At 41.0% G+C, this 144,179-nt stretch overlaps 2 protein-coding genes across 4 annotated transcripts in view; both read right to left on the bottom strand.

Moving 5' to 3' along the window:
* LOC131907368 (murinoglobulin-1-like) overlaps positions 1-16,139 on the bottom strand; it is a 40,428-nt gene extending 24,289 nt beyond the window's left edge. For 2 of the 3 annotated variants that reach the window (XM_059258526.1, XM_059258529.1), the window contains exons 1-4: positions 13,573-13,818; positions 13,078-13,227; positions 1,747-1,896; positions 256-340 (exon numbers count right to left, since the gene is read on the bottom strand). In XM_059258526.1, the coding sequence (XP_059114509.1) occupies positions 256-340; positions 1,747-1,896; positions 13,078-13,227; positions 13,573-13,605 (418 nt within the window). In that variant the 5' untranslated portion in view covers positions 13,606-13,818. Of the gene's footprint in view, positions 1-255; positions 341-1,746; positions 1,897-13,077; positions 13,228-13,572; positions 13,819-15,067 lie in introns of those variants that run through there. The other variant, XM_059258528.1, reaches the window with a different exon arrangement.
* A 61,830-nt stretch (positions 16,140-77,969) lies between these two features.
* LOC131906489 (alpha-1-inhibitor 3-like) lies at positions 77,970-132,631 on the bottom strand. The gene is made up of 34 exons (XM_059257111.1): positions 132,546-132,631; positions 131,192-131,375; positions 130,322-130,481; positions 130,156-130,208; positions 121,642-121,662; positions 121,255-121,423; positions 120,790-120,874; positions 119,685-119,793; positions 113,170-113,287; positions 112,901-113,010; positions 112,048-112,209; positions 107,942-108,169; positions 107,695-107,758; positions 102,999-103,147; positions 101,748-101,897; positions 97,136-97,291; positions 93,227-93,450; positions 92,399-92,627; positions 91,561-91,687; positions 91,186-91,307; positions 90,650-90,701; positions 87,896-87,979; positions 87,453-87,629; positions 87,159-87,246; positions 86,208-86,364; positions 85,899-85,973; positions 85,202-85,382; positions 84,223-84,446; positions 82,609-82,827; positions 82,320-82,447; positions 81,023-81,113; positions 80,317-80,385; positions 79,275-79,377; positions 77,970-78,157 (listed from the first exon to the last, which is right to left on the bottom strand). The coding sequence occupies exons 1-34, from the start codon at positions 132,629-132,631 to the stop codon at positions 77,970-77,972; spliced, it is 4,542 nt and encodes a 1,513-aa protein (XP_059113094.1).
* Positions 132,632-144,179: the final 11,548 nt, after the last annotated feature.

Genomic DNA, 144,179 nt, shown 5'->3' with positions numbered 1-144,179 from the left:
TTCTTCACACCTCACACAATGATTCTCTATTACACTATTGCCCTTTGTCTTGTCTGTCTCTTTAACACTGAAGGAAGAGCCTCCAATCTCTAACTTCCTTGTAGTACCAGCATGCATTTGGACACATTTTGCTCAGGTAGGTTTGGGCTCTTTCTCTCTTATTTGGATACTATACATGCTCTAAAATTTTATCATCCTTGATAAATAATTCACATTTATTTTATTCTGAAAATAAACGATGATTTGTTATTTTACCTGCTATTGGAGTAAAAATCTCAACATCCAAACATACTTTAGGATGTTTGATCTTCAAGTTGGTGAATGCCTTTAAGCCCATGTCCTGGAAAGAAAATTATTAATCCAGCAAAATATCTCAAAATTCTGTAAAAATCCTAATGTGTTTATAATAACTAATTCAGATATAAGTTCCCATGTTCAAGTAGAATTCTTATTCAAATTGTATTTTCATACTCCTTAGAGAGTGGGGGGGGGAACACAGAATTCATAGTGAGACATATGTTCTCTGATACAAAGCCCTTTTATTTTAAAAAGTCATTCACAGCCATGCACAGTGGTACATGCCTTTAATCCCAGTACTTGGGAGGCAGACTCAGGTAGATCTCTGTTGAGAGATATTTGATTACACTGTGTAAAGATATGTCACTGTGATTGGTTTAATGAAAAGCTAAGTGGTCAATAGCTAGGCACGGAGAATGAGCTGGACTTTTGGGCAAGGACAGTAAGTAGGAAGAGGAATTTAGGTTGCAGGGAGGTGGGAGAAAGAGAGAGGTATACCAGAGGCCAGCTTGCCAGGCAGTTAGCTAGAGGAAGCAGGAAAGTAGGACATACAGAATGAAAGAAAAGTGAAATGCCCCAAGGCAAATGTAGATGAATAAAAACAGGTTAAATTAAGTTATAAGATCTAGTGGGACAAGCCTAAGCTAAGGCTGAACATTCATAATTAATAATAATTCTCTGTGTCTTTATGTGGGAGCTGGCTGGTGGGACAGAGAAAGATTTGTTACAGATCTTTGTGAGTTTGAGGCCAGCCTGATCTACAGAGTGAGTGCTAGGACAGCCAGAGCTACATAGTGACACTCTGTTTCAAAAAAAAAAAAAAAAAGAAAAAAGAATGAAAAAGAAAATATCACTTATCTTCTCTGTGCCTGTACTGGGCACTTTCCAAGATGCAGTTTTTATAATGTTTGGGATTGAATACATGAACCACCATTTATGAGGTGGTTGGTCTACTAGTGATTCTTATCCCTGGCCTGACCCTGTAACTAGAGTTTTCCTGCCTGGCCCACAGTCACGACAAATCTCTGTCTACCTTCAGTCCCACAGCCGCTCAGACCCAACCAAATAAACACAGAGACTTATATTGCTTACAAACTGTATGGCCGTGGCAGGCTTCTTGCTAACTGTTCTTATATCTTAATCCATTTCTATAAATCTATACCTTGCCACGTGGCTCATGGCTTACCGGTGTTTTCACATGCTGCTTGTCATGGAGGCGGCTGGCAGTGTCTCCTCCCACCTTCCTGTTCTCTCAATTCTCCTCTCTGTTAGTCCCACCTATACTTCCTGCCTGGCCACTGGCCAATCAGTGTTTTATTTATTGACCAATCAGAGCATTTGACATACAAACCATCCCACAGCATGACCCTAAAAATTCTCTGCCAATATAGCATTTCATGAAACCTAAATAATTCCGAGAGCAGCATGTTAGTGGGTAACACTGCTTACCTCCACGTAACTGTAGACATCCCTCTCATTTGAGTGTAAGGGTACGAGGCCATCACTATCTCTATTCCACTCACATGGGTCTTCATCTTCAAGTAGTTGGTATGGACTTGGGATGAAGTTGCTGGGCTGCATATCTGGCAGATTATATATCTGTAAGAAACAGGAGACAGGGGAGCTTCTTTCTTGGGCTTTCTTGAAATATACTCACGAAAACAAAAGATGATCATTGCAAATCACTGCTTGAATGTTCAATGATCCCCAAACAAGGTTTTCTAAATATTTTCTGTTGAAGAGTCCCTTATTCTGAAGGTGTTCACAATATTTAGAAAAAGACTAAAAATACTTCACATATTTAAAAAAAGGTATGAACGTAAATCCTGCATGTTATATTTGAGATTGATGTAATTTTAACATTACTTACTATACAACATTAAACATTTAGAAATATATTTACACTATATAAACCATTCAATAAATATAAAATACAAGGTTGTATATTTCAGTCTACTGGTACACTATAAAAACAAACAAAACAAAAATTGAGTTAGTCAGTATGTAAATAGCCTGAAGAGATCTGAATGAAGATTTCTGTACACATTTTTTTCCTAAAATTCAGGGAAAAAATTTCAAAACAAAACAAACAAACCCAAGCCACCTCCATCTTTGACAGAAGGATGTACTCAACCCTCCAAACTGCAGTGCATGTATTTAGAAAGAGGGAGAGGGACTGCAGGTCACATGTCCAAATGGAAGTGATCATGGTTAGCAGCCACAGGGGAAGTGCTGTGGAATGTTCTATATGTCAAATGTGTTGCTCTGGTTGGTTGTTAATAAAACACTGATTGGCCAGTAGCCGGGCAGGAAATATAGACAGGACAAGCAGAGAAGAGAATTCTGGGAAGTGGAAGGCTGAGACAGAGAGACACTGCCAGCCTCTGCCATGACAAGCAACATGTGAAGATACCGGTAAGCTACGAGCCACATGGCAAGGTATAGATTTATAGAAATGGGTTAATTTAAGATAGAAGAAGTAGATAACAAGAAGCCTGCCACAGCCATATAGTTTGTAAGCAATATAAGTCTCTGTGTGTTTACTTGGTTGGGTCTGAGCGGCTGTGGGACTGGTGGGTGAGAGAGATTTGTCCTGACTGTGAGCCAGGCAGGAAAACTCTAGCTACAAATGACGCCCAACAGCTCAAGTTTCCACCTTAAACCTGAGAATATTTAATAACCAATTCTAAATGGAGCCAAAATCAGGTTCCTGCTTCATGTCTCATATGGACAGCTAGTGGCAACATGTAGGTTTGAGCTACTACGGCGGGTTCCTGGCGTGCACATTTGACGGGCAGTATGGTGGGAATGAGGCATCCACAAACGGCACATTATGCTGCTGCGTGGTGGAGTTAGCCTTTGCTAGTACAAAAAAAAAAAAAAAAAAAAAAGGGGTTTCTGGGCTACACGCTGCTTTGATAGAACTGCTTCTGATAGTTGATGGTACACATGGCTCCAGACCCAGAACTGGCCTTAAACTGTACCACCGCCATGTTGGGAAGCTGAGGCAGGCAGAGCCAGCAACCACAGCACCGTTTCAGTCTTAGAATGCTGCAGTATAAAGCAATAGGTTCACAATAAGACAGATTCAGTTGAAATAGTTTACAGTGTGTATAAAAATGTACGTAGGCTTGAAAAAATATATATACAGTTATATACAGTTATATAAACAAATAGATAGTTTTAAAAAATAAAGTCTTTAAAGAGACAGTAAAATTAATATAAAAAATAAGCCATGTAAAGATGGATATCACACAGAAAATCTGGATTATGTTGTTTTTGGAATTTTTTTTTTTTTTGGTTTTTTGAGACAGGGTTTCTCTGTGTAGCTTTGTGCCTTTTTCCTGGATCTTGCTCTGTAGACCAGGCTGGCCTCGAACTCACAAAGATCCACCTGCCTCTGCCTCCCGAGTGCTGGGATTAAAGGCGTGTGCCACCACCACCTGGCTGTCTTTGGAATTTTTTAACTGCAGAGAGACATTTGATTTTAAAGGCAGATGAGTTAAACCAATATGTATATTGTCAGGATGAGAGCTGTTGGGGAACATTATTTTAAGGTGTGTTACTTTTGTTTATCTTCATTGGTTTAACTCTGTGAAGCTGTGTTACTGTGCCTGTCTAAAACCCCTGATGGTCTAATAAAGACCTAAATGGCCGATAGCAAGGCAGGAAAAGGAATAGGTGGGGGGTGGCAGGCAGAAAGAATTAAAAGAAGGAGAAATATGAGAGAGGAGAAATATAAAAGCAAGGAATGAGAGAGGAAGGAGGAGGACTTCAGGGGCATTCACACAGCTACACAACCAGCAACAGAGTAAGAAGGAAAGAAAAGGTATAAAGGAATAGAGAAAGATAAAGGCCCTGAGGCCAAAGATAGTCAGGATAATTTAAGAAAAGCTGGAAAGAAACAGGTGTATCTGGAAGTTTTTCTGTGTCCTGACCAGTCCTGCAGCCACTCAGACCCAAGTAAACACACAGAGGCTTATATTATTTACAAACTGTATGGTGTACGGCAGGTCTCTTGATAGCTAGCTCTTATATTTTAAATTAACCCATTTCTATTAATCTATGCATTGCCACATGTGCTTCTACTTTTACTACTACTTTTACTACTTCTACTACTTTTACATCTTGTTTTTCCTCATGGTAGCTGGCGTCTCCTGGCCTCTGCCTTTCTCTTTCTTGTCTCTCTCCTTTCCTGCCTGCCTCTAAGCTGGCTTGCCATAACCAAAGCAGCTTATTTGTTAATGAATGGGAACACCATATATTCACAGCATACAGAAAGACATCCCCCAGAACTTCCCTTTTTCTGTCTAATCAAAAAGGAAAGTTTTATCTTTTTTTTTTTTTTTTTTTTTCGAGACAGGGTTTCTCCGTGTAGCTTTGCGCCTTTCCTGGAACTCACTTGGTAGCCTAGGCTGGCCTCGAACTCACATAGATCCGCCTGGCTCTGCCTCCCGAGTGCTGGGATTAAAGGCGTGCGCCACCACCGCCTGGCAGAAAGTTTTATCTTTAACTTAGTAAAATCACATATAATAAAACAGTTATCAAGTGAGAATTACTTACAATATCTAGTCTATTTGTATTTGGCAAAATTAAAGAAAATATTCTATTTATCCTATATTTGTGAGTCTAAAGTTTAATATCTAATTTATCTTTTATAATGACTAAGAAAAACTATACTTATAACTATCTTGTCTTCAACTACTTCAAAGACCCCAGAAGGATATAATATTACCTAAGTAAACAGGAAGAGCATTGTAAGCAGCTTCCAAAAATCTAGAATGACAAACACAGCTGCCTGCCTGGATAGTCATCCAAAGTTTCTCTGTAATGTTGGGGCATCCATCTTCAGCCTATAGGCCTTTTTTTTAGTTAAGTTCAGTCAGTAGTTTTTTAGTTGATTTTCCCTGTGTCCTGTAGAATGTCTGGCAGTCTCCTCTGCAAAGCAGGAACCTGAAGGACCATCTCACCTTGCTTTGGCAGAATTCAGTGGTCATTTTCCTATGGGTCCTGCATGTCTAGTTTATACAACATTCTGCCAATCAGTCCAGGAAAGAACAGTTTCTTGCCCAAATGGCTAGTTCTGCCAAGAAGAAGAAGATAAATTCCATGTGGAGTGTCTTCCATGTCTATCTTCTTCTTTGAAGTAAATCAGTGCTGCCAGGAGCAGACGTGTCTCACTGTCTAGGAAAGTCTAAGTTTTTAAAACATTTTAAATGCCATATTCTGTAGGTCTTTGAAGTGTTTGAAGATCACCTACCTAGTTGAAATATATCTATGTATACCTAGAAAACTTAACTAGCATAACTAGAAGTTTGATATCATAGATGACTATTAATCTTGTTTCTTAATTATATATTACAAATTCAAATGAGCTATACAAACATAACACCTTAAACAAAAGTAATATATTTACAGTATAACAAAATTAACTTTGAATTTGTAATAAACTAAAGTCTATAGCAGTGTAAAACATTTCAAATAAGTTGTTGCTCTTTAAAAGTAGATTCAATAATCTACCCTTTTATCTGATCATATCTATATCATATCCTCCTTTTTTCTTTAGAAAGAGATTGACTATGACCAATAACAATTTGTAACCAACCCCTAAACAAAGACAAACATCTGTAATCCATTTTTGGAAATGTGGGTATAGTTTCTCATACTACTTCTTGCTGGTTGTGGGTGCTGGCAATCTTATGGGGATCCTGAGAAAATTAAAAATTATGGTCAAGTCCTGACTGGAGTAGTCTGTAATGCTGCATCGTCTGAGCCAGTTGCCTTGAAGCTAATTTTGGATGTTGGATCATCTGGAGACCTCTCAGGTGGTCTTGGCTGATCAAATTATATTAGCTTGGAAGCAATCCATAGGTTCTCATCTTCTGTTGAAACAAAAGCAGAACCTCCTTTCCTAAGCAATGTATCCTTAGACATAACGTTTGAAGTCAAGATAGCGTTAAACTATACATATTGGTTTAACTCATCAGCCTTTACAATTAAATATCTTTCTGTAGTTAAAAATCCCAAAGAAAATATAATCTAGACTCTGTGTGTGATTTCCATCTTTACATGGCTTATTTTTTATATTATTTTTACTGTGTCTTTAAAGACTTTATTTTTTAAAATTACCTATTTCTTTATATAACTGCATATATTCCTTTTTCTCTCTCTTTCAAGCCTATGTACATTTTTACACACACTATAAACAGTTTAGAGTTTTATTTCACCTGAATCTGTCTTATTGTGAACCTATAAACCTTCTCTGACCATTGTAAACTGTACCATGCCTAAGATTGATACATCAGCCTTGGCCCACCTCAGCTTCCCAACATGGTGGAAGTATGCCTACCACCAACTCTGGGAAGCAGTGTGTCTATGTCTCCAAGAAGCAGCACATTGCCTAGGAACCCTTTTTTTTTTTTTTTTTTTTTTTCTGTACTAGGAAAAGCTAAATTCACTATGCAGTAGACAGATTGGAGAAACCTCTATGGTGATATTTTATTTGTACTGAAATGTGATTTTATTTGTATGTTAATAAATAAAGTTGCCTGGGGGTCAGAGCTAATAGCAAGCCATAGCAGAAGCTGGGCAGTGGTGGTACACACCTTTAATCCCAGTGCTTGGGAGGCAGAGCTAGGCAGATCTCTGTGTGTTCAAGGATACAGCCAGCATGGAGACATACACCTTTAATCTCAATACCAACCATAGAAGACCTGGAGGTCTGTATAGATGGGCAGTGACGAGGAGGTCATGTGGTTGGGTTTACAACCAATGAGAAGGTAGAATAGAAAGTCAATAAAAAGGACAAACACACAGGATGTAGGTCTCTTGCTGAGGAGGACAGCAGCGGCAGTGAAGGGTAAGGATTTTAGCTCTTAGCTATTGCTCTGACCTCTTGGGCTTTCACCTCTGCATTGGCTCTGTGTTTCTTATTTAACAAGACAGTTACATCTACAAACCTCTGTGTACCATGGCAGGAATCCACCATGCTGCACTCAAGCCCACATGCTGTGAACCCACCATACTGTATCTTAAGTCGGAACACCAGGGCATCTCTGTATCTTGGTGTCTCTATATCTCAGCCCACATGAGACCTGAAGTAGAAAGCTGTTCTTAGCTCAATTTTAGAATTCCTTTGTAAGTTCTCTCAAGTTTTAGCTAGAAAGTTGAGCCAAGACATTGGGCAGCCAAATGTAGCTGGAAGTTTTCCTGTGTCCCGCCCAGTCCTGCAGCCGCTCAGACCCAAATAAACACACAGAGGCTTACATTAATCACAAATGGCATAGCCTATGGTGGGCCTATTGGTAACTAGCTCTTACATCTTAAATTAACCCATTTCTATTAATCTATGCATTGCCATGTGTGCTTCATGGTTTACTGGTACCTTTACATCTTGCTTCTCCTGGCAGTGCCTGGCATCTCCCTGGCCTCTGCCTTTCTCTTTCCTGTCTCTCTCCTTTTCTGCCGACCTCTAAGCTGCCTTGCCATAGGCCAAATCAGCTTATTTATCAACCAATGGGAACAACATATATTCACAGCATACAGAAAGACATCCCCCAGCAAACAAGTCAAGCTAAGGCCAGGCATTTGTAATTAAAAATAAGCCTCCATGTGTTATTTATTTGGGAGCTGGGTAGCAGGCACCCCAAAAGAGCAAAAAGAAAAAAAAAGACATTTTGGTACCCAATGTGGGTCCTGAATGTTTCTAGGGCCTGAGAAAACTGAAAAGACAAAAAAAAAAAAAAGAGAGAGAGAGAGAGAGAGAGAGAGAGAGAGAGAGAGAGAGAGAGAGAGATACAGCTTCTTTAAGAGTTTCAGCTGGACAGTTTCTGCTGGTCATGGTCAGTGAGCCCTTGAGCAGCCAGTACGTTAAGTAGGAACAAAAAACTAAGTAAAAATGCCTGCCACAGTGCAAGCATCGGCATTCTAGACCACAGGAAGGTTGATTGCAGTTCCTGGTGAGACAAATCTCCCATCTGGCTGTGAGCTTTAGGCTTGATTTTCACAACCCAAGAAGTGGGTGGAGTCAGCTGCCAAAGCCTCGGGCATAGGTTCACCCTGCTTAGCAGTTTAAAGTTTGTTTATGTGGTCAAAAAGGCTAAAAGATACACAATAAAAGAAGTCCAGATGAAGAACCTCTAAAGAGGTTACAGTGTGTTTAACAATGTGCAGAGGCTTAAGGAAAGAGAAAGGGTATAGTCATAGAAAAAATGAATAGTTTAAAAGTAAAGTCTTTAAAGAAATAAATAAAGCAATATATAAAAGAATAAGCCATGTAGAGATGAGAAATACACAGGGAGTTTGGATCCTGTATGTTATTATGTTAATTTTGAATGTTTTGATTGTTGAGAAGCCAAAGACAGCTTCTAGGAGACATGGGATTGTGAACTAAACTGCTAAATTGAGCTAACCTAAATACTTTATGAATGCCTTTACTTTAAAAAAGAAGTCAACAAATATATTTGTTAAATGGAAATCAAAAATGCTTTTGAGTTTTGTTCCCACAGGAGACAAGAGGTTGTGGATATTATTCCTTTAGGAATAATGTGGATCAGGTTTGATCAAGGGAGACCTCTTAAAACTTGACAGGTGGTAGCTATCAACAAAGCTTATAGCTGGTCTTCCCAGGACTTGGTCATTATCTCAAATTTTCTCTCTGGGACCCTAAAGCTGCTTTGCTCACAGAATACAGGAAGCAATTTAGAGAAATCAAAGTCCACATTCCCAAGGTTGGGGTGTGGGAGGCTTTTGGTTATTTGGTGGGTCATGGATGTTTGTTATATTTAGGGGAATATAGGAATGATAATAGGTGAATTATTGAATCTACTTTAAACTAAAAAGCAACTATTAATCTCAAATATTTTGTATTGATATGGACTTTTGTATATTGACACAAATTTAAAGTAACTTTTGTTGCAGCACACTGTATGTATGTTCCAGTCCTTGTTTCAGGGATTTTTGTGTATTGATAAAAATTTAAAGTTATTTTTGTTACTACATATTGTATGCATGTTTGTATTTTTGTTTGAGGTATTGTGCCTATGCAGTTCATTTGGAAATGTAGGGTGAAGTTCTAGTTTTTGAAAGCTATTATTATAAACTATATAGGATAATGAGGAAACATAGGTTAGTTTTTAGTCACTTACAACAATCAAAATTGTTTATTTATATCTACCACCTGTAGATATATTAGGTATGCTTTCCAGATAATATAGAGATATATTTTTGATAGATAGGTGGTCTCCAAAACTTTCAAAAACCTATATAACATGGCATTTAAAATGTTTTGCTAACTTAGGGCTTTTCATGACAATGAGACATATCTGGTCCTGGCAGCACCAATTTACTTCAGAGATGATGGGCATTGAAGAAGTTCCTTATGGAGCTTGCTTTCATTGTAGCAAAGTTAGTCACTGGGCAAAGAAACTGCTCTTGCCTTTGCTGACAATGTGCTATGCAGACTGGACATGCAGGACACACAGGAAAAAGACTATTGACCTTTGCCAATACAAGGCAGGACAGTCCTTCAAAGTTCCTGCTTCACAGAAGAGTCTGTCAAATATTCTGCAGGATACGGAGAAAGTGACTGATGAACTTTGCCAATACAGGGCAGGACAGTCCTTCAAATTTCCTGCTTCACTGAGAAGTCTTCCTGATACTCTAGGCCTGTAGGCTGAAGATGGATGCCCTAATGTTGCACAAGGAACTTGGGGTGACTCTCCAGGCAGTTAGCTGTCTCTGTCATTGCTAGAGTTTTGGAAGTTGTTTGCTATGCACTTTTTGTTTACTTAAATTATATTATATCCTCCTGGGGGCCTTTAATGGAGTTGAAGACTAGATAGTTAGAATTACAGTTTTCCTTAGATATGATAGAAAGTAAATTAGGTATTAAATTTTGGATTTACTAAGATACAATAGATTATGGAGTATTTTCTTTAAATATACCAGAAACAAATGAATTGGAATTCAGTACATTGTGAATGTAATCTTTACTTAATAATTGTCCTTATTGTATGCAGCCTTAATGTGTTAAAGTTAAAACATTTCACTGTTGTTTAGAAAAAAAATGAGGAAATGTTGGAGAATATCATTTTAAAGTGTAGCTGGAGTTATCTCCAGTCCCACCCAGGTCACAGCCACTGAGACCCAAATAAACATACAAAGACTTAAATTACTTATAAACTGTATGGCCATGACAGGCTGCTTGTTATCTAGTTCTTATATCTTGAATTAACCCATTTCTATAAATCTATATCTTGCCATGTGGCTCGTGGCTTTACCGATATTTTTTACATCTTCTCATTGCGGAGGTTGGCAGCATCTCCTGACTCAGCCTTCCACTTCCCAGAATTCTCCTGTCTCCTTGTCCCACCTATATTTTCTGCCTGGCTACTGGCCAATCAGCATTTTATTTATCAACCAATCAGAGCAACACATTCACAGCATGTAGAACATATCCACACCATTAAGGTATGCTACTTTTGTTTATGTTGCATTTATTTAACTCTATGAAGCTGTGATACTGTGCCTGTCTAAAACACCTGATGGTCTGATAAAGACGTGAAGGGTCAATATCAAGGCAGGAGAAAGGATAGTCAGGGATGGCAGGCAGAAAGAATTAATAGAAGGAGAACTCTGGGAGAGGAGAGATCTAAGAGAAAGGAATGAGAAAGGAAGGAGGAGGACTTCAGGGGTAGCCACACAGTTACACAACCAGCCACAGAGTAAGAAGGAAAGAAAAGGTATACAGCAATAGAGAAAGATAAAGGCCCCAAGGCCAAAGATAGATGGGATAATTTAAGGAAAGCTGACAAGAAACAAGCCAAGCTAAGGCCAGGCATTTACAATTAAGAATAAGCCTCCATGTGTGCTTTATTTGGGAGCTGGGTGGTGAGCCCCCCAAAAGAGCAAAAACAAACAAAGACAGAGGGCAGGGCAACAGAGGGCTCTGCTGGGGACAGTAGCAGAACTGAGCACTGCCACAGATGCTGGAGAACTGAAATCAAGTGAGGAGGAGGATGGTCTTGAAGTAAATATAAGAAGGAACAATTAAATGTCAGGACAGGAATACAAATGACAGGAAATATGACCACAGCTCAGTATCTGACTTCATAATGAGCCACATGTGTTGGGTATAGAAATGAATACTGTTTAAGGATTTTACACAGTAATCATATAGATTTTAGGTAAGGTGAAGACCAGAAGGGTCTGAATAATCAGCTTTAATATGCTGCTTTATAATAAAAGAATGAACAGATGATGTTAAAAATGAAGAAAGGCCAATACTCTCAACGACTAATAGAGAATGTGGAATAAAATAGTAGAGAAATAGCTGTGATCATTAAATGTACAAGCAGCCAAAGCATGGACAGGGCAGATGGTGTGAGAAAGGGAACTCTCTGTTCATGTTTTTTGTTATAATCATTGGGCAGTACATGTGTTTGCTTGTTTGTTAACTAATTGCTTGTATTTGTCGGCTAAAACAATTGCTCAAGAAATCTCTTATTTAGTGGATTGGGGAAATCAAAATCTAAAAGAAAAACATTTTAATCATATACTTTCCTAATCATTTTCTGCATGTGCATCATAAACTTTCATCATTAAAACTAAATTAAATGCTGGTTTAACTTACGCATTAGTTGAAGACTGGTAAATTCCCAGCATTATTTAGACTAAAGATTACTGTTTTTAAATTTGCATAAGCACCTTACATACATTTTAAAATATGCTAATAGCCAGTGGCAATAATAATTTTTTAAAAACTGTTACAGTGATCATGTAATTTTTTTTAAATAAACCCCACTCTTAATTCAGTATGAAGAAGAGTTTTGCTCTCATTAACTTGAGACTCCAGTAACTACATTATGATTTCAGTTGTGCTTTCCAAGAATTTTCAAACAAGCTGAGTACCTCCTTGTACTCTGCCTTTAAGAAGCATTCTGTCTTCTTATTTGGGGAACTCTTGAGATGTACAGATTCCATTTGTATAAACTGTTTCATTTGGCTTCCCCAGACAGCGTCTCTCTGAAAAGCTCCATCATGAGCACGTTAGGGGACAAGCCACTCCTGGGGTAGGAGAGGTGCAGAAGGACACAGAGGGCCTGGGTCACGCACAAGCTTTACAATGCACTGAGTGCTTGACTTCAGGCTTTGTCTTGAGTTTATGGACTGTAACAGGAATTGCTTAAAGTCTTATTAATAGAAAACCTAGAGCCAGATATTGGAGTGAAAGCTGAAAGATCAGAGAAGCAGAGCAAGCCAGACACAAGTTCTACCTCTATGAAATCCTCAGCCTAAAAAAAGAGAATTCCTGTTTCCTCATGCCTTATATGCCTTTCTATGTCCAGCCACATTACTTCTTGGGATTAAAGGTGTGTGTTACCACTGCCTGGTTCTGTTTCTCTCATGTAGCCCAGTGTGGACTTGAACGCACAGAGATCCAGATTGATCTCTGCCTCCTGAGTGATAGGTGTGTTCCACCACTGCCTGTCTAATTTAGACATAATTAAATTATGTCTAATTTAGTGCCTGGCTCTGTCCTCTGATCCCCAGGCAACCTTTATTGGGGTACACAGTACATCACCACAATTGGCTGAAGGTTTCAGAGCTATTCTTCGAGATTTTATAATGAAGAGCTCCCTTTAGTGATGCCTTTAGCATTAAATGCAGCATTTTTTATGTTACAGAGTCCTAGTGTCTGAATGACCACTACTTTATCAGAACCAGCATCTCAGAGCCTCAGCACTGGCCTTTCTTGGACAGAGGATGATGGGGACTCACCCAGGAAGGGGAGAGCTCAGCTTCAGGCCTCAGGAGCAGCACGCTTTGGTCCACGGCTCTTAGGCCGCAGAGGGACTGAGGAGAAGCTGTGACATGCAGATGGGCCTGTGAGGCGGGAAGACTTTGGGCTGGGGTGAAGGTCAGGTCCACCTGTGGGAAGGGGAATCAAGCTTAGCCAGCGTCTTGCTCTTGTACCCAGAAGCCTACCGTGCGAATCACCCTGTAACTCTGCATGCACATCTGTTTATCAGATTATGACTGTCAGAAGCTCAGCCGAGGCTCCTTGCTTCCTTTTCACCACTGGGATTGATTTAGGAAGACAGGAGATGTGTCAGTCAAACTCTGAAGCAACAAACGACTATTTCGGTTCCCTGAAATTTTTGCAAATAGCTCATTTTTGGTATGTGAGTGTGGTGTAATGCACACATGTGTGCAGGTGCGTGTACTCATGCACCCAGCAGAGGCCAGAGGAGCGTGTGTGCGCCCTGCTCTCACTCTCTGTCTTATAGACTTGAGACTGTCTCTCATGAACTTGGAGCTAAACTGGCAGGTGGAAAGTTCCAGCAGTTCTCCTGCCTCTGGCCTCCACAGCAGTGGGGTTGTAGAAGCTGCCAGTCATGCCTGGCTTTTTTACATGAGTGCTGGGATCTACGATTCAGCACACATTTAATAGTGTTTCTGTAAGCCCCTGGGCCATAGGAGTGGCCAGGCCCCTCCCCCTCCCTCTTCTAACTGCCAGGTTCCACTCACAGAATACTCTAACTGCCCTAACTGCTGGATCCTGCCCCCACCCTGCAGAGCAAAAAGCCCAGTCTCTGGACATGAAATCCCATCAATGTTCACCCTGGAAAGTTCCACCCCCTTCCCAAGAAGCTCTGTATGAGTCCTCTATCCTGTTCCATTTGCTGCTGAGACCCTAGATGGGAAACAACTCCTTATGACCTACTTCTCCCAGAATTTCCCTGACATTAGGGTCAAACTCAAATGTCTAGGGAGCGGACCCCTGACTCCACAGGCAGAAGTCTTCACTGTGGCCTTCAAGTTGTACCATGGGAGAGATGAAAAAGCCCCAAACAAAAATACTTGATGACGGCTAAGGCCTCTCAGCTGGCCAAAGCAAAAACCCAGGCTCCCTGATTTCCTAAAGCCTGAGAACTTCTGTGTCCTTGTTTGAAAAGCAGTCAGGAGGGTCACTGGGCCTGGGCCTGTCCAAACCCTTGTAAACCACCCAGACCGTGTCCAAGGTGCCATCAAGAAGGGCATTGGGTTGTTGATTGCTCTCATGTCCCTTGCGGCATGGGGACATCAAGCCCAGATTGCCATTTATCTGACCTCCGTGGTCTGTCCATGAACGACTGAGCGGGCCCAGGTCTCTTGGCCTGACTACCGCCATCTCCAACAGGGAGCCTCAGGTAGTTATCATAGTATCTGGGCGATTCATCTCCTTCCTTATGGACACTGGGCCCATTTCTTTGGTCCTGTTGAAGTTCTGGGGACCCACCTCTCCTTGTTCTTCTGTTGTTGGAGTAAGGAGACAGCCTTACCAGGCTCACCAAACCCCATCACTTGAAGGGTATTTCCCTTACCCATTCCTTCCTAATGATGCCAACCTTTCCCATCCTCTTGCTGGGAAAGGACCTCCTAGCCAAAGTGGGAGCCTCTGTTTCTTTTACTCCCCCGTCCACTTGACCCCAGGCTCACCAGCCATTCCCTTCCTCCTTCTCCCCCAAACCACATGATTTGACACACCTCTTCTTTTCCAACCTCTCAGGTAGATCCCTAGGTATGGGACACCTAAACCCCCCCATAGCCAAACATCACAGCCCTTATCATTCAACTACAAGACCTCACTAAATATATAACCCAGGCTCAATACCCACTTTCTTTCCAAAGCCTCTCATCTCTGACCTAAGAAAGAATCTTCTGCTCCCCACTTCTCCCTTTAATACCCCCATACTTGCAGTTAATTATAAAAACCAATGGAACCTACCGCTTGGCTCAGGATCTCTGACTTAACAACTCAGCAGTAGTTTCCCTTCACCCTATAATTCCCATGTCTTAACATTTCAAAATGACTCAAGTTGCTGATTTGACTCTTAAGATGTGTATAGACCGTTTGTTTCTGGTGGCTTCTGCTACCCAACATTTTCGGTTCCAAATTCTTCAGCTGCTTCTTCCTCCCCCTGCTCTAACCATCCATCTCTCCTCACCTACTTGGTAAATGTCCTCTCACTGGCTCCTGGAGCCTGCTGCACCCTCCAGGGCCTCACCATGTGGGCGACTGTCGAAACCCTCCCTGTTTCCTGGCCTCCTCCCCTAGGAGCTGCCTGCTAAACCCCCACAGCTTCCTTAAGCCCATCTTGGCCTCCGCGACCTTGTCCCTCCTGTCTCTCAGCTCCCACTGCAGCTGATAGAAACTCCCTCAAGTGGAGTTCACCTTCCCCTCTTCCTCCACGGACTCTAATTTTATTAAAGCTTCTCTCTAGCCTTAGTACAATTCAAATGGCCAAAACTGGCATTCTCAATTTTCAATGATAGCGACTTCTGCCACTGCACAAATAAATTATCCAAAATTCTCTTATATCTAAACTTGCTCTCTTCTCTTTCTTCTTACCTACATCTACCGGGAGTAGCTCTTATGTATTATGGATGCTTATCATCCTAGAGACCCTCATTTCTAATCAACAGCCTGTCCTAATGGGGTCAGGAAGTTACTCTATATTGGGCTGTCAAAGGCTGATTCAGTCCCCTGTAACTCCCCTATCCATCTCTCCTTCACTGGGGCTTATCACCTATGCATGTTTTCTCTATTCTTGTGTGATAATTCCTGTCCTGAAAACAAAAATCATAAAAGCAGGGTTTATAATAGAATTAAAAAAAACATGCTTGTTTAATAAGGTATTAAAGCTACACCTTCATGTACTCATACAGGAGCGTACAAGTGTTATAAAGGTCTGAGAATGTGAAATCTTAAGTAAGCACTGAGGATAACTTAAGTTCTGAGGGTCTAAGTAAGTGTTGTCTGAGGATGTGAAAGTGATTTAAGGCATGTACATGAAAGTTCTGGAGGTATAAGAAAGTGATTTAAGGCATGTAAATGAAAGTTCTGGAGGTATAAGAAAGTGACTTAGGATGATGGAAAACGTTTCAGATTTCTTTCCCCTCTATGCTATTGTTAAATCTATCCTTAATGGTTCAACCAGACCACTTGCATGGTGGGGTCTGGAGACTGCTCACCAGCAGGTTGCCAAAAGAAGATACTTATCTCTATGACACCTAAATCAACTTCTAATACACCTGTCCCCTATTCCATCTTTCTCTATGATCAAACTAGAAATCACTGTCGATGTTGGCCAGATGTAGGCTGCCCTTAGCAGTCCTATAAAAGATGAGATCCGACAACTTCAGACAGATCTTCAAAAAGTAAGAAACAGCTTGATGCCTCTGTCCAGTGGATCAATGATAGTCCAAAATGAAGCTGGATGCTGCCCTTCTCACCCCTTTCCCTTCTTTTCTTAACCCTGCCTTATAAACTCCTTGTCTAGATTTCTTCAACCTAACCAGACTTTTAACCAGTTACCATTACAGGATTACCAGCCCCTTGCTACGGAGCCAGAGACCTGCAGCATGCAGTTATATCCTGATGATGAAGATCAAGATTGCCCAAAGAACCTCAATACCCTGATTCAACAGGAAGTACTCTAATAATAACATTGCCCCCTTAACTGTGACTTGATTGTTTATCAACAATAAACAAAAAAAGCGGGGGAGGTAAGCCCCTTGAGCCACATGAGTGGCCAGGCCCCTCCCCCGAGGACCTCTAACTGCCAGGTTCAACCCACAGAATATTTTAACTGCCCTAACTGCTGGACCCTGTCCCCACCCTGCAGAGCAAAAAGCCCAACCTCTGGACATGAAATCTCAGCAATCTCCACCCTGAAAAGTTCCACCCCCTTCCCAAGAAGCTCTATGTAAGCACTCTATCCTGTTTAGTGTGCTGCTGTTTCTTGCTCAAGCAAAGGCAGCCACTTTCCTGGTTTTTTTCCCTCTCAATAAATCTCTTGTATGAGGTTTGTTGTGTGGTGTGACTTTGTGGTGTTCCTTGGCTTCCAGCTGCCAGGATACCTTTCAGTCTGAACTGCAATGCTTACCATTGTATCATAACATCTAATAACAGCAAGGCTCTATGTCCTTATCACACACATAGAAAAATCATAATGAAAATTTGGAGGGAAACTAAATACCATTGATAGGCCTGGATTGATAAACTAACCATTGATAGGCCTGGATTCTATTACTGGTCTTGCATAAAATGGTGTGACTTTAGGGTCTATGAGATTGCTCAATGGGTAAAGGCACCTGCTGTTAACCTCATGACCTGACCTTGATCTCCTGGACTCATGTTGGAAGAGACAGACATGTGAATATTGTTCTCTTTCTTCCACATGTGTGCATTCATGTGCACGTGCACATGGCATAAATATAATAGTTTTTAAGTTACAGGAGTTGGAACTCGTTAGCCAGTTATTAAGCATTCAGTTCCCCTCTCTCCCTCCATTTCCTTGCTTTCTTTCTCGTCACCCTCCAGCCATTTTGGGGGTTTGTGAATTGAAATCTGGCACTCTGGTGATGTCTGTATGTTTGCCACTGAGGCACACACCAATTACTGGGGTTAGTTTATCTGAAATCTGTATCCTTAAGACATTTTTTCTCTTTTTAAATAGAAATTTTAAGAAATAAATCACTCACTTTGTTGAGAAGACACTTCTCAATTTCAAGTTTTGCAGAATCTGCAATCATTTCTCCATCTGGCAAGATGCTGTAGATGAGTATTTTAGCCTCAGGAGCCATGCTGAAGTCCACAGGGATCTCCAGGGCAAAGTCGCCTTTCACTGGAGCTGGAGGGAATGGAAAGAGACAGTTATGGGTCAGAATATTGACAGGAAAACTCAAATAACTAAACACAGTGGACTGGAGGACTGTCTGTATGTGGAAGACATTCTTACACCTGGGCTGTTGTGTGGTTAATTGTTTGCATGCTAATGATCTCAGAAGGGTATGGGACGCTCACAGGAAGATATTTTCATCCAAGATGTTCACCATGGAGAGTTATATTGGCTATTTATAGCTAATCATATACTAACCTGTTATCTCTTTTACATCTTAACATCCCAAACAGCATCTGTTAGATACTCCTGTTATAAAAATGGGTGAAACAACTTTGAATAATGTTTCATTTATTATTTAGATAAGAGAAAGAAAAGTATAGATGACAACCTGGTACTCAGGGAGCTGACAATTGATGATTATCTCAGAGGAGCAAGCTACACTTGAAAATAATAAGCATATCTTTGTAGTCAATAAAATGCTCACAGTATTTACATTTTTATAGAGAAAATTATGCAATTTTAGAAGTCTCTGTTATTGTCTCTGGTGAACCTGAGGAGATTCATAAACCTTCTCAAAATGGGTGCTATGATTCCCATTTAGTGTTTGTAGAAGAACTAACTGGATATTTTATTAAATAGCTAAATAGTTTTTATAATTGACAAGGAAGCCCTTCTTCAGTAAGTTTGTTGGGCATCTAACAAGTCCCTACCATTTCTAGAAATCACTTGGAAGACTTCTGTGAAACTACATATGCAAATTTATGTGCTTTATGCAGTTGATACTGAAATGAAGAGAAATGGATAATAAATAGGTAAATTATAGAAAATATATTTGCATGTGGTAAGTGCTCTTTGGGAAGGAAAGGATGGCAAGAAGATGAATACTGAGAATATGGGGATCCAGTGGTAACTTGGGATTTTAATAGGAGCAGGTAGAAGGGGCCCCATTAAGAGAGTGACAGTTGAGCCAAGTAGAACTGAGCATTGTCATCAGGATATGACAGAGTGATTTCATTCCTTAAGTCACAGCAGTTATGATTACCTGCCTAAGACCTTTGTAACATCAAGCCAGTCAAAAATCCAGCGTGGATGGGGAGGGGTTCATGGAGACCCAATCTTAGCTGAGGAGCTGGATGAGTCAGATTTCTTCAGGGATGCAACCCCTGGTAGACTGTCCATGTTTCAGTGGATGGCCACATATCACATGCACGTATAGGTAGCACTAACTGAACTCAAAGGGCTTAAAAAAAAAAAAGACAGGAAGTAGGGAAGGGGCCTGGTGGATGTTGTCACAGAGGAGTTGGAGGAAATTTATGAGCAGTGTATATGATTGATATACTTTGTACATGAAAAAAAGAAAGCATCTTCAACCACATCTTACGGTGTTGGCATAACTGGGTATTGGCATGTAGAAGAATGCAAGATGTAGTGGGTAGCCATTCCAACCTTGATCTGGAAGTTTCAACACCCATTGAGGCTTCAGTAACTGTCACTCCTACAAGGTGGGGCCAAGAGAGGACCCTGAAGACCTGAGATCTGGATGCGCCAGCTCTCTTGGTTCCTGGACCCTGGACACTGGAGGTAGACTGAGCAGAGTTCCCCAGAGAACACCGCCGGACTGCGACACACCTTTCCCAGACCCTGCAACCTACCTATGCCTTCACTTGTAAGTTATGCCACTAAATAAACCTCCCTTTTAACTAAGTGGAGTGGCCTTAATAATTTCACCAATTGCAAACAGACCGATATCTATCTGTATGCATAAAACTCAAGTCCAAGTGGATCAAAACCTCAACATAAATCCTGTTACACTGAACCTGATAGAAGAAAAAGTTGGAAGTAACATTGAACACATTGGCACAGGAGATCCTTCCTGAATAGAACACCATTAGTGTCTACACTAAGATCAATAATAATAAATGGGACATCATGAAACTGAAAAGCTTCTGGAAGGCAAAGGACACTGTTAATAGGGCAAAATGGCCACCTATATAATGAGAAAATATCTTCATCAAATCCACATCCAACAGAGGGCTGATCTCCAAAATATATAAAGAACTCAAGAAACTAGACATCAAACAAACAAACAAACAACAAACAAACAAACAAATAATTCAACTAAAAAATGGGATACAGATATAAATAGAGAATTCTTTTTTTTTTTTTTTTTTTTTTTTGGTTTTTCGAGACAGGGTTTCTCTGTGTAGCTTTGCGCCTTTCCTGGGACTCACTTGGTAGCCCAAGCTGGCCTCGAACTCACAGAGATCCGCCTGGCTCTGCCTCCCGAGTGCTGGGATTAAAGGCGTGCGCCACCACCGCCCGGCTAAATAGAGAATTCTTAACAGAAGAATTGCAAATGGCAGAGAAACACTTAATTATTCAACATCCTTAGGCATCAAGGAAATGTAAATCAAAAGAACTTTGAGATTCCATCTTATACCTGTCAGAATGGCTAAGATCAAAACCACAAATGACATCTTATGCTGAGAGGATATGGAGCAAGACTCCTCCATTGCTGGTGGGAGTGCAAACTTGTACAGCCACTTTGAAAATCAATATGGTGGTTCAGAAAACCGGGAACTGATCTACCTCAAGACCAAGCTATATCACTCTTGGGTGTATACCCAAAGGATGCTCAATCATACCACAAGGATACTTGCTCAACTATGTTCATAACAGCTTTATCTTTAATAGCCAGACCTGGAAACAACCTAGATGTCAATCAACCAAAGAATGGATAAAGAAAATGTGGTACATTTACACAATGGAGTATTACTCAGCTGTTAAAAACAATGAAATCAGGAAATTTGAAGGTAAATGAATGGAACTAAAAAAAAGTCATCCTGAGTGAGGAAACCCAGACCCAGAAAGACAAATACGGAATGTGTTAACTCATTAGTGTATATAAACCATAAAGTATAGGATAACCATGCTACAATCCACAGACCCAGAGAGGTTAGGTAACAAGGAGGGTCCAAAGGGGGTTGGGATGCGTGGATTTCCCTGGGAAGAGGAAATAGAAGAGATCTTATGGGTGGAGATGAGAACTTGAGGGATCTTGTTGAGGGGTAGATGGAGGGAGAGAGTACTGAAAGAGATGACTGGAGAGGGTGCACATTTTGGGGTCAGGTACAAAGCTGGTACAAGGGAAACTCCCAGGATTCTACAAGGATGACCTCAGATAAGACTCCTAGCCATAGTGGATATGTAGCCTGAACTGGCCACCTCCTGTAATCTGATTGGGCACTACCCTAATTGTCATCAGAGAGTCTTCATCCAGTAACTGATGGGAACAGATACAGAGACCCACAGCTGAATATTAGGCTGAGCTTTGGGGAATCCCATTGAAGAGGGGGAGGAAGGATTATAGGAGCCAGAGGACTCAAGGACATCACAAGAACACAACCCACAGAATCAACTAACCTGATTCATAGGAACTCACAGAGTCTGGATCAATAACCAGAGAGCCTGCATGGACCCGACCTGCACCCTCTACAAATATGTGACAGTTATGTAGATTGGTCTAGCTGTGGGACTCCTAACAATGGGAGCAGGGGCTGTCCCTAATACTTTAGCTGGCTCTTAGGAATCTACTCCTCATGCTGGATTTCCTTGCCCAGCCTTAATACAAGGGAAGGTGCTAAGTCTTACCACAATTTGATATGCAATGCTTTTTTAGATACCCATGAGAGGCCTGATGAGCAGATACCGAGGAGTGGATGGGAGGAGAGGAGGGAGGAGAAACTTCAGTCAGGTTGTGAAATAAATAAATATATTTAAAAATGTATTGTATAAATATATGTAATTTTCAAAGAATAAATAAAAATGAAACCAAAGGACTGGAGAGATAGTTCAGAAGTTAAGATCACTTGAGGCTCTTGTAGAGGATCAAGTTTGATTCCCAGCACCTACATCAGGCTGCTCTGAACTCTCTTTAACTTTAGGGGACCTGATGCCTATAACTTCGAGGGTACCTGCACTGATATGCACAAACACACACACACACACACACACACACACACACACACACACACACACACAGACTTAAAAAAATAAAGATGAAACAAATGAATAAAACTGGTGTACCTAGAATAGTTTAAAGTCCGAGGCTTAAACCTTCCATACTTTTTTTTTGATGGACACTGAGGTAACACATTTTGCCTTGTTGGTAATAATCTGTGTGTGAATGCATAGATTCCTCACTTGGGGTGTACTTTGGAGTACTTTGTGTTTTCAGGTGTTACATCTTCAGAACAGAAAATTCACCTTGTTGAATGATACCCAGTTTGGGAGTCGGAGACTTTTCCATCCTGAAGGTCATGGTATGAGTGATAACCTACATTAGATGACAGAACCTTGACTTTCTGCTGTGGAGAGTGTTTGCCATGACACACAAGAACCATGGCATCCTTAGTTGCTCAGTGGTGAGACCTCACTGGTGAGTATGTGGGAACTCAGTTGGAGATGTGTTACTGGGCAGGTGGGAAACACTCACATTCTCCTGGCTCCATGTGGTGAGTGTGGCTTCCAGTCTGGATAATGCTGCCCTTGGCCATGACCTAAAATAGAAAGTGTTTTCCAAGCTTACATCTATATTTTACAAAGCTTTCTTCTAATTGACAAATCTATTGCTTGAGACCCAGACAGAAATACCCAGCCTACAACCCCACATGTCAGAAGGAGAGACAGAGTCAGGACTTGAAAGGATTCTTAGCAGTTCTCAACATGGAGGTCGAACTCACCAGGTAATAGAAGATAAGCTCTCCCATCACTCTCAAGACTGGACCCTGCAGAATAAAATATGCCTGAACCGTGTGATTCTGACTGCAGGGCAAGACCCCGGCCTCTGTCTCCAGGTGGACATAGCTCCTGCTGAAGGAGTACACACTGTGAGCCACATGGTGTATCTCTGCGTGCTCTTCTGCTGTACAAGGGTGATAGATGCATGAATTTTCCTCTTTGTAGTAGACCTGGAGAAACAACAAATTTTGTCATTAGTCATCAACACCAAAGCAAAGTGGATATATGAATATAATTCAAAACAATTAAAAATACCTGTACACTATACCCTCATTTCCAACAAATAGAATAAGGAAACTACACTGAAGTTAAACACTTAGGTTAAAAATAGAGAGAGGAGCCTCTTGGCACTTCTAGGCCTGGTGGTTTCACTGAAGACAGCCACAGGTCCACCCCAGGCATCTAGACTTGGGGCAGGAAGAAATCAACCATGAGCTTGTCTGGTGCCACCATTATGGTGAGTGAATACAAGGTGGGGAAATGAGAGAGAGAGAGAGAGAGAGAGAGAGAGAGAGAGAGAGGCAGAATGAGCCATGTGCTATATAGAGAGATAGCTCTCTGAAGAGGGTGGTGAGGAAAGAGCTAATGTAGATGGCCTGTTTGCCACACAGGGCCATGGTGTTGTCCTAGCCAGAGCTGCTGTCAAGGGCCATGAAATTGATCCATGGCCCTGAGCCTTGGTGGTCTGTATTGATGTCCATGGCTCCTATGATCACTAAGGGTCCTGTGGATGACCCAAGCCTGGCCCACCACCTGTGACCATGTCCACATCCAAGGGATGTGTCCCCACAGGGGCCATGCCAATCTAAGAGGCCTGTGCTACCACTCAGGACTGTGGTGATGTTTGAGCCAGATTGCTGCTGGGGGCCATGTCTTGGCCCTTGTCCTGCTGTGGCTTGACTCTTAGTTGATGTCTGTGGCTCCTGTTGCCTCAAAGGACGATGCAGAGCCCTACAGTCTAGGCCAACACCTGAGGTCATGTTGGTCTTTGAAGGTCAAGCTGTTGCCAGGGTCTTATAGCCCTGTGTGGCTTGTACTGCCACCCAAGGCCATGGTATCATCAGGACCCAAACTGGCCATGGGCCATATCTGGGTCCGAGACCCTAACACAGCCAGGTCTGTGTTGATGTCCAGGGCTCCTGTTACCATCAAAGGCTGAGTTGATACCAGGGGTGTGGGCTGCCACCTGGAGACATGTTGGTGTTTGAGGGCCATGTTGCCACTGTGTCTGTGCTCATCTGGGTGATCTGCAATGCTAACTAGGGCCTAGATGACATCTGGGTCCAGGCTGTTCCCAAGGACCCTATTTGTGTCCGTGGTCCTACCGCAGCCTGAGTCTGTGCTGGTGTCCATGGCCCATGTTGCTAAGAAAGGTCACACTGACACCCAGATCTGGGCTTCTACCTATAGTCATGTTGGTGTCCAAGGGCTGTGTTGATGCCATGCCCATACAGACCTGAGTGACATGTGCTGGCATCCAGGGCCAGGGCATTGTACAGACTCGAGCTGTGGCCAGGACCATGACTTGGTCTGTGGCCCTATCACAGCCAGGGTCTGAGCTGATGCCTGAGGCTCCTATTGTCATCAAAGCCTATGCAGATGCCCAGGATCTGGGCCCACACCTGGGGCCATGTGGTTTTCGAGGGCCACATGGTCTCTGAATCCTAGGTGACCTGAGTGATCTGTTTTGCAAACTGGGGTCACAGTGACATCTGGGCCCAGGCTGCTGCCAAGGATCATGCCTGGGTTCATAGTCCAATTTTAGCCTTCACAACAAATTCAAAACAAACTAGCTGCCCCTGCAGAGAATACACAAGGACAAGTCCCCAAGTGTCTGTTAAACCAAAGTCAGGCTGATAATATTCAAATACAACTTTCCTGCAGCAAGTGACTTTCTGCAGGTACTCACAACTTCACTTTATGTTGCAGAACTCAGGGTTCAGCCAAATAAATGTTAAGTCCTGAATTTCAATGTCATTTCCTGTCTGGGATTCCTGACCACTCAATACTATGAGCATTACTCACTGACCTGTCAATATGACGTCTCTAGCCTGAGAGAAACTGTGTGATTTACCATGTGTTATGAGAATGTGTTGGACCCAGAAAATGTAACATGTAATTGTCCAGAGTTTGGCTGTTGAGGGGTGTATGTGTGTGTGTTGAAACAGAAATGTAGCTTAATGTGCAGAGGTAGAAGTGGGGGGAGGTGGAGCTGATTGTGTAAGGAGAGAAGTGTGAGAAATGTAAGAAGTGACAGAGATGTGTATGTAGGGCAGAAATGTGTGTGTAGAGGAGAGTGAGTAGGTGAGTGAGAGAGTGAGTGAATGATACAGTAGTGTGTGAAGGAATATAGTGGAGTAGAGAGAAGAAATGTATACAGAAGAGAGATGTGGAGCTATTGAAAAAAAAGATGTAACTGTGTATAGAAATATATGGCTGTGCAGGAGAGAGATGTATGTATGTAAAGAGAGATATATAGCTGTGTGTAAAGAATGTAACTGTATTTAGATAGATTTTTCACATAGAGGATTTTTTAAGATGAAGTAAAAGAGAAAGTATCTATCAGAACACGTGAAGTCTTCCTAATACCCCTCATATAGAAAATTATAACTCTCAGAAAAGTCTAGCTCTCACTGTGTTTGTGTTTGTGTTTGTGTGTGTGTGTGTGTGTGTGTGTGTGTGTTTTCATAATCTAGGATACTAGAGGCTGGCTTTCCAGTTAGTGATACCCTCTCTCATATATGGAGATATTTTATTTGTGCTGAAATGTGATTTTATTTGTATGTTAATAAATAAAGTTGCCTGCGGGTCAGAGCTAATAGCAAGCCATAGCAGAAGTCTGCCAGTGGTAGCACATGCCCTTAATCCTGATCACATGACAGGCAGATCTCTGTGTGTTCAAGGATACCACCAGCATGGAGACACACTCCTTTAATCTTAATACCAACCATAGAAGACCTGGAGGTCTGTATAGACAGGCAGTGATGATGAGGTCATGTGGTTGGGTTTACAACCAATGAGAAGGCAGAATAGAAAGTCAATAAAAAGACAAACACACAGGAAGTAGGTCTCTTTCTGAGGAGAAGGATGGCAATGGCAGCGAAGGGTAAGAAGGCGGTTTTAAGTCTCAGCTCTCAGCTACGGCTCTGACCTCTTGGGCTTTTAACTCTGTATTTGGCTCTGTGTTTCTTATTTAATAAGGCTGTTACATCTACACTCATATGTTGTGGATGGCAAGATGAGGGAAATATGCCCTGCCCCTCACCCCCTGCCACTTATAGCAGGCAGGGGTGTCAGCCTCAGGGGCATGAGAATGGAAGACTAGCCCTGTTCCTCACCTAGTGCAGCAATCTGGAGAGCAGGCCCTGCACCTTGCATGAGCAAAGCGGCAGAGCTGGCCCTGGTCGTATGAGTGTGGATGAGCCAAACATAAGGGCATGAGAGCCTGGGAATTGGCCCTGATCCTTTCTGTCTGCTACACTGAGTGAGCTAGCTGAAAAAATCCTGGAGAGTTCACCTAGGCAGGGATAGTGAAGGAAAGCTGGTGGGCTGACTAACCAAGCTGCCACCCAGGCCCAGCACCAGGACTATGAGGTAGCCCACCCCAACATCTACCTCATCTATGAGCTGCTGGGGCATGTGAAGGGGTGATACTGGCAGAGCCAAAGCTGCAGGCTTTCCATGACACAAGGTGACAATAGGATCTCCAAGAGGAGTCCCAGTGAGGGCCCGGTATTGATTGTGTAGCAGAAGCTGGAAGCTTTGAACCAGATAATGACGCATTGAAGTGAACACTTACAAGTAAAGATGTATGGATTAAAGGTTATACTGTGTGACTGACTCACTGGGCCACACTACAGCTTCCACACTGATTTAAAAACTTTTTTTTGTTTGTTTTTGTTTTACTTTAAATTTTTTTTTTTTTGCGGGGGGGAGGGTGGTGGCAAGACTAAAGGCAGAAGTGAGGGGATGAGATGATGAGTGGGATTGGGATACATGATGTGAAATCTACAAAGAATCAATAATTTTTTAAATGCAAAAAGAAATAGAGATAAATTTCATTACTAAAGTAGCAAAAAGGGAATCTGGGGAAAGGAAAAAAGAAGCAAGATCAGAGAGAAAGGAAAGGAGGCCAAAGTCTGAGAAATAAAATCAAGGAACAACACACTAGAAGTCTGAAGTATGTGATGTGAGCGGAATGAAGACTATTGGGGCCAAAGTGTATGAGTGGGAGGAGCTCAGGAAGATGACTGGGGACGAGGGTCAAGCAAAAAATGTATAGAAATGACATAGCAAAACCTGTTACTTTCTATGCTAATTAAAACCAAACAAAAACAACAAACTCAGAGGAGGAGGAGGAGGAGGAAAGAAGACGTGGGGTGGGCAGGAGGATGAGAAGGAAGAAAAGTCTGAAGAAAAACTAGAAAAGAATAAAGGAAAACTAATTTTCCTGACTTAGGTAGAGATGAATCTTTCCTAAGGCTTTGTTTAGAGGATCCACCAGGAATCCAAGGAGAAGAGAGGGCAGTGATGTGACTTGTTCCATCTGAAACCCAGTCAAGCAGATCAAGGTAGACATCCATCAGGAGAGCAGGTAGATGGGCCAACAGAAGATCAAGATAGTCAGGCCATTACATCAAGGTAGATAGCCATCAGAAGGGCAAGGTGTAGCATGAATCTTAAAAGGTCTCATTAATAAAAACAAACTTGGAGCTGGGTATTGGGGTGAATGCTGGGAGATCAGAGAAGCAGAACAAGCCACAGCTACCTCACCTTGCCAATTCCTCAGCTGATCCTGTTTCCTCAGACTGGAAACCTCTGAGTCCTCATCCAGAATGAATCTCAGCTGAACTGCTGTTAGAAGCCTAAAAGCTTAACCCACTAAAAGCTTCTAGTTTCTGGTCTTCACGCCTTATATATCTTTCTGCTTTCTGCCATCACTCCCTGGGATTAAAGACTCACTTCTTGGGATTAAAGGCATGTGTCACCATGCCTGGCTGTTTCCAATGTGGCCTTGAACTCACAGAGATCCAGAGGGATTTCTACCTCTGAAGTGCTAGGATTAAGGGTGTGAGTGCCACCATTTTCTAGCCTCTGTATCTAGTGGCTGTTCTGTTCTTTGACCCCAGATAAGTTTATTAGGGTGCACAATATTTTGGATACACAATGCCACCACATTTCCCCCTTTTTTTTGTCTAAAATTAAAAAAGCTTATAACTAATACAAGAAAAACTATCCAATAAGTATATACAATGTATACAGTCAAGAATTACATTAATGATGTCTAGTCCATTAACATTTGACAGGTTCAGATGAAAAGCTCCATTATATATATAAAACAATGTCCAGTCCAGTAACATTTGATAAACTCAGACAAAAAAATTTCATTACTTATCCTATTTAAAACAAGTAGTTCCTTTTTAAAAGTAGATTTAATAATTGACCTTTTTATCTCATCATATCCATACTCTGTTTTTTCTTTTCATAATAGATTCAATAATCTACCTTTTGTCATTTTTATATCTTCTCCTTTTTCTTTTTAGTGTAGATTCAATGATCTACCCATTTATCCTATTATTTCTTTATTTTTTTCTCAGAGTAGATTCGATGATCTACCTCATATCTATATTCTCTTTTTTCTTTTTCTTTCTTTCTTTTTTTTAAACAAAACTCTGAATCTAACCTCCTTGTTCAGCTTTTTTCCTGACCAAAGGGTACTCAGAGGAATGAAATCTGGCAGATGGATGTGTTTCACTTTGCAGAATTTGGAAAATTGAAATATGTACACCATACCATTGATACTTATTCAGGATTTCAATGGGCAACTGCTTTGAGTTCTGAAAAAGCTGATTCTGTAATCATTCATTTGCTAGAAGTTATGACCATCATTGGTATACTTGCACAAATTAAAACTGACAATGCTCCAGCATATGTCTCTGTTAAAATGAAACAGTTTTTTGCTTATTACAATATAAAGCATATTACAGGTATACCACATAATCCTATAGGTCAAGCAGTTATAGAAAGATCAAACAGAACTCTAAAGGATATGCTAAATAAACAGAAAGGGGTAACAAAACCCCCCAGAAATAGACTACATAATGCTCTATTAACTTTGAATTTTCTCAATGCTAATCAGAAAGAAACAACAGCTGCAGAGAGACATTGGATAATAGAAAAAACTACAGAATTAAATCAGCCTATATACTTTAAGGATGTGCTGACCTCAGAATGGAAACCAGGATATGTGTTACGTTGGGGACGAGGTTTTGCTTTTGTTTCTACAGGAGAAGATAAGCTGTGGATACCACCAAAATTGATAAAGGTTCAATTTGAACAAGAGAGACCTCTTAATTAGAAGAGGTGGTAGTTCATCAACCAGCATGACCATCCAATTTAAACTAACTTATACCATTAACACGTGCCTTTTCATTTAATCAGATATAACTTGCCAAAAGGGAACCTCCCCAAAATTAGTCTTGGGGAAAGGTTTTTGTTTTTGTCTTTTAGGAGAATGAAGGCTAAGGAATCTGAAGAACACTGGACAAATGAGACAATTGAAAAAAAAGGACAAATCATCTGTCCCAAGAAAAAGAGTAAAATGGCCTATTGGTATATCATCTATAAAATTTCATAAGTCTTCCTAAATGTTTGTTTCTGCTCTTCTCTAAAGAAATTTAACACTATTGGTCTTCTTGTAGTCCCAGTTCTATTAAAATTTGAAGCTGACTTTGAAGAGAGAATGGCTCTCTTCTTCTTTAAACTCAAGCATGTTGTTAAAAGGAAAATGCAAACTCCCTGTATCATGCCAGAAGAAAGAGCCATCTTCTTATATGGGACAGGAGAAAAACCAAATTAATTAAGGGACTACTCTATTACTACTAATCTCAATTCTTTGATTCTATTCCGATTCTTTAAACTTTTCTTAAAGTATGAATTTTTTATCAAAATTTACAAGATTAATATATATATATATGTACACATTTTAAACTTTTTTAAGATATTAATGGTCATATAAAGTACTAACTAATTCTTAAAAAAAAAAAGGGCTTCAATTAGCTGCATATACATGTCTTTGTGTTCGAGTCTCTTATCGGTGTTCTGCAGGAAATCACGGCCAGGCCTAACATCAACTGAAGTCTCCAGGAAGAAGATGGGGACCCACAATAATAATAATTCTATGTGGACAATAATAATACCACTAAGTTGACAAACATCATCTACAGATCAGCTTTGGACTACAAAGTGCTCATAGCAATTTTGAGAGGGCTAGCTGAGATGATCCAGTTTCAAAGACTACTTGAATAAGGACTTGAGATACGCCCTGAACTTTGGCATTATGCTCAAACTGGACAACAAAGGATATAGTTACCTTTCCTAGAATTTGACAATTAACCCAAAATTTTTCTTTTCAGAATAAAGATACCTTCGCCCATACCCAGCAGGAAGCAATTTTAAGAATACGACGCCCACATTCCCAAAGAAGTGGTGTGGGGCGGGTGGTTTTTTTAGTCTTTTAATGGGTTTTGGGTCTGGGATAATTTTCATTGTTTAGGAGGGTTGGTTACAAGTTGTTGTTAAGGGGTTAGGAAAAGGGCTAAGCAAAGGAGATTAGATTTAAGGTTCTTGTTTAAAAAAAGAAAAAAAAGACAATTACTAGTTTTAGATACTTTACATTGGATTATTTTACATTGTATACAAATTATATATATTGAGATTGATATTGTTAGAAAAATGTCATACATATATTTCTAATTTTGTTCAAGATATTGTACTTATACAGTTCATTTAACAATGTAATGCAATTTGCTGATCCTTGAATGTTATTATTACCAACTATTAGGATATAAAGAAATGAAAGTTAGTAGTTAGACATTACAATCAAACTTGTAGTCATATTAGGTGTGTTTTCAAGATCAAGCAGATACATTTTAGATAGATAGGTCATCTTCAAACCCTTCAGAGATCTACAGAATATGACATTTAAAATGTTTTAATAACTTAGAAAATTTTTCTTTTTTGTTATGACCATGAGGCATGTTGGCTCCTGGCAGTACCAATCTACTTCAGAGAAAATATGGGCATTGAAGAAACTGCATATGGAGTTAACTTTCATTGTGGCAAAAGTTAGCCACTGGACAACAAAGTGTCCTTGAATCAACTGCTGACAAACAGGACAAAATGGACAGACAGGACAGGAAACAAAGGACTACTGATTCTTGCCAAGACAAGTGTGGTTGTGGCTTTAACAAAAGGCATCTTCTGAGGTCAGGACAGTATGGCACCATCCCTGAAGTGGCCTTTGCAATCTGGAAAAGGTACAGTGCCCTTTTCTTTGAAGGCAGCTGAACAGGCAGTGGGCCAATGGCTTCTGATGTACAGTGGAACAGCAGTTGAAACAGTTATTCTTGAAGAGTAACTAAACTCACACCTCTCAATGGTAGACTGGCATTTAATAGAGGGATGTGGAGAAGAACAGGATGCCAAGAAGAACAGGATGCTGAGATGAAGCCACACACACACACACACACACACACACACACACACACACACACAGCCAAGAAGAATGGACAGCTGAATTAAAAAAATCAATAATTTCCAGAATTTAAAATCCTGAATCATGACATGACACTAGTGGAATTCAGGTGTTTCTGGTACATGGACTGCTCTCACCAAATGTGAGGTCAAACTGTTAACCTTGTGTACATCCTATATCACAAATGAGTCTGTCAGATACGCTAAGCCTATAGTATGAAGATGATGATCCAACACTGCAGAGAAACCTCAGGTGACTGTCCAGGCAGCTGGCTGTTTCTGTCAACTCACATTTTTTTTTTTTTTGGAAGCTGCTTGCATGCACTTCCTGTTTTTATTTTTATTAGGTAATATTATTTCCTTCTTGGGTCTCTGAGGGAGTTTAAGATTAGTTAGTTATAGTTGAAGATTAGATAGTTATAGTTTTCCTTGTTAAGAATTTTAGAAAAGAAACTCACTAAAGAGTAAGTGTATAAATTTGAAAGACATATAAGATATTTCTGTTAGTAATATAAGTTAAGATAGAAAGTGAATCAGGTACATTTTGGACTTACCAAAATAGGATACATAATGGAATTATTTTCTCTGAAATTGTCAAATGCAAATGGACTAGACATTGTTTAAGTATTTATTGCTTGTATATGTGGTATATAGTTATGTACTTTTGTATATAGTTTTTCTTATATTAGTTATAACTTTTTTCCTTTTTATTAAAATAGAAAAGGGGAAATATGGTGATATTTCATTTGTACTGAAATGTGATTTTATTTGTATGTTAATAAATAAAGTTGCCTGGGGGTCAGAGCTAATAGCAAGCCCTAGCAGAAGCCGGGTGGTGGTGGTGCACACCTTTAATCCTGATCACATGACAGACAGATCTCTGTGTGTTCAAGGATACAGCCAGCATGGAGACAGACGCCTTTAATCTCAATACCAACCATAGAAGACCTGGAGGTTTGTATAGACAGGCAATGATGAGGAGGTCATATGGTTGGGTTTACAACCAATGAGAAGGCAGAACAGAAAGTCAATAAAAAGACAGATATACAGGAAGCAGCTCTTTTTCTGAGGGGAAGGACGACAGCGGCAGCGAAGAGTAAGAAAGATGTTTTTAAGTCTCAGCTCTCAGCTACTGCTCTGATCTCTTGGGCCTTTAACTCTGTATTTGGCTCTGTGTTTCTTATTTAATAAGACAGTTACATCTACAGCAAGGTAGATAGGCAATCAGAAGAGCAAGGTAGATGGCCATCAAGAGAGCAAGGTAGATGGGCCAACAGAAGATCAAGGTACACAGGGCATCAGAAGGGCAAGGTAGATAGGTAATCAGAAGAGCAAGGTAGACGGCCATTAGAAGAGTGAGTCCCAGCCTGAACCATTTACTGAGCTAAGACAATGTCTGAAGCACTACAGGTCTGACTTCAGGTCACTGAGTCTATGTATGTGCTTGTGTGGGGGTCTGTTAAGTAAGGACAGTATGAGCTATGTGTGATCTCGCCAGCTAAACCCATCTTCTGACTGGCTGAGTTTATCTGTACATCAGAGGAACCCTCTCAGTGAGTGAGTGTGTGTGTGTGTGTGTGTGTGTGCGTGCGCATGCGTGTGTGTGTGTGTGTGTGCCTGCCTAAAGCAGGAACTAGTGTAGCATCAATCATATTCAGTTACACAATAAATGTCTCTGGTTTGGAAAAATGGGTACGGCATATTTGGATAATGAACTTGAGAATACACAGCATCTATCCTTGACTGAATAGATAAAAACATATTTTTAATCATTTTTGTTTGAAGGCCCTGACTTGAGATATATAGAAGACAAAAAAAATAAGATAGACTTTGAAAAATATTGTATTAAAAGGAATATATTCATAATGTGTGCACTTATTTCTCTAGTCCTTTGCTCATACCTTAAGTGTTTTGCCTAAAATAAGAAAGTTTGGCATGGGAATATTTTTTCACTGAGCTACACATTATTGAGTTCAAGCTGTTAGAAAGCTTCACCATGTGTCTTATGCCCTCATTTCTGACTTACTTTGATAGTGAGGGAAGACCCCTCAATGTTGGTGGTGTTGATGGAGAACTCCACCAGGCCATGCTGATCAGTGGTAGTGACATTGGTGTAGTCAAGTTCATGTGCTTTGATGAAGACTTGCTCATTTGGCATGGGAGCTCCTTTGATATCCACTAGGCGGACCTAAATTGAACAAGGAAGGAAAGTATAGTGTAGGTCTGATGATACCATACAGAATAGAAGAGAAAAACCTGTTTAAATATTATATAAAGATCTGAAATGATGCACCAACTAATTAAGCATGGAAAAAATTATTTTTTTTGTTTTTGTTTTTGTTTTTGTTTTTGTTTTTGTTTTGTTTTTTTGAGACAGGGTTTCTCTGTGTAGCTTTGCACCTTTCCTGGAACTTGCTTTGGAGACCAGGCTGGCCTTGAACTCACAAAGATCCGCCTGCCTCTGCCTCCAGAGTGCTGGGATTAAAGGCATGCGCCACCACCGCCTGGCCAAAACTTATTTTTACAAATACCTAACACTTTAAGATCTACACCAGTAGAACTGGCTGTGCTGTGAAAGCCAGAGCCTGAAGGTGTCATATTCTTAATATGACTCCATAGTAGATGCTTCATACTTAGCTGCTATTCACAAGAAACCATCGAAGAATTCATTGTGTCAACTAAGGGAGGTATATGCACTGATATAGTCAAAATAAAATCTAGTTAGGACACTGAGTCTAACAGAGAGTGGGGTTGGTTATTAATATGCAGCATATCTTGCTTCATTGTTGAAACACAGTGACATTTTGGGGTTTAAGGTTTTCAAGGACAGTAGTTATAAATAAAAATTTTGCTCCTTATGCTTTAGGTTTGGGGATTCTTTTTTTATTTTGTTCTTTTGGGGGGTTTTGTTTTGATTTTTTAAAAAAGATTTATTTATTTATTATGTATACAGTGAGTTCTGCCTGCAGGCCAGAAGAGGGCACCAGATCTTATTGTAGATGGTTGTGAGCCACCATGTGGTTGCTTGGAATTGAACTCAGGACCATCTGGTAGAGCATCCAGTGCTCTTAACCTCTGAGCCATCTCTCCAGCCCAGGTTTGGGGATTCTTGATAACTTATAGTAAAATTATAACTTGATAACATTGTATGCTACTATGCTAAATTCTTTTACTGGAACCACTGACACCAGACAAGTTTAACACTGAGCAGAATGGCCTAGGTTGAGATATCACAATACAGCCCAACCACTTATGAATCAAAAAGTACTTTACTTTCACTATGAATGGAATCCCACATTTAAAGTGTGAATCTGCTTTCACAAATATGAGTTTGGTTGTGGTTCTTTCAATTTTAGTTGTTCCAGATCCCGTGAACTCAAATCCTGTAAAAGAAATTAGCAACAATATTGAAAGCCTAAGACAGTTAAAGAAGAATTGCTTGTTTTCTACATCCTTTTTCTGTACTGTTCAAACCACCACTGACATGAACAGGTGTGAATTATCATAGCTTCTTTTTCTGTATTCTCAGGTTACTCACATACCTGTCCCTTCTTCTATAACCCTTGCATTCACAAAGAGACGCTGGGCTTCATTTCTTTTCCTTAAAGGAAACACAGGGATGTTTTCTTCTTGTATGGTGCAGCCATTGTGGTCTAGCTGTTATGAGGATAAAAATAAGGTAACATGGCACACTGTTCAGTTTGACAGTCGACTCAAACCCACACATGAGGACTTCTTTGAGAAAAATGAGTGCTTAGTGCTGTACAGCTTGAAATCTAGTCATAATCATGCGACTTGGCTCACACAACGAGCTGCTGTGAGCCATGACCATGACCAAGTCACAAAGTTGCCTTGGCTTAGTCATCTATAAAAATAATAATTATCTTTATATACACATTAGGAATATTAAGTAAATTCACAATTAAATGTAATCAGAACACTTACTTGTGTGCCACTAGGACTTAATAATCACTTTGCATTATTTAAAATATTAACCACAGGCTTAGATGTAGCCCAATGGTACATTTCACTAGTAGACATGAAACTGTTGGCTTGATACCAAGTACCAGTAAATAGATAAAGTGAAATCTGTTTCCAGAGTGTAATGGGGCCTTAGGAGCTACCTCTGTGTGGTTCTGTGAATGAGAAAACTCTTCATAAGAAAGAACTGACATTATTCTGAAATGTGAAAGAGAAGAGTCAGCAGAATCACATTACTTTGTTCTTAATTCAATTGTAACTTCACAGCTTACTTTACACTGTTTGCCATTCTCTTTTGTATCCTGATGGCTGGCATCATAGTGTGCTTTATTTTATTTAAATTGTATTGTTCTATCATCTTTGGTTTTCTGGCGTTATGGCAGTTTGTGTTTTTGTCTTTGAATGGTAGAGAGGAATGAGCTGTTAAGTGAAAACTGCTTCCTAAGAAGACCCCCAAATACACCAGAGGAGAGATTCATCATAAGAGATTTGTAGATCACAATGTAGAAATACAGGAAACATGACACAAGGCAGTGTGATAACTACAAAAGGGTACAACTCCTCACTATAAATCCCCGAATTCTGAAACTGTGGTGATGCTGGACAAATCTTCTAATTGTCTAGTTTTAGAAATGGCTAGTGACCTCAAAGAGGATTCAAACAAGCAGATGATGGTATTAATGTTATCAATTCAGGACAAGAATGAGAAAGTCAGTAACAGATGATATGGTCAATAAAAGATAAATAGCGTGTGAATTAACCAGAACATCCAAAAAATCATAGGAAATAAATAGATAATTATCAACACATAAATAAAAATGATTTTAAGTCTTTTAAATAAGAGACACAGGATAACTGATTAGACTCCAAAAATGAAAGGATAATGTGGTAGTTTGTATGTTATTGGCCCCCATAAGCTCATAGAGAATGACACTATTGGGAAGTGTGACTTTATCAAAGTAAGTGTGGCATTATTGGAGGAAGAGTACCCCTGTGGAGGCAGACTTTGTGTTTTTTATATGCTCAAGCCACTCCTGGCACTGCAGAGCACTTCCTGTTGCCTGAATAAGATGTAGAACTCTAAACCTACCTAACCAGCATAGTATCTGTATGCATGCCACCACATCCCACCATGATGATAATGAACTGAACCTCTGAACTGTAAGCCACTTAATTAAATGTTTTCCTTTGTAAGAGCTGCTGTGGTCATGGTATCTCTTCACAGCAATAGATACCCTAATTAAGACAGAAGTTGGTACCAGGGACCTTGGGACTATGGATTAGAAAAGTAGTTGAATGTTTTAAGTGCTACTTAATGGGACATCCTAATAGGAACATGGAAGTCAGCAGTGCTGAGTGAGAATTGAATTGTGAGGCCTTTCTCAAAATGTTTCAGAAAAGATGAATATTAATATTAGTATTAATTAATAGAGATTGTTCTTGTGAAAATATTTTGGTGAAGAATATGGTTGCTGTTTGTCCTTGTCTGAAGAGTCTGCCTGAGGCTAAAGCAAAGAGATATGGATTAATTCCATTGGCAGAGGAAATCTTGAGACATCCTCCTCTTGACTCTGTTGTGTGGTTATTACTGGTCACTCTTATAGAGATTTATAATGAGAATGTACACACTAAGAAAGGAAAAATAGAAAATGTGCAATTTGAGGAGAAATAGAGCATCAAGAAGAGGAATGGAGCTAAGTCCTCTGTTCAAGGAGGTAAAGATTAATTTCCTTAATTAAATATTTCTTTTTTTAAACCTAGTTACAGAGAGCTTTATTAGGACGAAGAGGGGAGTGGGGTGCAAGAGAACCAGGCCTGGGAAGGAGAATGTGCGGAGAGCAGAGTGAAAGATGGTGAGGTGGGGGGAGAGCAGAGCAGAGAGTGTTAATTAAATATTTCTTAATCAAGATTAAAGATTTCTTAATCAAAGAGATTAAGAAATGGAATAAAAGGAGTGGTGACCTCAGGGCAAGATCCCAGTTAGCTTAGTTTCTAACTTGTGGAAAGGAATTAAAGAGAAGCTTAAAGCAGGGTGTGGTGGTACACGCCTTTAATCCCAGCACACAGAAAGCAAAGGCTGGCAGATCTCTGAGTTTGAGGCCAGCCTGGTCTACAGATCCAGTTTCAAGACAGCCAAACTTATGCAGTGAAGGAAACCATCAAAAAGAAAGAAAGAAAGAAAGAAAGAAAGAAAGAAAGAAAGAAAGAAAGAAAGAAAGTTGATGATGAGGTAATTGAACAAAGCGGCCATGTTCCAGCCCTAGTAAGCATCAGAACTTGGCAGCTTCAGTCACATGGCTATGGAGTTAATGAAAGAAGAAAGGGGATATGGAATTTGCCTCCTTGACCAAAGAGAGCCGGTGAGACCAGGCATGTGTCAGGGTTGTCCCTGAATGGAGACCCTGACTGGATTTCCTTGGAGACCCTAAGATATTGGAGATGCCAGAGTCATGGATATCTGCTGAGGAAAGCTGCTAATAGGGAGTAGAACCAGCCCAAAGAAGTATGTTGCAGTCAACAAAGCTAAAAGGAGTTGTTGATCTGAAGAGCATTTTGACATCAGACATGGATATGTAGAATTTGGAATTTTCCCAGCTAGTTTTTGGTCTTGCTTTGGTCTAGTATTTCCTCATTATGCCCCTTCCCTATGTTTTGGAATAGTAATGATATTCTGTGCCATTATATATTGGAAATATGTGATCTGTTTTTATTTTGATTTTATAGGGGATTAAAGTTAAAAGTTTGCATGAATCTCAGAAGAAACTTTGAACTTTGGGCTTTGAAATAAGTTTGAGACTGTCATAGACTATGGGGACTTTTGAAGTTGGACTAAATGCATTTTGCATGATGGTATTGTTATAAGCTTATAGAGGTTAGGGAGTTGAATGTGGTAGCTAGAATGTAATTGGAAAGCTCATAATCCCCCATAAGCTTATAGGGAATGTCACTATTGGGAGGTATGGCTTTGTTGGAGTATGTGTGGTATTGTTGGAGGAAGCGTGTCACTCTGGAGGCAGACTCTGAGGTCTCATACATGGTCAAGCCACACTCAGTATTGTTGACTACTTCCTGTTGCCTGCATTAGATGTAGAATTCTCAGCTCTCTCTCCAGCACCATGTCTGCCTGCATGCTGCCAGGTCCCACCATGATGATAATAGGCTGAACCTCTGAACTGTAAACCACCCAATTAAATATTTTCCTTTATAAGAGTTGCTGTGGTCATGGTGTCTCTCCACAGCAATAAAAACCCTAACTAAGGTAGATAGAAAAGGGTAGATCAAGAAAATCCAAAGCTGATAAGAAGCAGAAGTATCAATACTTATATTTGATAAAATAGACTTCAGTTCAAAGTTAGTTACAAGAAATAAAAACATCACTGCCTGTTAGTGAATGGAATTAACCAAAAAAAGAATACTGAATAAATATGTCAATGCATCCAATTTCATAAAAGAAATAATACTAATAAAAGGATACATAGGTTCAAATGCAATAATAATGGGTGACTTTAGTACTACACACTCATCAATTGGCCATCTGGATAAAAATAATAATTTCCAGAGTGTTATATAAGAATTTCATCTGAATTTAACCATTCCATCTGGAAGGAGGCTCACAAAGACTCAGGGATATATACAAGACTTACAAGGCTCAGGAAGTAAACAACACACAAGTCTCAAGAAGTTCCTAAAACTGATAAGACTGTATGATGATAAATAGGCTAAAAGAATTCATGTCCACCAAACCAGCCATACAGAGAATACCAGAAATAATACTTTGGACTGAGGATGAGATTAAGCATAGGTAAGAGGCTACAGAAAGAAAAAAATGAAGCTTTAATTATTGAGACATGAAATAGGATTAAACACAAATAGCAACAAAATAATAAATTGACAGCAATCAACACAAACCTTTCAGAGATAACTTTAAATATTAATGGCCTCAACTCTCCAATCAAAAGACACAGGATAGATGAATGGATTACAAAATCAGTCTTTTTGTTGTTTATAAGAACCTCATTTTATCTTCAAGGATAGGTACAACCTTACAGTGAAAGGATAAACAAAAAGTATTCAAAGCAAATGACCAGAAAGTAAACAGGCATTGATATTCAATATCTGAAATACTCAATTTTAAACCAAAATTAATCAGAAGAGATAAAGAGAAACTGTTATTTTTATCAAAGATACAACTGAGAAGACATTATAATTATAAACATATATAAATCAAATTCTAGCACACATGCCTTCATAAAAAGCTTATCACTACACTTTAGGACACAGATGAATCAATTCAGTATTTATAGTTGATTCCTGAACACTAATTTCTCTAGCAGGGCATCCAGACAAAAAATAAACACAGAATCATCAGAACTAAATGACATATACATTAAGTGAAGCTAATATATCTATAGAATATTCCACCTAAACACCAAAGAATATGTATTATTTCAAGTAACAAATGGAAGTTTCTCAAAAATAGATAACATACTGGGACATAAAACAAATCTGAACAAATATAATTGTTGAAAATTGAAGTAACTAAGTGCATCCTTTCTGACCACAATGCAATAAAGCTTAGAATAAACAACAAAAGAATTTCTAGAAATTACACAAACTCATGGAAATTAAACAGCCCACTACTGAATAATCAGTGAATCAAAGAAGAAATCAAGAAAGAAAAAAATTTAATAATCCTGAAATTAAGTGAAAACGCAGCACAACAAAACCTCTGGAACACATTCAAAGCAGTCCCAAGAGGGATATTTACAGGTCTGGGTAGTGATATAAAAAAGAAAAGAAATAGCACAAATAAATGATTCAATAATACAAGTCAAGGATTTGGAAAAAGAAAAATCAAGGCAAACTCAATACTAGTTAATGGGAAGAAATAATAAAGATGGAGACAGAAATGAGTGGAACAGAAATAAAGAATACAAAGAATCAATGAGTCCAAGACATGGTTATTTAAGAAGATAAGATTTATAGAGCTTTGGTACAATTCACCAAAAGAAAGAAAGAAATTACCTAAATTAACAATAAGAAATTTACAGGGAAAAATTACACAGACAATTTAAAAAATTGGAATATTATAAAGGAATACTTTAAAAACCTATACTGCATTAATTATTTAGAAAACCTAAAACAAATGGACAAATTTCTACATTCATCCAAAACACAAATGTTAAACCAATAAGAAATGGACAGCTTCAACAGTCACATAGACTCTAGGTGGGAAGGCCACTGCTACTGTTTTCCTAAACCAATATAGATCCTTATTATATTCCAAAGACTTATCCTTACACATAAGTGTAGATCTCACTCCTCATTAAATAATCATATTTTTTAATATATAGAGATCATTATAGAGATCCATTTCTCAACCAAATGCAGAGAATAAGTGCCTATGATGTGCATAACCCCACCTGTTATATCTCCAACAAAACCATTGAATCTAAGATCTGGGAAAATCATGGAGCAAGGATCAGAAAGATTGTAGAACACCAGAATGCCTCTTGCAAAATACTGTCAACCAGACTCAATAGGGAAAACTCAGCCATAAAAATCTCAACAATGTGACTGCCTAAACAAGAGTTACATAATGGTAACACCAGTTAACACACTATGTGGAGGATGGGAAAATTTCATAAAGCCCCACTCCAAGATCAAGAGCTACAGGTGATCAATGGCTGCTGAGAGAGAAAACCATTCTTCTTCAAGGAGTCTTCAGAGAGGTTATATAATCCTGCATGGTCATCCTTATGTACATGTTCATAGCAGCAATCCTAAATGGACTCAGCAGGTTGATTATGTGCACACGCGCGCACACACACACACTCACACATACACACAATTTATTTATATGTGTGACAATAATAGTTCCAGAATAAGAGGTCATGAATTTCAGAGAGAGTTGGGGGAGACCTGGGAGGCATTAGAGAGGAGGAAAGAGAGGCATAAATGACATAAACACATTTCCCATGAAACACTCAAAAATATTTAAAATTAAGAAAAATGTATATAAAAACTTAAAATATGTAAAACCAATAAAACCAATTCATTCCATGGCAAATGATGTGATTTGAAAAACAGTTTTCAAAAGCAGTACAAACCTCTAAAAATATATGAAAAATAAATTTAACATCCTTAGACACAGGAAAATGCGACACGGAAACTACAGAGATCCTTCTCACCATAGACAGAGTGGCTACTGTAAAGAAAGCAAAATTCAATGCTGCTGAGGTTGTGAAGAAAAGACCTCCATTGTGGGAGTCTCTGTAAATACCAGAACCAGCAGAGTAAAAGTCTGTATGAGGCAAGAATGAAATCCAGTTTAATATGACTCAGTAGCCTGTGTTGGCTCAAACTGCTAGAGTCTGAAACTGGGTAGTTTATTTTAGGTATGTTTAAACACAGCACAATTTTGGGGAAAAGTTTCCTGATGAAATTAACTCAAACACATGTGCATACAGCAAAGCTTAAAAACGTGCTTACATTGAAACTTTTTAGAAAGTACATGGGACCTCTTCCCTAAAGATGGGTTCTATTGACTGAAAAAGAATGCTCAAGATAAGGGTCTGGGGAGAATGAGGGAGGTAAACATAAAGTCTGTGGAGTCAAGTGTGACCTGCCCTACAGCTAGCATAGAGGTCACCTAGGCTCTGCTCATTTTTTAAGTATGTCTGACATCTCCCATAAAGATGGGTTCTATTGACTGAAAAACAATGCTCAGCTAAGGGTCTGGGGAGAATGAATGAGGTGAACATAGTGTCTGTGGGAGTCAGGAGTGGCCTGGCCCTACAGGCGGCACAGAGGTCACGTAGGGCATTGTAAAGTCCACATGACATAAGGATGAGTTCTATAGACTGAGAAATAAGGCTCAAGATAAAGTTCCAGAAAGGAAGAGTCTGGGATGATTGTAGTAGTCTGGCAGATTCAGGTGTGTCCTGGCTCTACAGATAACCAGAATGTTAATTATATCCATTCTCAGCTTTTTGGGTGGAAAAGAGGTATACACCTCCTCCACTGAGGAGACAACTCTTCCTGTTTAACATTCCTGGTTTCCCTAATGCTTATCTATGAGCACAAGGACCTTGTGCTCTCTACACCTCATACACTGTGGGTGAACCTACAACCTAGTACAGCCATTGCACATGTCGGTATAGAAGCTCCTCATAGATTACAAGGTCAAAGTACCATATGATCATCTGTCAGGAATATATAAAAGGAATCTCTATCAGTATACCAAGACAGGTGTTCACAGGTATGCTGGTCATTTATGTGACTCACATCAGCTGATGAATGGATAATCAAAATTGGATCAGAGAATGTTATGGGCATTGAGAATGTCACCTTTCACAAAGAATATCAGACTCAGACACACAGCAGGGCACGGTTTCTGTCATGTGTAAGGGTAAAAGAGAAACACTGCCGTGTAGATGTTGTTCCATTTGGGAAGAGGAAGGGTGTGGCAGGAGAACAGATGGAGAGAACAGGGCAGGTAGTGAAGGAGATAATCAAGTACATGATACACGTGTATGAACACACTGTAAAGAAGCCTGTTGTTTTGTACAATTTACTCACAGTCTCTATGTGCCAATTATATTTCAAAGAATATTTCAAAAAATAGTCTATAAGTCACAAAAGTAGTGAGGGATATACAGGAACAGAAGGACACAGGAATGGGGACACAAGAGAACCGAGGTGGCAGTGGGACTAGGGAATATGGTCAAAATACATGATATGAAATGTCATAAACCTATTACTTTGTACAATGAATATATACTAAAAAATAAACTTGGTGGTCAAGTTTAGCTATAAAGTTGTTGAAATATACCTTTAATAACAGTGGGTCCCAGAACTATCACTTTTGTCAGAGGGTGGTGTTGCTGGGGATTGCACACATGCCTGGCTAGTGTTCCACCACAGAGCTACACCACGAGATCCCAAGGTCCCAGAAGATCCTTTTTCAGTATCTGGGTGTGCATTTCCTCTCAGCTTTGGTATCTCTATTTCTATGATAGTTAGCCCTCAATATTAAAAATGGGACTTTGAGCAGTTTTTACTCACCTGGTAACTGACTTCTTTGCATGCACCCTCTCCCTTCCTGCTAGGATGCTGATATTCAAGGCATATACTCATCTTTACATGTCCTGGTACAGGCTTTCCATAGGTATATCTGTTACAAGACAGATTCAGAGAGACCAAGGGTCATCCTAAAGCAGAGACCTACAGTCTCCGCTCCCCCCTCCCCCATAGTCCACACTGTCAATCTGTAACAGTAGCTCTGTGTATTTTCACAATGACCGCAAATAGGGCCCATTACTACCACTTGACACATTCTAACTAGATATATTAACAATTTAGCCCTGTTAAGAACCTCTGGGAGACATGATTTTCTCCCTTTTATAGTTCTGAAAAGATTAAGTGACCCAATCAGGATCCTCAGCTCGTAAATGATGGGGCTGTGATGAAGGGAGACCATGGCTAAATAACTCAGAACCATTCTAACAGACCTCCTCAATCTTTTGCCCTCTTCCTATCAGTTTTTCTTTTGAGCATGTTTATTTTAATGACAAGCAGATGTGAGCCAGATGTGTCTCTTCTGTTTGATTAAGGCACATTTGCAAATTCCTTCTAGCACGGTTTGACTTACTGGGGTTCCAGACTTTAATAGCAACTTCAGTTGCTGTGACACAGGATCCACATTTATCAGACACAGAAATGCAAACAGAAAAGCAAGATGTTTAAAAGTTAAATTTGGGCAGCAGTGGCTGGAACAACAACCGGATTGGGAGCTCTTGTTTCTCTGTTCTTTCTGTCAACCCATAACAGGTCAGCAGAATGCTGTGTTTAGTGTCTGTGTTCTCTTCACATGGGTCAGGGGATCTTTGTAGGTACCTTCCTGTCTCCAAAGGCAGGAACTCTCTACTGCCTCATACACTTGATTTATCACTAGTGTCATCAGAGTTGACATCATCAACATATGCAATGAATGATCAAGCAGTAATGGATGCAGAGCAGTGGGGATGTGAGGAAGAAATGAACACCACAGGGGGATCATTCTAGGAGGAAGGACAACCTTAGCATTTCTACATATTCTACAATGACACGTTATCCCAGGTAGCTTTTGTGTCCATGTACATTCTGAAGGATGGAAGATTAAACACAGGTAACTCACACTGCACACACAGTCACGTTTATTTTTTCATCTTGCACAGAGATGACCTTTGGGACCTTTACTTGAACTTCAAACCTGGGAAGCACTATTGGGAGAGAGAGGAGAAATTCAGGTGGGAAATAACTTTTCTCATTGCCTAAATGATCAGCCTCTGCCAAGAAATGGTGACTTCACATTATTAAGGTTACCCCCCTCCCAGTAAATTTAGACTGTTGAGTGGTGATAGATCTATCAGGATTTGCAAATCACAGAGGTATCTACTTAAATAAGAAAAGCCAAGTAATTTGCTTCTGAAAATCCTAGAACTTTCTGGAAGTTCCAGGTTGCTAGGTGGATAGCCTTAGCTAGAGTCAGATGAATCCCAGCCTTACCCATTGAACTCAACATGTTCAAAACAATTTATCCCATGATAACCAGAACCTAACGACATCTACTTTCCCTTTTCAATCTTCCCAAGCCATACCAAATTCCTCCACGGTGAAGGAGTGCTCTGTCTTTATTCCTGATTGTTTTACTATCACTATCTTGTAGGAGCCCTCAATAGGCTCTGATGACAGGCTGAAGGACAGCTGCTTAAGCCCATGCTCTGTATTAACATCCCGCCATTGCATAATTCGATTCGTCTTTGGATCCTGTGAGACAGGTTGTGAATTTTGTAAGTAAATAGAGTTTTAATTACATCAACACATCTAAGACCACGTGTTCATGATGAAAGCATCAGGGTAGGGAGGAATAAAGGTCAGTGCAATATAACGAAGCAATTATCCACAATGGTGGAAGGCTGCTGACCCACAGTACTGCTTCAACATTCCAACATCAAGTTACTTGATTTCTCTCTGAATATGAAACAGTTAAGTTTCTTACCTCAATGTAAGCCAGAGGAAACTGAAACAGAAGAGAAAACAGTGTTAGTTTAGAACAGCGGTTCTCAACCTATGGGTCATTATCACTTTGGCAAATCTCTATCTCCAAAAGTATTTACATTGATATTTATAACAATAACAAAATTATAGTTATGAAGTAACAATGAAAATAATTTTATGAAGACCCATCCTGAGCCTTTACAGTATGGAGATTACAGAATTATTGTTCAAATCAGGAGTTTTTTAGTTTAAAATGGGTTGCTAGTTTTATATATTATATCCAGCCAAAATGTTTAACTTGGGGGGATGTCCTGGGAAAGCTATATATGCCGCTCTACTCAGGGCACTGGCTTCCCCTCCTCATCTAATGAGATAAAAGGCATTAGCACAAGAACTCAATACACACCTCCTGGACGTAGTTCAACAGAGCAAACCACTGTCTGACCATTGCCCAGAAATACGAAGAAAGAAAGGGCTCAGTAGCTGCTCTTTCTTCTAAAAATTGCTGCTGACTAAGGGGAGGGCTGTATGTTCAGAGGTTTTACAGGCCAAGTGTTTCTGATAGAGCAGATGGAGAATACAGTAAAGACAGACAGTGACAAGGTCATTTAAGGTTCTGTAATAACTGAGCTGTCTGAAGAGGTGAATTTCCTTCAGGTGAGCATCAGCTTGAGGAAAACATAACCATTTCTAGCAGTTGAAGAGAGAGCAAGCAGTGGCAATTGTAAGGGAATTTTAGTGAGACTGAACTTGTTTCTGAAAGTCTAGAAAAATAAATCATGATAATGGATGATGAAGCTGTGGTACATGTGTATACAGTAAAAGTTTATTCATCTGTAAAAAATGAAATAACAAAATTTGTAGGCTGTGGTGATATTTTATTTGTGCTTTAATAAAGTTTGCCTGGAGATCAGAGGAAATAGCAAGCCATTTTAAGTAAACAAGGAATTCAGGCAGTGGTAGCACATGCCCTTAATCCTATTTCTTAGCAAGCAGGATCTCTGTGTGTTCAAGGCCACACTAGGGAACAGAGCCTTTAATTCCAGTCCAACCACATAGTTCTGGAGACCTGTACAGACAGAAAGTGACAGAACTGGCCATGAAGAGGAAATTATGTCATGAGACAGAGAGCAAATCAGATGGCAGAACAGCAAGGCATATCAGCCTGGGTAGACAGGAAGTCACTCTCTTTGAAAGCTGCAGAGCTGGTGAGATAAGGTTGGCTGGTGACTTTCCCTATTTCCCTGATCTCTCTAAGGCTTTCACCCCTATATTTGGCTCTCTGTTTTTTTTATTTATTAAGACTATTTAAAAATTCGTAATTATAATGGTAAGCCAGGTTCAGAAAGATAACCATTTTTATGCCAATACCAAGCTGTTTTTATTCTATAGCTCTATAGTAGAGCTTGATGTCAGGGATGGTTATGCCTCCAGAGGTGACTTTGTTGTACAGGATTGTTTTAGCTATCCTGGGTTTTCTGTTTTTCCAAACGAAGTTGAGTATTGTTCTTTCCAGGTCTGTGAAGAATTGCGTTGGGATTTTGATGGGGATTGCGTTGAATCTGTAGATTGCTTTTGGTAAGATTGCCATTTTTACTATGTCAATCCTACCATCCATGAGCATGGAAGAGGTTTCCATTTTCTGATATCTTCTTCAATTTCTTTCTTCAGAGACTTAAAGTCCTTTTCATACAGGTCTTTCACTTGCTTAGTTAGAGTTACCCCAAGGTAGTTTATATTATTTGTGGCTATTGGAAAGGGTGATGTTTCTCTGATTTCTCTCTCAGCCCTATTATCATTTGTATATAGGAGGGCTACAGAATTTTTTGAGTTAATCTTGTACCTGCCGCATTACTGAAGGAGTTTATCAGCTGTAGGAGTTTCCTGGTTGATTTTTTTGGGGTCACTTATGTATACTATCATATCATCTGCAAATAGTGAAAGTTTGATTTCTTTTTTTTTTTCAATTTGAGGGGTGAGCAATGGAGGGTAGGAGATAAGGGATGAGAATATAAGGGAATGGGATGGTCAAGCTGGAACAGGGATGGAGTGGGAAAGCAACCAAAGTGATACTATAATAGAGGGAGAAATTATGGGGATAGAGAGAAACCTGGTGCTAGGGAAGTTGCCAGGAATCTCCAAGGATGACCCCAGCTTGAACTACTAGAAACAGTGGAGAGGGTGCCTGAACTGAACTGGCTTACCCCAGGGATCAGATTGGTGAATACCCTAACTGTCATCACAGAGCTTTTTTCCACATCCATAGCCAAACACCAGGCAGTACTCCAGGAGTCCAGTAAAAGACAGAGAAGAGGGATTCTATGAGCAAGTGTATCAGGATCATGATGGGGAAACCTGCAAAGATGACCAAACCAAACTAGTGGGAACTCATGAAAGTGGATCAACAGCTCTAGAGCCTGCATGGGACTGGACTAAGCCCTCTGTATGGTGAGACAATTGTGTAGTTGGATCTGCTTGGGGGGCCCCCTGGTGGTAGGATCAGAATCCATCCATCTTTTTGGAGCCCAATACCTATGATGGGACACCTCATGCAGGCTTGAGGCAGGGGGAAGGACTTGGACTTGCCTCTACTGGATGTGCCTCCCCATGGCATGCCTTGCCTTCTTGTTGGGGGAAGTGTGTGGTAGGTTGGAAGGGGGAGGCTGGGAGTGTGGGAGGAGAAAAGAGGGGGATCTTTGATTGGTGTGTGGAATGAATGAAAAAAATTTCTTAATTAAAAAAAAAGAAAACTGCTGTATGTTCTTTCTCATATGTGACTCCTCACTCCAAACCCGGAGTACTTGTGGACTCAAGGTGACTAGAAGAGGACCATTGGTTAGGAATCCCTCAAGGCAGGGGACACAGCATGATCGGGGATGTCAAAGCACAGGTGCACTTTTGGGGGCAGAACATTTAAGCAGGGATGGGGGTGTGGGACGGGAGAGACGAGAGGGGAGGATGGGAGGATTAACCCACACTAAGGACCCATGAAAAAGCCATGTGGAAACTTACTGCTTTCTAAGCTATTAAGAAGCATAAGTTAAAAGGAGAGTCAGAGGAAGATGTACTGCAAGTCTAGATAATGCTGCTCCTGAAGGCCAAGGGTCACTAAACAAATATCCCAGTTCCAGGCATGAGATAGTGCCTTATGAGTTGCTGGCCAGGGAGGCCCTAGAGACCTCCCCAAAGCAATACAGAATCTTGACACTCTCCTTGATTGCCCACAATAACTAGTTGATAATATTCTACTGTGGAAGACACCACACACCTTGATGGAAGGGTGTAGAGAAATCAAGCTGGTGCTCTGCTAACATCCCCCCTGCTGATCAGCTTTCACAATGCCACAAGGAGCTGTGCAGATTGCTGCAGGAGAGGAGATGTCAATGGTCTCATCCAGCTGAGAACCCTAGGATGTCTAACACCAACTTGCCACTCAAGATGTGCCCATTGGTGCAAGAGTACCTGAATGTCTTGTAAATAGCTCATTTTGAGTATGTGAGTGTGGTGTAATGCACACGTGCATCCAACAGAGGCCAGAGGAGGGTGTGTGTGCCCGGCTCTCACTCTCTATCTTATAGACTTGAGACTGTCTCTCATGAACTTGGAGCTAAACTGGCAGGTGGAAAGTTCCAGCAATTCTCCTGCCTCTGGCCTGCGCAGCAGTGGGGTTGTAGAAGCTGCCAGTCATGCCTGGCTTTTTACGTGGGATCTATGATACAGCATACATTTAACATATGTTGTATCATAACATTTAATAACAGCAAAGCTCTCTTATCTATGTGTCCTTATCACACACATAGAAAAATCATAATGAAAAATTGGAAGGAAACTAAATATACTAACCATTGATAGGCCTGGATTCTATTACTGGTCTTGCATAAAATGATGTGACATTAGGGTCTATGAGATTGCTCAGTGGGTAAAGGCACCTATTGTTGACCTCATGACCTGACCTTGATCTCCTGGACTCACGTTGGAGGAGACAGACATGTGAACATTGTTCTCTTTCCCCCACATGTATGCATTCATGTGCACGTGCACACGGCATAAATGTAATAATTTTTAAGTTACAGGACTTGGAACTCATTAGGCAGTTATTAATTACTCAGTTCCCCTCTCCTGCTCCACTTCCTTGCTTTCTTTCTTGTCACCCTCCAGCCATTTTGGGGGTTTGTGAACAGAAATTTGGCACTCTGGTGCTGTCTTTATCTTTGCCACTGAGGCACACACCAATTACTGGGGTTAGTGTATCTGAAATCTGTATCCTTAAGGATGCGTCCCCCACATGGGAATGGTTTTTGTGTGCAGAGGAGGAATGGCTTTTAGCTTTCTCCCTGGGGCATGGACAGGCCTTTGTAGCCCTGCCATACTCATACCAGATGTGGTTATTGCCCCGGTGATGAGGCTCTTCCAGTACTTCTTTTGACTACATAGGAGGAAGGTCTAAGAGGGCCATTCAAATGATACCTCTCCTTGTTGGCCTGGGAGTAATGCAGGCCTGGCCACAGGAGCTGTGGGGCTAGTCCTGTCATCACATCTTTTCATAAAAATTATCCATTCAGTTAATTGATGATGTAAAGGCCATCTCCAGCACCATTCTTGACTTGCAGAGTCAGTTAGACTCTCTGGCTGAGATAGTCCTCCAAAATAGGAGGGGGTTAGATCTGCTAACTGTAGAAAAGGGGGGGGGGTCTTTGCTTGTTTTTACAGGAAAAGTGCTGGTTCTACGCTTACAAGTCAGGGATTGTCCAGGATAAGTTAAAGAGGCTCCAGGAAGACCTGGAGAGGAGAGGGCGGGAGTTTCAAGACAATCCTCTGTGGACAGGCCTCATGGATTCTTACCCTACCTACTTCCCCTCCTTGGCCCTTTCTTCTCCTTATTCTCCTTCTCACCATTGAGCCTTGAGTGTTCAGTAAGTTCACACAATTTATCCACCAGAGATTGGAGGCAATTAAGATAAATCAGGTCAAGGTATGCTACCAAAGATTAGCCACTCAGGAGTCTGGTCCCTCCCATGGCTAGTTATCCTCCTATGAGTGCCCTTCTTCTGCTCTCCACTTGACCAATGATGGGTAAGCTCTCAGGTGGGCTGAGATGACCTAAGACAGGTCATAGAGTGACCCCCCCCCCATCTCCTATTCATGATACATGGTACTCAATGATGGGTAAGGTCTCCAAGTGGGGGATGACCTAACACAGGGGCCATGTCTTACAAAAGGGGGAGGTGTTGGGACCCATAAGGCCTGGGCATGAGGCCCAGTGTAACTTCCTGAGCCTAGCTCGAGTTTGGCTACCTGTCTTCAGACATGACTTCCTCATATAAGTGACTCAGCACTGCGAGACCTAGAATCGCCTCTGCCTAGTAACTGCTGAGATTGCATCATCTCAGTGGCCCGCTATCCTCACCCTATCTCCCCCCACCATCACCACAACCTATATAAGTTCACGCCTGATGCAATAAAGCAAGTTCCTGCTTTGACAAGACTCCTGGCCCAGTGTGCTTCTCTCTGGTGGAGCGGGGGTGAGGCAGGTGGGGCGTGGGGTCTGGGCCTTTGACACTCACCATCCCGCTCAGCACCAAGGGAGAGACCAGCTGGACCAGTCCTGCCTCTGCCCTACCTGTTGGTCAGACAGACAGTACACTACCAGAAGGGCGGGGATCATCAATCTCACCCAGCCGTGAACCCTATAAACTGTGAGAACCACTGGCCTGGCAAGACACATCCACTGGTGCAATAGTAGCACAAATGTCGTAGAAGTAGCCAACCACTCTCTGACTGGATTTAAGTCCTACTACACAAGATGAAACCCACATTAGACATCATTATAGGGCCAAGAATCTGTGGCTAAACATTCCATAGGACCAGAGGAGAACCCATTATTATTCTGCTGCTAAAGGACATAGTGTTAAAACAACTGATATTGATGTATCTTTTTACTTACAGATCAAAGCATCTCTCAGCCCCTGTCAGAGAAGCCTCTACTTGCAGTAGAGGGTGATTAGCACAGACACCCGCCACTTGCTGAAGTGCGGAGGACAAGAGACTCTGAAATGCTAATTTATTATTAAAAGAGTCCATTGTGGGAAGAAACTAAATGTTAAATCTAAACTTATATGTGAGAAATACCCCTGTTAGACTAGAAATGGATTTTTTTTTTTTTTTTTTTTTTGGTTTTTCGAGACAGGGTTTCTCTGTGTAGCTTTGCGCCTTTCCTGGGACTCACTTGGTAGCCCAGGCTGGCCTCGAACTCACAGAGATCCGCCTGGCTCTGCCTCCCGAGTGCTGGGATTAAAGGCGTGCGCCACCAACGCCCGGCTTTAGAAATGGATTTCTTAAGGATGGCATGAAGTAACAGAAACTACAAAAGAAATGATTGACATGGTTAAGCCCAAAGGTTCTGTACAGTAACAGTCTCCATGAAGTATAAAGAAACCCAGAGACACTTAACCAGTAATGGAGTGCAAGATATAAGGAAGATATTGCATGGCCAATGGTAACTGAGCAAGGGATATAAATAGTCAAAAGAACAGAGTAGAGAAGAAGACCAAATCATACCTAGCAAAGGCTAGAAATGAGAATATTTCAGTCACATTATGTCTTCACAAACCCACCAATACCCACATGTAAAAGACTCACCAACTCATTCAGGGGGCGTAGGTTTTTATCCATAGAGACAACCCGAAACTTGACTGGAGAAAGAGAGAGAGAGAGAATTTTCTAGTGAGGTCCAGACACCCAGGCCCTCTCCGTGCCATGTTCAGGATGGCTTCTTCACTCCATAGCCCATGATGGACCTTCGTACCTGACTGTCCTGGTTTGTACACGGGTTTGTCTGTCTGGACAAAGACAACACTTTCTTTGTTCTTCACCAGCACCGTACTCTTTTTGTTGAATTCATGTGTCTGTGCTTTGATGTGGACAGAGAGGGACACTTTCTCATCTGAAGCTGAGACTCTGGGGAGCTGAGGACAAGAGGAACACAAGACCCTTCACCATGACCCTTTGGAGGTCTTAGATTTCCTTTTTACTTCCTGTTCTTCCACACCATAAGAAGGAGATCAGGGTCCCTCAGTTTCTGTTTAGTTATTATGTGGAGGAGGATATGTCAGAAACAAAGTATGAAAAGAAAAACACAACATTTCATATGAGTCAATGGAAGCAACAAAGACACAGTCGTTTTTATGGAGTAAATAAAATCTTGATTGAAAATTAGATATAACTGTGGAACTTAGGTAGAGTGAAAAATAACATATTGATGGTGGTAGGAACTGCATCTTGAGGATAGATACAGAAGAAGAAACCCAGCACTTATTCAGGATAACAATTACACATAGGAGATGTGGTTCTGATTAGCTGGAGTGCTAATTGGAAGTTTATAACTTACTAGCAGCAAGTACTACACAGTGGCAAAATCCTTCTTTCTCTGGGTTAGGCTCTTTAAGGAACTTCAGCGGGAAAGCATGTACAAGTATTGGCTCTTCCTGTTTTTTGGGTGGGATAATATATGCTATTTGTTTATTGGGTAAATGTTCTAAGTGTCTATTGTTATGAAGTAGTAGCTGTGTTTCTAGATCAATCTCTTTTAGAAATATGTAAGTATATTATATATGCATCTATACACATATGTACATAAATATAGAAAACAAACAGGGACAGGTATCTAGTACTCACAGTGAAGGAGTCACAGTGGAACATGTCCTTGTCAACCACAAACTCATTGGACAGACTTCTGGTTCCCCAGCTAGACTGTAAGGAGGCCCTGACAGTCACTGTCTCATTCAGATCAAGTAGATGGAAGCAGATTTTCTCAGGGGTCTCAGTGTAGAGCTGGGAAGGGACCAGCACCATATACTTCCTGGAAAGGGAAAAGTTGAGGCCAGCTGGGGGCAGATATCACTGTCCATGGCTATAGTTTCTTCACAATAATCATCACCATCCAAGATTCTCCAGCGTGAGATGGCAGGTGACAGCATGATATCCCAGAGTGGTCAATTATCAGTGTTTGTAATGGTAATCACTCAGCTTCAGCAGTGATATCCATCAAGGCAGCTTCACATGGCATGCACTACCGTCACTGAAGCAGTGAGCATTCAAGTGCTGGAAGGTTTTTAAATTTTTTCAATAAAAATCTGGGAGGATAAATTATTCTTTTCATAAAAATTTATCAAGATTGTTATTGATTACCATTTTTAATTCTTGAAAAATAACAGTACCCTGTTTTTATTTTTGGTACCCTTAAACCTAAGACTTATAATGTGACTGTGCAATTCAGAGCAGCATGATTCACATATGCTACACTTGAACATGTGCCAAAGGCTGTCTGTAGGAATTGTTCTCTACCTTTTTCTGGCGTTAGAGTTTTTTTGTACCCAAAGTAGCCCCAAATCTAGACTGTCACCACTATATCACATAATAGAAAAAAAAATCAAAAGATTGCTTTTATTTTTACCACTTTAAATATATTTTCCTAATTAAAAAAAATGACAAGAAAAGTCACTCAACAATATAATCCTGATAATATGATTATTTGGGCACCAAATAAAAGTTCTACCTGTAGTTTAATCCAAGGTCTTTGATCTTAACAAGAGTGTTGTTTTAAGACACAAACATCCACAGAGTTGCAGTGTGCCTGAATCCTTGCCTGTCCCAAGTTAAACTATAGGCTACACATTTCCAACCCAAAGTGCTAACAACGTAAATACTTATCTTCAAAGAGATTAAATGGTTTCAACACAGAAAAGTGTCTCTGACCACTGGGATTTTAGATATTAGTGGTACAGTTGTAAGAGGAGTGCTATTCTAAATCACATCACACTTCAGTTTAGTAACACTGATTGCTTTAGAATTGGAAAAATGACATCATAGAATCATGTAATACTAAAGTTGGAAAGCATACATGTAATTATCATTCGTTAATTGAAAAACAAAAAGGATATAGAGAGGTTTTTGGGTGAAGGGACTGTGAAAGGAAATGGATGGTTTTGATTGGAGGAGAAACAACATGGAAGAGGCCTTGGTGGTACTCACGGTTGTCCAGGTGATAAGGAAGCAGAGGTCAGGAAGGCAAGAAGAACTGCAATCAGACATTGCAGAGCCTGTCTGTCCTTCCACATGGTATAGGAAGGAAGGACAAGAAGACAGGGCCTATAATGTCCTCTTCCCTGTTAGGGTTTCCAGAGACGTCCCCGATACACAGTGCTTTATTTACGAGTGCTCTGTGTAAACAGGAACCTCCACTCTAGGTGTCCAAACAGACAAGTGGAATTTTGCAAGAGTTTTCTGTTAATGTCACTGTATTCAGTGGTGGCCTCAGCACAACTCAAATAAGTTGCAACAGTCTCAGGAACCGAGCCAGAGTATCTTGGATGGTGTTGGTGAAGGATCAAGGGCACAGAATCTACTTAGTTTGAATTAGAGCAGACTTTCTCAGTCTTCCTACTACCCACCTGTAAATCTTTGCAGTACGTGGCTGTGCTATGGTTGTGTGACATTTGCTACCTCACTGCTTCTGGTCACCTGGAATCTAGCTGCACTCCCTGGGAGGTGACAACTCAGTTTCTCTGTTTCCTCATGCGAGAGTCACTAGAGTAGTCCAGGTTGGAGATTTTCAGTTCTCCTGTTTCTAGTCATTCAAGTATCTACCTTCATGGGTGTTGTGTGTGAAAGCGGAACTGTGGATACTGGGCAAGCTCAAAAACTCACCTACCACAAGTCATCATGCCTGACCCTTCTTTGTTAGAACAGATGTTCACCAAGCTCATCTACAGGTACAGTTGAGAAGTCTTATCTCTGTGATCTACTAGGAAGCCAAATATAATCTGTACAACTAGAGGTGATTGCTTTAAATGATTTAAATACATCAATATTTGGGATACAACTCAGTTCCTTTGGAAGGACATTAAAGTTTGAGTTGGGAAGTACATTAGCATTTCTATTCTAGATCATGGGACTGTTTATTTTTGCCGATATCTTATGGCCTTGACTTGAGAGGAAGGTACAACACAAGCTAGAACAACTACAATCTTGAGGTATTAAGGAAAAAGAAAGAACATTTCTGTGGAATAATCCTCTTGTACACTGTAAAGATTTGTTTAATAAAATGCAGATTGGTCAGTAGCCAGGCAGGAAGTATAGGTGGGGTGACCAAACTAAGGATGATTGGAAGGAGAAGGGCAGAATTAGAAGTTGCCAGAAGAGGCAGAGGGAGCAGAAGATAAATGTGCCATGCTAATAATGGTATGGCCACTTGGCAGAACAAAAATAAGAAATATGGGTTAACTTAAAATGTAAGACCTGGTTAGTAATAAGCCTGAGCTATTGATCAAGCATTTACAATCAATATAAACTCCAGAGTGGTTATTTTGGAATAGGTGGTTCAGACAAGAAACTTCCAATTACAGAACATGCTAAAACATGATGTAGGGTATGCATGGAAAAGTTGAGAGAGAAATAAAACCTCTATATTTAATTGATTGACTTCTGAATCCCAATTAGTCATCAATTGGAAGCCCCAGCAAATCCTGCACTGATCCTTTTTGTCCAAATTCCACTGAAACAATAACTACAGGTTTCCACCTTCACTTCTTTTCTTTTCTTTTCTTTTATTTTTCTTTATTAAGAAATTTTCTACTCACTCCTCATGCTATCCACAGACTTCCCCTTCCTCCTCCTACCCCCAGCCCTCTTTCCCAAGCCACCCTGCATCCCCACATCCCCCAAATCGAGGTCTCCTATGGGGAGTCAGCAGAGTCCAGCTCACTGAGCCTAGGCAGGTCCAAGTCCCTTCCCATTGCACCAAGGCCGTGCAAGGTGTCACACCACAGGCACCGGATTCCCAGAAGCCTGCCCATGCACCAAGGACAGATTCTTATCCCCCTACCTGGGTGTCCCCCAAATAGTTCGAGCCAAACAACCGTCTTCCGTGTCCAGAGGGCCTAGTCCAGTCGCATGGGGGCTCCACAGCCACCAGTCCACAGTTCATGGGCTTCCACTAGTGTGGTCCATCATCTCTGCACATCATCCCATCATGATCTTGACGTCCCTCGACTGCAGTGTCTCTTCTCTCTCTCATCAATTGGATTCCTGGAACTCAGCCTTCACCTTCACTTTCTTCTCTTTATTTTGGAGCATGACAATGAATGGCTATAAATTCCTCAGGTGATGCTAGAAGCAGCAGATACAGAAACATAAACGGGTCCTAACAATGCAGGATAATATCAGATGGCAGGGCTTGTCTGAGATGGTGCATAACCCAGGCTCAGACCTCACAGATGACTTCTTGTTAGAGACAGGCCGGCTACAATGATTTACTTGAAGTTTTGAGTCAGAGAAAAAGTGGGGTATAGATCTGAGTCTTGAAAAAGCCTGTGAAAGGTCTGGAGACCAGGAAAGCATTGACATGTCTGAAATGGAAGTATTTCATTGGAATATTGATGCTGCAATAAAGCTAAACTTAAATGAAGAGGGCCTATGCGAAGGACTTGGAGTAAAACCTAAAATGATTTAAATAATGAAAGGATATAAAGACTTTTCTATTGAGCATGATAACTTATGTGGTGGCTTGAGAGGATGACTGGAAGCCTAGAGACCCCACTGGATGACTGGAGTAGTTATCTAGACATGCTGTGATGGTGTTTCAAACTGAGAGACTAGGAGTTAGACAGACTCCATGGTAGGTAGACAGATAGGGAGATGGGTTATAGCTAGGAAATAAAGGTGGCAAACCTCCAAGATGACTGACATCTTCCTTTCTGTGGTGGTTGAATAATAATGGCTCCCATAGGCTCATATATTGGGGAGCTTAGTCACCAGAGTGGACTGTTTGAAAGGAGTAGAAGGTGTGACCTTTTTAGAGGAAATGTGCCACTAGGGGTGGCTTTGAGGTTTCAAAAGCCTATGCCACCGGAATTTCCCCTCTGTCTCTCTCTCTGTGTCTCTGTCTCTGTCTCTCTCTCAGCCTATGGATCAGGGTGGAGCTCTCAGCTACTTCTCCAACACCATGTCTCATGCAAAGTGGCCATGTTCCCTGCAATGATGATAATGGACTAAACCTCTGAAACTGTAAGCAAGGGATTGGGATATATCTGTGATGGGCCTGGCCATGCTGAGTTGACATAATGTGAACTTTGGTACTTTGGAATAGAGAAGTGGTTGAATGTGGTGGTATTGTGTTCCCCAAAATATTGTGCACCCTAATAAACTTATCTGGGGCCAGAGACAGAACAACCACTAGATACAAAGGCTAGAAAATGGTGGCACTTACACCTTTAATCCTAGCACTCCAGAGGTAGAAATCCCTCTGGATCTCTGTGAGTTCAAGGCCACATTAGAAACGGCCAGGCATGGTGACACATGCCTTTAATCCCAGGGAGTGATGGTAGAAAGGAAAGATACATAAGGCATGAAGACCAGAAATTAGAAGCATTTGGCTGGTTAAGTATTTGGCTGGTTAAGCTTTTAGGTTTTGAGCAGCACAGTTCAGCTGAGAACCATTCAGATATGAGGACACAGAAGCATCCTGTCTGAGGAAACAAGACCAGCTGAGAAGTTGGCCAGGTGAGGTTAGCTGTGGCTTGTTCTTGTTCTCTGATCTTCCAGTTCACCCCAATACCTGGCTCAGGTTTGATTTTATTAATAAGAACTTTTAAGATTCATGCTACAGTTGAACACTTTAAGTGGTGCTTACTGGGCTATCCTACAAGGAACATGCAAAGTGGTGCTGAGGGCAATGTAAATTATGGCAGCCTGGATCAAGAAGTTTCAGTGGGAATGAATATTAGTAAGTGGCCTGGAGACCATTCTTGTGATATTTTGGAAAAGAATAAGGCTGCTTTTTGTTTCTGTCTCAAACACCTGGCTGAGGCTAAATTGAAGAGTTTTGAATTAATGGTGTTGCCAGAGGATATTTTAAGACAGCCTAGTATTTACTCTGTCATGTGGTTAACAGTAATCACTCTTATGCAGACCTATCATGAAAAGGAGAAATCTGGACAAAGATAAACACAAAATGTCCATGTTGAGGAGAAAAGGTGCATCAAGAAATGTAATGGAACAAAATCTAGTTGTCAAGGAGATAAAAAAACTTAAAGGAATCCTGATGCTAAATGGTATAAGGGGACTAGTGACTTCAGGGCAGTACCCTGCCAAGATAAACTTCCAACTTGTGGAAAGGAATTAAAGAAAACCTTAAGCAGTGAAAGAAACTATCAACAACAGAAAACTGATGCAAACAGAATTGAAGGAAGGGACTCAAGTGCCAGCCCCATCAAGCAGCAGAATTTGGTAGCATCAGTCACATGACTTGATCGCTAGAGTCAAGAATAAAAGAAAGGGGTTGTAGAATCTTCAACCACGGCTAAGGAGAGCCAGGCATGTGTCAGGGGTGTCCCTGCATGGAGGCCCAGAGAGGCCATTGTGTGGAGCTGTGAAGGTGAAGCCTGGATTGCCTTGGAGACACCTGTTACAGAGTTCAAATACACTTTGAAAAGACCAAAGACTTGATTCAAATTATCATTAAATGAATCTATTAATTACTGCCAGCCGGTTAACAGCCTTTAACTCAAATTGAAGGCATATTATGCACATCTGTCTAGAGGAAGGGTTTTTATTTTTTAATTTTTAATTTTTTTAATTTTGGAGATTATTTTTATTTACAATACTGATATTCCTGAAAGTAGAACCATAAGTACTTGTTCAAAGAAAGATTAGACTAGTCTGTCTGTCCATCCATCCTTCCTTCCTTTCTTTTTTTATTGAGACTTTCTATTCATTTTACGTGCCAACCACAGATTCTCCTGTCCTCCCTCCTTCTGCCCCCCAGCCTTCCCCCCAAACGCATCCCCCATTCCCACCTCCTCCAAGGCAAGGTCTCCCATGGGGAGTCAGCAGAGCCTGGTACCTTCAGTTGAGGCAAGTCCAGGGCCCTCTTCCCTGCACCAAGGCTGAGCAAAGTGTCCCACCATAGGCACTAGGCTCCAAAAGGAGCTAAACAGAGAATTCTCAACAGAAGAATCTCAAATGGCCGAAAGACATTTAAGGAATTGCTCAACATCCTTAGTCATCAGGGAAATGCAAATAAAAACAACTCTGAGAGACCATCTTACATCTGTCAGAATGGCTAAGATCAAAAACACTGATGACAACTTAGGTTGGAGAGAATGCAGAGAAGGGGAACACTCCTCCACTGTTGGTGGGAATGCAAATTTGTACAGCCACTTTGGAAATCAGTATGGCGGTTTCTCAGATAATTGGGATTCAGTCTTCCTCAAGACCCAGATATACCACTCTTGGGCATATACCCAAGGAATGCTCAATCATACCACAAGGACACATGCTCAACTCTGTTTATAGCAGCATTATTTGTAATAGCCAGAACCTGGAAACAACCTAGATGCCCTTCAACTGAAGAATGGATAAAGAAAATGTGGTACATATACACAATGGAGTACTATTCAGCAGAGAAAAGCAATGACATCATGAAGTTTGCAGGCAAATGAATGGATCTAGAAAATATCATCTTGAGTGAGGTAACCCAGACTCAGAAAGACAAACATAGTATGTACTCACTCATAAGTGGATATTAGACGTAAAGTAAAGGATAACCAGACTGCAACCCACAGCTCCAGGGAGGCTAGCTAGTAGGGAGGACCCTAGGAAGGATGCATAGATCGCCCAGGGATGGAGAAATTGATGAGATCTATATGAGGAAACTGGGGGTTAGGGAGGATAATGGAGGGCAAGGGATGGGGAATGATAGCTTAGGGGAGCGGGAGGTTTGAGCTGGAACAGGAACAGAGTGGGAGAGCAAGGAAAGAGATACCATGATAAATGAAGACACCATGGGAATAGGGAGAAGCAGAGTGCTAGGGAGGTTCCCAAGAATCCACAAGGATGACTCCACCATAGACTACAGGCAATAGTTGAGAGGGTGCCTGAGCTAGCCTACTCTGGTGATCGGATGCCTGAATACCCTAACTGTCATCACGGAACCCTCATCCAATGACTGATGGAAGCAGATGCAGAGATCCACAGCCAGGTCCCAGGAGGAAGAAGGGTTTTCAAAAGTGCACACCACAACTATCTCAATTGTGTGAAGTGTGAAGCTGAGTGAGAAACTGCTTTTACCCTCCTCAACTTTAAAACCTCTCTCTGTCTCCCTGTGTATGCTGATAAAGGAGCTGTATCACTTCATGGTACACATCCAAAAGTGGATTTTAAAAATCAGCATAATTGATTAATTATCCCATAGCAGTTTTACAAGGTTGGGGTGGGGGCAATGTATCAGAGTTGCTGGAAGCTCATCTTTTAGAAATTTAGAGTGGGTTGCTAGCACAAAATGGAATTTTCCTCTTTTAGGAATTTAGAATGTGCTCCTAGTGCAAAAGGAGTTTTCTTAGCCATCACAAACAAGGATATCAGAGCCATGGGTACCCAGCAAAGAGGCGTGCACACCTGGTGTGAAACCAGCCCAAGAAAGAGAAGTGTGTTGTCCATAAAGCTGAAATGGGTTGGAGACCTGAAGAGCACTTTGACATCACACATGGAGATTCAGAATTTGGAGATGGTCCTACTGGTTTTTGGTTGTGCTTTGGTTGAATATTCCCTCACTAGGCTCCTTTCCTCCCTTTTGGAATAGTAATGTATATTCTGTGCCATTGTATATTGGAAGTATGCGGTCAGCTTTAATTTTCATTTTGAGAGGATAACAGTCAAGAGATTTCCTTGAATCTGAGAAGAGACTTTGGACTTTTAAACAGTGTTGAGACTGTGATAGGTTATGGGAACTTTTGAAGCTGCACCAAATGCATTTTTGCATTATGACATGACTAAAAGTCTATGGAGACCAAGGAGCAGAAGGAGGTGATTTAATAAGAATGCTCCCTATAGCCCCATATATTTGAATGATTAATCACCAGACACTATTTGAAAGGATAAAAAGGGTTAGGAGGAGTGGCCTTGTTGGAGGAAATGTGTCACTGGTGTGGGCTTTGAGGTTTCAAAGCCCCATGCCAGGCCCAGATGCCTGCGTGGTGTATGTGTGTGTGTGTGTGTGTGTGTGTGTGTGTGTGTGTGTGTGTGTGTGTTCATCTGTCTCCCTCTCTGCCTAGGTATCAGGATGCAGCAATCATCTATTGCTCCAGCACCCGCCTGTGTGCTGCCATGCTTATCTCCATGATGAAAAGGGACTAAGCCTCTGGAACTGTAAGCGAGATCCTAATTAAATGCTTTCATTGATAAGAGTTGCCTTGGTCACGGTGTCTCTTCACAGCAATTTAAGTGTGACTAAGACACTAGCCTTTGACTTCTAACCTTGACGTCTGAGCTAACATCTACTGATGAAAAAACACTCAAAGAACGTATCTCAGAATCAGAGAATGGCACCCCCTCTGCCCTCTGAAGCTAAGGATGCTGCACATCTAACACCTATAAATGTAAAGTCCCCCACCTTGCTGTAGCTGCCCACAGATGGTCCCCTTTATATTCTGGGAAGTGTATTCCAATCACTCTTCTCATTAATGTGACAAAACCTGAGAACAGCAGCATGAGTAGAGTTCCTTTTGGCTCACATTGAGGGCACAGTCTGTAAAATGAGAATCCACACCCAATTGCTGCCATTGACCATCTCCTCTCACAGGTATCACCAGGCTGTCTAGGAAACTCTGGCCAATAGACACCGAAGAACCATGCTTTTTACCTGGGGATGTGAGGTTTATGTCAAAGAACGTGTGCTGTCTACACTGCCTTCTCCACACCCCGTCCCTGAATCCTGTCTTGGAATCAAAGATAATCAAAGGTCCTGATTCCTGTCTTCAGAACTCTCACCATGCTGTCTGTCTCTGCTGTCGGGCTTTAACTCTCCTCAGAGCTTCTGCAGTGTGGTTCACTGTCTATCTGTCTGTCCACGGTGTCAATAACTCTTTCACTAAACTCCTGTCTGCCCCCACAATCCACTTTAGTGAACTCCTTGAGTCTGCATCTGAGAACTTTCAGTTTTTCATGGAGGGGAGGCCTAGTGACAGGAAGGGGAGGGGCTTATCCCACTGTATCTGTAGCCAGAGGAGGCAGAGAGCAAGGAATGCTGGTGCTCAGCTGGCTTTCTCTTTATTAGTAGTCCAGGATTGCAGCCCCTGGGTTGATGCCACAGCACATCAGCAGCAGTCTTTCCACCTCAGTTAAGCCAAATTAAAAACTTCCCCACGGTGAGTCCAGATCCTAAAAGCAGCCAATAGCAAAAGTATTGATCTGTGACTTTCGTTTGTTCTGTGATGGCAAAACAGCGAGTACCCTCATCCAGGGCCATGCTGCAATTCAGGGAAATGGGTCCATAGCACCAAGATTCCCTGTGTTTGATATTTTGACTACAGACAGGTTCTTCTTGGAGTTTTAAGACCCATAACTGTTTGTGTTTCTAGGCTTTAAGAGTCCCCAATATGCGATGAGCATCATCTTTGTTCCTTGTACAAGATAAAGGACCCTGGAACTTGTCATGGACCTTCCAGTCACATGATGCAAGTTTTATTAAAGATTAAAAAAAAATCCAGACAAGAGCAACTGAAGGGAAAAGCGGCTTCTTTTGGTTCACAGTTCAAGGGTGTAGTCCATCATGATGGGGAAGTCAAGGCAGCAGGAACTAGAAGTGGCTAGTCACATGATATCCACAATCAGGAAACAGGATGAATGCATGCATGCCTCCTCAACACAATGAAGCAATGTGTACTGCATATGCATTTGTGGACACACAGGAGAGAGAATGGAAAGGAATGTGTTGTATAAACACATTTGTTACAGGTATTCATCTGTACACTCTGTGGGGGAAACGAAGCAGCACTATAGTTCAGGGAGGGACTGTGACCGACAGTATGAACTGAGCATGACCACAGACAGAAGTGCAAGGAGCATGCAGAAGGAAAGAGCAGCATCAGCCGTCATTGCTGTTTGAGTCAGGGAAATCCAAACTATAATTGATAGACTTTCTAACTGATGGAGTCAGGCCTACCTAGACCATCTCTTTTGGGACCATTTTTTAGGAAGGTGATCAGTAAATTTACTTTGCAAATTCCCTTCACGGTACCTCCTAGACTTGTGTTTAATGATGTGGCTCAGGAGATGTGTGCAGCCTCTGAAGGACACTATTCCCCTCTGCTTCCCTTGAGGGAGCAGTCCTTGAAGCACATTCTAGTGAGGAACATACCAGGAAGGAAATTCTAGACAGTTCAGTGGAGCCACGGTGGCATGCCAAGGACTATCTCATGTGGAACACGCAGCTTGGACCAAATGTGGTTCTCTTCCCCTTTGGTTTTGGCTTTTACACCGATTTGTGGAATCACCGCATGGCATATACATGAAGGTCAGAGGACAACTTGAAGGAGTCAGTTTTCTTCTTTCCTGTGGGTCCCGGATACTAAATCTGGGTCATCAGTCTTGATAGCTTGCACCATCTCCCTGCTAGGTCCAACATGGGGCCCTTACCCCCAAAATGACAGTTTGGGTTCAGGGTAGGCTGGACTCTGACCTGGTAAACACATGGATTGCTGGTGGATAAACAAAAGTCTAAAATCAGCATTTCTTAGAAACGTGTGCAGAGAGTTTCTGTATTTCAGGAGGAGCCATTACCTCCCTTATCTTCACATATATGACCAGATGTCAAATCTAGAGCTTGAAGCCATGGCTACTACATGATAACCGGATACCCTGGCTCCTCAATATAACACCACCTAAGCTCTCTATTTCCTAAGGCTCTCCTTGGGGTATCCAGGAGGAAGAGCATGTAACAAGCCTCCAGAAACTTGAGACAGATGAACACCACCTTGGGATCCTCTCAAACAAGCCACAGCCAGCATGGAGACAAGAGAAAGTTAAGAGATAAAGTCAATGTCAACTTGTATCTTCTCAATTTCCAGGACTGCTTTCCTACAATTTACTCTAAAATACTCATATAAAAACATGGGCTTTGTATAGGATAGTGTGGATCTCATGATTATACTGCCTCCCTCTGGCATGATGGTACTGCAGGCATGCATAATTACACCATTCCCACCCCATCAGATAGACTTCACCTGACTGTGTCAGAGTTAGGACTATGTGTGTTCCTGGATAGGTACTGGTGGCTTTGGTGTGTGGCAGTGGCCCCTCATGGTCCCTCCATGGTGTAGGAGATCCGAGGGCATGACTCTTTCACTAGACAGATGGTCCCTCCCAGCTCTTCTGTGGACCCCACATTTCTGCCTTGTCTCCTTCAGCTCTGCAAACAGGGGAGAAATTATTGCCAATAAACCAGGAGAGGAAGGCCTTGTTGGGATTTCTTTCTTTTCTTTTCAAATATAGTGGCTGAAATCTCCATTCTTGAGATTTCTTTAGAATCCTTTTATAAGTTTTTGAGGATTCTTTCAGTAATGAAAATAAAATCTTCATGGCATGCAGCTCAGAATGAGGCATCCCACCCCCTTTGCTAGTTCTGTAGTTGCTGTGCTCAGGGACCAGATGTCTGCCTTCTGGTCTTGATGACCTCAGGGTACCATACCAGAAGGATGTGTCCAAGAATGTTTTCCTTTCTATCTGGGTAGCTGTCAGCTAACCAGCCATTCCCAAATTATCCAGCTTCACTTCTGTGTTGATGAAGTAGAACACTGACCACTTTAACACCTCTATGGTTTATTTTTTGTTAAGATAATCATGTCCTTTAGGTATTTCTCTTAATGTGGTAGTGATATGATCTAGAAACCAGTTTCTATAGCTCCTCCATCAAGATTTTTCATTATTCGCTACAAATTAGTATCCATCAGATGGAATCCACACATATAGACCACTACACTGACAGTACAGTGATTTCTTTTTTTTGAATTACTCATTTCCTAGATTTATTTTCTATTTCCTTTTTTAAATCAATTTATTCATTTTACCCTCCAACCACTGATCTCCCCTCTCATCCCTCCTCCTGTTCACACCCGCCTACCCCTTGAACCTAGCCCTTCTCCCCTCTTCCAAAAGGGTAAGTTCTCCCATGGGGCACAGCTAAGCCTGGTACATTCAGCTGAGGCAGGACCAAGCCCCTCCTCGCTGCATCAAGGGTGAGTAAAGTGTCCAGCCACAGGTAATGGGCTCCAGAAAGCCAGCTCATGCACCGGGGATAGATCCTGATCACACTGCCAGGGGCCCCTCCAACAGACTCAGCTGCACATCTCTCTCTCCCATGTGCAGAGGGTCTAGTCCAGTCCCATGCAGGTTTCACAGCTGTCCGTCTAAAGCTCGTGAGTTCCTATTCCTTGGTTTAGTTGTCTCTGTAGATTTCCCATCATGATTTCTTGTGCAGTGTTCTTTGTTTCACCCTCAGCTTCTTTCAGTTAATATTTTTTAGCAAATGCTTTCAGACTGCTGTCATCAGTATTTTCAAGCAGTTTCCTGAAAGCCTATTGTCAGTTTTTCTCTAGCTGGTGAGAGGTTCCTTGGGGTCTGCTTTCAGGTTCTGTACGACTTGCACTGAGAAGGAAGCTATGGAGTTCAGAATAGCCACTTCCTGGTCACAGATGGCCAGGCCACAGCAGATGGAAATCTGCACAGCTGCTTGCAGCTCTGGAGCAGCAGTGTTGACTGATGTCTGAGGTCATCACACACCGGGAACCCTGGCCAGCAGTGGTCTGTGGTGGAGGTGGGACTGTGTCTCCACTTATCAGGCTAAGGAGAAGTGCAGGGATCTGGGGCCTTGTGTGCACACCAGCACTGCTGTGCTCTGCTGGAGTCAGGTGGTTCTGCTTGCTCTGGCCACCTGGAGCTGGAAAGGGCATGCAGAGCTGGCCACGCTACTATAGATCTGATAAAAAACAGCCAGGAAGACCCATGCCACCACCTGAATACTGTGCAACTGTGACATTTTCTATTGCTGTTTTTATTCAACACAGTACTAGAAATTTAACGCAGAACAATTAGACAATAAAAAAGAATTAAAGAAGTTAAATGATCCCTGTTTGTAGATGCAATGCTTCTATGCATATAAAAGCCATAGAACTCTACTGAGTCTATTAGAACTGATAGATCAATCCAGATGAACACAGAATCAATCTATTAAATAAGTAGCTTTTCAATATACTCCTAGCTCACTGAGAAAGAAAAAGAAAGTCAGTCACATTCATAATAGCTACAATTAATTCCTAGAAATAAACATTGACAAGAATATAAAGGTCTTCTGCAATGAGAACAATGTAACACTGAAGAAAGAAACTGAAGAAGATACTAACGGAGTAAAGGCTTCCCATGTTCATGGATTGGGAGCGGTAAGAGTTTTAAAGCTGCTGTGGGAGGGAGACTAATTTTTCTTCAGGAGCCACTGGTGAGTTACTATGCTCCAGTAGATAACCCCATACCCATGCTCTTACAGGCAACATTAATTAAATTAACTGGATCATTAAAAATAGATGAGAGACATGGAAGTAGGAGGATATTTTTTGGGAAGGAGAAAGGGTCTAGGAATGAATGGGGGAGGATAAGAGAGGGTAACGGGGTGTAGTAATCTTTCTCAAATATGGTCAGACTTTCCTTTGTGGGAGCACAGGTCCCCAATAATGACCCAGAGACTTATTATTCATTATGAAAACTTGGCCTTTAGCTTAGACTTGTTTCCAAGTAGCTCTTATAACTTAATTAACCCATATTTTTAATCTACATTCTGCCACATAGCTTACCTCTCCACAGTACAACATGTCTGACTTTACCCGAGTCTGCTGGCAAAATCCACACACATAGATTCCCCCTCCTCTTCCTCTCTCTCCCCAGTTATTCCTCCTATCCTCTCCTGCCTAGCTATTGGCCATTTAGCTCTTTATTAAACCAATCAGAAGGTGCCTGTGCAAAGACAGATCTTCACAGTGTACAAAACAATGATTCCAAAACAAAGGGGGGCTTTGATAAGGTTAAAACATCATATATACATATGATATTATGTACACATATGATATGGTCAGAGAATAAATTAAACATATAAAAAATCCATACTACCCAACAGTATTACAGATCATGATTCACAATGAAATTCCATTGATATATATACTAATGACATTCTTCACAGAACTAGAAAGAATAACCAAGCCCTAAAACTCATGCAAAAGCACAAAGACCTCCAATATGCAAATATGTTTTGAGCAAAACCAATAAATTTAGAGGTAGTATAATGCTGACTTCAAGACAATATAGAACCACAGAAACAAAACCAGAATGATAAAAGTGGACCCATGGACCAATGGAACTGAAGACTCAGACATATTGCCAACAGCTTTCAACAAACTTATTTTAATAAAGTTTTCAAAAGTATACTTTGCATTAAAGACAGTCTCTTCAATGAATGAATACTGGGAGGAAAGCTGAATAGCCACATGCAGAACACTGAAGTGACTTCTCCCACCCTGCAAAGAAATCAAACAAAGTGCACCTAAGGTTTGAATGTAGGACCTGAAAATTCGAATCTGCTGGAGGGAATCATTGAAGATAACACTTCAAGGCAAAGAGTTCCTGCACCCCAGAAGCAGAGGAAACAGAAAGAACAGACAAATGGGAGAACATCAGACTCAAGAGCTGCACAGAAAGGAGACAGGCAGCAGGGTGGAGACCGCCTACAGGTGGGAGAAAGTCTTTGCCAGTTGTCCGTTCAAGAGAAGAGGAGCATCCTGAGTATACAATGGAACGAACAGCAGCAACAATAAACCATCAAAAAATGGAGAAATGACCTGAATAGATAACTTCTCAAAAGAACAAATACAAATGGCCAAAAGTAAGTGAAAATGTGTTCAATAACTCTTAGCCACCTTGGAATTGCAAAGCAAAACTGTGATGATATTCCATTTCACTCTAAATACAATGACAATCAAAAATAAACACCCCCAAACAACGAACACAAGCTAGTGAGGATGTGAAGAATTGGGAGCCCTTGGACCTTGTTGGGAAAAATATAAAGTAGTAGAGTCATGATGCATGGAAAATATCACAAACATCCCCTGTGCCTCCCTATCCACCTATTAAAACTCCTGGGTGTATATATCTGAATGGAATCAGGTCAGCATACCAGACCACTTCACATCCATGTCTCTTACAGCGTTGGTTTTTTAAGAAATAGATTATATATATGAAATTATATATATATGAAATTATATATGTGTGTGTGTGTGTGTGTGTGTGTGTGTGTGTGTGTGTGTGTTTTGCCTGTATGTATGTATACATGTACATACCTGGTGCAAACCGGGGCCAGAGGATTGTGTTGGATTCTCTCAAATTGGAGTTACAGATGGTTCTGAACCTCCGTGTGGGTGCTTGGGAATTGAACCTGAGTCCTTTGCAAGAGAACAAGTGCTCTGAATTGCTGAGCCATCTTTCCAGCCCATATTATTGCACTGTTAATAATGGTCAAAAAAAGGAGCCTGCCTAGATGCCATCACACATAAATAAAGAAAATACAGCACACTATACACACATCACACACACACACACACACACACACACACACACACACACACACACTCACACCAGAGCTGTTCAGCCATGAAACCCTGTGATGTGCAGGAAAACTGGTAAAACTGAAGGTCATGATGGAAAGTGCAATCAGCCAGATGCAGAAACACAACTGTGATGTGGTTCTTTACATGTGCGGAAGACAAAGAAAAACCCATGGGGGGCTGGAAGTGGAAGAGGGACTCTAGTAGCCCTAAAAGGAGGCTTGCAGAGGGGTTAGAGAAGGAAGGAAGGAGGGTAGAAAGAGCATGGGTGGGTAGGATCCTACTAATTTATACAATTAACATGCATTAACAATTACAATTAGAGGCCACAGAAAGTGGTTGACCTGTAACATGGACATTTGCATAAGTATATCCTGTAATGCTTGTACAAGGATGAAATCAAAACCAGTCAGTGGTGCAGTTCTCATAATATGTCTCCATCTCTAAGTGACACATGATTATTTCGTTTTTCGTTTACACTTATAAATGAATTTATTTATTTCTCGAGTTTTCTCTAGAAAATGTCTTGTCCTCTTTTTGAGAGCAGATGGAACAAAGTGGGGTCAGCACCATGTTGGGTTCACTAAGGGAGTCTTTGGGGGAGGGACTAGCAATATAGCTCAGTGATAGCCTGTGAAGGTCATGGGTTCAGTACTCATCCTACAAAACAAGACAAAAGCCTCCAACCAAAGGACAAAACCACAAGCCATAAATAAAAAACAAACAAACAACTAAACCCTTTGCAAAAGAGTTAATATCTGTAAAACTATCTGTAGGCAAGCATTGCCAAGTTCCTTAAAAGGTCATAAGGATATTTTTCTGTGTTCATAATTATTAAAATGGCCCTATTTCATTTTGTTTTGTCACTTTGAGTCTAGCTATACTCCCCAGGCTGGTCTCTTGGCCTCAAGATATTCTACCTCAACTTCCCACGTGAGAGTATAATACTTTGTCACTATGCCTGGCTGCCTTACTAATTCTTTTATGTGGCTGGATTGAGTGCATTTTATGGCTTTACCAATCTCTTTGTCTCTCAGTATAGGCTTAGATCCTTTCCTTTTTTGCCCGTACAAAGAGGTTTGTTAGGACTCAATTTTCCAAGATGTAGTTTTGTATATTTTTAGTGCTGGTAAACATTTCTAAGTTCTTCTCTGTAAATCAAACTCATACCAGCAACAAATGAGAATTCATTTTCTGTCCACCTTCTTACATGCAGTATAAAATATTTTATTTTATTTTAAACACATACACACACACACACACACACACACACACACACACACACACGTTTATGTTTCAAAAAACTTCCCCTGGAATACTCCTACAATGCTGGTGGGAATACAAACTTGTACAGCCACTTTGGAAACCAGTATGGTGGTTTCTCAGAAATTGGGAATCAATCTACCTCAAGACCCAGCAATACCACTCTTGGGCATATACCCAAAGGAAGCTCTTTCATACCACAAGGACACTTGCTCAACTATGTTCATAGTAGCATTATTCCTAGTAGCTGGAACCTGGGAACAAACTAGATGCCGCTCAACCAAAGAATGGATAAAGAAAATGTGGTACATTCACACAATGGAGTATTACTCAGTGGTTAAAATAAAAAAGACATCATGAAATTTGCAGGCAAATGGATGGAACTATAAAAAAAAATCACCCTGAGGGAGGTAACCCTGACTTGGAAACACAAACACAGTATGTATTCACTTACAAGTGGATAGTAGATGTAAAGCAAAGGTTAACCAGGCTAGAACCCACAGCCCCAGAAAAATTAGGTAACAAGGAGGACCTTAAGAGGGGCACCCATGGATCGCCCTGGGAAAGGGAAATACATGAGATTTCCTGGGTAAACTGGGGTGAGAGGTGAAGAGGGGAGGAAGTAGGGATGGTATATGAGGATCAGCTTGGCTGAGTAGTGAAAGAGATGGACAGGGAGAGCAACAAAAGAGATAACTTGATAGAGGGGCCATTATGGGGCTAGGGAGAAGCCTGGTGCCAGGGAAATTCCCAGGAATCTACAAGGATGACCCCAGCTAGAATTCCTGGCAATAGTGGAGAGGGTGCTTCACCAGACTAATTAAATTCTCACCAACAATGCAGAGTCACGTTTTCTCCACATCCTCACCAACATCCATTGCATTTATTTTTTCACAGTAGCCATTAAGCCTGGGAGAGTTAACATTCCATTTTACTTTTTGATTTCCATTTCCTTAATGGGTGAACATGGAGAACATTTTCTCACATAATCTAAAAAGTGTTCTGTTAATTTTTGTGTTTATCAATGGCATTGCTTGGCACTTTGGTGGTTTTTTTTTTGTTGGGGGGGGGGCTTCTTTTTCTTTCTTTCTAAAAAAAAAAATACGTCAGACACGCTATGTAGCTTAAGTGGACCATGAGCTTGCTTTGTAGCCCAAGATAGCTGAGTTTAACTTGTGTTTTCCTGTCTCCACCTCCTGAGAGCTGGGGCTAGGGGTACAGGCTATAGGGTCATAGACTTTATATTTTCCAGGTCTATATGTTTTCTCTCTTTATTATACATATATTCTCTCTGTTTTTTTTTTTTTTTTTTTCTCGAATCAATTCCCTGTTAGATGAATAACTGGGAAAGATTTTCTTTCATTCCTTTAGTCTGTTTCTTACCCTGTTAGGAGTTACTTCCTTTGCTGTTCAGTAGCTTTCCTGACTTCATGGAATCCTGTCTGTGAACACCTGATGTTATTTCCTGAGATATTAGAGTCCTATTAAAATCTTTATGTGTTTCCCTGTGTCTTCTTCTAGAAGTTTAAAAGTGAAAGTCTTACATTAAGTGTAGGGCCCTGGCCCCCCATTTTGGGTAGCTGTTGCCTTGCTTGCCGACCTTGACCAGATGTCCTCCCTATGCTGATTCCCTGCTGCTTTCCTTACTCCTGAAAGCTCACTGAAAGGTTCCTTGTCTGTGTATCCTGCATATTAGGTGTAAACAGCTTAGATGCAAGAATGTAGAACATCTGTTGAAAACTTCTGCCCTCCGAGGTTCTCCCATTGTACTGTAAGCCTGTATTTAAGGTTTCCTCCCTCTTTCAAAAAAAAAAAAACGGCATTCGGCATTCTGCTGAGGTGAATGACCCGCTGTCTCTTGTCTCTGTTTTTTGATCCACAGACCCTTGCTCAGACATGGTGAATTGGGTGGTGGTAGCGTGGGCGATATTGCTACAATTAAGGACCCCGATCTATCATGAGCTGATTTAATAGGGTGAGGGATCGGGATGTGGTTTTTAGTCTTTTAGATGTAGGTATCCAGTTTTTCAGCAGCACTTGTTAATACAGTTTCTCAGTGTATGCTTTTGGCACCTTTATGGAGAATCTGATGATTGTAGTCGATGGCTTTATTTTTATGGCTCAGCAGTGCATATTGACGTCAGCTATTGTAATACATCCAGTATGGCTCTTTTCATTTGGGGTCTTTGGCTATTTCTCTTTGTCTCTCTTGAGTGCTTTCTCTCCCCCCCCCCCCCCCGCCCGCCTTTTTTTGCGTGTGTATGTGTGTGTTTCTTTATAATGTTGAGCTTCTTTTCCATTTCTGTGAGGAGGGTAAGTGGAAGGAATGTATTAGATTTCTAGATAATTTCGAATAATATTGTCATTTTCACAATATTTTGTTGATTCGTGAACACAGGAGCTCATTCTATCTTTCAGAGTCTTCTTCAGTTTCTTCCTTTAGGACTTGTGGTTTTCTTCAGAAAGGTCTTTAATGCATTTGATTATGTTTATACTCAGGTTTTTCATTATTTGAGGTTATTATGAATCAATATTTGTACTTTGAGTTTTCATCCTACTGCTTTTGTGACAATATTTATCAGATACAAGAGTCATCTGGTAGAGTCTTAGGGTCTTTTAAGAACACTATCATCTGCAAAAAGGGTAATCTGACCATTTGGTCTCTACTTGACTTCTTTTTTGCTCAAGCTAAAATTTCAAAGACCTTTTCTTTTCCTTTCCTCTTTTCTTTTCTCTTCTTTTCAAGATAGGGTGACATTATGTAGACCAGGTTGGCTCAAAAATACAGAGAACTACTCACCTCTGTCTACTGAGTGCTGGGATTAAAGGCATGCTCTATCACACCCAGTGGAGTTCAAATATTTTATCCAATAATAATGGCAAGAATTGAGTCTTTGTCCCACTCTTTTTTTAAAAAATTTATTTATTTATTATGTATACAGTGTTCTGCCTACAGGCAGAATGTATGCCTGCAGGCCAGAAGAGGGCACCAGATCTCATTATAGATGGTTGTGAGCCACCATGTATGTGGTTGCTGGGAATTGAACTTAGAACCTCTGGAAGAGCAGCCAGTGCTCTTAACCTCTGAGCCATCTCTCCAGCCCCTTTGTCTCACTCTTGATGTTAGAGAAAATGTTTTAATTTTTTTTCTATTCAACAGAATGATGCCTACAGGTTTTTGTACATAGACACTATTACACTGAGGTGTGTTCTTTCTATACTCAGTTTCTTTAGTTCTTCTTATGATGGAGAAAGACCTGATTTTGTCAATCACTTTCTACATGGATTGAAATGATCACATGCTTCAGAACACTTACTAATTTGTCCAGTCATCATTGCATTTGAGAACAAGAGACAACTTAATCTGAGTGTATGATCTTTTTAAAGTGAAATTAAATCTGTGAATTTTTGAGGACTTTTGTATCTATGTTCACAAAAGAAATAGTTGCTTTTTGCTTGTTTCCTTATCTGGTTTTGTTGTCAGGTAATACTGATTGTAGAAGTAGTTTATTTTAGCATTTCCTCCTATTCACAGAAGTTAAGCAGCATTCCTTCCTTCTCTATTTTATGGAATAGTGCAAGGTATTTGTTAGTCCTTTTCTAACTATTTCTAAGCAATTAGTCTTTAGCTATTCTTGTTAGGAGATTATTATACTTCAGTTTCATTGCTCATTATAGTGAAATGGCTAAGGTGATGCTATTTTGTCCTGACTAGTTTGTTTCTACCTCCACACTCCTCAGCCTTCCAAACTCCCAACCCCCATGGCCATATACTCCTTGGCAATGCTTTTGAGACTGTCTGTGACCTGACCACAGTCCAGCCCTATTAACCAAAATAATTGATTTTAAGCTGGCTAACACATAAACTAAAATAACTAAGAGGAAGTGTACGCCAAAAATAATTGTCATGTAGTGTCCTCCAAAAAGACAGATGTTGCTCTGACCCCCACTCCGACACTGATGTAATTGTGGTTTTTGTCTTTAAAAATGCTGCACTCTGAGCTTTGGCACCAAGAAACTTTGAGGCATGAGTCTGGTCTTGGTCACCCACTAATAAAAGGTTTCATATATTTTAATCAGCACTATTAGCGTGGGTGTCAATAACTATCCCCTGTGGATCATTTCATTAGATCTGTGTACATTGTTGATGTTGCCTTGGTAAGTCAAATATATGCCTAGAAATGTATATACTTTATCAGTCATGTACATCCTTAGAAATTTATTATTTCCTATAGACTTTCCAGTTTACTGGAGTTAAATCTTTTAATTCAATTCCTAATTATCATCCCCCACACCATATACCCCTCCTTTTACTAGAGGGCTACAGTGATATTTTATGTTTCTTGGAATTAGTGTCATGTTAAAGTCTGTGTCCAGTTGTTCTCTAAGGATCTAATTACTGCTTTCTCCTCAGTGTACACTTACCCTGCTAAAGGTCCGAGGTCCTTATAGGGAAGGAACTGTGTCCATGTTTGGTGACACCAGGGTGCTTCCTCAAGGACATCAACCTCCCTTCTCTATAAACTGGCTGATGTCTGGGAATCGGCTTTGATGGTCTTTATAGTTCAGGCCAGAGTTTTATATACTTGACCTGAACTTTTCTGTTTATAAAAATCAAGGGAGGAGTCAGTAGGTTTATTTATATTATTCAATAGCTGATTCAGAGTGTCTGTGGAGTCACATTATTCTGTCACTGTGACTCTGCTGTTGATTACGATCCCCACACTGTCACAGACTCAATGGTTGTGAGTCTTCAGTATTTGGAAGTTCTAATTCCCAACATGGTGGTATCGAGAGACAGAGGCCTTTGGGCAATTATTAGATCATGAGGGAAGAGCTTTCACCACATAATCAGTGTCCTTTTAGGAAAAGCCCAGGGACCTAATTTGAAAACCATGTCTGCATTTCAGCAGGTCAATTAGTCACCAAAAGTCATGGAGTGTGAAGGAGCATCTCCTGAAGCTACAGGGCCTGACTCCTGTCCAGCAATGCCATGGGCTGGACCACAGTTCCAGGATGGAACTTAGACCCTCTGTCCACATGAGTCTGCCCTGCAGCTTTGGTAGGTTAAAGAGAACCAAATATTACACTAGATACTTTATTGCTGTATTTTTTATCATTTTATCATTCTATACTTATTTTCCTTTCTTTGTCTCTCTTCCTTTTGGCTATTTTATTTTATTCCTTCTTTGAGAATTTCATATATTTATACAATATATTTTGATCATATCATCCACCTCATGTTCCCCTCCCAACTTCATCTTCTCCTCTTCCTCCTCTTCCTCTTGATTTTCCTCTTTAATATTCCACTGATCCAGTTAGAGCTCTCTGTCTGCATGTGGGCATGGGGCCGTCCACTGGAGCATGTTGTCCATTTCTTACTTTCTTGTGTGGGGTTAATAAAAGAGCAGTACTTCTATTTTAACCTTTGCTGCCACCATGTGGTAATCTGGTAATCTTTCATTACTGTCCTGGGGAAAATGGATTCAGCTACTGTGACCAGAGCAGGAGTAAACAGGGAACACACACTAAACTACAACAAGGCGCAAAGAACCTGAGCCATGCATCCAGCATTGCTCACGTGTGTCTCATAACAGCATTCATTCTTTAAAATCCCATTCATCTGCCCGTAGCCTAATTTGAATAGTCTTGATTCCTAATTCCACCTCAAAGTAAGATGCATAATGACTCTGAAATACATTGTTAACCCTGTCTCATTATTGAAGTGGATTCCAGAAAAGAAATTGCATAGGCAGCTGGGTCTAATCTCCAGAGAAGTTCCCGTTGTTAAAATCTCTCAGGAGAATTTCATTTTGTTCTAGAACTGCTTGTATTGTCCCAAACAATTTTGGCTTTCCCTAAAAATTAAATAAAAATGTTTTAAGAAGTAGAAGCTTCCTTGAGAGAGACCTGTTGTGACCTTTCCACCACAGCTCCGGCCGCCATTGTTGTTATCCTACACCATATCCGGTTACACAACCACTGCTTTTTGTTGTTGGGTTTGGTTTGTTTGTTTGTTTTTTCAAGATAGAGTTTCTCTGTGTATCCCTGGCCCTCCTAGATCTCACCCTTTAGACCAGGCTGGTCTCAAGCACAGAGATCCACTTCCCTCTGCCTCCCGAGAGCTGGGACTTAAAGCATGGGTCACCATGTGTCTCAAAACCATTGTTTTTAAATGATCCCACCAGCTTCTACAATAAAATAATACTCTTGATAAATTATTCTCAACTCCTATCTCCAGTCGCATAGTGGCATAAATAAACACTGCCATCGTGTTTTCGTTAAGATAGCATTTTGTTACTGTACCAGTTGTCTGCCACAATGAACTTAGAGAGGGAACTTTTCATTCTGACTCATTGATTGTCCTGCTCTTTTAGGTCCTGTGGTGAGTGAGCACAGAGGTCACAGTGCATAACAAACCACAGCAAAGCTAAATAAAGTACTTACCTCATGGGTATGAAAGAAAAAGGTAAGCCAGTGAGTAGGAGCCTGGTCCCACCAGCCCTATGAGGACACCATCAAGCTCTTAAAATTCCCATCATCTCCCAAAAGGCCACATTAGGAACTGAGGCCTTGAGAACACAGGCCCTCAGCCTGTGGTGCAATTGGGAGGTTTTGGGACTTTTAGAAGGGCCTGACCAATGGGAGCAAGAAAGGTCACTGAGGGGATTATGTCCTTTTCTTTCTCTCCTTTGAATGCCACCCCTGAAGGGAGGGGCTTTCCCCTGTGACATGCTGCCTTGCCACAGGATTCAGAACAACAGGCTACCTGTGGTGGTTTGAAAGAAAATTGCCCCCAAAGGGAATGGCACCACTAGGAAATGTGGCCTTGTTGGAGAAAGTGTGTCACTGTGAGGGTGGGCTTTGAGGTCTCTTTTCTCAAGCTTCCCTTAATGTGACAGTCAGTTGACTTCCTGTTGCCTGCAAGATGTAGCACTCTCAGCTCCAGCACCACATCTGCCTGTCATGATGATAATGGACTGAACCTCTGAAACTGTTAGCGAGCCAACCCAATTAAATGTTTTGCTTATAAGAGTTGCTGTGGTCATGGTGTCTCTTCACAGCAATAGGAAAACCCTAATTAAGACACTAACTAACCATTAGGGTTTGAATATCAAGTGTCCCCAAGGGCTCATGTGTGTAAAGATCAGGTCATCAGCTGGTGGTTCTCAGGTCAAGGGGATACAGCCCATCATGGTCACCTGGCCATCAGCTGGTGGTTCTCAGGTCAAGGGGATACAGCCCATCATGGTCACCTGGCCATTAGCTGGTGGTTCTCAGGTCGAGGGGATACAGCCTATCACGATAGGGAAAGCATAGTGGCTAGGAATGTTTAGGTCCAAGATGCAAGAGCTTATGAAATGGATTCCTCATACTCCATGGATCAAGAAGCAGACAAAACTTGACTGGGCTAGATTTGTCAAGCTTCACCCCTACTGCCATCTAGGACCTGTATCCAAAAGCTTTCACAACCTGGCAGAACAGCACCAGCTTGGGACTGACCAATTGTTCAAACACCCAAGCCTGTGGGGGACATTTTGTATCAAAACAAGAACATCTTCCATTACATAACTCAACAGATTTATCATTATCATCAGGCATTTATTTACCACACTTTTTCAGTATTTGTATTGCAGAGACAAACAAAAATCACCATCTTGAAGGTTCCTGGGTTTGGGGATTCTAGCAATGTCTTGTCCTCAGATAGGAATTTCAAAAATTTTGTTTATCTGTGTATGTGAAGAGAAGAAAACAGCACGTCAGGTGAATATAATTCTAACTGGGTACAGACAGCAGGGTTTTCTGCAGGAAAGTAAACTGGCCGTGGTAAAGAATGGGATCTATTGGATTTTCTATCGTAAACTACAATATACTTTGGTAAAGAAGTTAGAGGAGTATTCCAGGGTTAGTGCGCCAATCCCAACGTGTACCATTCTGTGTTTGCACATAATGAGAGCGTTCTGAGATCATCCAACAAAAGTTCTGGGTAGTTTTGAAGGGAAGGAAGGTTGGTCAGAGAAAGGCTTGTGGTAAGGAGTGCTAGGAGCTCACCTGAGCTGCAGGGGGCGCTGTATTCAGCAAAAACCACTTCATCTGAAAGACATGGAGGAAAAATGAGAATGGGAGTTTTGATGCAAGAGCATTTTGTGGAGCACAGTGGATGTGTTAGGACTGACCAATTTCCTCCATCAGAACCTGAATGGTACTGAAAAGTCATCTCTCTGGGGACATCAGACAAACCAAGCAAAGGAAATATCCCCCTTGAAGCCACTGGGTGACACGTTCATCCTGGGCCAGCAAGATGGCTCAGTGGGGAAAGGCGCTTGTTGCCATACCTAGTGACCACAGTGAGTTCAGTCCTCAGGATCCATAGGGCAGAGGGTGAGTAACCACTTCTCCTCATTGCCCTCTGACCTCCACAGGCACCGTGGCATGCCTTCCTCTCAGGAAATAAATAAGCAAATGGGCAACAACACCAGAATAATTCACCCAAGTGAGAATATTGAAGTGTGCTTATTCTGCAGTGTTTGAGCAGAATACAGGGAGTGATCCGTGGAGACGTGTGTCCTCTCAGATGCCTTTCTATATTTCTGTTTTTTTTTTTTTTCTTCACTGTTTCTTGAACTTGTCTATTCTGAAACACTTGGCACAGAAAATCCCCATTTAATCCCCCACCTCTGGCTTCTCTCTCTCTTTGGTCATCAATGACCACTCAGGCTTCAATTCTCTCTCATCCTTTTATTCCTGCTATAATTCTTTGTATAGTTCTTCATCTTTGTGTTGCTATTTTCAGAAGGATATTTGTGTGTCTTTCCACCAATAGACACTTCTTTGTCAAACGTTTGGTCCCTTGTGTTATTTAGACATGTTTGGTCACATATGATTGTTTGGACAAACAGGTAGGAACAAGACATCAGTGGCTGAATAAATTGAAATCTTATAAATGTTTGTCACACTCACATTCTTTTATTAAGAGCAGATTTGCCAGTCTGGCCTATATAATGTGTCACTATCTGTAAAATAATTGTTTTAAAAACTGGATGCAATGGTATATACAAGTAATATCTGCATTTGAGAGGCTGAGTCTGGAGGATTGAGAATTTGAGATCAGCCTGGGCTGCATATTGAGAAACTGTCTTAAAAAAAGGAAGAAAAAGAAAAAAGAGGAAACTTCAAGTTGCTTTAGGGCACTTCCTAATCCCTTGCTCACCTGTCTCGTAGTAGTCATAGACTTTCACAATGGCAGGCTGCAGGTTCCTCACTGGGATGTCTTGTTGAATGACGAAGGAAAAGGCCAGTGTCTGATTGGTCACCTGGGAAAGAGAGAAAAGTAACCCAGAATCACAGCGGTGGCCACTGTTTTTCTTCAGCATCACTCAGTCCTTGGTGTTTGAGAAACAGTTATGCATGGATAGCATTTAACCTCACAGTCACTGTGTTCATCTGCTCAAATATGTGGATGGTGATATAGATTTTTTGAGGAACTAAAGTAGAGGCTCCTGGGAGTATATGAAACTTTTCTAGTCTATTAAACTATTCCAAAAATCCATATTCCTCCTTAATGTATGATGTAGGGCTTTGTTCATTGTGAGAGTTAAGCCCTTTGACCTGTTGACTTGGGAGCCTATGGTAAGTCCCAGGAAAGCCAGCAATGAGGAAAGAGAATTTAAAGGTTTGTATATTATTATTATTAGTAGTAGTAGTATGTGTTCATATATATACTAGTGGAGGCCAAAAGCGGCAATTAGATCCCCGGAACTGGAGATACAGGCAGTTGTGAGTTGGTGTGAGTTCTAGGAACTGAACTCTGGTGTACTTCAGGAGCAGTAAGTGCTCTTAACTGCTGAGCCATGTCTCCAGGCCAGGAATGACAATTTAAAATATCATCTAGTATGAATTGAGGGAAGGTGCTTCTCTAAAAGACTTCCTTTAAATTGCTTTTCTCTTGCCTTATGTTTCCCACAAGAGACACATAGGCATGTCTGGGGAGGCAAGAAGGATCTCACCTGACCTACATAGATGAAGGGCTGTCCACTAGACATGTCTGAGGAGGCAGGAAGGACCCTCACCTGACCTACATAGATCAAGGACTGTCCACCTAGACATGTCTGGGGAGGGAGGAATGCTCACCTGACCTACATAAACCAAGGACTGTCCACTAGACATAGGGAGGCAGGAAGGACCTTACCTGACCTACATAAATCAAGGACTGTCCACACAGACACAGTGAGGAAGGCAGGAAGGACCCTCACCTGATCCACATATAATAAGACATTGTTGTTGCTCACTTCTGTTCTGCTCACATGCTCTGATCTTTCAAGCTGGAATGAGAGAAAACACCGTGTTACTGAAAAGACAAAGGCCTTGGGGGTGAAGAAGGCAAATGAACTGAGGGATGGAAGATGATAGAAAGAGATGTCACTAATTCATTAAAATGAGTTGGAAGAGACTTTCCAATAAGAATGAAAATACATGAAGAAGACTGGGAATGCCACTCCAGTAGAGGCCTGACAGAATAAGACCTGACTTAGTAATAGGTATTTTTGACTTTTATTTGAAGGTGAATGGTCCTGCATTCGATAGTACTCACTTACCTTACATTCTCTGTGCAAGTATCTTTCTGTGTCCTTTGCTATTGATCTTAGCTTGCTGTTAATTTTCAAAGTTCTTAAAACACCACATCTACAATTTTGGTATTTCATAATATTTTCCCCTGAATCAATATTGACTAGGTTCATTATGCTTTAAAAATTATTGTGAACTCAATGAACTCAGACACCTTTGTTTTTAGTTCTTCTACTGGCCACTATCACAGTCCAAACATATGCTTAGAATTATATAAATCCAATTTTGTCAGAGTAGTACTAATATTGCTTTGACTTATGTTGGCATTATTGTGATGATGTTGGCACATTCCTGGTCTGAGGATACAGAAATCCAAACATCTGGTCTACCTACCTTTTTCACTGTTGGTTTCAATGGAATGAAACCAGATACCATCTTCACATCAACAATCACCATGTTGGAGGCTGGACGGCTCCCTGTATAACTGCAGACCAGAGAAGTGGATGGAAGGAGTATTTGTAATACTTTGAATCTTGCCTCTTTTGAGGTCCAGTAGCAATTCCTGATATGCCCTGTGTGATTTTTCTATACTTTAAAATATATGGCCTTTACTGTCAATATAAATAATTCTCCAAAAAAGATTGCACTGTCTCTGTCTCTGTCTCTGTCTCTCTGTCACACACACACACCCATACACACACGACTGTTGTGGAATATTAGTTTAATGATGCAAAGATGTGTTGCATTCTTTTATGCTGCATTTGTTTAACTCTGTAAAGCTGTGTTATTTGTCTGCCTAAAGCACCTGATAAGACTTATAAAGAGTGGAAAGGCCAATAGATAAACAGGAGAGAGGGATAGGTGGGGCTGGCGGGCAGAGAGAATATATAGGAGGAGAAATCTAGGCTCAAGAAGAAGAGTGAGGAGCAAGAAAAGGAGGAGGGAATGACTGGTGCCAGGGGCCAAGCCACCAACCACACAGCCAGCCATGGAGTAAGAAAGAAAGCAAGATACGTAGATAAAGAAAGGTAAAAAGCCCAGGGGCAAAACATAGTTAAAAGGAAATGGGATAATTTAAGTGAAGTTAGAAAAGCTGGTTAGAAACAAGCCAAGCTAAGGCTGGTCATTCATAAAGTAAGAATAAGTCTCTAGGTATTTATTTGGGAGCAGGGTGGTAGGCCCCCAAAGAGTAAAACAACAAGCTACACCCCATCACACTGTGGGAAACAAGATAATAGGTCACACTGTGGAAGTCTTCTTTCCATCCAAGATGCCTTCAGTTTTTGCAGTTAGCACCCACTGCTGGTTATAGTTTATATGAAGTTTTTGACACGTGTCAGAAAAACAGAATATCTTTTTTTTTCCCCTCTAGAAAAATGGAATCTTAAAAGACCAGGAAGGCTTGCCTTTGTTGGTGAAGAAGAATAGCTCACATTAAAGTATCATAGAAAAAAGAATAATCTATTATTTTACTATGATAGTGGGTGAGAAAGGAACCCGAAAAGTAGACTAATTAGAGATTATAATTCTATAATTCTTCATTATTCACTTTGCTAGAGTCAAGTATTTATTTTTTTGACAAAACAAAATCCTAATGAAGAGCCTTGCTTTGGATATCTCTGAACCCATTCTGTGAAGAGTTCTAGGAAGACAACACTGTAGTAGCCAAGAGAGAGACAGAGGCTCATACCTGATTTCTAGTGAGATCTGGAAGCTGTTGTGGCCTTTGGGGTTATCACAAGTCAGAGGTACTGTCTGTACCCGCAGAGTGAATGCAGACTCCTGTTTCTCCAAGTGCACGTTGTATCTTAGCGTTGTCTGACAAGTAGTGAATAGAAATACTTTACCTCCATTGCACTGGATCCTTGGATCCATTTCTCCAAATCTGAGCATGATGTGTGCCGGTGGGCAAAGGGACACTTTTAATTTAGGGGAAGTAGGCTCCCAGCTGTATATTCACAACTTCCCCAGAATCTTACCTGAGCATACACACATCCTTCCCCTGACACATTGATGTCATAGTCCCCAGGGATGTCTGGTAGTGGGGCCTGCTGCAGTAATAGGTGATTACTATTGTCTACTTGGAACTCTATGGAAAATGTCCCTGAAGACTGGATCGTCACCAAAGGAGTTTTCTGACTTCTGACAAAAGTAATTGCTTCATACTTGGACAAAGCATGGAGGGCCACCACAGTGTCCTGTGAGGGATGAGTGTAAAAGTTTGGCACAGCATCAGTGTGGAAGGGTTCCACTTTTTCAGAGGCTGTGACAAAAGTGTCATGAGGTTTTGTCTCTGATTATTTGATCTCTAGACTTTAATTTAGGAAATATTTGAGAACCAGAAACATCCACTTAATTTCCCTCTTTACACAGAGCACCCTAGCATATGCAGATTTCCCCCAAACCAGTACAAAGAATAAATGCAAATTAGATTTTCCTCCTAGCATTTACTGTTTTTCTTCCTTTGTCCTTGATTCCCATGATGATGATGCTGAGCATCTGTCAACAAAACGGCATTCTTGACTTCATCACCAAACTTTCTTCTGCACTTGAGGAACACTCAAAAGACATCAACATCATGGCGAAGTGCTAGTTATGATCCAATCTTATCAAATAAAGGAACAACTGTGATCTAGTGCTGTCCTTCATTGCCTTGCTCCTCAGCAGCATACTCTGTGGGGAGGTACTTCATGCTCTAGAGAGGATCTCTCCTCAGGATCCCTCCTTATCCCAAGTCAGCTCCAGATGCTATCCTGACTGCAGAGCCCAACAAGAGAACAGAAACATGCAGTGAGGGTGTTACTGTATTTACAATGCAGACTGCCTAGTGAGGTGAACGACTGAAAGAATTGAATGCAAACAGGGTGGCTAATGTCATGGAAGGCTCCTGTTTGTACATTACCCTCCTTTAGAGGAACTGACCTCCTCACTATCCCTCTCTGGAGATTAACTGCCATATATGCCCTGAATACCAAGAGCATAATTTATAGATATTATGGTAGATGAGTAGTTTTGTAAATTATTACCTTATGAGAATTATACTGACTAGATGATAAAGCAAATAATTTACAGCCTTGATTGTTTCCAACTGTGGAGAGATAAAGCAGGGCAGCAGGAGTTCCTAGTATCTTGGGGAAAACCTGAGGGCAATTTCTCTACACATAAGATTAAAAGAGTCTGTCAGGAGATTGGAAATGGCTGCACATAAGGGCCACACGATGATAAAGATGTCAGTTTAGTTTTAGTAGCATTTTTTTAGGTACACTATGTGCTATTAGGGTTAGAGATTATATATAGGATTCTGAACACTCTAGGGTTTTTGCCATTGTTTTCTGTCAAGGTTTGGGTCTGGGTTAGAGTTCCTAGCAACGTAGGCCTGTTTCATTAAATGAAGTATGAAAAGAATTATTGTGTCTGAACACAGGAACTAGAAGAATTTATTATGGAATGTATCATCCCTCACTTCCTATAGACCCAAAATACCCATGAGTAAAATGTCCTTTTTTTTTTTTCCTCCCCTTCCCTTTTTCTTGTTCCTGCATCTCTTGTTCAAATCCCCTCACTGCATGGGACTCTGAAGGAAAGTCACCGACCTGTGTGGAAGAGAAGCCGCCATGGGAATTCTGCTGCTTTGTGATCCACTTCACGATGCGCACTGCCAAAGCCAGGTCCTCAGGGGCTGGGGCTGGCTGGGCAGTGAGGAGAGTGAGGAGGACATAGGCATTCATCTCCACTTCAGCAGAGGGAGCCTGTGGTTTGTACAGATACCTCTCTGAATTCCTGGGTTTCTGAGGTCTTTCCCAATGGACGGAGTTGTCTTAGGGTAAAAATAGAGAAATAACTAGAAGTGTGAGTAGCCAATGAATGACTGTATGTCTCTATCTAGAAAGAAGAAAATAGAAGAAGGTTGTAGTAGGTTTGAAAATTTCACTCACAATATCCCCAGATTTATTAATATCCAGTAAAAAAAATCTGCTGTTGGTATGATAGTGTATGACTGAGAAAGATATCAAGACAGAAATACCTAAGGTATTAACTAAACTGCATCCTCAGTGATGTTCTAGCCGAGTTGGTGAGAAGACAAGAACAGACATGATTCTTTCACTCATTAATTCCCTCACACCCTACAAAACATCACTTGTTCAGTGTTCAGTCCAAATGACTCAGGGAAGTTTCCCATTGGCTTCAGAACTGCAGTTGAAAGAGCAAAACCTTGAATCGTCGTTTCTTCTTTCCTGTTCTTTATAGTCTTGCTCCTCCTGACAGGTATATGTGTATCAGAGAGGAAAGTTAAGTTTTAGCTACATTTCCCTTTGTAATGGTAGTGGGAACTGTGTTGCATTCTACTGTGATATTGCATTTGTTGATTGGGTCACACTAGGAGAAAGTACTGAAGAGAAGGTGTTTGTGTGTAGAAGAAAGGCTAATTTCCTAATGTGTCAGTCCAAGGAGAAACCTCAGTGTGCCATAGGGACGGAACTAAAATGTGATACTATTTCCACACATCGTCTACTCCCCTGTTTCCCGTCACCGGAACTGGATGGAGACAAACACGATAACACACATTCCTACCTTCTTTTACAGCTTCAGTATCAAGTGATTTTAGGATTTCATTTCTCTTGTCCTGGTTCCCTGCCAGAGCGAAAGCATAGGCCAGCAGAGCCTTGGTGTACACAGAGCTGCCATTTCCCCTGTGCTGTATTGTCTTCCAGGATGACTCTAGGCAGGTCAGCGCTTTGGAGACAACAGGTTGCTGTTGGCAGAACAACAAATCCTGAGCAACATGAAAAAGTGTCCTAGCAGGCCTTGGAAGAAACATGGAGGATGTAGACATTTATGCTTTTCAAATGAATCCTTCCATTCCCCTCCACTCTTCTTTTTCCCTCTCTACCTCCCTTTCTTCCTCCCTCCCTTTCTCCCTCCTCCCTCTCTCCTTCTCTCCCTCCCTCTCTAACTCCTTCCTCTGTCCCTTCATCCCTCCCTTCTCTTTCTTTCCTATCTTCTGTCATTGATCATCTGTCTATTCTCTATCTTTTGGGAGCCATTTCTTTTTATAAACTATTTAATATAGACTAATAATTAAGCTGTGGTTTTGGCTTGATTTTTGGAAGGAATCCAAGATTTCATTGATCAGGTAGATGCTCATTAGTGGAATATTATAAATGGAAAAATCTTGTTAAAAGGAAAGCAGTCATTTGACTTTAGAGAGGATAGGAAGCCATAAGATTTAGACTAGTTTGGGAAGGTGGAGAAGCAATGTGGCACCTACTGTGTCTGGAAGTGAACTCTCCAGAAGGGCAATGGTTATATAGGCTGAGAGAGTAACTTCGTTTTCTACTCCACCCTATAAACAAAAGGAATGAAATAGGTAAAGTATACAGCAAGCAATCCACTAAATATGTCTTCTCTGCTTGTGACTAATCCTCTGTATTCAATGGAAGTTCTCATTTATACCCCCATTATGAAAAAATACATCCCCAGGCAAAAGGGTTGTTCATCCCAGTGGTAAGGAGTATGGCCCGACTTTCAGATGTTATTATTAGGTCATCATGCTTATAAGTAGTTCAGAATAGGTCACCTTCATGGCATTGTTGAACAGCGATCCAGAGCTCCTGAAACAGCCATTGTCCTGCTGCTGCTGGGAGAGCCAGGTGAAGGCGTGGGTGATGTGTGTTTCATCGATGAAGATGAAGGCTCGAGCTTGGGCAAAAGACTTGAGCACAAAGGCTGTGAGCCTGATGGGGAGGGAGAGCAGGGAGACAGGGCATTTGTTCTGATGTAGCACCTTCACACACGGGTTTCTGGGGTCTGGACCACACTCATGAGTAATAGTCTAAGGGTCTCTGAGCGCGTGAAGCTGATAGTGTCTCTTGCTGTTTCAAAGTAGTCTTGCATCCCTGGTCCTCTTGGATGTGGACACTCCAGTGTGGTCCAGCTGCTTCCTGCTCTGCTTCTCACTGCTTCTCCATCACTCACTCTCCTGTTTCCCTAACACCTGCACCCTCATCTTAGCCTTTTCCTGTCCGATGATTTTCTCTTGTAGATCAGAAAACCTTCTCTCCTAAAACCCCTGCAACATGTTTTCCACCTCAAAATGTCCATCCCTCTCCTTGGCTTACTTCCCATTTCTATCAGTTTCTATGTCATTTGTCACCTGTAATGTCTGTGTGCTTTATCCCAAGAACACATTTTATGCAATACAGGACCACATGAAGAATAGTATCAGCTTTTTAAGACTCAGTTAGGAGCATCTTTAGATGCTCAGCAATATGTAGCTGGGTATTTACTGATGAAAGTTCTTGTGGAGGAATGATAAAGCCAGCATACTGAATTGAGTAAAACAGGTGGTACAGATTCAAGGAAGTTGAGCCTTCAGACAGTTTCAGTTCTGAACGTAGGATTCCTGCTACCTCGAACATGTTTGTTCCTAGCCCAGGCATCAGCTGTATTCCCATGACATAAGATACATGTAGAGTTGCCATGAGGACCAAGAGTGGAGCAAGCCTGACACATAGTGGACTTTCCTTACCAAGTGCTTCCTTCATTCTGGCCGCCCTGATCCCCAAAGGCGCTGTAGGAGCCATCCTTGTGTTTGTAGTTCAGCTCCCTCTGATAGCCTGGAATGGAAGGCTTGAGTGTGTTTTGAAGAAACTGATGCTCAGAGAAGGACAGGATGTCAGTCTGAAGCCAGAGAGGCCCTCACATACTCTGGCTTATAGGAGTGACCGAATGAGAATCCTGCTCAGCTTTCCCCTCCAAGGCTAAGCCCGTTTCTAGAGAGACCATTCACAAGAAAAAAGTGTAGTTTCTAAGTCTTACTGACCAGCATTGAGGTAACCAATGGCCTCTGACTTGATCTTCTCAGTCAGCTGTTGGGTCTCATTCAGATATTTCAGTACGTAGATGTTGGGAGCAAAAAGCACCATGTTCTGCTCCCCACAGCCAAAGGGCATTTCGAGAAGATTTTGTGTGTTTTTTATGGCTGAACCCAAGAGACCACCTGGAAGTGAGAGATTTAACATCAGACAGAACAGCCATTATCTTCAAGAACAAAGTAACATCTTTATAGAATCACTTCCAATGATGTGAAGGAATTTTAAGGGTGTGGTGTGCTGGGAAACCAGTGAATATTGAGGGTCTAGAGACAGAAGAAAGATGTCAAAGAGTTCAAGTGTAGTAGCTCAGAAGCTACATTTGGAATCACGGTGGACACAGGGCAGTGGTAGTGACTATTGTCCCAAATCCTCCAGGGATGGAATGACTCACCCAACACAGAGAAATGGGCTCTGGCTGAACCTTTCACTACTGCTGGTGGGAGCATCAGCGACAATTTTTCAGATATGCCGGCATCTTAATAAACAAAACAAACAGGTACATGATTATCTCAGTACTCAGAACTTCTAAAGTGTCCTATGGTTAGTCGCTTAGAACTGTGTCTTAAGCTTTGACTTCTTGTCTCTCTAGAATAATGATCTTGTTGTAAATATCACAAACCCACATTTCCTGGTAGTACTGGCTTGCCAAGCTCTGTTGCATTTGCTGTTATCATTGATTGTATTGAAGCAAAGCATCTCCCAAAGGATATCTGAGGCTCCTATTGATGTCTTACTTAATAATTTAATAAACACATTAAAATATGTTTATTGGTTGAAGTTTGGTTTAGGTATACTCTGCTTTGAGTTTTTGTTTTGTTTTGTTTTGTGTTTGTGTGAACTTTGACATAAGTTAGTGTTTTCTGGGAATAGGGATCTCAATTGAGAAAATGCCTTCATTAAATAAACCTGTTGGCAGGTCTTGGGGCATTTTCTTTATAATGATGAATATGGGAGGGCCTAGCCCAGTGTGGGTGGTCCTCTTCAGAGCAGGTGGTCCTTTTAGGTGTATAAGAAAGCAAACTGAGCAAGTCAGGGAAGGCAAGCCAGTGAGCAGCACTCCCCCACGGCTCTGCTTCAGTTCCTGCCTGCAGGTTCCTGTCCTCACTTCCCTCACGAGGGACTTGACTGTGTAAGATGAATAAACCTCTCCTCTCCAAGGTGCTTTTGGCCATGGTGTTTTATCTTAGCTGTGGAAACCTAAAATAAGGCAATGTTTGAATAAACCCCCAGTATGTCAAAATAAGCAAATGGATAAATTCTGAACTGGCCTTTGTTATTCCTGGTTCCCCCTGAGTGGCCTTAGGAGGTTTCCCTGATCACTCCTGTGCTGCTCTCATGGAAGGCTTTCCTATGGCAGGGGTGATGGCCAGATTGTCTTGTAATAAATAAATATCAGAAGAACCAGAATTGATCAATGGGAAGAATAGGGTTTTTGTTACATTGTCCTTGGTTTTTTAAAAATTAATCTCCAGTAACCCCATTCATGAACTTTCTTTAATGGAAAACATTTAAAGGACTTTGGCATTATATGATGATTTTCTTCTACACACTGTATTAGTCACTGTTACATTAGTTTATCTCTTTTACAAAGAAATTTGCTTTATTTCATCTCTTTTGCTAATTTTCATATAATAATGGATTTTACATTAAATTTAAACTAATTCCAATTTCTTTATTCTTTGGACAAATATATGTTGGACAAGCACTCCTCCACTGACTAGTGCAGGTGCTGGTCATGTGGTCACTCCTGTGAGTGGACAGTCTCTGCCTTTGTGCCTGTCCCTTCCAAGGAACAGAGAGCTCCCCTTGTGTGACATTGCTGTATTTCTTTTGCAATAGTGTATTCAGTGAGGAGCATGGATGAAAGAACAAGTCATAGAAACAACTATTACAGAGAAATATTATGTTTGGTACACATCACGATGTAGCTTGGCTTATGTATGAAATTTATTTGGCCACAGAAACCTCTGTTTTTATTTACAATCTCATATAAAAGAAACATTGTCCTTCCCAAGATATTTTCTGTATTTTTCTTCCTTCCTTCCTTCCTTCCTTCCTTCCTTCCTTCCTTCCTTCCTTCCTTTCTTTTTTTTTTAGGAAAATTTGGGTTTTATTCTCTTCTTAGCTATTCCCTAGCTATAACTTTCTAAGTACTGAGATGTGCTGTATGAGAAGGTTCTGTGGTCTAGAGAAAAAGGCTGCAGTGAACTCTGAAGTCCTAGGTAGAAGCATGACGGTACTTTTGGTAGCTTCATCAGGTGAGTAAAGATCTTGATAATTTGTGCGACTCAATTTGGTTATTTATTTTAGTGGTTATAAGGCATACAGTATCCTGGTTTTCTTTACTTAATTTTTTTCATTTATTTTACATACCAACCACAGTTTCCCCTCCCTCCTCTTTTTCAGTTCCCTTCCCCATCTCCTGTTTACCCCCCCCACCACCACCCCAGGAACCCCCCCCTCATCCAGAAAGGGGCATGCTGTGGGATGTTCTATATGGCAAATGTGTTGCTCTGATTGGTCAATAAATAAATCACTGATTGGCCAGTGGCCAGGCAGGAAGTATAGGCGGGACAAAGAGGAGAATAAAGCTGGGAAGTGGAAGGCTGAGTCAGAGACACGGCCAGCCGCCATGATGAGAAACAGCATGTGAAGACGCCGGTAAGCCACGAGCCATGTGGCAAGGTATAGATTTATAAAAATGGATTAATTTAAGCTGTAAGAACAGTTAGCAAGAAGCCTGCCACGGCCATACAGGTTGTGTCCAATATAAGTCTCTGTGTTTACTTGGTTGGGTCTGACGGCTGTGGGACTGGCAGGTGAGAGAGATTTGTCCTGACTGTGGGTCAGGCAGGAAAACTTTAGCTACAGGGCCAGGCCTTCCATGGGAGTTAACAAAGCATGGCATATCAAGGTGAGGCAGAAACAGGCTCCTTCCCTGGTATCAAGGCTGGGCAAGGCATCCCATGGGGAATAGGGTCCAAAAAGCCAGGTCATGCACCAGGGACAGGTCCTGATCCCACTGCTAGAAGCCTCACAAACAGACCAAGGTACTCAACTATCCTGGTTTCTTAGCGAAATATTCTAAGAGATCCAAGTAGATGATGTAAGTTATTATCTTATTACTGTTTTGAAGGATTCTCACCTGATGCACAGAGCAGTGAACTGAAGGTGTGTTCTTTCTTAATTCCTTCGGGCTTGGACAAAAAGATAGAAAGTTCAGACTCAAGAAATTACTAAGTGTGCAAATACAAAGATGTTTGGCAACATTTTCTAATTTTTATTTTTTGGCAAGTGGAGACAGCTTCTCTACTTTTGGAGCCAGGACTGGAATTAGATGGTCTAACTTTCCACCATATCAGAAATGGCATAAACATTTGAGAATTTGGGGATGCCAGGTGACAAAGAAGGTAACAAGGAAAGATAATACAGACAAAATATAGGATCAGAAGAAAGAGCTCAGGCTTAAGGAGATAAACTGGCATAGCCCATCCCCTCCAAGCTCCAGTAAAGAGAACAGGAAGAGAAAAGAAGACAGAATACACTGATTAAAGTATAAGCTTGCCACTTGCTATGAGGTATCCTAAGATCACACATTATTTATTATCTTCTATTTTTCATCTAAACACAGTCAACCTCGCTCCAATCTCAGCACACTGTCAATCAAGTGAGGTCACTCACCTCCACTATCAGGACTTTGACAACTGTGTCCTTCTTCCCAGTTTCAGGAACTGTGGCCACCTCAGAACCACAAGGCTCTGGGGACTGTTGTGCTTCCGCAGTCACAGAGAAATTCACATTCCCTGAAACACACGGCCCAGAGAGCTGAGCTCAAATGTGCCAGGAACTTGGCATCCTCCAAACCCCAAGATCTGCAAAGTATCCTCAGTTCTATGAGCAGTTGAAGGGCTTGTCCTGTGTTTAAGAAGGTGGTAAGCATGGGCTAGAAGTAGTCGTGACCCAGAGCTTGAGGGCCCAATGAGAAGAAAGTAACTTCAGAAACCTTCCTGCATTCAGTCTTTCTGCACAGAGTCCCCTTACAGAGTTTCCACTCACCTAATGATTTGGGAGTTACCAACCAGGATGTGGTGTGCCTCCCATTGGCACAGAGGCAGTAAGAATCTTCGTCTTTTGCCACTGGGACAGCTGTGAAATCAGGGGAGTCTTCCAGCAGCACACCGACCTGTGGTCCCACATGGGCAAAGAAATAGCAAAGATGTCACCACAGGAGGACAACATATTATGTGTGGATGGAGGTAGGTGAAAGGGTGTGGAGGGGATTTGTGTTAAAAAGAGAATAGGAGCGGTGATTTTGGAACTCATGGACCTAAAATGTCACATAAGGTGACACAGAGGTTTGCATATATTTCATCTGCACATACATGTCTAAAATTTTATCTAGCTATTATCTATGTATTATCTACATACATAATTATCTAGAAAGATAATTATAAATTGTTCTATTTATATTTGTTTTACTTTGCTGGAAAAGATATATTTACTCTCCTACATTTTTAACTACTGTCTGTAAGTATATATCTACATTTTGCTGTTTTATCACAACAACAGCCTAATATGTCTTTGTGGACCATATCTTTTGATTGTATCCAGAGACCATACAGAATATCCTGTGTCTGTCAGTACAGTATGTACTATTTCAGTAATGGTAAAATCACCTAATACGCTTTATGTAGTGTCTATATTGTTGAACAACTCTTTGTTGTATATGTAGCTAGAGTATGGGAATTTTTTAAGCATTTAGAACCAGTACTGATGGGCCCAATACAATCCCTTCCTCCCTTTACTCCTTCTTTTCATTTAATTCTTAGTTAAAGTTTACACACACTAATTTCCCTCTTCCCTCTGGTCATGCTTTATTCAGAAAGGTCTTCACCCGGATGCATGTAGGGAGGTAGTTCAGCACGGTGGCCTTGAGTGTGAAGGCTTCTCCACGGATCACAGAGTAGGGCATCGTGAGCTCCACAAAGAAGGGCTGGAAGGCTTGGAGGGATACTGCAGGGGAGAGGCCAAGTCCAGTGTTACTGGACAGGCAGAGGGCTCCGGCCTTCCACTCAGTGATGGTGTCAGGGACCGTCACTTCCACTTCAGCTACTCCTGATGAGCTGGGAGAGTGAGGATGTGAGGGACAGAAAGTGAGCACGTGAATTAGTTATTTCTGAGACGGTCACTATGAGAGTGACTTCTGGCTACTCCTTTGAGTCCTTTAAAAGAGTCATAGGAAGTGAACAGTGTAAACAGGACTCCAGATGGAAGAATAAGGGTTTTTTGAAGCCTTGTTTACTCAGCTCAAATCATGGCCTCATGACACCTCCAAGTCTGGATGTTAGTAAAAATTTTTATATAGATTTAAAGTTGTCTCTGAACTCCCATCTCCAAAATACCATAGAATAATTTTATAACTTATATGGTCCACTCCATGTAGCAGTCTAGTAGTCTACTCCATGTAGGACTGCCTCATTTCCTACTCAATATGGTGTTTCTGAATGGTTCTAAGCATCGGAAAGTATATGATAAATTTTTATATGAATTTTCTAGGAGTGATGGAAATAAATATATTCTATAATTGATGGATTGACATGTAACGGTCTTCTAAATTAGTCATTTCCATTGTTTATGATAGAAATTAATTAGAAAATTACTAGAAAACAAAGAAATAAAATTTTCATACCCAGCCAGAATCTTACCAATGGAAATTACTTACTTTACTGTGACTAAATCCCAGATCCAGGTTTCAGGGAAGTATTTTCTAATGGTCTCAGTAGGTGGATCTTCACGTGGTGGATCTTTCCTTGGTGGTGGATCTTTCCTTGGTGGTGGATCTTTATGTACTGGTATGTTCATGACTTCTTCATGTTCTCTGTTATTCCCATCATCAGATGCCTTAGCAGGCACTATGAGGTTACAATAGAAGAAATGGACATAGTTCTGAGTACAATGGGATACAATGTGCAGGATAAAGGTAGCTTAATTTTCAATTTCTTGTTGACTGTTAAATGCTATCAAAATGACACTGGAAACTATACATTGAACCTCTCACTTTGGGGGAGAGTGGTAATATCTCTGTCAAAAACAGAAATTATGAAATCCTGGAGAACACATCATCTAGTATAGTTTGAGTTGTAAGGAAGCACGGTGCATATTTTCGTGGGTTGGATAGTCAGGGAATGCTTACAAATATAACGTTACCCCTAGAAGGATTGAAGATTCATAATAATACCTTCTAGGCAACAGATCCTGTGGCTACAATGAGCATCACTCTAGACCAGAGCTGAGTGATGGCTACATTATCAGCAGGGACATTCTTGGAATGCTTTTCCTTTTTCAAGATCTCTATATTTGTAGGATTAATGCAATATTTTCGTAGTTTTCCATTTATATAAAAACTGAAAGAGGTATAGGTACAAACTCTTGGATCAGAAATATATACAATGGAAAAGTCCATATCAAGGTTGTGTTTTGTTTTTTTGTTTTCTTTTGTTTGTTTGGTTTTTTTTGGTGATGCAAAGAAACTTTATAACTCAAGAATTATAGCATTGGATTGGGTTTATACTGGCAAGAAATGCAAGATTTGAAGGTGGCGACAGAGGGTCTGTGCTCTCTTTTTTCCAAGAACAAGTATACATGCCGATTTAGTTAGGGTTTCATCTAAGTATTTCCCAACTGAATTTCAACTTTGGAAATCTCTCCCAATATTAAATACATAGACACACAGACAGCCTCATTTCTAGAGGTCCTTCTCTGTGATGACCACAACCTCACAGCTGTCTTTCTATTTGCCTTTAATTATTTGGTGTTTTCTATCAAGTAAGATCTTCATTCATTGCCTAAACATCTACAAGGATAGTTGCCCAATTTATCCACAGTCTAGAGTAGTCACTGTGTTAGGTCCTGTTGCTTGTGGTGATATTTCTACTACTTTTCAAATCAGTATGAGGAAAATTAATACAGTTCAGTCAGAATTATGTTTTATTTTATGTTAACACACATGTAAAAATATATTTTAGTATTTAGAATATGAATAATAATGAAGATAGGGATTCATGATTTCAAGTTATATTACAAGGTACAGTAATAAAACCAGTATGGTACTGGCACAAAAATAGACATGTACATCAATGGAACAAAATTCAAGATCCAAACATAAGCTCATCTGATAGCTGACATGGATGCAAAAAAAAAAACACACACACTAGAGGAAAGGCAGCATTTTCAACAAATGGAGTTCTGAAAACTGGCTGCTAAATATAGAAGAATGAAAACAGACCTACATCAATGACCCCACACAAAATTGACTCCAAATGGATCAAGGAACTCAACATGAAATCTGAAACTGCTAGAAAGGAAACATAAGCAGTAACCCTCCAAAACAGATGTGCAGGAAAGGAGTTTTTCAATAAGACCCATTCACTCAGAAATTAAGGTCAATAATTGACAAGTGACACCTCACAAAACTAAAGTGTTTCTACACAGCTAAGGAAACAATCAATAGAGTGAAATGGAAGTCCACATAGTGGGAGAAAATCTTTGCTTCTATTCATACGATAGAGGGGTAAATATCCACAGTACATAAAGAACTCAAAAACAAGGAGTCAAGAAAACAGCCCAATTTACAAATGGGATCTAAACACAGTTTTCAAAAAAAAACCCAAAACAAAAAGCCAAAAAACCATGGCTAAGAAATATCTTTTAAAGGTGTTCATCATGCTGGTAATTCAGGAAATCTAAATTAAAACAACTTTGAGATTTCATCTCACCCCAGTCAGATTAGTCAACCAAAAAAACCCAAACAAACAAACAAAAAACAAAAACAAAAACAAACATGTGACAACCACTTTGGAGAAGAACGGGAAAGGGAAACTCTCTCTTGCTGATGGTGGGAATGCAAACTGGTGCAGCCACTCTGGAAGTGGCTCCCATGAAGGAAGAGGGAAAGGTTACACGTGGTTGGTATTGGCTGAAGACAGAGTGAGTGTGACCTTAGACCCGAGTGCTTTGCTTTTTCCATCTTCTCCTCTATCTGCAATGCCTGTTTTTTACCTTCTCTTCTTCATCTCTAACACTTAGGAAATTCTCTTCACCTCTCTGACATGTCTACAAAAGTTCTTCACACCTCACACAATGATCCTCTATTACACTATTGCCCTTTGTCTTGTCTGTCTCTTTAACACTGAAGGAAGAGTCTCCAATCTCTAACTTCCTTGTAGTACCAGCATGCATTTAGGAACAAATTCCTCAGGTAAGTTTTGGCTCCTTCTCTTTTATTTGGATACTATAATGCTCTACAATTATATTTTATCACCTTTGGTAAATAATTCACAATTATTTTATTCTGATAATAAATGCTGATTTGTTCTTTTACCTGCTATTGGAGGAAATCTACCATATAAAACACATAGTCTAGGATGTTTGATCTTCAAGTTGGTGAATGCCTTTAAGCCCATGTCCTGGAAAGAAAATTAGTAATCAAGCAAAATATCTCAAAATTTTGAAAAAACTCAGCGTGTATAAAAAATATAGTAACTAATTCAGATATAGGTTCACATGTTCAAGTAGAATTCCTACTCAAATTGTATGGTATACTCTTTAGAGATTGTGGTAAGGTAAACAGAATTTGTAGTCAGGCATATGTGCTGGTCTTCTTTCTGATACAAAGCACTGTTATTTTAAAAAGTCATTTACAGCCATGCACAGTGGTGCATGCCTTTAATCCCAGTACTTGGGAGGCAGAGGCAGGTGGATCTCTGTTGAGAGATATTTGATAGCACTATGTAAAGATATGTCACTGTGACTGGTTTAATAAAAAAAATTAACTGGCCAATAGCTAGGCAGGGAGAGCAAGTAGGAAGAGGAATTTAAAATGGGATGAGGGGGAGAAAGAGAAAGAGATACCAGGGTCCAGCTAGATAGAGGAAGCAGGAAAGTAAGACATAGAAAATGAAATAAAGGTCAAAAGCCCCAAGGCAAAATGCAGATGAATAGAAACAGGATAAATTAAGATATAAGAGCTAAGCCGGGAGGTGGTGGCGCACGCCTTTAATCCCAGCACTCGGGAGGCAGAGCCAGGCGGATCTCTGTGAGTTCGAGGCCAGCCTGGGCTACCAAGTGAGTCCCAGGAAAGACACAAAGCTATACAGAGAAACCGTGTCTCGAAAAACCAAAAAAAAAAAAAAAAAAAAAAAGAGATATAAGAGCTAGTGGGACAAGCCTAAGCTAAGGCTGAACATTCATAATTAATAATAAGTTCTGTGTCTTTCCTTGGGAGCTAGCCTGTGGGACAGAGAAAAACTTGTTACAAATCTCTGTGAGTTTGAGAACAGCCTGATGTAAGGAATGAGTGCCAGGACAGCCAGAGCTACAGAGTGACACTTGGTTCAAAAAAAAAAAAAGCAGAATTAAAAAGAAAATGCCATTCATCAACTCTGTGCCTAGACTGGGCACTTTCCAAGATGCAGTTTTTATAATGCTTGGGATTGAATCCATGAACCCGCAAGGTGGTTAGTCTGTTTGTGATTCATATTCCTGGCCTGACTCTAAAGTTCGTTACCAATATAGCATTTCATGAAACCTAAATAATTCCTAGAGCAGCATGTTAATGGGTAATACGGCTTACCTCCACGTAACTGTAGACATCTCTCTCATTTGGTTGTAAGGGTGGGAGTCCACCATTATCTCCACCCCACCAACACAGTTGTTCATCTTCAAGCAATTGGTGAGTCAATGAACTTGGGATGAAGTTGTTGGGCTGCATATCCAGCAGATTGTATATCTGTAAGAAACAGGAGACAAGGAGCCTCTTTCTTGGGCTTTCTTGGAAGATTCGCACAAAAAGAAAAGAATCAGTGTGATCACTGCAAATCATTTCTCAAATGTTCAATGGTCCCCAAACAGGGTCTTCTGAATATTTTCTGTTGAAGAGTGCTTTATTCTAAAATTGTTCACAATATTTAGAAAAAGGCTAAAAATACTTAACATAATTAAAAGAAAGTATGAATGTAAATCCTGCATATTATATTTGAGAATGATGTAATTTTAATATAATTTAATATAAAACATCAAACAGAAATATATTTATACTACCATTCAATAAATATAAAATACAAGGTTGTATATTTCAGCCTACTGATACACTATAAAAACAAATAAAACAAGAATTGAGTTAGTCAGTATGCAAATAGCCTGAAGAGATCTGAATGAAGATTTCTCTACATATTTCTTTCCTAAAATTCAGGGGGAAAATTCAAAACTAAACAAACAAATCCAAGCGACCTCCATCTTTGACAGAAGGATGCATTCAACCCTCCAAATTGTAGTGCATGGAATTAGAAAGAGGGAGAGGGACTGCAGGTCACGTGTTCAAATGGAAGGGCATCATGGTAGCAGCCACAGGAGAAGCTGATGATGTACAAGCAAGTTTGCCAGACTCCACCTGACCCAGCCTGGCCAGTGGAGGTCAGGAGTCCTTAGAAGATAAGGCTAGGGGAATGTGTGAGGAAGATAAGAAACAAAGTCTGGTCAAGCCAGGATGCTCTGAACCTGTGACTCTGAGACATGAACTTGTTCTTTGGATGGGTGGTGACTCTGGGGAACAAAGCTCACGAACTGACTTTTGCCTTTTGTGGCTCCTCCAAAGAACATACCGGCTTGCTCTAAAGTAGCAACACAGCCAGTCATGTGACAGATAGCATCACCCAAGCCCAGACCAAAAGGCCAGCTTCAGTTCCCAATGAATCAACTTGTAATTCTTCTATAGATTTCCAGTGTTAATGACAGAAACCAACATGATCAAAGATAGGAGAGTTGAGGAAAAAATGGTAGTTAGAAACCAAATAATAAAACAAAAACCTCCAAAGTAAAAAGAAAAGAAGAAACAAACAAACAAAAACTATAAAATTCTCACAGAGGTGGGGCACATTGTATCCATGCAGCAAACTCAAGACTGTTTCAAATCTAGAGCAGGAAAAAATAGGTTTGGACATAAAACTAATTTGTGACAAAATATTTCAAAATATGTCAGGTACATCTGAAGGAAATGCTCAGAAAGTAGAAATCCCAAGGGCAACTGGGGTAAAAGAAAGACAACGTTAGACAATTTCCTCAGGACACTTACCATCTGCCTAACAAGAGCAATAGACTGAGAGAAAAAAATAGATAAGAATTGAAAAACAATCTTATAAAAGAAGCAAATTAACCTCTCCATCAAGGTTTTTAACTTGGAATCACCATGATCTCAAGGGACTGAGAATTTAGGAATCTGAATATTTGGGTAGGAAAATTTATATCCTTACTTTCTTAGGTATATACAGAAATTTAACATTGCCTGACTTATGAATCAATAGCATCCACATACACATGCATTAGGAAGATTATGACTTTTGACCTGATGCAATATCAGAGATGTTTTCACATTATATTTGGTTTATTCAGAGAGCTTGAAATGCTGTCTGCATCATTATTTGTCAGGACTTGAGTGGATTAAAAAATGGCCAGCTTGATTCACATGGCAGAACAGGGCAACCTTTGCACAATTGGTACTCAGGAACCTTCAGCTTCTGAAGAGGGAACTCCTATTTTCTCAGTCCGGAGGCCCCGTCTGGAGGTGGGCTCCACTGTTCCCTATCTATACTTGGTTGACAACCAGTGTGTGGAAGGATGTGAGTTAAGACAGCCCATAGTAAACATAGGCGTGTTTGTGGGATCTCTGCTTCAGCCCTTTCTAGTTTTAACTTGCTCAGTGATGATTTGTATTGATATTGTAACTTATTTGGGCTGTTATTTCATACAGGGCATAGTTTTTTGCAATTCTTCTTTCTGGTATTCTTACGTATTTTATCTCATGCATTTAAAAACAGTATGTCAGAAATGATACACAGGCTCCCCAGGACACAGTAAGAACCCATGGCCTCAGATGCTTGTGAATATTCTGGATATCAGATCTAAATAAAAGATCTTAAAAAAATTCCAGAGAGAAAACACTGAACAAATAGAATGATGCAGAATTAATGGTATTAAGCATCTTAGTACTAACTTAGAAAGTTGAATCCATACACCCAATGTCTCCAGAGTTCTGAGGGAACATGATTTCTTAGCTAACAATTTGACCATTTCAAAGTATTAATTATCAACGTAAGTATAGATACTGATAGCTGCAAAAGAAGTTTGTCACTGATTCCCTCTTTCTCAGAACAGTACTAGCACATGCTTAGTACCCCAAGGGAGGCAGCAACCTGAGAAGTCACAGAAGTCAGAAAACATTTTGAAGGGACTCCCCAAAATAGGGGTGAACACCTGTGATTCAGAAGTCAGCCAGGTGATAGCAGGGTGACAGAGGGCTCTGCTGGGGACAGCAGCAGAACTGAGCACTGCCACAGATGCTGGAGAACTGAAATCAAGTGAGGAGGAGATGACCGTGAAGTAAATATAAGAAGGAACAATTGAATGTCAGGACAGAGGAATACAAATGAGAGGCAATATGACCACAGCTCACTATCTGACTTAATAATGAGCCACATGTGTTGGTTATAGAAATGAAAACTGTCTAAGGATTTCACACAGTAATCATATAGATTTGTAGGCAAGGTGAAGACTGGAAGGGTCTGCATAATCAGCTTTGATATGCTGCTTTATAATAAGAATGAATAGATGATGCCAATAATGAAGAAAGACCAATACTCTCAATGACTGATAGAGAATGTGGAATAAAACAGTAAAGGAATAGCTGTGATCATTGAAAGTACAAGCAGCCAAAGCATGGCTAGGGCAGGGTGGTGGGAGAAAGGGAAATTCATTCATGTTTTTTCTTATAACTCTCTGGGCAGTATATGAGTTTGTTTTTTTGTTTGTTAACTAATTGCCTGTATTTGTCGTCTAAAACAATAGCTCAAGAAATCTCTTATTTAATGGATTTGGGAAAAGTCGAAATCTAAAAGAAAAACATATTGATCATTTATTTCCTAAGCATTTTTGCATGTGCATCAAAACATTCATCATTAAAACTAAGCTAAATGCTCGTTTAACTTACGCATTAGTTGAAAACTGTGTATTTCCCATCATTATCTGGACTAAAGATTACTGTTTTTAAATTTAAATTGCTTAAGCACCTTACATACATTATAAAATATGGTATTAGCCAGTGGCAATAATAATTTTAAAAACTATTACAGTAATCATGTAATTTTTCCTAATAAACATCATTCTTAATATGATAAGAAGAAGAGTTTTGCTCTCGTTAACTTGGCTGAGACTCAAGTAAATAGTTTATGGTTTGAGTTATGCTGCTGAGAATTTTCAAAACAAGTTGAGAACCTCCTTGTACTCTGCTTTTAAATTTTACATCATTCTGTCTTTTCCTTACTTGGGGAACTCTTGAGATGTACAAGATTCCATTTGTATAGACCGTTTCATTTGGCTGCCCCAGACAGCATCTCTCTGAAAAGCTCCATCATGAGCGCATTAGGGGACAAGCCACTCCTGGGGTAGGAGAGGCGCAGTAAGAACCCAGAATGCCTGGGTCATACACAAGCTTTACAACTCACTAAGTGCTTGACTCAGGCTTTGTCTTGACTTTATTGGCTGAGTTTTTGGAGCTGTTTGTAGATGTAACCAACCGTCTTTTTAAATAAGAAACATAGAACCAATGCAAAGAAGAAAGCCAAGAGGTCAGAGCTAAGAGCTAAAACCTTACCCCTCCTCCTGCAGTGGTCCTACCTCTCCGAACCAGAGCTACTTTCTGTGTTAAAGTCTTTATATAGAGTTTCTGTTCTGCCTTCTCATTGGTTGTAAACCCAACCACATGACGGGCTTGTCACGGCCTGTCTGTATAGACCTCCAGGTTTTCTATGATTGGTATTGAGATTAAAGGCATGTGTATCCAATACTGGCTGTATCCCTGAACACACAGAGACTTACCTAGCTCTGCCTACCAAGTGCTGGGCTTACAAGCATACGCCACCACTGCCCTGCTTTCCTATGGCTTGCTAATAGCTCTGACCCCGGGGCAACTTTATTTATTAACATACAAATAACATTTTAATACAAATAAAATATCACCATAGCTGTTCTTCGGGATTTTATGATGAAGAGCTCCGTCAGTGATGCCTTTAGCATTAAATGCAGTATTTTTACGTTAGAGAGCCCTAGTGTCTGAATGACCACTACTTTATCAGAACCAGCATCTCAGAGCCTCACCACAGGCCTTTCTTGGACAGAGGATGATGGGGACTCACCCAGGAAGGGGAGAGTTCAGCTTCAGGCCTCAGGAGCAGCACGCTTTGGTCCACAGCTCTTAGGCCACAGAGGGACTGAGGTGAAGCTGTGACACGCAGATGGGCCTGTGAGGCGGGAAGACTTTGGGCTGGGGTGAAGGTCAGGTCCACCTGTGGGAAGGGGAATCAAGCTTAGCCAGCGTCCTGCTCTTGTACCCAGAAGCCTACCACGCGAGTCACCCTGTAACTCTGCATGCACATCTGTTTACCAGATTATGACTGTCAGAAGCTCAGCCGAGGCTCTTTGCTTCCTTTTCACCACTGGGATTGATTTAGGAAGACAGGAGATGTGTCAGTCAAACTCTGAAGCAACAAACGACTATTTCGGTTCCCTGAAATTTTTACAAATAGCTCATTTTGGGTATGTGAGTGTGGTGTAATGCACACGTGTGTGCAGGTGCGTGTACTCATGCACCCAGCAGCGGCCAGAGGAGTGTGTGTGCGCCCTGCTCTCACTCTCTGTCTTATAGACTTGAGATTGTCTCTCATGAAGTTGGAGCTAAACTGGCAGGTGGAAAGTTCCAGCAATTCTCCTGCCTCTGGCCTGCGCAGCAGTGGGGTTGTAGAAGCTGCCAGTCATGCTTGGCTTTTTACGTGGGATCTATGATACAGCACACATTTAACATATGTTGTATCATAACATTTAATAACAGCAAGGCTCTCTTATCTATGTGTCCTTATCACACACATAGAAAAATCATAATGAAAAATGAGAAGGATACTAAATACACTATCCATTGATAGACATGGATTCTATTACTGGTCTTGCATAAATTGATGTGACATTAGGGTCTATGAGATTGCTCAGTGGGTAAAGGCACCTATTGTTGACCTCATGACCTGACCTTGATCTCCTGGACTCATGTTGGAGGAGACAGACATGTGAACATTGTTCTCTTTCCCCCACATGTGTGCATTCATGTGCACGTGCACATGACATAAATACAATAGTTTTTAAGTTACAGGACTTGGGACTTGTCAGTCAGTTATTAAGGATTCAGTTTCCCTCTCCTGCTCCATTTCCTTGCTTTCTTTCTTGTCACCCTCCAGCCATTTTAGGGGTTTATGAACAGAAATCTGGTACTCTGGTGCTGTTTATATTTTTGCCACTGAGGCATACGCCAGTTGCCAGGGTTAGTGTATCTGAAATCTGTATCCTTAAGCCATTTTTTTCTCTTTTTAAATAGAAATTTAAAGAAATAAATCACTCACTTTGTTGAGAAGACACTTTTCAACTTCAAATTTTGCAGAATCTGCAACCATTTCTCCATCAGGCAGGATGGTGTAGATGAATACTTTAGCCTCAGGAGCCATGCTCAAGTCCACGGGGATCTCCAGGGCAAAGTCGCCTTTCACTGGAACTAGAGGGAATGGAAAGAGATAGTTATGGGTCAGAATATTGACAGGAAAACCCAAATAACTAAACACAGGGGACTGCTGGACTGTATGTATGTGGAAGACATTCTTATATCTGGGCTGTTGTGTGGTTAATTGTTTGCATGCTAATGATCTCAGAAGGGTATAGGATGCTCACAGCAAGATACTTTCATCCAAGATGTTCACCATGGAAAGTTATATTGGCTATTTATAGCTAATCACATACTAACCTCTTATCTCTATTACATCTTAACATCCCAAACAGCATCTGTTAGATACTCCTGTTATAAAATGGGTGAAACAACTTTGACTAATGTTTCACTAATTATTTAGATAAGAGAAAGAAAAATATAGATGACAACCTGGTACTCAGGGAGCTGATATTTAATGATTATCTCAGAGGAGTAAGCTACATTTGAAAACAATAAGCATATCTTTGTAGTCAATAAAATGTTCACAGTATTTACATTTGTTGAGAGAAAATTATGCAATTTTAGAAGTCTCATATTATTTCTGGTGAACCCAAGGTGATTCATAAACCTTCTCAAGATGAATGCTATGATTTCTGTTTAATGTTTATAGAAGAACTAACTGGATATTTTATTAAATAGCTAAATAGTTTTTATAATTGACAAGGAAGCCCTTCTTCAGTAAGTTTGTTGAGCATCTAACAAGTACCTACCACTTCTAGAAATCACTTGGAAGATTTCTGTGAAACTACATACACAAATTTATGTGTTTCATGTGGTCGATACTGTAATGAAGAGAAATGGATAATAAATAGGTAAATTATAGAAAATGTATTTGGCCGGGCGGTGGTGGCGCACGCCTTTAATCCCAGCACTCGGGAGGCAGAGCCAGGCGGATCTCTGTGAGTTCGAGGCCAGCCTGGGCTACCAAGTGAGTTCCAGGAAAGGCGCAAAGCTACACAGAGAAACCCTGTCTCGAAAAACCAAAAAAAAAAAAAAAGAAAATGTATTTGCATGTGGTAAGTGATCTTTGGAAAGGAAAGGATGGCAAGAAGATGAATACTGAGAATATGGGGACCCAGTGGTAACAGGATTTTAATAGGAGCAGGTAGAAGAGGCCCCATTAAGAGAGTCACAGTTGAGCCAAGTAGAACTGAGCATTGTCATCAGGATATGACAGAGTGATTTCATTCCTTAAGTCACAGCAGCTATGATTCCTGCCCAAGAACTTTGCAACATCAAGCCTGTCAAAATTCCAGCATGGATGGGGAGGGGTTCATGGAGACCCAATCTTAGCTAAGGAGCTGTTGACATTGATGGCTGCTGAGGGAAAGATGAGTCAGATTTCTTCAGGGATGCAGGCCCTGCTAGGCCTCCCATGTTTCAGTGGATGGCCCCATACCACATGCACATATGGGTAGCACTCACTGAACTTAACCAGTTTAAAAAAAGGATGGGAAGTAGGAAAGGGCCTGGTGGAGGTAGTCAGGGAGGAGTTGGAGGAGATTAATGAGGAGTAAGTATAATTGAAATATTTTGTACATGGAAAAAAGAATGCATCTTCAACCAATGATACTAGCATAACTGGATGTTGGCACGTAGAAGAACACAAATAGACCCATATCAGTCACCCTGCACAAAACTCAAGTTCAAGTGAATTAAAGACCTCAACATAAACGTAGTTACATTGAACCTGACAGAAGAGAAAATGGGAAGTAGCCTTGAACACACTGGCACAGGAGACAATGTGTTAGTTTGTTGTCTGTGCCATGCCTGAAGCACTGCCCTAGTGAGGCAGCAGGTAGCTGCTAGGTACCTGCCCCTTGGGCTTAGCCTGGATGGGCACCCTGAAGACCTGGGATGCACGAATATATGTGCACTCTCTTCCCTTTGATACCTCATGGTCTTAGATGCTGGTGTGGATCAGGGCAGAGCTCTCTGGAGAACAGCAATGAACCAAGCCTCACTATTTTGGGATCCTGCTATAATCCCTATTTCTTGTATTGTGAGTTTCCTGTATCATGAGTTAACACCCCAATAAATTCCTATAATCATTGAACTATTTTTATGGATAGATAGTGATTTAATTGTATGAAGACAACTTCCTGAATAGAACAACAGTAGAACACACACTAAGATCAATAATTAATAAATTGGACCTCATGAAATTGAAAGCTTCTGTAAGACAAAGGACATGATCAGTAGGACAAAACAGCCACCTATGGAATGGAAAAAGGTCTTCACCAACTTCACATCCAACAAAGGGCTGATCTCCAAAATATATAAAGAATTCCAGAAACTAGACATCAAAAAAATAAATAATAGAATTAAAAAATTGGGTATAGATCTAAACAGAGAATTCTCAACAAAAGAATCTCAAATGGTCGAGAAACACTTAAACAATTTTTCAACATCCTTAGTCATCAGGGAAAGGCAAATCAAAATGACTTTGAGATTCCATCTTATACCTGTCAGAATGGCTAAGATCAAAAACACAAATGACATCTTATGCTGAAGAGGATATGGATCAAGAGGAACACTCCTCCATTGCTAGTAGGAGTGCAAACTTGTACAGCCACTTTGGAAATCAATATGGTTTTTTCCTCAGAAAACTGGGAATTGATCTACCTCAGGACCCAGTTATATCACTCTTGGGCATATACCCAAAGGATGTTCAACCATACTACAAGGACACTTGCTCAGCTATGTTCATAACAGCTTTATCCATAATATCCAGATCTTGGAAACAACCTAGATGCCCCTCAACTGAAGAATAGATAAAGAAATGTTGTACATTTACACGATGGAGTATTACTCAGCTGTTAAAAATAATGACATCAAGAAAAAGTAAATGGATGGAACTAGAAAAAAATCATCCTGAGAGAGGTAACCCAGACTCAGAATGACAAATATGGTATGTATTCACTCATAAGTGGATATTAACTGTAAAGTATAGGATAACCATGTTATAATGCACAGATGCAGAGAGGCTGGGTAACAAGGAGGGCCCAAAGGGGGACAGGATGTATGGATTTCCCTGGGAAGAGGAAATAGAAAAGATCTTGTAGGTGGACTGGGGCAGGTGGGGATGGGAACTTGAGGGATCATGTTGGAAGGTGGATGGAGGGGGAGAGTACTGAAAGAGATGACTGGAAATGGGGCATATTTTAGAGTCAGGTAGAAACCTGATACAAAGAAAATTCCCAGGAATCTACAAGGATGACCCCAGGTAAGACTTCTAGCAATATTGGTTATGTAGCCTGAACTGGCTTTCTCTTGTAATCAGATTGGTTACTACTCCAATTTTCATCAGAGAGCTTTTCTTCAGTAACTGATGGAAACAGATGCAGAGATCCACAACCAAACATTAGGCTGAGCTCAGGGAATCTCACTCAAGAGTGGGAGGAAGGATTGTAGGAGCCAGAGGGCTCTAGGACATCAAAAGAACACAAATCAGAGAATCAACTAACCTGACTCATAGGAACTCACAGAGTCTGGACCAATAACTAGGGATCCTGCATGGGGCAACCTAGTCCCTCTACACATATGTGACAGTTGTATTGTTTGGTTTAGTTGTAAGACTCCTTACAAAAGGAGCAATGACTGTCCCTAACGCTTTGGCTGGCTCTCGGGAACCTGTTCCTCATACTGGATTGCCTTGTCCAGCCTGAACCCAAGGGGAGGAACTTGGTCTTACTACGATTTGATGTGCATGCTTTCTTAATAGCCATGTGAAGCCTGTTTAACAGACACAGGAGGAGTGGATTGGAGAGAGGGAGGAGGGTGTGGGAGGAGAGGAGGGAGGAGAAACTGCAGTCAAGATATAAAATTAATAAATTAAAAATACATTGTACAAATATATGTAAATTTCAAAGAATAAATAAAATGTCTTTAAAAATTAAACAAAGGACTGGAGAGATAGCTCAGAGTTAAGATCACTTGATGCTCTTGTAGAGGACCAAGTTTGATTTCCAGCACCCACTCAGGCTGCTCAGAAGTCTGTAACTCCAGGTTCAGGGCATCTGATGCCATGACTTTGAGGTCATCTGCACTGATATGCACATACTTACACACACACACACACACACACACACACACACACACACACAGACACACACGCACACAATTTAAAAAAATTAAAAATGAATCACATGAATCAAATTGATATACCTAGAGTGTATTAAAGACCAAGGATGGAACCCTTCCTATTTTTTTTGGATGGGCACTAAGACAACACATTTTGCCTTGTTGGTGATAATCTGTGTGTGAATGCATAGATTCATCACTTGGAGTATTTTGTGTTTTCAGGTGTTACATCTTCAGAACAGATAGTTCCACATGTTGAATGATACCCAGTTTGGAAGTTTGAGACTTTTCTATCCTGAAGGTCATGGTATGAGTGATAACCTACATTATATGGCAGAACCTTGAACTCCTGCTGTGGAGAGTGTTTGCCATGACACACAACCATCATGGCATCCTTAGTTGCTCAGTGGTGAGACCTCACTGGTATGTGGGAACTCAGTTGGAGATGTGTTACTGTGCAGGCGGGAAACACTCACATTCTCCTGGCTCCATGTGGTGAGTGTGGCTTCCAGTCTGGATAATGCTGCCCTTGGCCATGACCTAAAATAGAAAGTGTTTTCCAAGCTTACATCTATATTTTACAAAGCTTTCTTCTAATTGACAAATCTATTGTTTGAGACCCAGACAGAAATACCCAGCCTACAACCCCACATGTCAGAAGGAGAGACAGAGTCAGGACTTGAAAGGATTCTTAGCAGTTCTCAACATGGAGGTCGAACTCACCAGGTAATAGAAGATAAGCTCTCCCATCACTCTCAAGACCGGACCCTTCAGAATAAAATGTGCCTGAACCGTGTGATTCTGACTGCAGGGCAAGACCCCGGCCTCTGTCTCCAGGTGAACATAGCTCCTGCTGAAGGAGTACACACTGTGAGCCACATGATGTATCTCTGCGTGCTCTTCTGCTGTACAAGGGTGATGGACGCATGAATTTTCCTCTTTGTGGTAGACCTGGAGAAACAACAAATTTTGTCATTAGTCATCAACACCAAAGCAAAGTGGATATATGAATATAATTCAAAACAATTAAAAATACTGTGGTGATACTTTATTTGTGCTGAAATGTGGTGATATTTTATTTGCATGTTAATAAATAAAGTTTGTCTGGTGATCAGAGGAAATAGCAAGCCATTTTAAGTAAACACAAAAGTCAGGCAGTGGTAGCACATGCCCTTAATCCTATCACTTATCAGGCAGGTCTCTGTGTGTTCAAGGCCACATTAGGGAACAGAGCCAAGTGTGGTGACACATGCCTTTAATTCTAGTACCAACCATAGACACCTGAAGGTCTGTACAGACAGGCAGTGACAAGGAAATGAGTAAGCTGGGCTAAGATAGCCAATGAGAGGGCAGAACAGCAAGGCAGTAAAGGTGTGGGTAGACAGGAAGTGGCTCATATTTGAAAGCTGCAGCGTGGTGAGGTAAGGTTATCTGGTGGCTATTCCTATATCCCTGATCTCTAAGGCTTTCACCCCATATTTGGTTCTGTTTTTTTTTAATTAATTCTTTTTTAAAATATTTTTATTTTATAATTAACTTAATTTCACATATCAGCCACGGATTCCCCAGTCCTCCCTCCTCCCACCCCCCAGGTCTCCCCCCCAATTTGCCCCCATTCCCACCTCCTCCAAGGCAAGGTCTCCCCTGGGAAGTCAGTCCAGCCTGGTAGACTCAGGCCTTCTGGATAAGTGAGACAGTTGATTAGCTTGAAATGTTTGGCTCTGTGTTTTTTTATTTAATAAGACTTCTTAGAAATTTGTCTACAAATACCCACTACAACCCCAATTCCAATGAACAGAAAGGGAAAATATACTGAAGTTAAACACTTAGGTTAAAAATAAAGAAAGGAGCCTCTTGGCACTTCTAGGTCTGGTGGTCTCACTGAGGACAGTCACAGGTCCACCCCAGGCATCTAGACTTGGGGCAAGAAGAAATCAACCATGAGCCTGCTAGGCACCACCATTATGGTGAGTGAATACAAGGTGGGGAAATGGGAGAGAGAGAGAGGCAGAATGAGTCATGTGCTAGGGAGAGAGGCAGATCTGAAGAGGGCACTGAGGAACAGGCTGATGTAGATGGCCTGCTTGCCACAGAGGGCCTTGGTGTTGTTCCAGCTGGGCTGCTGCCAAGGGCCATGAACTTGGTCCATGGGCCTGATGTAACCTTGTGGGTCTGTATTGATGCCCGTGGCTTCTGTTACCACTGAGGATGGCCCAAGCCACCATCTGTGACCATGTCCACAACTAAGGGATTGTGCCCATGCAGGAGCCATGCCAATCAAAGAGGCCTACACTACCACCCTGGAGTATTGAGCCAGACTGCTGCTAGGGGCCATGTCTGGGTCTGTAACCCTACTTGGGCCTGACTCTGAGTTGATATCTGTGGCTCCTGTTGTCCTGATTGGCCATGCAGAGCCCTAAAGTCTGGGCTAACACCTGAGGTCATGTTGGTCTTTGAAGGTCAAGCTGCTGCCAGGGTCTTACAGACCTGGGTGCCCTGTGCTGCCACCCAAGGCTGTGGTATCATCAGGACCTAATCTGTGGGCATGGGCCATGTCTAGGTCCGTGACCCTACCAGAGCCTGAGTCTGGGTTGATGTCCATGGCTCCTGTTACCATCGATGCCTGAGTAGATGCCAGAGGGATTGCCTGCCACCTGGGGACATGTTGGTGTTTGGGGACCGTGCTGCTTCTGGGGAGATGCTGATCTGGGTCATGTGCAATGTCAGCTAGGGCTATGGTGATATCTGGGCCCAGGCTGCTGCCAGGGATCATGTCTTGGGTCAGTGGTCCAACCACAGCTGGGGTTTGTATTGATTTATGTGGCCTGTATTGCCACCAAGGGCCACACAGATATAAGAGGTCTGGGCCACCACCTAGGGCCATTTTAGTGTCCAGGAACTGAGCCTCTGATTGGGCCACACAGATCTGAGTAACCCTTGCAGCCACCCTGGGCCATGGTGTTGTCTGGACCTGGGCTGCTGCTAAGAGTCATGGCTGGATCTGTGGTCCTGCTGCAGCCACAGTCTGAGTTGATGTCCACGGCTCCTGTTATCATTGACAGCAGTGAGGATAGGGTTGCTCAGTATTGGTCCAGCCCCTCCTCGGCTACAGCACTAGGGAGAACTAGCCCTGGCCCTCACTGACTGCAGCACTCTGGAGAGTGGGCCTTGTACCTCCCCAGGGCATACAGTAGAGCAGTCCCTGCTGGTGAGGGTGTGGGTGATCTGGTCCTGAAGATGCCAGAGTGGAAGAGCTAGCCTCATGGTCTGTCACGCGATGGCATGGGGGAAGGGAGAGATTCCCACCTGCCCCTCATCACTGACCTCTCACCACCTACTGCGGGCAAGAAAAGCTGTCCTGGGGTCATGAGAGTGGGAGAGATGATCCTGCCCCTCATCAGAGACAGCATTGGGTGAGTGGGCCCTGTACCTAGCCTTGGCAGCACAAGAGAGCTGACCTTTTGGTGGGTGTAGGTGAGCTGGTCTGTGGATGTGAGAGCAAATGAGTTGCCCGGCCCCTTCCTGCTGAGGATGCTGGTAGCAATGGCTTTACCTGAGGTCATGGGTGTGTACAGCAGGTAAAAACTAGTATTCAACAGGTTGACCCACCACATGCAGTGAACACTTACTTACAAGTAAAGATGTGTGGACTACAGGGTATATTGTGTGACTCACTGGGCCAGACAACAGCTTCTACATTGATATGCTTTTGGTTTTTAGTGTTTTTTTCTGTTTTGATTTTGTTTTACTTTTAAATTTTGAGGGTTTTTTTGGGCGGCGGGTATCGCAAGGTCGGAGGGCAGAAGTGAGGGGTTGGGGAGATGGGTGGGATTGGGATATATGATGTGAAATCCACAAAGAATCAATAGAAAGTTTTTTTTTTAATGCAGAAAGAAATAGAGATAAATTCTATTACTAAAGTAGCAAAAAGGGAATCTGGGGAAAGGAAAAAAGAAGCAAGATCAGAGAGAAAGGAAAGGAGGCCACAGTCTGAGAAATAAAATATAGGAACAACACACTAGAAGTCTGAAGTATGTGATGTGAATGGAAAGAAGACTACTGGGGCAGAAGTGTAAGAGTAGGAGGAGCTCAGGGAGACGGAGAGATGACTGGGGAGGAGGGTCAAGCAAAAAAATGTGTAGAAATGACATAGCGAAACCTGTTACTTTCTATGCTAATTAAAAACAAACAAACAAAAACAGCAAACTCAGAGGAGGAGGAAGAAAGAAGAAGTGGGGTGGGCAGGAGGGTGAGAAGGAAGAAAAGTCTGAAGAAAAACCAGGAAAGAATAAATAAAACTAATTCTCCTGACTTAGGTAGAAGTGAATCTTTCTAAGGCCTTATTTTGAGGATCCACCAGAAATCTGAGGAGAAGAGAGGGCAGTAATGTGACTTGTTTCATCTGAGACCCAGTGAAGCAGATCAAGGTAGACATCCATCAGAAGAGCAAGTTAGATGGGCCATAAGAAGAGCAAGGCACAGCATATTTGCATAATGAATTTGAGAATACACAGCATCTGTTCTTGACTGAATAGATAAAAATATACTTTTAATCATTTTTGCTTGAAGGTCTTGACTTAAGATATATAGAAGACAAACAAAATAAGAGAGACTCTGAAAATATTGTGTTTAAATAAGTGTATTCATAATGTGTGCACTTATTTCTCTAGCCCTTTGCTCATACATTTATTACTGATCAGAAACCTTTTATGTTTTGCCCTAAAATAAGAAAATTTGGCATGGGAATATTTTTCATGAAGCTACACATTATTGAGTTCAAGCTGTTAGAAAGCTTCACCATGTGTCTTATGCCCACATTTCTGACTTACTTTGATAGTGAGGGAAGACCCTTCGATGTTGGTGGTGTTGATGGAGAACTCCGCCAGGCCATGCTGATCAGAGGTAGTAACATTGATATAGTCAAGTTCATGTGCTTTGATGAAGACTTGCTCATTTGGCATGGGAGCTCCTTTGATATCCACTAGGCGGACCTAAATTGAACAAGGAAGAAAAGTATAGCGTAGGTCTGATGATACCATACAGAATAGAAGAGAATAACTTGTTTCAATGTTATGTAAGTATCACAAAAGATGCACCAACTAATTCAGTATGCATAAAACATTTTATAAACATCTAACACTTTAAGATCTACACCAGTAGGACTGGCTGTGCTGTAAAGCCAGAGGCTGAAGGTGTCATGTTCTTAATATGACTCCATAATAGATGCTTCATACTTAGCTGCTATTCACAAGAAACCATCGAAGAATTCATTGTGTCAACTAAGGGAGGTAGATGCACTGATATAGTAAAAATAAAATCTAGTTAGGTCACTGAGGCTAATGGAGAGTGGGGTTGGTTATGAATATGTAGCATATCTTGCTTCATTGTTGAAACACAGTTACACTTTGGAGTTTAAGACAGTAGTTCAAGGATAGTAGTTATAAATAAAAATTTTGCTGCATATGCTTTAGGTTTGGGGATTCTTAATAACGTTTCTATGTTTTCAGTTCAGCTCTGGGAATTGAAATCATGCATCTGAGCATGTGATTTATGAAGTCTGCCACTATGCTAAATTCTGGTATTGCAACTACTGATATCAGACAAGTTTAACATTGAGCAGAATGGCCTAGGTTGAGATATCACAATATAGCCCAACGATCTATGAATTAAAAAGTACTTTACTTTCACTATGAATGGAATTCCATGTTTAAAGTGTGAATCAGCTTTCACGAATATGAGTTTGGTTGTAGTTCTTTCAAATTTACTTGTCCCAGATCCCATGAACTTGGATCCTGAAAAAGAAATTAGCAACAACATTGAAAACCCAAGACAGTTAGTGAAGAATTGCTTGTTTTCTACATCCTTATTCTGTACTGTTCAAACCACCACTGACATGAACAGGTGTGAATTATCACAGCTTCTTTTTCTATATTCTCAGGTTACTCACGTACCTGTCCCTTCTTCTATAACCATTGCCATGACAAAAAGACGCTGGACTTCATAATATCTTTCCTTTAATTGAAACACAGCAATGTTTTCTTCTTGTGTGGTGCAGCCATTGTTGTCTAGCTGTTATGCAGGATAAAAATATGGAAACATGGCACACTGTTCAGATTGATGGTCAACTCAAACCCACACATGAGGACTTCTTTGAGAAAAATGAGTGCTTAGTGCTTGCTGTACAGTTTGAAATTCTGGTCATAAGCATGGGACTCAACTCACACACTGAGCTGCTGTGAGCCATGATCATGACCAAGTCACAAAGTTGCCTTGGCTTAGTCATCTATAAAAATAATGATTATCTTTATATACACATTAGGAATATTAAGTAAATTCACAATTAAATGTAATCAGAACACTTACTTGTATGCCACTAGGACTTAATAATCACTTTGCATTATTTAAAATATCAACCACAGGCTAGGATGTAGCCCAATGGTACATTTCACTAGTAGACATGAAACTGTTGGCTTGATAGTGAGTACCAGTAAATAGATAAAGTGAAATCTATTTCCAGAGTGTAATGGAGGCTTAGGAGCTACCTCTGTGTGTTTCTGTGAATGAGAAAACTCTTCATAAGAAAGAACTGACATTATTCTGAAATGTGAAAGAGAAGTGTCACCAGAATCACATTACTTTGTTCTTAATTCAATTGTAACTTCACAGCTTACTTTACACTGTTTGCCATTCTCTTTTGTATCCTGATGGCTGGCATCATAGTGTGCTTTATTTTATTTAAATTGTATTGTTCTATCATCTTTGGTTTTCTGGTGTTATGGCAGTTTGTGTTTTTGTCTCTGAATGGTAGAGAGGAATGAGCTGTTAAGTGAAAACGCTTCCTAAAAAGACCCCCAAATACATCAGAGGAGAGATTCATTATAAGAGATTTGTAGATCACAATGTAGAAATACAGGAAACATGACACTAGGCAGTGTGATAACTACAAGAGGGTACGACTCCTCACTATAAACCCCAGAATTCTGAAACTGTGGTGATGCTGGACAAATAGCTAATTGTCTAGTTTCGGAAATGGCTAATGACCTGAAAGAGGATTCAAACAAGCAGATGATGGTATTAATGTTATCAATTCAGGACAAGAATGAGAAAGTCAGTAACAGATGACATGGTCAATAAAAGATAAATAGCATGTGAATTAACCAGAACATCCAAAAAAATCATAGGAAATAAAAAAAAATAATTATCAACAAATAGACTTAAATATAAATGATTTTAACTCTCTTAATAAGAGACATGGAACAAATAATTAGACTACAAAAATGAATGGATAGTGTGGTGGTTTGAATGTACTTGGCCCCCATAAGCTCATAGGGAGTGGCACTATTGGGAGGTGTGGCTTTGTTGGAGTAAGAGCAGCTTTATTGGAGGAAGTGTGTCACTGTGGAGGCAGACTTTGAATCTTTATATGATCAAGTCACATTCACTACTGTTGACCACTTCCTGTTGCCTGCACTAGATGTAGAACTCTCAGCTACCTCTCCAGCACCATGTCTGCCTGCACACTGCCAGGCCCCACCATGATGATAATGGACTGAACCTCTGAACTGTAAGTCACCCAATTAAATGTTTTCCTGTATAGGAGCTGTCATGGTCATGGTGTCTCTCCACAGCAATAAAAACCCTAACTAAGGTAGATAGGAAAGGATAGATCAAGAAAATCCAAAGCTGATAAGAAGCAGAAGTATCAATACTTATATTTGATAAAATAGACTTCAGTCAAAAGTTAGTTACAGGAAATAAAAACATCACTACCTGTTAGTGAATGGAATTAACAAAAAAAAGAATACTGAATAAACATGTCAATACATCCTATTTCATAAAATAAATAATACTAATAAAATGATACATAGGTTCAGATGCAATAACAATGAGTGACTTTAGTACTACACACTCATTAATTGCCCATCTAGACAAAAGAAAATAATAATTTCCGGAACATTATATAAGAATTTCATCTGAATTTAAACATTCCATCTGTAAGGAGGCTCACTAAGACTCAGGACATATACAAGACTTACAAGGCTCAGGAAGTTCCTAAAACTGATAAGATTATAAGGTGACAAACAGGCTAAAAGAATTCATGTCCTCCAAACCAGCCATACAGAGAAGAACAGAAACAACACTTTGGACGGAGGAGGAGAATATGCATAGTAAGAGGCTACAAAAAGAAAAAAATAAAGCTATAATTATAGAAACATGAGATAGGATTAAACAGAAATAGCAACAAAATCATAAAGTGACAGTAATCAACACACATCTTTCAGAGATAACTTAAAATATTAATGGCCTCAACTCTCTAATCAAAAGACACAGGATAGTTGAATGGGTTATAAAATCAGTCTTTTTGTTGTTCACAAGCAACTCATTTTGTCTTCAAGGGTAGGCACGACCTTACAATGAAAGGATGGGAAAAAGTATTCAAAGTAAATGACCAGAAAGCAAGCAGAAATTGATATTCTGATATCTGACACAATTGATTTAAAACCAAAATTAATCAGAAGTGATAAAGAGGAACTCTTTATTCTTATCAAGGGAACAATTAACTGAGAAGACACTATAATTCGAAACATTATGAACCAAACTCTAGCATACAAACTTTCAAAAAAGCATACTACTGAACTTCAAGACACAGATGAAACCAATTCAGTAGTTATAAAATTATAGTTGATTTCTGAACCCTAATTTCTCCAATAAGGTATCTGGACAGAATCATCAGAATTAAATGACATCATACAATAAATGAAGCTAACATATATCTTTAGAATACTCCACCTAAACACCAAAGAATATTTATTCTTTGAAGTAACAAATGGAAAATTCTCTGAAATAGACATAATACTGCAACACAAAACAAATCTGAACAAATATAATTGTTGAAAGTTGAAATAACCAAGTGCGTCCTATCTGACCACAATGCATAATACTTAGAATCAATAACAAAAGAATTTCTAGAAATTACACAAAGTCATGGAAATTAAACAGCCCAATACTGAATAATGAATGAATCAAAGAACAAATCAAGAAAGGAAAAAAAATTTAAATCCTGAAATTAAGTGAAAATGAAAACACACCACAAAAAACCTCTGGAATCCATTCAAAGTAGTCCCAAGAGGGACATTTACAAGTCTGAGTATTGATACAAGAAAAGAAAGAAATAACACAAATAAATGACTCAATGATGCAAGTGAAGGATTTGGAAAAAGAAAAATCAAGTCAAACTCAATATTAGTAATGGGAAGAAATAATAAAGACTGGAACAGAAATAAAGAATACAAAGAATTGATGAGTTTAAGAGATTGTTATTTAAGAAGATAAGATCAACAGACCTTCAGCACAATTCACCAAAGAAAGAAAGAAATTACCCAAATTGAGTGAATCAGAAATATATAGGGAAACATTACACAGACATCATAGTAATTTGTGATATTATAAAGAAATACTTTAAAAACCTATACTGCATTAATTATTTAGAAAACCTAAAACACATGGACAAATTTCTACATTCATCCAAAACACTAATGTTAAACCAATAAGAAATGGACAACTTCAACAGTCACATAGACTCTAGGAGGGAAGCCACCACCGCCATTTACCTAAACCAATAGAGTTCCTATTATAATCCAAAGACTTATCCTTATCCTTACAAATAAGCGTAGATCTCACCACTCATCAAATAATCTTATATTTCAATATATAGAGCCCATTATAGAGATTCACAACTTATCAACATGCAGAGAATAAACGCCTATGATGTGCTGAACCCCACCTGACATATCTCCAAAATAACCTCTGTGTCAAAGGATCAGGAAAAATCATGGAGCAAGGATCAGAAAGATTGTAAAAGAACAGAATGCCTCTTGAAAAACAGTGTTATCCAGACAAAACAGGGAAAAAACATCCATAAAAATCTCAACAATGTGACTGCCTAAACAAGACTTATATAATGGTAACACCAGTAACACAACATGTGGACGATGGCTTAATTTTATAAAGGCCCACTCCAAGATCAAGAGCAACAGGTGATCAATTGCTGCTGAGGGAGAAAACCATTGTTCTCCAAGGTGTCCAGGGGTAGGTTATGTACCCTGCATAGTCATCCTTATGTACATGTTCATAGCAGCAATCCTAAATGGACTCAGCAGGTTGATTATGTACACACACACACACACACACACACACACACACACACACACAATTTATTTATATGTGTGACAATAATAGTTCCAGAATAAGAGGTCATGAATTTCAGAGAGAGTTGGGGGAGACCTGGGAGGCATTGGAGAGGAGGAAAGAGAGGCATAAATGACATAGACACATTTCCCATGAAACACTCAAAAATATTTAAAATTAAGAAAAATGTATATAAAAACATAAATATGTAAACCAATAAAATGAATTCATTCCATGGCAAATGATGTGATTTGAAGAAACAGTTTGCAAAAGCAATATAAACCTCTCAAATTTTATGAAAAATAAATTTAACATCCTTAGACAGAGGAAAATGCAACCCTGAAACTACAGAGATCTTTCTCACCATAGACAGAGTGGCTACTGTAAAGAAAGCAAAATTCAATGCAGGTGAGGTTGTGAGGAGAAGACCCTCAATGTGGGAGTCTCTGTAAACTCCAGGACCATCAGAGTAACAATCTGTGTAGGCAAGAAGGAAATCCAGTTTAACATGACTTAGTAGCCCCTGTTGGCTCAAACTGCTAGAGCCTGATACTGAACAGTTTATTTTAGGCATATTTAAACACAGCACAATTTTGGAAAAAAGTTTCTTGATGAAATTAACTCAATCCCATGTGTATACAACAAAGCTTCAAACATGTTTACTTTGAAACTCTTTACAAAGTATATGTGACCTCTACCATAAAGATGGGTTCTACTGACTGAAAAAGAATGCTCAAGATAAGGGTCTGGGGAGAATGAGGGAGGTAAACATGAAGTTTGTGGTGTCAAATGTGACCTGCCCTACAGGTAGCATAGAGGTCACCTAGGCTCTGTTCCATTTCTTAAGTATGTGTGACATCTCCCATAAAGATGGGTTCTATTGACTGAAAAACAATGCTCAGCTAAGGGTCTATGGAAAATGAGTGATATAAACGTAAGAGTCTGTGGGAGTCAGGAGTGGCCTAGCCCTACAGATAGCACAGGGGTCACCTAGGGTATTGTAAAGTACACGTGACATCTTCAATAAGGATGGGTTCTATAAACTGATAAATAAAACTCAAGATAAAGGTCTAGAAAGGAAGAGTCTGGGATGAATGTAGTAGTCTGGGAGGTTCAGGTGTGTCCTGGCTCTACAGATAACACAGATCACCAGAATGTTTACTAATCCATTCCCAGCTTTTTGGGTGGAAAACAGGTATACACCTCCTCCACTGAGGAGACAACCCTTCCTGTTTAACATTCCTAGTTTCCCTAATGCTTATCTATTAGCACAAGGACCTTATGCTCTCTACACCTCATACACTGTGGGTGAACCTACAACCTAGTACAGCCACTGCACATGTTGGTATAGAAGCTCCTCATAGATTACAAGGTCAAAGTACCATATGATCATCTGTCAGGAATATATAAAAGGAATCTCTATCAGTATACCAAGACAGGTGTTCACAGGTATGCTGCTCATTTATGTGACTCACAATGAAATGAGTCCATCAGCCGATGAATGGATAATCATAATTGGATCAGAGAATGTTACAAGCATTGAGAGTGTCACCTTTCACAAAGAATACCAGACTCAGACACTCAGCAGCAGGGCACAGTTTCTGTCACGTGTGAGGGTAAAACAGAAACACTGCCGTGTAGATGTTGTTCCATTTGGGAAGAGGAAGGGTGTGGCAGGAGAACGGATGGAGAGAACAGGGCAGGTAGTGAAGGAGATAATCAAGTACAAGATACACGTGTATGAACACACTGTAAAGAAGCCTGTTGTTTTGTACAATTTACTCACAGTCTCTATGTGTCAATTATATTTCAAAGAATGTTTCAAAAAATAGTCTCTAAGTCACAAAAGCTGTGAGGGATATACAGGAAGAGAAGGACACAGGAATGGGAACACAAGAGAGCCGAGGTGGCAGTGGGGCTAGGAAACATGGTCAAAATACATAATACTCATGTCATAAACCTATTACTTTGTACAATGAATATATACTAAAAAATAAACTTGCTGGCCAAATTTAGTTGGAAAGTTGTTGAAATATTCCTTTAATAACAGTGGGTCCCAGGACTATCACTTTTGTCAGTGTGTATGTGGGGGTCATGCTGGGGATTGTACACATGCCTGGCTAGTGTTCCACCACAGAACTACCCCTGAGGTCCCAAGGTCCCAGAACATCCTCTTTTCAGTAACTGGGCGTGCATTTCCTTTCAGCTTTGGTATCTCTATTTCTGTGATAGTTAGCCCTCAATATTAAAAATGGGACTTTGAGCAGTTTTTACTCACCTGGTAACTGACTGGCATGCACGCACCCTCTCCCTTCCCGCTAGAATCCTGATAGTCACAGCATATATGCATCTTTACCTGTCCCGGTATAGGCTTCCCATAGGTATATCTGTTATAAGACAAATTCAGAGAGACCAAAGGTCATCCTAAAGCAGAGACTACAGTCTTCCTACCCATAGTCCACACTGTCAATCTGTAACAGTAGATTGGCACTGTGTGTTTTCACAATGACAGCAAATAGGGCCCATTACTACCACTTGACACATTCTATCTAGATATATTAACAATTTAGCCCTGTTAAGAACCTCTGGGAGACATGATTTTCTCCCTTTTATAGTTCTGAAAAGATCAAGTGACCCAATCAGGATCCTCAGCTAGTAAATGATGGGGCTGTGATGAAGGGAGACCATGGCTAAATGACTCAGAACCATTCTAACAGACCTCCTCAATATTTTGCCTTCTTCCTATCAATTTTTCTTTTGAGCATGTTTATTTTAATGACAAGCAGATGTGAGCCAGATGTGTCTCTTCTGTTTGATTCAGGTACATTTGCAAATTCCTTCTAGCACGGTTTGACTTACTGGGGTTCCAGACTTCAATAGCAACTTCAGTTGCTGTGACATAGGATCCACATTTATCAGACACAGAAATGCAAACACAAAGCAAGATGTTTAAAAGTTAAGCTTGGGCAGCTGTGGCTGGAACAACAACCGGATTGGGAGCTCTTGTTTCTCTGTTCTTTCTCTCAAGCCATAACAGGTCAGCAGAATGCTGTATTTAGTGCCTGTGTTCTCTTCACATGGGTCAGGGGATCTTTGTAGGTACCTTCCTGTCTCCAAAGGCAGGAACTCTCTACTGCTTCATACAATTGATTTATCACTGGTGTCATCAGAATTGACATCATCAACATATGCAATGAATGATCAAGCAGTAATGGATGCAGAGCAGTGGGGACGTGAGGAAGAAATGAACACCACACGGGGATCATTTTAGGAGGAAGGACAACCTTAGCATTTCTACATATTCTACAATGACACGTTATCCCAGGTAGCTTTTGTGTCCATGTACATTCTGAAGGATGGAAGATTAAACACAGGTAACTCACACTGCACACACAGTCACGTTTATTTTTTCATCTTGCGCAGAGATGACCTTTGGGACCTTTACTTGAACTTCAAACCTGGGAAGCACTATTGGGAGAGAGAGGAGAAGTCAGGTGGGAAATAACTTTTCTAGGTGCCTAAATGATCAGCCTCTGCCAAGAAATGGTGACTTTACATTATTAAGGTTACCTCCCTCCCTCCAGTAAAGTTAGAATTTTGAGTGGTGATAGATTATATCAGGATATGAAAACCACAGAGGTATCTAATTAAATAAGAAAAGCCAAGTAATTTGCTTCTGAGAATTCCTTAACTTTCTGGAAGTTCCAGGTTGCTAGGTGGAAAGCCATAGCTAGAGTTTGATGAAGTCCAGCCTTACCCATTGAACTCAATATGTTCAAAACATTTTATCCCATGATAATCAGAATCTTACTAGATCTCTTTCCATTTTCAATCTTTCCAAGCCATACCAAATTCCTCCACGGTGAAGGAGTGTTCTTTCTTCACTCCTGATTGTTTTATTATCACTATCTTGTAGGAGCCCCGAATAGGCTCTGATGACAGGCTGAAGGACAGCTGCTTAAGCCCATGTTCTGTGTTAATATCCCGCCACTGCATAATTCGATTCATCTTTGGATCCTGTGAGCCAGGTTTAAATTTTGTAGGTAAACAGAGTTTTAATTACATCAACACATGTGTTCATGATGGAAGCATTAGGGTAGGGAATGCGATATAATAAAGCAATTATCCACAATGGTGGGAGGCTGATGACTAACAGTATTGCTACCACATTCCAACATCAAGTTACTTTGAGCGGATTGATTTCTCTCTGAATATGAAACAGTTAAATTTCTTACCTGAATGTAAGCCAGAGGAAACTGAAACAGAAGAGAAAACAGTGTTAGTTTAGAACAGCTTTTCTCAACTTATGGGTTTTGATCCCTTTGGCAAATCTCTATCTCCAAAGTATTTACATGATAATTCATAACAATAACAAAATTATAGTTATGAAGTAACAATGAAAATAATTTTATGGAGACTCATCCTGAGCGTTTACAGTATGGAGATTACAGAATTATTGTTCAAATCAGGAATTTTTTAGTGTGAAATGGGTTGCTAGTTTTATATATTATATCCAGCCAAAATGTTTAACTTGGGGGGATGTCCTGGGCAAGCTATATATGCCGCTCTACCCAGGGCACTGGCTTCCCCTCCTCATCTAATGAGATAAAAGGCATTAGCACAAGAACTCAATACACACCTCCTGGACGTAGTTCAACAGAGCAAACCACTGTCTGACCATTGCCCAGAAATACGAAGAAAGAAAGGGCTCAGTGGCTGCTCTTTCTTCTAAAAATTGCTGCTGACTAAGGGGAGGGCTGTATGTTCAGAGGTTTTACAGGCCAAGTGTTTCCGATAGAGCAGATGGAGAATACAGTAAAGACAGACAGTGACAAGGTCATTTAAGGTTCTGTAATAACTGAAGAGGTGAATTTCCTTCAGGTGAGCATCAGCTTGAGGAAAACATAACCATTTCTAGCAGTTGAAGAGAGACCAAGCAGTGGCAGTTGTAAGGGAATTTTAGTGAGATTGAACTTGTTTCTGAAAGTCTAGAAAAATAAATCATGATAATGGATGATGAAGCTGTGGTACATGTATACACAGTGAAAGTTTATTCATCTGTAAAAAATGAAATCACAAAATTTGTAAATGATAAAACTCAAAAAAATTATAAAGGTAAGCCAGGCTCAGAAAGATAACTGCTGTTTGTTCTTTCTCATGTGTGGCTCCTCACTCCAAACCCGGAGTACTTGTGGACTCAAGGTAAGTAGAAGAGGACCATTGGGTGGGAATCCCTCAAGGCAGGGGACACAGCATGACATATGGAATATCAAAGCACAGGTGCACTTTTGGGGACAGAACATTTATTTGGGATGAGGGTGTAGGATGGGAGAGGCAAGAGGGGAGGATGGGAGGGTTAACCCACACTGAGGATCTGTGAAAAAGTCACATGGAAACTTACTGCTTTCTAAACCTATTAAGAAGCATAGCTTAAAAGGAGAGTCAGAGGAAGATGTACTACATGTCTAGATAATGCTGCTCCTGAAGGTCAAGGGTCACTAAACAAATGCCCCAGTTCTAGGCATGAGATAGCGCCTCATGAGTTGCTGGCCAGGGTGGCCCTAGACCCCCAAAGCAATACAGAATCTTGACACTGTTCTTGATTGCCCACAATAACTAGTTGATAATATTCTGCTGTGGAAGACAGCAGAATTCCTTGGTGGAAGGGTGTAGAGAAATCAAGCTGGTGCTCTGCTAACATCCCCCCTGCTGATCAGCTTTCACAATGCCACAAGATTGCTGCAGGAGAGGAGATGTCAACGGTCTCATCTAGCTGAGAACCCTAGGATGTCTAACACCAACCTGCCACGCAAGATGTGCCCATTGGTACAAGAGTGGCACAACTTTTATGGGGTAGAAAACTGGTCTCTGATTGATTTGAATCCTGTTCTGTAGGACGGAATTCATAGAGGGTACTGAAAACCCCACCAACAACCCGTGACTGTGGACGTCTTTTATTTTTTTTGTTATACATCTTTTTTTTTTAAATTTTATAATTTAATTAAATTTTACTTATTAGCCACAGATTCCCTTGTTCTCTCCCCTCCCATGCCCTCCCCCACCTTCCCCCTAGCCCACCCTCTATTCCCATCTCCTACAGGGCAAAGACTCCCCTCAGGATTGAGTTCAACCTGGTAAATTCAGTCCAGCCAGGTCCAGTCCCCTCCTCCCAGGCTGAGCCAAGCGTCCCTGTATAAGCCCCAGGTTTCAAACAGCCAACTCATGCACTGCGTACAGGACCCGGTCCCACTGCCTGGATGCCTCCCAAAAAGATCAAGCTAATCAACTGTGTCACTTATCCAGAGGGCCTGATCCAGTTGGGGTTCCTCAGCTATTGGTTCACAGTTCATGTGTTTCCATTCGTTTGACTATTTGTCCCTGTGCTTTTTCCAACCTTGGTCTCAACAATTCTCGCTCATATAAACCCTTCTCTTTCTCACCAATTGGACTCCTGGAGCTCCACCTGGGGCCTGGCCGTGGATCTCTGCATCCGGTTCCCTCAGTCATTGGATGGGGTTTCTAGCACGGCAATTAGGGTGTTTGGCCATCCGCTCACCAGAGTAGGTCAGTTCGGGCTTTCTCTCGACCATTGCCAGCAGTCTGTTGTGGGGGTATCTTTGTGGATTTCTGTGGGCCTCTCTAGCACTTTGCTTCTTCCTATTCTCATGTGGTCTTAATTTATCATGGTCTTTTATTCCTTGTTCTCCCTCTCTGTTGTTGATCCAGCTGGGATCTCCCGCTCCCCTAAGCTCTCTTTCCCTCGACCCTTGCCATTCTTTACCCCCATTCACGTCCATGTTGTTCATGTAGATCTCATCCATTTCTTTGTCATTGGGTTATCCCTGTGTCTTTCTTGTGGTCTTGTTTTCTAGGTCGCCTCCCTGGAGTTGTGAGTAGCAGTCTAGTCATCTTTGTTTTACATCTAGTATCCTCCTGTGAGTGAGTACATACCATGTTTGTCTTTCTGAGTCTGGGTTACCTCACTCAGGATGATTTTTCTAGATCCATCACTTTGCCTGCAACCTCATGATATCATTGTTTTTCTCTGCTGAGTAGTATTCCATTGTGTATATGTATCACATTTTATTTATCCATTCTTCAGTTGAAGGGCATCTAGGTTGTTTCCAGGTTCTGGCTATTACAAACAATGCTGATATGAACATAGCTGAGCAAGTGTTCTTGTGGTATGATTGATCATTCCTTGGGTATATGCCCAAGAGTGGTATAGCTGGATCTTGGGGGAGATTGATTCCCAATTTTCTAAGAAAGCACCATATTGATTTCCAAAGTGGTTGTACAAGCTTGCATGCCCACTAGCAGTGCCTGTGAAAGTGTTTGTCTAAGTGGAGAGATGACTCTTTGGTTTAAGTAAATTGTCATGGTACCAAGTTGCCTTTCTAAGTTATGCTAATAGTCATGGACAAATACTACACGCAGCTTGAGTGAGGGAAGCTTCTCTTGGCTTTGTGACCTGTGTTGATGAGACTAGGCTCTCTCCATTTTCCTCTGATCTCTCTTTGTGTGCCTTATTTCCTCACCTTTTGAACTAAGTGGTACTCAGGACAGAAGCTTCTCTTTCCTGTTCTTTTCAAATGCCATGTCTTTATTGTCACCCACTTTCACCTCCAAATACTGAAGATGAGGGTGCAGACACTGCCCTTTTGGAAACAGCTACTGTGGTTTCAGTTTCCAAGATCAGGATGAACCAAGAAAAGGAAGAGGCATCTGCTGACTTAACAGATTTTAAAAGCATCAGCTGAGCCAGGCAGACAGTGGTGGCACATCCTTTGATCCCAGCAATCAGGAGGCAGAGGCAGGAGGATCTCTGTGAGTTCAAGGCCAGCCTGGTCTACATAGACAGTTTCAAGCCAGACAAAATTACATGGAGAAATCATGTTTGTTTGTTTGTTCCATTTGTTTTTTAAAAAGGCAATTGAGACTGCAGAGTAAACAAAGATGTGAAAAAGGAAAATTTCACTAAAGTCCTACATATGATTTCTTTTAATATCATCCTGGATGACCTAGTCTACACGATCAGCAAAGGAAACTAAGCTATAAAATCTGTGAGTAATGAAGGTGTATTGTTTCTATGAGCTGAGGGACTAATACTTAGACCGGCCCTGGTGGGTAAACAGACAGGAAGAAAAGCCACAGACGGATAATAGAAACAGTGAAATCCTGGCTTCCTCCTCACACTCCTGACCTATGACACAGGCCTAAAGGCTACAGTAGGGCTCTGCCTCTAATACCAGGGCACCTCTGCAATGGACCAGCCTGATACATTCAAGGAAAAGACCAAGATGAGTTCACTCTGCATTTGTATCTGCCTCTCTGACTTTGTTCAAGTTGATCTGCCCTAATTTAGGGAAGAAAGACCCCTCAAAGACCCTCAAAGACTCCAGCCCTCAGAGAGAGGCAGGGCTCCCAATTCCCCTCTACAGAGGGTCTTCCCACCCATGTGCCTGCTGTGTGTGTTTTCTCAACTCTAATAAAAGCTTTTCTTTACTGGCTGACTCTGTCTGCTGTGCTCAGGATTTTCCCTGACTTTTAATTTTTTAACTGTCAGAGAAAATAACCCTACACTGTAAAAGCAAGATCAGTTTATAACTGACACACACAACCTACTGGAATCCAAGATAAGTCATTTTGACCAAAGAATTCAGCAAGATCAACATGATAAAAAGTGATAGGGTACATAGAAAAAAATCTTAATTGCATTGAAAAATGAAGGCAACAAATTATAAATTCTATAAACACCATTCATTAATGAAAACTATGATTTCAGGAATAAGTCAAATAAGACATTCAATAGGCCTAAGAAGAACATTGCAAACCATTATGAATTACATAAAAGGAAATCTAAAATAATGGGCAGATACATGTGCACTAGACAGAAACATTTATCATGAAATGATTTATACTCTTTCCAAATCAATATATATGTTATTAATATTTCAATCACATTTCCAAGACTGATTGTAGAACTGTAACCTGATAGTAAAATTTAAATAAAACATACGGGAGTAGTTGTTGAAATACTGAAGCAAGGATTAATTCAAGGAAGTGAATTTAACCTAAATAAAAATGAAAGTGCTGTAATCCTTATGAAACCAGGAGGTAAAAGACAGGAGGGAGAGGCAGTTGGTAAAATGCTAGCAGCTCAAGCAGAAAGACCTGGGTTCCATTTGCAGAATCCACACAAAAAGTGGGTACTTGTTCCCACTGTAGTCCCAGATGGAAAGCAGAGACAGAGAGCAGTCACTGGATGACTGGCCAGGCTTCCTAGCCTGATCATTAAGCCCCAGGCCAGCCAGACTCTGACTCAAAACCCATGATGTTTGGCACCCAAGAAATGAAATCTAAGATTGTCTTCTGGCTAGCACATACATGTGTATACACACACACACACACACACACACACACACACACACACACACAGAATGAACATGTATTACACAGAGACACACAAAGTGCTAGGAAGTGAATCAACAGTCTGCACTGGAAATTTTACAGTGGCATAAGCCAACAGAGCTAGGTAAAGGGATGAAGAGATTGCTCACCAGAACCATACACATGTGTGTGTATACGATGAAGGAGGGAACTAGAAAAAAATCATCCTGAGTGAAGCAACACAGACCCAGAAAGACAAACATGACATGTACTCACTTATAAATGACTGTTAGCTGCTAAGTAAAAGATAATCACACTCCACTCCACAGACCCAGAAAGGCTAAGTAACGAGGAGGGCTTTAGGAGGGATGCATGGATCTCCCTTGGAAGATTTTACAGGTAGACTGGCAGCCAGTGGGGATGGGAGCATGAGAGATCAGGTGGGGAGCAAGGGATTGGGGGAGAGAGTACAGAAAGAGATAGCTGGAATAGGGGGCATTAGAGAGCAATGTGGAAACCTAGTGCAGTGGAAACTTCCTGGAACCTATGAGGGTGATCCTACTGAGGACTCCTAGTAATGACGTATATGGAGTCTGAACTGGCCATCTTCTATAAGGAGGCAAGGCTTCTAGTTGTGGGACAGGGACACCTACCCAGACACAAAACCTTCAATCCACAACTTGTCCTGCCTGCAAGATGTGCTGAGGCAATGGAGGCTCAGAGCTTGTGAGAATGGCCAACAAATGACAACAAATGGTCTAACTTGAGGGCAAAGATACTAGAGGCAGCCCATGGCCCACACTGTCTGCATGGTCAGTAACTGGAAGCCAGATAGAGATCTAGGGTAGAAGCAAACATGACCGACCACCCCAATCAACAAGTAAATAAATAAATGAAATGATTTCTAATAATATTCTGTTATACTCACAAGATTGGTGCCTAGCCCAATGGTCATCAGAGAGGCTTCCTCTAGCAGCTGATGGGAGCAAATCCAGAGATCCACAGCCAAAAATTAGGCAGAGCTCAGGGAACCCCGCAAAGACAGGAGGAAGGATGGTAGGAGCCAGAGGGGTCAAAGACACCATAAGAACATGGCCCACAGAATCAATTAAGCAGGGCTCATAGGGGCTCACAGAGACTGAAGAAGAAATTACAGAGCTTGTGATTTCTGTGGGTCTGAGCTAGGTCTACTGCATGCATGCTGTGGTTGTTTGCTTGGGGTTTTTGTGGGACTCCTAACAGTGGGAGTGGGCATGTCTCTAACTAACTTGCCTGCTCTTGGGACCCTTTTCTTTCTACTGGGTTGTCTCACCCAGCCTTGATAGAAGGGGTTTGTGCCTGGTCTTATTACATCTTGTTATGCCATGTACAGCTGATGTCCCTGGGAGGCCTGCTCTTTTCTGATGGGACATGAATCTAGATGAGGGAGGGAGACTGGAAGGAGTGGAGGGAGGGGAAGCTATGGTCATGACGTATTGTGTGAGAGAACAATAAATAAAAAGATAAAATATCCTTGATAGAATTATACAACAGATTATTGTGATAAGATAGAATCTCTGCTCTCCACCAAATGATGTCTATTGTAAATTGTTATCTGTAAAGAGAATATTGAGTAAAATGGGATAGCTATTTTATTGTTTGTTTTAATTTTTAGCTAGTTCTTTGAGAGTTTTGTACAGTGTTTTCTGATGATATTCACCCCTTCCCCTAACTCATACCAGAACTACCTTCCTTCCTTACCCACCTGACTTAGTGTTTTCTCTCTTTTTTTTTTCACATTAATTCCAATTTGTGCTTCCCACATATTCTTGGATATGTGGGCTTCCACTGGAGTGTAGTGGACTTACCTGCATCTATACTCTAAAGAAAACTGAGTTTCCACCAGTAGCTATCAGTTAGCAATAGCACCTCAGTTAAGGGTGGGATTTCATGTACATGTCCCCTCTCCATGCTAAGGTTTGGTCTGGCCTGGTCTAGAATGTGCTTGTGCATGCTAACACAATTATAAGTTCATATGTGTGGCTGCCATGCTGAGTCTAGAGGACTCTTTGTATTCATTCACTACCTCTGGCTCTTACAGTCATTCCTTCCTCTCTGACACAATAATCTATGCTTCTTGGTTGGAGAGGATGTTATTTAGATGTCTAATTTGGGCTTTCACATTCTACAGTTAAGCTGCTGATATCTGGAACCATCACTACTGGCTAAGTTTCACAGAGCAGGAAGGTGCTATGCACACTACCAGAAGGGCTGGGATCATTATCTCACCCAGCTGTGAACCCTATAAACTGTGAGCACCACTGGCTTGGCAAGACACGCCCACTGGTGCAATAGTAGCACAAATGTCATAGAAGTAGCCAACCACTCTCTGACTGGATTTAAGTCCTACTACGCAAGATGAAACCCACATTAGACATCATTATAGGGCCAAGAATCTGTGGCTTAACATGCCATAGGACCAGAGGAGAACCCATTATTATTCTGCTGCTAAAGGACATAGTGTTAAAACAACTGATATTGATGTATCTTTATACTTATAGATCAAAGCTTCTCTCAACCCCTGTCAGAGAAGCCTCTACTTGCAGTAGAGGGTGTTTAGCACAGACACCCTGCTGTGGATATCGATCTGTTTGCTGTGAATGTGTTGCTCTGATTTGGTTGATAAATAAAACACTGAATGGCCAGTAGTCAGGCAGGAAGTATAGGATAGGCAGGTTAAGCAGAGAGGAGAATTCTGGGAACAGGAAGAAAGAGTCAGGAGTCGCCAGCCAGACACAGAGTAAGTAAGATGTAAAAGTACCAGTAAGCCACAAGCCACATGGCAACTTATAGATTAGTATAAATGTGTTAATTTAAGTCTGAGCAGCTGCAGGACCAGGATGGACACAAGAAAACTCCAGCTACAACACCCATCACTTGCTGAATTGCACAGGACAAGAGACTCTGAAATGCTAATTTATTCTTTAGAGAGTCCATTTAGGGAAGGATCTAAATTTTAAATACAAGGTTATATGTAAGAGATACCCCTGTAAGACTAGAAATGGATTTCTTAAGGATGGCATGAAGTAACAGAAACTACAAAACAAATGATTGAAAAATGTGATTAAGCCCAAAGGTTCTGTATAGTAACATTCTCCATGAAGTATAAAGAAATCCAAAGACACTTAACCAGTAATGGAGTGCAAAATATAAGGAAGACATTGCATGGTCAATGGTAGCTGAGCAAGGGGTATAAATAGTTAAATGAACAGAATAGAGAAGAAGACCAACTCATACCTTAGCAAGGGGCTAGAAATGAGAATATTTCAGTCACATTATGTCTTTACAAACCCACCAATATCCACATGTAAAAGACTCACCAACTCATTCAGGGGGCGTAGGTTTTTATCCATAGAGACAACCCGAAACTTGACTGGAGAAAGAGAGAGAGAGAGAACTTTCTAGTGAGGTCCAGACACCCAGGCCCTCCCTGTGCCATGTTCAGGATGGCTTCCTCACTCCATAGCCCGAGATGGACCTTCGTACCTGACTGTCCTGGTTTGTACACGGGTTTGTCTGTCTGGACAAAGACAACACTTTCTTTGTTCTTCACCAGCACCGTACTCTTTTTGTTGAATTCGTGTGTCTGTGCTTTGATGTGGACAGAGAGTGACACTTTCTCATCTGAAATTGAGACTCTGGGGAGCTGAGGACGAGAGCAAAACAAGACTCTTCACCATCAGATCCTTTGGAGTTCTTAGATTTCCTTCTTACCTCCTGTCCTTGCACACCACGGGAAGGACATCAGGGTTCATCAGTTTCTGTTTAAGTATTATGTGAGGAGGGTATGTCAGAAACAAAGTATGAAAAGAAAAACACAACATTTCATATGATCAATGGAAGCAACAAAGACACAGTAGTTTTTATGGAGTAAATAAAATCTTGATTGAAAACTAGATATAACTGTGGAACTTAGGTAGAGTGAAAACTAACATATTGATAATGGTAGGAATTGCATCTTGAGGATAGGTACAGAAGAAGAAACCCAGCACTTATTCAGGATAGCAACTACACATAGGAGATGTGGTTCTGATTAGATGGAGTGCTAATTGGAAGTTTGTAACTTACTAGCAGCAAGTACTACACAGTGGCAAAATACTTCTTCTCTGGGTTAGGCTCTTTGAGGAACTTCAGTGGGAAAGCAGCACATGCACAAGTATTGGCTCTTCCTGTTTTGGGGTGGGATAATCTATGATATTTGTTTATTGGGTAAATGTTCTAAGTGTCTATTGTTATGAAGTAGTAGCTGTGTTTCTAGATCAATCTCTTTTAGAAATATGTAAGTATATTATATATGCATCTACACACATGTACATAAATATAGAAAACAAACAGCGACAGATATCTAGTACTCACAGTGAAGGAGTCACAGTGGAAGTAGTCCTTGTCAACCACAAACTCATTGGACAGACTTCTGGTTCCCCAGCTAGACTGCAAGGAGGCCCTGACAGTCACTGTCTCATTCAGATCAAGTAGATGGAAGCAGATTTTCTCAGGGGTCTCAGTGTAGAGCTGGGAAGGGACCAGCACCATATACTTCCTGGAAAGGGAAAAGTTGAGGCCATCTGGGGACAGATATCATTGTCCTTGGCTACAGCCATGTTTCTTCACAATAATCATCACCATCCAAGATTCTCCAGCCTAAGATGGCAGGTGACAGCATGATACCCCAGAGTGGTCAATTATCAGTGTTTGTAATGGTAATCACTCAGCTTCAGCAGTGATATCCATTAAGGCAGCTTCAAATGGCATGGACTATCATCACTTAAGCAGCGAGCATTCAGTGCTAGAAGGCTTAAAATTTTTTTTGAATAACAATCTGGGAGGAAAAATTATTCTTTTCATAAAAATTAATCATGATTGTTCTTGATTATCATGTTTAAGTCTTGAAAAATAACAGTACCCTGTTTTTATTTTTTGGTACCCTTATATGTAAGATTTATATTGTGACTGTGCAATTCAGAGCAGCATGATTCACATATGTTATACTTGAACATGTGCCAAAGGCTATCTATAGGAATTGTTCTCTACCTTTTTCTGGCATTAGAGTTTTTTTTGTACCAAAATTCTCCCAAAATCTAGCCTGTCACCACTACATCACATAATAGAAAAAAAAATCAAGATTGCTTTTATTTTTATCACTTTAAATATATTTTTTCTGATCAAAAAATGTCAAGAAAATCACTCAACAATATAATCCTGATAATGTGTTTATTTGGGCACCAAATAACAAGTTCTTCTTGCAGTTTAATACAAAGTCTTTGATCCTAACAAGAGTGCTGTTTTAAGACACAAACATCTACAGAGTTGCAGTGTGCCTGAATCCTTACCCCTCCCAAAGTTAAACTATAGGCTACACATTTCCAACCCAAAGTGCCAACAATGTAGATATTTATCTTCAAAGAGATGAAATGGTTTCAACACGTAAAAATGTCTCTGACCACTGGGATTTTAGATATTAGTGGTACAGTTGTAAGAGGAGTGCTATTCTAAATCACATCACAACTCAGTTTAGTAATTGCTTTAGAATTGGAAAAATGACAACATAGAATTATGTAATACTAAAGTTGGAAAACATACATACAATTATTGTTTGTTAATTGAAAAGTAAAATGATATAGGGAGGGTTTTGGGAGAAGGAACTGTGAAAGGCAATGGATGGTTTTGATTGGAGGAGAAACAACATGGAAGAAGCCTTGGTGGTACTCACGGTTGCCCAGGTGATAAGGAAGTAGAGGTCAGGAAGGCAAGAAGAACTGCAATTAGACATTGCAGAGCCTGTCTGCCCTTCCACATGGTGTAGGAAGGAAGGACAAGAAGACAGGGCCTATAATGTCCTCTTCCCTGCTAGGGTTTCCAGAGACGTCCCCGATACACAGTGCTTTATTTACGAGTGCTCTACGTAAACAGGAACCTCCACTCTAGGTGTCCAAACAGACAAGTGGAATTTTGCAAGAATTTTCTGTTAGTGTCACTGTATTCAGTGGTGACCTCAGCACAACTCAAATAAGTTGCAACAGTCTCAGGAATGGGGCCAGAGTATCTTGGATGGTGTTGGTAAAGGATCAAGGGCACAGAATCTACTTAGTTTGAATTAAAGCAGACTTTCTCAGTCTTCCTACTACCCACCTGTAAATCTTTGCAGTAGGTGGCTGTGCTATGATTGTGTGACATTTGCTACCTCACTGCTTCTGGTCACCTGGAATCTAGCAGCACTCCCTGGGAGGTGACAACTCAGTTTCTCTGTTTCCTCATTTGAGAGCTCTAGAGTAGTCCAGTAAGAAGATTTTCAGTTCTCCTGTCTCTAGTCATTCAAGTATCTACCTTCACGGGTGTTGTGTGTGAAAGCTGAACTGTGGATACTGGGCAAGCTCAAAAACTCACCTACTACAAGTCACCATGCTTGACCTTTCCATGTTAGAACAGTAGTTCACCAAGCTCATCTACAGGTACAGTTGAGAAGTCTTAGCTCTGTGGTCTTCTAGGAAGCAAAATATAATCTGTGCAACAAAAGGTAATTGCTTTAAATGATTTAAATACATCAATATTTTGAATACAACTGAGTTCCTTTGGAAGGACATTAAGGTTTGAGTTAGAAAGTACATTATCATTTCTAATCTAGATCATGGGACTGTCTATTTGTGCAAAGAACTTACAGCATTGGCTTGAGAGGAAGGTACATCATAAGCTAGAACAACTATATCTTGAGGCATTAAGTAAAAAGAAAGAACATTGCTATGGAATAATTCTCTTGTACACTGTAAAGATTTGTCACTCAAATTGGTTTAATATAATGTGGATTGATCTCTAGCCAGGCAGGGAATATGGGTGGGGTGACCAAACTAAGGATGATGGGAAGGAGAAGGGCTGAGTCAGAAGTTGCCAGCTGAGGTAGAGTAAGCCCAAGATGATTGTGCCATGCTAATAAAGGTACTGTCGTGTAGCAGAGCATAAATAAGAAATACTGATTAACTTAAAATGTAAGAGGTAGTAACAAGCCTGAGCTATTGGTCAAGCATTTACAGTCAATATAAATGAGTGGTTATTTTGGAATAGGTGGTTGGGACAAGAAACTTCCAAGTATAGAACATGATGAAAAGGGGATGAAGGATAAGCATAGAAAGGTTGAAAGAGAAATAATACTTCTGTATTTCATTGATTGACCTCTGAACATCAATTAATCATCAATAGGAAGCCTCAGCAACTACTGAACTGATCCATTTTGTCCATATTCCACTGAAACAATAACTACAGTTTTTCACCTTCACTTCTTGCTCTTTATTTTGGAGCATGGCAATGAATGGCTGTAAATTCCTCAGGTGATGCTAGAAGCAGCAGATATAGAAACATAAATGGGTCCTAACAATGCAAGATAATATCAGATGGCAGGGCTTGTCTGAGATCGTGCATAACCCAGGCTCAGAACTCACAGATGACTTCTTGTTAGAGAAGAGACATGCTACAATGATTTACTTGAAGTTTTGAGTCAGTGGGGTACAGATCTGAATCTTGAAAATCCTATGAAGAGGCCTGGAGACCAGGAAAGCATTGACATGTCTGATATGGAAGTATTTCATCGGAATGATGCTGCTGCAATACAGCTTAAATGAAGAGGGCCTATGGGAAGGAATTTGGAGTAAAACCTAAAATGATTTAAATAACGAAGGGATATAAAAGCTTTTCTGTTGAGCACGGTAACTTGTGTGGTGGCTTGAGAGGATGACTAGAAGCCTAGAGACCCCACGGGATGACTGGAGTAGTTATCTAGACATGCTGTGATGGTGTTTCAAACTGAGAGACTAGGCGTTAGACAGACTCCGTGGTAGATAGACAGATAGGGAGATGGGTTATAGCTAGGAAATAAAGGTGGCAAACCTCCAAGAGACTGACATCTTCCTTACTGTGATGGTTGAATAAGAATGGCCTCCATAGGCTCATATGTTGTGGAGCTTAGTCACCAGAGAGTGATTTGCTTGAAAGGAATAGAAGGTGTGATGTTGTTGGAAGAAATGTGCTGCTAAAGGTGGGTTTAGGTGTCAAAAGCCTATGCCACCAGGATCTGCTCTCTCTCTCTCTCTCTCTCTCTCTCTCTCTCTCTCTCTCTCTCCTCTCTTCTCTCTCTCTCTGTCTCTCTGCCTATGGATCAGGATGTAGCTCTCAGTTACTTCTCCAACACCATGACTCATGCATGTAGCCATGTTCTCTGCAATTGTGTTAATGGACTAAACCTCTGAAACTGTAAGCAATAAATTGGTACCAGGAATTGGGATATATCTGTGATGAATCTGGCCATATTAAGTTGGCATAATGTGAACTTTGGGACTTTGGACTACAGAAGTGGTTGAACACTTTAAGTGGTGCTTACTGGGCTACCTAGTAGAAACATGTGCTGAAGGCAATGTAAATTATGGCCGTCTGGCTTAAGAAGTTTCAGCAGGGAAGAATATTGGTAAGTGGCCTAGAGACCATTCTTGTGATATTTTGGAAAAGAATAAGACTGCTTTTTGCCTCTATCTCAAAAATCTACCTGAGTTTAAACTGAAGAGTTTTGATTTAATGGTGTTGGCAAAGGATATTTTAAGACAGCTTAGTATTAACTCTGTCCTGTAGTTAACAGTAATCACTCTTATACAGACCTATCATGGAAAAGAGAAAGCTGGACAAAATGAGAATCCACACCCAACTGCTGCCATTGACATCTCCTCTCACAGGTATCACCAGGCTGTCTAGGAATCTCCAGTCGATAGATACACAAGAACCATGCTTTTTACCTGGGGATGTGAGGTTTATGTCAAAGAAGGTGTGTTGTCCACACTGCCTTCTCCACACCCCTTCCCAGAATCCTGTCTTGGAATCAAAAATAAGAAGGGAGCCAGGCTCTGACATGCAGGCCCTGATTCCTGTCTTCAGAACTCTCACCATGCCGTCTGTCTCTCCTGTTGGGCTTTAACTCTCCTCAGAGCTTCTGCAGTGTGGTTTACTGTCCAACTGTCTGTCCATGGTGTCAATAACTCTTTTACTAAACTCCTAATCTGCCCCCACAATCCACTTTAGTGAACTCCTTGAGTCTGTATCTGAGTTCTTTCAGTTTATCATGGAAGAGACTAGCTTATCCCACTGTATCTGTAGCCAGAGGAGGCAGAGAGCAAGGAATGCTGGTGCTCAGCTGGCTTTCTCTTTATTATTAGTCCAGGATTGCAGCCCCTGGGTTGATGCCACAGCACATCAGCAACAGTCTTTCCACCTCAGTTAAGCCAAATTAAAAACTTCCCCACGGTGAGTCCAGATCCTAAAAGCAGCCAATATCAAAAGTATTGATCTGTGACTTTCGTTTGTTCTGTGATGGCAAAACAGCGAGTACCCTCATCCAGGGCCATGCTGCAATTCAGGGAAATGGGTCCATAGCATCAAGATTCCCTGTGTTTGATATTTTGACTACAGACAGGTTCTTCTTGGAGTTTTAAGACCCATAACTGTTTGTGTTTCTAGGCTTTAAGAGTCCCCAGTATGCGATGAGCATCATCTTTGTTCCTTGTACAAGATAAAGGACCCTGGAACTTGTTATGGACCTTCCAGTCACATGATGCAAGTTTTATTGATGATTAAAAAAAAATTCGGACAAGAGCAACTTAAGGGAAAAGTGGCTTCTTCTGGTTCACAGTTCAAAGGTGTAGTCCATCATGATGGGAAAGTCAAGGCAGCAGGAACTAGAAGCGGCTAGTCACATGATATCCACAATCAGGAAACAGGATGAATGCATGCATGCCTGCTCAACACAATGAAGCAATGTGTGCTGCATATGCATTTGTGGACACACAGGAGAGAAAATGGAAAGGAATGTGTTGTGTAAACACACTTGTTACAGGTATTAATCTGTACACTCTGTGGGGGAAGTGAAGTAGCAATTGACTTCAGGGAGGGACTATGACTGACAGGCATGAACAGAACATGGCCACAGACAAAAATGCAAGGAGCATGCAGAAGGAACGAGCAGCATCAGCCTTCATTGTTGCTTTGAATCAGGGAAATCCAAACTTTAATTGATAGACTTTCTAACTGATGGAGTCAGGCCTACCTAAACCATCTCTTTCGGGGCCATTCTTGGGAGATGATCAGTAAATTTACTTTGCAAATTCCCTTCACGGTGCCTCCTAGACTTGTGTTTAATGATGTGGCTCAGGAGATGTGTGCAGCCTCCAAAGGACACTATTCCCCTCTGCTTCCCATGAGGGAGCAATCCTTGAAGCACATTCTAGTGAGGAACATACCAGGAAGGAAATTCTAGACAGTTCAGTGGAGCCACGGTGACGTGCCAAGGACTGTCTCATGTGGAACATGCAGCTTGGACCAAATGTGGTTCTCTTCCCCTTTGGTTTTGGCTTTTACACTGATTTGCGGAATCACAGCATGGCATATACATGGAGGTCAGAGGACAACTTGAAGGAGTCAGTTCTCTTTTTTCCTGTGGGTCCTGGATTTTGAATCTGGGTCATCAGTCTTGCTAGCTAGCACCATCTCCCTGCTAGGTCCAATGTGCGGCCTCAACTCCTAAAATGACAGTTTGGGTTCAGGCAGGCTGGACTCTGACCTGGTAAACACATGGATTGCTGGTGGATAAACAAAAGTCTAAAATCAGCATTTCTTAGAAACGTGTGCAGAGAGTTTCTGTATTTCAGGAGGAGCCATTACCTCCCTTATCTTCACATATATGACCAGATGTCAAATCTAGAGCTTGAAGCCTTGTGCACTACATAATAATGGGATACCTTGGTTCCTCAAAAGAACAGCACCTCAGGTCTCTATATGCTAAGGCTCTCCATGGGGTGTCCAAGAGGAAGAATATATAACAGCTTCCAGACACTTGATGTAGATGAACCCCACCCTGGGATCGTCTCATATAAGAAACAGCCTACATGCATACTCTTGTTAAGAGATATAGTCAGTGTCAACTTGTGTCTTTTCAATTCTCAGGAATGATTTCCTATACTTTACTTAAGTTAAGAGACAAAGTCAATGTCAACTTGTAGCTTTTCAATTCCCAGGAATGCTTTCCTACAATTTACTTTCAAATATTCTTATGAAAACACAGACTTTATAAAGGTGTGGAACTTATGATTATACTGCCTACTTCTGCATGGTAGTAATACAGGCAAGCACCATGACACCATTCCCACCCCATCTGATGGACTTTATCTGACTGTGTCAGAGTTAGGACTATGTGTGTCCCTGGATAGGTACTGGTGGCTTTGGTGTGTGGCAGTGGCCCCTCATGGTCCCTCCATGGTGTAGGAGATCCAGGGATATGACTCTTCCACCAGACAGATGGTCCCTCCCAGCTCTTCTGTGGACCCCACATGTCTGCCTCATCTCATTCAGCTCTGCAAACAGGGGAGAAATTATTTTCAATAAACCCAGAGAGGAAGGCCTTGTTGGGATTTCTTTCTTTTCTTTTCAAATATAGTGGCTGAAATCTCCATTCTTGAGATTTCTTTGGAATCCTTTTATAAGAATTGAGGATCATTTTGATGATGAAAATAAAATCTTCATGGCGTGAAGGTCATGATGGAAAGTGCAATCAGCCAGATGCAGAAATCCAACTGTGATGTGGTTCTTTACATGTGTGAAAGACAAAGAAAAATCCATGGGGAGCTGGAAGTAGAAGAGGGACTCTAGTAGCCCTAAAAAGAAGCTTGCAGAGGGGTTAGAGAAGAAAGGAGGGAGGGTAGAAACAGCACGGGTGGGTAGGAGCCTACTAATTTATACAATTAACATGCATTAACAATTACAATTAGAGGCCATAGAAGGTGGTTGACCTGTAACATGGACATTTGCACAAGTATACAAGTATACCCTGTAATGCTTGTACAAGGATGAAATCAAAGCCAGTCAATGGTGCAGTTCTCATAATATGTCCCCATCTCTAAGTGATACATGATTATTTTACTTCGATTTTTGTTTATACTTATAAATGAATTTGTTTATTTCTAGAGTTTTCTTTTTTTATTTTATAATTTAATTTAATTTTACATATCAGTCACGGATTCCCTTGTTCTCCCTCCCCCCTCCACCTCCCCCCCAGCCCACACCCCATTCCCATCTCCTCCAGGGCAAAGACTCCCCTCAGGATTGAGTTCAACCTGGTAGATTCAGTCCAGGAAGGTCCAGTCCCCTCCTCCCAGGCTGAGCCAAGTGTCCCTGTATAAGCCCCAGGTTCCAAACAACCAGCTCATGCACTGAGGACAGGTCCTAGTTCCACTGCCTGGATGCCTCCCAAACAGATCAAGCTAATCAACTGTCTCACTTATCCAGAGGGCCTATTCCAGTTGGGGGCTCCTCAGCTATTGGTTCATAGTTCATGTGTTTCCATTCATTTGGCTATTTGTCCCTGTGCTTTTTCCAACCTTGGTCTCAACAATTCTCGCTCATACAAACCCTCCTCTTTCTCACCAATTGGACTCCTGGAGCTCCACTTGGGGCCTGGCCGTGGATCTCTGCATCCAGTTCCCTCAGTCATTGGATGAGGTTTCTAGCACGACAATTAGGGTGTTTGACCATCCTATCACCAGAGTAGGTCAGTTCGGACTTTCTCTTGACCATTGCCAATAGTCTATTGTGGAGGTATCTTTGTGGATTTCTGCGGACCTCTATGGCACTTTGCTTCTTCCTATTCTCATGTGGTCTTCATTTATCATGGTCTTTTATTCCTTGTTCTCCCTCTCTGTTCTTGATCCAGCTGGGATCTCCCGCTCCCCTAAGCTCTCCTTCCCTCGACCCTTGCCCTTCATTTCCCCCACTCACGCCCAGGTTGTTCATGTAGATCTCATCCACTTCTCTGTCGTTGGATGATCCCTGTGTCTTTCTTGGGGTCCTGTTTTATAGGTAGCCTCCCTGGAGTTGTGAGTAGCAGTCTAGTCATCTTTGTTTTACCTCTAGTATCCTCCTATGAGTGAGTACATACCATGTTTGTCTTTCTGAGTCTGGGTTACCTCACTCAGGATGATTTTTTCTAGATCCATCACTTTGCCTGCAAACCTCATGATATCATTGTTTTTCTCTGCTGAGTAGTATTCCATTGTGTATATGTATCACATTTTATTTATCCATTCTTCAGTTGAAGGGCATCTAGGTTGTTTCCAGGTTCTGGCTATTACAAACAATGCTGATATGAACATAGCTGAGCAAGTGTTCTTGTGGTATGATTGAGCATTCCTTGGGTATATGCCCAAGAGTGGTATAGCTGGGTCTTGGGGGAGATTGATTCCCAGTTTTCTAAGAAAGTGTCATATTGATTTCCAAAGTGGCTGTACAAGCTTGCATTCCCACCAGCAGTGGAGGAGAGTTCCCCTAGCTCCACATCCTCTCCAGCATAAGCTGTCTTCAGTGTTTTTGATCTTAGCCATTCTGACAGGCGTAAGGTGGTATCTCAGAGTTGTTTTGATTTGCATTTCCCTGATGATTAGGGATGTTGAGCAATTCCTTAAATGTCTTTCAGCCATTTGAGTTTCCTCTGTTGAGAATTCTCTGTTTAGTTCTATAGCCCATTTCTTAATTGGACTGTTGGGCATTTTGATGTCTAATTTCTTGAGTTCCTTATATATTCTGGATATCAGCCCTCTGTCAGATGTGGGGTTGGTGAAGACCTTTTCCCATTCTGTAGGCTGTCGCTTTGCCTTGTTGACCGTATCCTTTGCTCTACAAAAGCCTCTTGTCCCTTTTTGGAGAACAGCTGAGACGTAGTGTGGTCAGCACCATATGGGGTTCACTAAGGGAGTCTTTGGGGGAGGGACTGGCAATATAGCTCAGTGATAGCATATGGAGGTGATAGGTTATCCTACAAAACAAAACAAAACAAAACAAAACAAAACAAAACAAAACAAAAGCCTCCAACCATAGGACAAAACCACAACCCATAAATAAAACCAACCAACCAACCAAATCTGTTGCAAAATGGTTAATATCTGTAAATCTATCTGTAGGCATTCATTGCCTATTTCCTTGAAAGCTCATAAGAATATTTTTCTGTGCTCATAATTATTAAAATGGCCCTGTTTCATTTTGTTTTGTCACCTGGCAATGAGTCTAGCTATATTCCCCAGGCTGGTCTCTTGGCCTCAAGATACTCTCCTACCTGAGCCTCCCACATAAGTGAGAGCATAATGCTATACCACTATGCCTGGCTGCCTTACTAATTCTTTTATGTGGCTGGATTGAGTGCATTTTATGGCTTTACCAATCTCTTTGTCTCTCAGTATAGGCTTAGATCCTTTCCTTTTTTGCCCGTACAAAGAGGTTTGTTAGGACTCAGTTTTCCAAGATATAGTTTTGTATATTTTTAGTGCTTGTAAATGTTGCTGAGTTCTTCTCTGTAAATCAAGCTCATACCAGCAATAAATGAGAATTCACTTTCTTCCCACCCTCTTACACACAGTTTAAAAATATTTTATTTTATTTTTATTTTGCAGTACAATTCAGTTCTATATATCAGCCACGGATTCCCTTGTTCTCCCCCTTCCCGCCCCCCTCACCTTCCCCCCAGCCCACCCCCCATTCCCACCTCCTCCAGGGCAAAGCCTCCCCCGAGGACTGAGATCAACCTGGTAGACTCATTCCAGGCAGGTCCAGTCCCCTCCTCCCAGACACACACACACACACACACACACACACACACACACACACACACATTTATGTTTCAAAAAACTTCCCCTGTAATACCCCTTCACTGCTGGTGGGAGTGCAAACTTGTATAGCCACTTTGGAAATCATTATGGTGGCTTCTCAGAAAACTGGGAATCAATCTACCTCAAGACCCAGTGATACCACTCTTGGGCATATACCCAAAGGATGCTCAATCATACCACAAGGACTCTTGCTCAACTGTGTTCATAGTAGCATTATTCCTAATAGCCAGATTCTGGAAACAACCTAGATGCCCCTCAACCAAAGAATAGATAAAGAAAATGTGGTACATATACACAATGGAATATTACTCAGCAGTAAAAAAATAATGACATCATGAAATTTGCAGAAAAATGGATGGAACTAGAAAAAAATCATCCTGAGGGAGGTAATCCTGACCCAGAAACACAAACACAGTGTGTATTCACTCATAAGTGGATAGTAGATGTAAAGCAAAGGTTAACCAGGCTAGAATCCACAGCCCTAGAGAAATTAGGTAACAAGGAGGACCTTAAGAGGGGCACCCATGGAATCGCCCTGGGAAAGGGAAATACATGAGATTTTCTGGGTAAACTGGGGTGGGAGGTGAAGAGGGGAGGAAGTAGGGATGGTATATGAGGATCAGCTTGCCTGAGTAGTGAAAGAGATGGACAGGGAGAGCAACAAAAGAGATATCTTGATAGAGGGGCCATTATGGGGCTAGGGAGAAGCCTGGTGTGAGGAAAACTCCCTAGAATCCACAAGGATGACTTAAGCTAAAATTTCTGGCAATAGTGGAGAGGGTGCCTCACCAGACTAATTAAATTCTCATTAACAGTGCAGAGTACCCTTTCCCCCACATCCTCACCAACATCCATTGCATGTATTTTTTCATAGTAGCCATTAAGCCTGGGAGAGTTAACATTCCAGGTTACTTTTTGATTTCCATTTCTTTAATGGGTGAACATGGTGAGCATTTTTTCACATAATCTAAAAAGTGCTCTATTAATTTTTCTGTTTATTAATGGGATTGCTTGGTACTTTGCTGTTAATTATGATCCGTGCGCTGTCACAGATTCAATGGTTGTGAGCCTTCAATGTTTGGAAGTCCTAATTCTCACATGGTGGTATCGAGAGACGGAGGCCTTTGGGCAATTATTAGATCAAGAGGGAAGAGCTTTCACCACATAATCAGTGTCCTTTTAGGAAAAGCCCAGGGACCTAATTTGAAAACTATGTCTGCATTTCAGCAGATCAACTAGTCACCAAAAGTCATGGAGTGGGAAGGAGCATCTCCTGAAGCTACAGGGCCTGACTCCTGTCCAGCAATGCCATGGGCTGGACCACTGTTCCAGGATGGAACTTAGTCCCTCTGTCCACATGAGTCTGCCCTGCAGCTTTGGTAGGTTAAAGAGAACCAAATATTACACTAGACACTTTGTTGCTGTATTTTTATCATTTTATCGTTCCACACTTACTTTCCTTTACTTGTCTCTCTTCCTTTTGGCCATTTTATTTTATTCATTCTTTGAGAATTTCATCTATTTATACAATATATTTTGATCATATCATCCACCTCATGTTCCCCTCCCAACTTCATCTTCTCCTCTTCCTCCTCTTCCTCTTGATTTTCCTCTTTAATATTCCACTGATCCAGTTAGAGCTCTCTGTCTGCATGTGGGCATGGGGCTGTCCACTGGAGCATGTTGTCCATTTCTTACTTTCTTGTGTGGTGTTAATAAAAGAGCAGTACTTCTATTTTAACCTTTGCTGCCACCATGTGGTAATCTGGTAATCTTTCATTACTGTCCTGGGGAAAATGGATTCAGCTACTGTGACCAGAGTAGGAGTAAACAGGGAGCACACACTAAACTACAACAAGGCGCAAAGAACCTGAGCCATGCATCCAGCATTGCTCACGTGTGTCTCATAACAGCATTCATTTTTTAAAATCCCATTCATCTGCCTGTAGCCTAATTTGAATAGTCTCGATTCCTAATTCCACCTCAAAGTAAGATGCATAATGACTCTGAAATACATTGTTGACCTTGTCTCATTATTGAAGTGGATTCCAGAAAAGAAATTGCATAGGCAGCTGGGTCTAATCTCCAGAGAAGTTCCTGTTGTTAAAAATCTCTCAGGAGAATTTCATTTTGTTCTAGAACTACTTGTAATGTCCCAAACAATTTTGGCTTTCCCTAAAAATTAAATAAAAATGTTTTAAGAAGTAGAAGCTTCCTTGAGAGAGACCTGTTGTGACCTTCCCACCACAGCTCCGGCCGCCATTGTTGTTATCCTACACCATATCCGGTTACACAACCACTGATTATTTTTTGTTGGGTTTGTTTTGTTTGTTTGTTTGTTTGTTTGTTTGTTTGAGACAGGCTTTCCCTGTGTAGCCTTAGCTGTCCTGGATCTCACTCTGTAGACCAGGTTGGTCTCAAACACAGAGATCCACCTGCCTCTGCCTCTGAGAGCTGGGACTTAAAGCATGGGTCACCATGTGTCTCATAACCGTTGTTTATAAATGATCCCACCAGCTTCTACAATAAAATAATACCCTTGATAAATTATTCTCAACTCCTATCTCCAGTCTCATAGTGGCATAAATAAACACTGCCATCGTGTTTTCGTTAAGATAGCATTTTGTTACTGTACCAGTTGTCTGCCACAATCAACTTAGAGAGGG

The sequence above is a fragment of the Peromyscus eremicus genome, chromosome 3 (genome assembly GCF_949786415.1).
Source record: "Peromyscus eremicus chromosome 3, PerEre_H2_v1, whole genome shotgun sequence".
NCBI lineage: Eukaryota > Metazoa > Chordata > Mammalia > Rodentia > Cricetidae > Peromyscus > Peromyscus eremicus.
Note: the sequence above shows the minus strand (reverse complement) of the source record. Positions and strands in the feature narration are given on the sequence as shown.

What these genes read in the sequence shown, in the direction of transcription:
- LOC131906489 (XM_059257111.1), bottom strand. Translation starts at nt 132,631, where the DNA reads ATGTGGAAGGGCAGACAGGCTCTGCAATGTCTAATTGCAGTTCTTCTT. An exon ending in AAAAGTGTCTTCTCAACAAA is followed by an intron (nt 101,898 to 102,998) that starts GTGAGTGATTTA and finishes CCCTTCCCACAG; the next exon opens with GTGGACCTGACCTTCACCCC. An exon ending in AGAGTTCACTTCCAGACACA is followed by an intron (nt 85,383 to 85,898) that starts GTAGGTGCCACA and finishes TTCTGCCAACAG; the next exon opens with CAACCTGTTGTCTCCAAAGC.